We start from the raw sequence: 144,179 nt of genomic DNA, 5'->3' as shown, positions 1-144,179 counted from the left end.
AGGGGGTCCCTGAGACTCGGCAATATTTGCGGCAGGGCGTTCTCTTGAACTACCCCTGACCCTTTTGTGGCAGGACATCCTCTAGGACTATCCCTGACCCTTTGGGATGATTGGGGATCATTGGTTAGGTGTAGCTAAGAAGAAGGGTTCGCCGAGAGGTTGATCTCCTCTTCGAAGGTTTTCCTCATTCTCGGAAAGATCACCTCCTCGGACAAGGTGGTTAGAGAGAATATTCCCCATGTGCCTTGTACATGGGCTCCATCCTATATCATGAGGTGCCTATAAATAGCACCCATCCATAGCTTTACAAGGGATGGATTTTAGAGAGAAAACTCTTGGAAAAGAACTAATTTCCCTTCTCCATTATCAACCTTAAGAGTGAAAGTGAGAGATCCATGGGAGAGCTTTGCCATTATTCTCTCTCTAGCTACTTTGTTTCCTTCTTCACCCAATCTCTTATCTCCATCATCTCCTTTACTCGTGTGTTCTTAAGTTGAGACTATTGAAGAATCTAAGCCTCTTATCATCTTCTAGAGACTTTGAAGTTGTTCTTCAAGGATCTTCGAGGATCTTCGAATTTTCCAACGATGTTCTTGAAATTGTGTTTGGTTCCTGTTTTTTAAACTCTTTTTTAAATTTTTTTTTAGAGTTTTTGTTTGGTTATTTTAAAAATTGGACAAAGTTCTCAAAATTTATTTCTGATTGCTTTTTTTGAGTTTACACTTTTTCTTTTTTTTTTAAAAAATGTACACTTTTTTGAAAATGTACACTTTTTTTTTTTTGTATTTTTTGAAATCTTTTTATTACACTTTTAATCTTTTTGGTACTGTACACTTTTTTGTACAAAGTTTTCATAAAGTTTTCAAAATAAATGTACACTTCTTTTTTTATTTTTTAATCTCGTATTAATAATGGGTTTTAAAAATTATTTGCATAATTTTTAAATATACATTTACAATTTCAAATATGAAGCAAAATTAATATTAACTTCAACGATTTATGAAAAAAAATCGAAAATACAAATTTATGAGTGAAAATTTTATGATAAAGTCACACATTTCATGGTAGAATGTCTCTATAAATGGATACATACCAAATTATATTTTCATACATATATAACATATACATATACATATACATATATATATATAACTAACATGAGAGTATTTTTTGATGTGACAATTTTTTTAAAATTGTCTCTCATCTTAAATTGGAGAGAAACTTGAATTTGTAATAATGTATTTTTTAAAAAAACAAACAAAGATCCTTTTTTAAAACAGAGTTTTCAAATCACTTTTTGAAAAAATAATTCAAAAAAATGGAGCCAAACATGATGAATATTTTTTGCATAAAATATTTTACATCCAAACAAACAAGAAACAAAATACTGATTTAGTGAGAAATAAAACACAAATTTAGTGAGAGTCCTTGATCACCATTTCTCACCTAAGGCCTCTTTGGCAACTCATTGTTTTAGTCACAAAGTAAAAAAAAATTATTAGAAAAATTAAAAAACCAACAACTTATATAAAAAAAGGTTAAGATTTTCCTTTCTCTTTATTTTTTATATATATTTTCATAAAAAATTAATAAATTATTCTAAATATATTAATTTTTTTACATTATATTTTAACTAAATAAATTTAAAATTACTAAAATGATCTATTTAAGTAATGTATCCGAGGCTTTTCCCATATTAAGCCTATTTTGTATCTTAATTCCCAAACTAGGCCTAGTTTGGACGGAATTCCCAAACTAGGCTAAAGCGTTATTATAAATCGCACTTTCACTGTTTGGAGCCCAAAATGTGATGAACAGTGAAAGCGCTAACAGAAATCACGCTTTTAATTAAGAAAGCGTGGTTGCAAACCACGCTTTTAACATAAATTTTTTTTCGGAAGAAAACGTGGTTCCAAACCATGCTTTCACTGTGCATGTCGTTTTTCTGAATTTCACTGTGCATATTAAATTTTTTTTCCCTAAAGAAAACGTGATTGTGAATCACGCTTTCATTGTTCACTACAAGAAGCGTGGATTGAAACCACGCTTTCACTGTTCATGTAATTATTATTATTATTAATATTTTTTTTTCTGCTGTCATTGTTTTGGTGATAATGTAATTCATTAAATTATTTTTTTTCTTTTGTCTTTGTTTTGGGTTAGAAGGTGTAATTCAGAATTTTTTTTTGTCTTTACTAAAGCCGTTTTCATGTAAATTTTTTTTGCTTTTTATTTTGGGTTAGAAGGTGATAATATAATTCATAATTTTTTTTGGCTTTACTTAAGGCGTTTTCATGTTAAATTTTAATTTTTTTTCTTTTGTCTTTGTTTTGGGTTAGAAGGTGTTATTTAGAAATATATTTTTGTTATACTAAAGCCGTTTTCATTTAAATATATATATTTTTTATTTTGTCTTTGCTTTGGGTTAGAAGGTGATAATGTAATTCAGAAAACCGGTTTAGTAAAACCTTTTTCTAGCCGTTTTCATTAAAAAAAAAAAAAATTTCCTTTTGTCTTTGTTTTGGGGTAGAAGGTGATATACATGCTCTACAGTCCGAAGCACACCCACACACTGTGCAGTTCGACGGACAACGACGAAGGGTGAGACGCGAAGTAGCCCAAGAAGACGAAGGCCACCGCGAGAGCTGCAACAAGAAGGAATAAGAGAAAGATCTCAAATTTTGGTGATGTATTTTTTACATACAAATTGTACTTTTTCCGTTTTTTGCTATGTAATGTAACTTGTATGTAATTTGAATTCTGATTACGAACAGGAACTTATGTAATGTAAATATTGGGTTGGAGTTGATGTTGTTGTGATTCAATTGGTTTCGCTTATTTCATAAGACTGATGTTGTGCAATGAATGAATGAATGTAAAGGTTATTTGTTTTATTCAATTGATAGTGTAGTTTTTTGTAAGAATGAGAACATTATTTGTTATATTCAATGAATAATGGTTACATTATTGGGTTCTCACGATTGAGAAGATGAACAAGTTAAGAGAATGTGTATTTCTCCTAAAATAAATTTTGTCAACATTTTTGTAATAAAACTTAGTACATAATATATGAAGTCACTAATTTACTAAATACTCATACAGGCATGAAAACGACATAACTGAAGTTGCAAATGTAACATTTTTCAGTTACATAGGTAGTACAGACATAAGTCTCCCACAAAAATACATTCTGGACACCATGAACTGAACACACAATACATACATCCCAGACACCCTGAACTGAACACACAATACATAAACATAACAGTTAGACAGACAAATATTAGGCAGACAATCTAACAAACTTATTACGGAAACACTTAGTCTAAGACAGACATTACATATTAATGCAAGTTGTTATATTGCCGAAGTGTAGACATTAACACCTAATTCGCACTTAAATCAGCAGGTGGCTCAGAGTCTGAAAAATCCGAAAGCTCAGCGTCAGATACAAGTTTAGGATCCTCCATGATACACTTGATAGCCGCAACATTTGGTTCTGTTCTGTTCTTCGGGGGATCCTTCTTAACTATGTATAGCTGCATATCGCGGGCTAACCTACGGTGCATTTGAGAAATCTCACGTTGTAGTCTTTCACATAGTCGATCAACATTATCAGGATCTTCCTTTTGGATCTCAACAGAACGCGCTTTTGGCACCTTCAGTCGATTTTCCCGACATAATCTTTCCATTTGCACTCGCTCTATAAATAGTACGGGCCACTTCAGAAGTCTAGCGTCTACTAAACCATATCCTGTTTGATTATCTGATGGATCCATACATGAACCTCCTTGAACTGGATAATACTTGGGCATCAAAAAATGTCGCTTCCCAAACCTATCATGATAACTACAAGCATAATCTAAAACAGGTATTCCCACTCCCTCCCATGAATCGTCTTCAGCATCGCCACGTCCCCTTCCCCCTCCACGTCGTGAACTATCACCCCTTTGCAAGTTCCTACCACCTCTGCGATTCCCACTCCCTCCCATGAACCATGTAGCCATGCTAATTTTCTAAAATAAATGAATAATAATTTCGTAGAGCGAAATGAGTTGTAAGGTTGTGTCTTCACCTTTAATCGTTTATATAGTTGGTTATGAACGGCTTTAGAAAGATGCCTCTGTATGACAATCCCACATATACGAACAAGGTATGAGTTGTCACTAGAATGAAAAAACAGAGTAAAGCAAATACTGTGTACCAAGTCACGTGACTTGACAATCCATCTGCATATACCGACAAAATAAGGGCATGCTCACTGTAAAGTAAATCAATGAATTCACTGTTGCCATGTGACTTTCTAAATTGAGAATCCCACATATATCAATAAGAGATGAGTTGTCACTGTAATAAAAAAATCGAGCAAAAAATTGAGAAAACCAAAACCTGTGCACCAAGTCACATGACTTGACAGTCCATCTGCATATATCGACAAAACAAGGGCATGCTCACTGTAAGGTAAATCAGTGAATTCACTGTTGCCATATGACTTTCTAAATTGAGAATCCCACATATATCAATAAGAAATGAGTTGTCACTGTAATAAAAAAATCGAGCAAAAAATTGAGAAAACCAAAGCTTGTGCACCAAGTCACATGACTTGACAATCTATCTGCATATACCGACAAAATAAGGGCATGCTCACTGTAAGGTAAATCAGTGAATTCTCTGTTGCCATGTGACTTTCTGGATTGAGACTGTAAAAAAAAAGGAAGCTTATGTAGGCAATGTTGTGTTTCACTTAGCTATGCATCATTCGTTGTTACGACCAACTATTTGTATTTCATTGAAAAGTATGACTATTTGAATTTCTATTGTCATTTGGAATTATTTTAAAATCAACTTTTGAATATTGAATTTGTAATATTTTGGGAAACATTTACAACCTCAAATTTTGACTGGACTTCCAGGAATTGGAAGGCAACTTTTTCTTCTTTCCTGATGGAGATTGAAATTCTTTACGTAGAGGATCCCTATTTCACGAGCCCCAGTTAAGGGAAGCTTTTCACCAAGCTACTTGTTCTGTTTTATGTGTTTTTTAAGGCGGTAGTTCGTTTGTCTGAACTTTATTAGTCCCCCAACTGGACCAACCACTTGGCTTTGAGCTTGTTTGTCTAGCCCCCCAAGTTTAGTTTTCTGTCAACCCTTCATTCCTTACCAGAGTCATCATTTTGACTGGACTTCCAGGAATTGGAAGGCGACTCTTTCTTCTTTCCTGATGGAGATTGAAATTCTTTACATAGAGGATCCCTATTTCACGAGCCCAGTTAAGGGAAGCTTTTCACCGAGCTACCTGTTCTGTTTTATGTGTTTTAAGTATTCACATAATTCAACATACATTTTCATTCATTAATCCAGAACATTCATTAAATCATTGCAAAAGAAAGTCATAAACTAATAAATGTGCAGTTATAAATATAGTTATTTCATAAACTTCAGGTTCATAAAACAAATACTTGAAATACATCCGTACGTTAGATAAACAACAACATTGTCTTACACTCCAGTAACGAAGATACGAGACAACATACAAACATATATGAAACATGAAGGTGTTTGATTTCTCATTCCTCATCTGACATGTAGTAGTCAGAAAGATATTTTTTATTGTTTAAGACATTATTTCGTTCAATCTCTGTCAAATCTCTGCTGCTTGCTTCTGCCATTTCGGTGGCTAGCTGAAGCATGAAATGTTGACATCTCCGCATCAACATTCTGTTGTTCTCCTTCTTAATTTTGCTAACTGTTTTTTCATAGTCACTCACATTTCGTCTAGCCATGGTCAATGAACGACGATGAGGTACCAGTGCCCCAAAGTTACGTAGATCATTAAACAATCTTTCTTGCTCCGTTACCCTGAATGCCCATTCTGCTCGGATACCAGCATAATAATCCTTCGGACTCAAATACTTTTTGCTCTTGTAGTCATAAGTAAATGGAGGTAGCAGCCACACTTTCGGATTTCTTTGTCAGCATGAACTTCCTGCACCTCTTGAAGACATTGTTCATAAAATGAACAAACAAATAATAATAGTAATTGTAGATATATTACTATTGTTATGACTTGAACAAACATCATACTGGGGGTATCGGTATTTATAGACATCACAGTGGGGGTTAACTAGAGATGATCTAGTGACGATAATGCATGCTGGGGCACTATGGAAGAAGTGATACCCGTGATATTATTTTATGTTATTCATTTCATGCAATCCTGAGTACCCGTGACGAAGTGTACCCATGATGTAGTCATGGACGTGGTTGTCAGATAAAATCATAATTGTAGGCCAGAGGATCACAATGCAATACCTACATATTCGAGCAGTGAGTTGTCAAATAAAACAAAATGCAGTGAGTTATCACATTGCCACATGAAACTAATTTTTCATGCTTACTTTTTTAATACAGTAAGTAGTCACTTGGAATTGACGATTCCAGTACAAATTGGTGTTTTCAAAAAATTATAAATTAAATCATAAAATGAAAAAGCGGCTTTAATTTTCTTTGTTTTAAAGTAATATTGTTCATAAACAACTATGAAACAGAGTGCAAGTAAATACACAACCATCCAACTCACTTCGACCTACAAAACTATCGTTGTTTTTTTCACAAAATTTATAAAATAATCACCTGATATGTAAACACGATTGGAACTTTGCAGCCTATATTTTATCTTATTTTCACTTAATGAACTTCACAGTCATCCCATTTTCTCCTCTTTGTATGTTCTGCTTCTTTTTATATTCGGTAAATTACACTTCACTCCTTCAGTCCATCACATAATTGTTTATCAACACTATTGCCATGTGGTCGTATTAATGTGACTTAGATGAATTCTGAAATGTGAGGAAAAAACGAAGCATGTAAGTTGCGCTGCACAAAGTCGCATGCATCACGTAATGTGAGGAAAAAAGTCACAACGCATACAAGCATGGCAAAGTCAGAAAGTCACATGCATTACTGCATCACTGCATGAAGTGACATGCATCATTGCATCACTGCACAAAGTCACATGCATCACTGTATCACTGCACAAAGTCACATGCATCACTGCATCGCTGCACAAAGTCACATAGCATCTGAGGAAAAAACAAAGCATCCAAATTATTACGTCTGTTCAAGTCATTGGCGAGCATCACTGAAAAATGTTAGACGTATCACTGCGCCGAGCTACAATTTATTATCGTACCATACCTATTGTAAAATTTTGAGGGGATGTCAGAACAAAATAACAATAAATTAATAAATATTTCAATACACCTAAAAAGTAAAAAAAATTGTGAAAAAATATTTCAAAAAATTAATAAATACATAAAAGTAAAAAATATTGTAGAAAAGTGGTTTGAACAATGGGTAGAAAAATATATTGTAGAAAAATATTATAAAAAGACAAAAAATACACTTATTTAGATCATCCCAAACAACCTCTTAATTTTCAACTTGCCTTTGAAAGAAGGTAAAGTTACATTTTTACACTAGCCAGGCTGACACCATCTGCGGCACAACAGCCGATGCTACAGGCCTTTGATTCGTTCAAGACTTGACAACAGCGGAGTCCTGGCAGCCGAATGCACTGTATAAGGCCAGTGGCATGCATGTGATTGAACAGGAAATGCTCATAAATTGGTTGAGACAAAATATTATAATCAATTAAAATATTTTAGTACTTGAAATTGTAAGTATATTTCAATGCAATATTGTAGTCAAAATTGAGGCAGTGTTCAGTTATATTTGTCAAATACATTTTTACCCAATTTTAAAGGCGTGGTGTTTGTTTTGGATTTTTAAATTAAAATTTCACATTTATTTTTAAAAAAAAAATTCAGGCAGAGAAATTTGACTAATTCAGACGTTTAGTCGGTTGATCAGCTTGCTTGTTTTCATTTTTCAGAAAATATTTTTCAGAAATTTCTACTTTCTCAATTTTCGTGTTTTTTTTTTTATTTTTACTGAATTTTTTTAATATTTTAAGCAATTTTTTTACTTTTTAGACACACCTAACATAAATCCACCTAAAATCTTTTAAAAATTCACTAAATACCAAAAAAAAAAAATTACAAGTATTCAGTATATTTTTTGTATTTTTATGTATTTATTAATTTTTTGAAATATTTTTTCACAAATTTTTTACTTTTTGTTTTGAAATAACAATAAATTATGCAATTCATAAAAGTCGAAGTGACAACTCCTATCAAGTTGATGCATAATTGTTCAGGTCATCAAAGTTGACGTGACAACTCTGATGCATAGTTGTTTACAATAATTTCATACATACAACTACCATGTGTATATATGGTATAAATATCGCATCATACCACAACAAAAGTTTTACAGCTATTTCGAGCGATATCATCATGAAATATACGGTGGTTGATCTATATTCAGCAATGGGTCGCTATTGGGTTGCAGATGGAGATGAATTTCAATACCCATTAAATCCAATGCGTTACTCACTTGCCACCGTCAATACCATGAGAGCTGAGTGGGAATTTCACATAACTCGAGCAAACGTTCTCGTTGAGTTATGTCATGAAGTTAATATTAAATTTCCTCGCCGGTTAGCCATGTGTGTGCAAAGGTCCTCACTAATGAAGTTAATCGCATGACCCTACGTTTGCAAAGGTCCTCACTAATGAAGACCGCAAATGAGCGTGCCGAAGATGGGTTAATGGATGATGCACACCAGTACTTCACCTGGAGCATGGATGTTATGTATGAATCTGATATTGAGATGTCAGATGATGATGATAATAAATGAAATTGTTTGGATGAATGACCAAACCATTTATGTTGTAATGGATTTGTAATGCTTATCCATGACTTATCAATGAAGGGAGATATTTCAATTGTTTTTAAAGAGTTCTTGTAATTCTACAAATAACAAATACCTTTACTTTCCCTCCGTTATTGTTATTTTGAATAACGTTTTCAATACCAGCCACTCCATGCACTCACTCTACGCACTCACTCTTCTCTTCTCTCTCTCTCTCTCCCTAACACACAAGCACTCATCCTACACACACACACCAAACCCCACACACACACCAAACCAATATAATTTTTAATATATATAAATTTTATTTTATAAAATGAAGACTAATATTAAATATATATATATAATAATAATAAAATTTATAATAGCAAATAATAATCAAATTTATGAAATTAAGGCCAATATTTTCAAATAATTTTTTTCAAATAATTTTTTTTTCAAATAATTTTTTTTAATTAATCTTTGATTTCAATTAAATATTTTTCAATTATTTTTGTTTTCAATTATAATATGTGTGATCCCATTGTTATAAATAATAAATATAAATATAAATATTTTAGGCTTGAACAAACATATTTTTTATTTTATGTTTTTATGGGTTTTTAAACATTTTTTTTCAAACCAAACATGTTTGTAATTTATGTTTTTCTAAAAAGAAGCAAAAACCAGTTTTTAATTCTTTTGTAAACATAAACAAAAAATGTAAACGTTACCAAACGCTACCTTATTTATTTTTATTTTAGGGTTTAGGATTTATAGTTTAATTCTTAAAATTTATTTGAATTTCAATTTTATAAATTGATGTCTCAATTTGTAAGATAATTTTTTTGGTTTATAAATGGTCGTCTCAATTTGTAAATTTGAGGAAAAAACGTAAATTACTATAAATAATGCAGAGACTACGGAGAATGAGAGAGACGTAGAGATGTGAAAGAGATTTGTGTGATTCATCAAAATAAGTAAGAATAAAAAATTGTGAAATTATAATTTTGAATAAATAAGTGTGACACATTTACATTATCTGTACAAGTTTGATTTACAAAAATTATAACAATTACTACAAATAAAAAAAATTATACAGTCCATATCACACCCGTTAATGCCCTAACCTGCCCCCAGTCCCACAACCCCGACCCCGACCCCGACCCCGACCCCGACCGTGGACCTCCCTCTTCGGTCTCATGCGGTAGACTCTCTGAATATCTGGCACTCCCTCCCCTGCATGTGGCCCTCCACTGAATGCCTGTGGAGCCTGTAAGTGTGACCCCCCCTCTCCTGCATCTGCTGCCTTTGATCTTGTCTCTGCCTGAAGATCGGATACTGCCGTGAGCTGTGAAACTCCCTCATCTGGTGCAACTGTATCACGATTTGCAGCTGGACCTCGACCTCTGTCTCTGTCCGCACCCCGACCTCGGCCGCGACGTCCCCCACGACCTTAACCTCGGCCTCTCCCTCGCGCTTTGGGGTGGGCTCAATATGGGCCTCATTTTCTACATGGGAGATGTCAGTGAGAACTGCATCATGTACACTCATGGGCGCGGTCGAAGTAGTCCCCAGAAAAGCAGGTGGTAACTGGGTGGGTGGGGTAACAACATCATGCATGTACTGGGGCGGTGTCCAATTAGGGTCAGCATGCTGGGTAGGATGTACGTATGGGGAATCTGGAGAAATGTATGGGGTATCATGCGGTGGGGTGATTGAAGTCCAAGGACCTGCTATGGCTGGCGCTGAAGTGAAAGGCACTGACGTGGACAGGACTGATGTGTCTGGAGCAGCTGCTGCACTGTGTACACCGTAGAGAGATCTACAGCCTCTAGCAATTCACGATTGAATCCTTAAACCTCTTTTGATGCTTCTCTTTAATTCATTTATGTGAAGAAAAAAAAAATATATAGGATAGAATTGTTGTCTTAAAGGCATAAGAGCAAGGATCATGGACCATTGAGATAAGGCATGAAAAATAAAAAAAAATTTAACTAGTTATAGTTACTACATTGAAACAGAGAGAGGATGATGGACCAGTATTCTATTTTTGTTTTGAATCAAATAGAGTCAAAATTAAATATATTTTTTTTTGAATAATTTCATTTAGTAAAGATTAGTTTCATGAAATTTAACTTAGGAAAAAACGTTAATCTTTCCATACACTTAGGCCTCGTTTGGGAACCATCTTTTTTAGCCAAAAAGTCAAAAAGTTACTAAATTAGCCAAAAAGCCAACAACCCATACCAAAAAGTCAAAGATTCTCTTTTCTCTCTACTTTTTGCATATCTTTTAGTAAAAAGCCAAAAAGTCATCCCAAACATACTAGTTTTTTTTAGTTCATATTTTAGTCAAATAGCCAAAAAGTTACTAAATTAGCCTGTTCCCAAACGAGGCCTTAGTATTTTTAATTGAAATTCATATTATGAAATTCATACTTGTCATTTTTTTAAAAGATAAAATTGAGTTTAACCCCCTTTGCTTTACTCCATGTGTGATTTACCTTTGATATTTGAAAATAAGAACATAGCCCCCTTATGACCAAGCACATGTTTCACACTTGATGTGAACTTGGATTGAACGTCTGACGGTATAATTCATATAGTCCACAAACGAGAAGAACATTATAGTTATTTCCAAATTATATGGGTAGTATGCACATGCACATTGAAGTGAAATTTGTATTAGGGCATAAGGTATAATGCTTGGTGATTAGTGGATAACATTGTCATGTGGTGCACTTGTAACACCTAATAATTTTCTACTAACACTTAAGGAATTGACACAATTCCTTCTTCTTTTAATAAAGAGATGAGTTTTATATAAATAAATATTTTTAAAATAAGATTTTATGGGTTAACAAAAAAAAAAGAGAACTTAATGGAACATGAACATTCCCAATAGGACTTTTAAGTAATTAACCCAATTATTAGGACTTCTTCCTTAAAATTTAAGAAAAACAAAAACAAAATTTGATATTGAAGATTAAATTTAAAAACAAAAAATTAATAGAGCAGTGATGTATACTGACAAAATTTGTATAAATTTTTTGGGTTTGATGCGGATCTTTCCCCTAAAAAAAATGTAGATGATTTTCATTTGTAATAAAAGGCAAATTGAATCCCTAGTCGTGCAGTTTGCTTCTTGTCTCAAATCAATTTGATTCTTGAAGCTCTAATTGTATCAACTTTTATCCTTTAATTTTACACAATGCATGAATTAAGTGCAACAGATAATATCTATTAACAGATTAGACCAAAATCAAATACAAAATAATTCATTCAAAAGGGAATAGATCACTCACACTAATCCCTTAATTAGTTTGAGAATAATAAATTGACTATTTTAGTCTTGATTTTAATCCACTTTCTAAACACTGAATAAAGGTAAAATACTGAATAAAATTGACTTTAAGAGAACATGATTTCTTTTTTTAAAATTGACTTTATGAGAACATGATCTTTTTTTTTTATTATCAAAACTCTCAAATTTTGAATTTTTCAGATTCATTTCAATTTTCAGATTTTGAATTCAATCATACAGTTTACAGTCTTATTTTCTGGAACAAAATGATCATATATATGTAAGCATGTGGACCTCGAATTGAAATTGCCAGTCCACCTTAATTCTCAATTCATCAATTTCATAATATGAATTTCAATTCTCAATTCTCAATTATATGAATTTCATAATATGACATTAACAATTCTGAATTATATGAATTTCAATTCGCATAATTTTATTCTTAATTAAAAAAATTCCTTTTATTAACAAGCAATTTTATAAAATTTCCAATTCAACAAATATAGGTTGGTTTATTCACAATACAAAATTCCCAACCCTAATTTCAAAAAATATACAATAATTTCAACAAATTGAAAATCCTAATTTCAACAAATTTAAAACCCTAATTCCAAACCCTAATTTCAACAAATCGAAAACCCTAATTCCAAACCCTAATTTCAACAAATCGAAAACCCTAATTCCAAACATTAACAATTCTGAATTATATGAATTTCAAGTCGCATAATTTTATTCTTAATTAAAAAAAATCCCTAAAAACCATAGAGCATAATCATAAACCCTAACATTTTACAATTCAAAACCCTAATTCCAAACATTAACAATTCTGATTAACAATTCAAAACCCTAACACATTTATAATTTCATTTTGTTCCAAACATTAACAATAAACCAACCTAATCATAATTTCTGATTTCACAATTTAAAACCCTAACATTTTATGATTTCATAATTTCATAACCACACATTTAAAACCCTAACACATTTCATAATTCCAAACCTTAACACATTTAACCACACATTTCATAATTCAAAACCCTAACACATTTATAATTTCATAACCCTAATTTCTAATTTCAAATTCAAAACCACACATTCACAAACAGAATAAACACATAAGATTGAAATGAGACACAGAGAGAGAGAGCAGAGATAGAGAGTGAGAGCAGAGTGAGAGTCTAAGAGCAAAGGGAGAGGGAGAGCGAGAGTGCGAGCAGAGGGAGAGAGCTCGAGCAGAGCAGAAGAGTCGTCTAAGAGGGAGGAGATCGAAATAAGTGTAAAAACGTGATTGCAAATGAGGGCTTCTCCGTGTTTTATGTAAGTTGTAAAAGCGTGGTTTCAATCCCCGCTTTCATTAATGAACAGTGAAAGCGTGATTGTCAATCACGTTTTCTTAACAAAATTATATGAACAATGAAAGCGTGATTCACAATCACGTTTTCTTCAAGGAAAAAAATAATAATTATATGCACAGCGAAAGCGTGGTTTGGAACCACGCTTTCTTCAGGAAAAAATTTTATGTTAAAAGCATGATTTGCAACCACTCTTTCTTAATTAAAAGCGTGGTTTGTAATAACGCTTTCACTATTCATTACACTTTGGGCTTCAAACAGTAAAAGCGTGATTTGTAATAGCACTTTAATTTAGTTTGGAAATTCTATACAAATTAGGCCTAGTTTTGGAATTAAGATATATAGGAAAAGCCTCGATGTGTCCAGACAAGTGAATTCTTGATCTATTCAAGTGATGTATCCAGACAAGTGAATTCTTAGGGGCATTTCCCTAAATAAGCCAAAATAGTAAGTCAATTCCCAAATTAAGCCTAGTTTTGAAAGAATTCCCAAAATAGGCTAAATCGCGGTTGTGAACCACGATTTCAACACATATACGCCACTCTCGCGTGGAAGTGGGGAAATCTTAAAATCGTGGTTACAAAACGCGCTTTTGATTAAGAAATTGTGGTTACAAAACGCGCTTTTAATTTTTTTTTTTTTCTTCTGAACTCGCTGTTCCAATCCACGATTTTAACCAAAATTTTTTTTTCTAAACTCGCTATTTCTAACCACGATTTTATCAAAAAAACATTTTTCTTCTGAACTCGTTTTTTTTAACCACGATTTTATTAAAAAACATTTTTGTTTGGGACTCGCTTTTCCTAACCACGATTTTATCAAAAAACATTTTTCTTCGGAACTCGCTCTTTAGAACCACGCTTTTTGGCCAAAATTTTTTTCTTCTGAAATCGTAGTTATGAACCACGCTTTTAGCGTAAATTTTTTTTTTTGGTTTTTTTTTTTTTTGGTTTCTGTTGTCATTGTTTTGGTGATAATGTATTTCAGAATAAATTTTTGGGTTACAACTGTTTTACTAAAACCGTTCTCATGTTAATTTTTTTTTCTTTTCTTTTGTCTTTATTTTGGGTTAGAATGTGTAATTCAGCATTTTTTTTTTTGCTTGACTAAAGTAAATTTATTTTGTTTTTTCTTGTGTTTGTTTTGGGTTAGAAGGTAATAATGTAATTCATAAATTTTTTGAGTTTTAGTAAAGCCGTTTTGATGTAAATTTTTATTTTATTTTATTTTTTCTTTGTTTTGGGTTAGAAGGTGTTATTAAGTAATTTGTTTGGGCTTTAATAAAGCCGTTTTCATTTAAATATATATATTTTTTCTTTTGTCTTTGTTTTGGGTTAGAGGGTGATAAGGTAATTCATAAATTTCTTTTCGCTCTACTAAAGCCATTTTCATGTGAAGTTTTTTATTTTTTATTTTTTGCTCGTCTTTGTTTTGAGTTAGAATGTGTTATTCAGAAATTTGTTTTGGCTTTACTAAAGCCGTTTTCATGTAAATAAATTTTTTTTTTTCTGTTGTCTTTGTTTTGGTTTAGAAGGTGATAATGTAATTCATAAATTTCTTTTCGCTTTACTAAAACCGTTTTCATGTAAAGTTTTTTATTTTTTATTTTTTTCTCTTGTCTTTGTTTTGGGTTAGAATGTGTTATTCAGAAATTTGTTTTGGCTTTACTAAAGCCGTTTTCATTTAAATAAAAAAAAAAATTCTGTTGTCTTTGTTTTGGGTTAGAAGGTGATAATGTAACATAAGTCTCCCACAAAAATACATAGGTAGTACAGACATAAGTCTCGGACAACAATACATTGTGGACACAATGAACTGAACACACAATACATAGATAAACATAACAGTTAGACAGACAAATATTAGCCAGATAATCTGACAAACTCATTACGGAAACACTTACTCTAACACAGACATTACATATTAATGCATGACCTAATATTTCCGAAGTGTAGACATTAACACCTAATTCGCGCTTAAATCGGTAGGTAGCTCAGAGTCTGAATAATCCGAAAGCTCAGCGTCAGAGACAAGCTCAGGATCCTCCATGATACCCTTGATAGCCGCATCATTTGGTTCTGTTTTGTTCTTTTGGGCATCCTTCTTAACTATGTATAGCTGCATATCGGGGGCTAACCTACGGCGCATTTGAGAAATCTCACGTTGTAGTCTTTCACATAGTCGATCAACATTATCAGGATCTTCCTTTTGGATCTCAACAGAACGTGCTTTTGGCACATTCAGTCAATTTTCCCGACATAATCTTTCCATTTGCACTCGCTCTATAAATAGTGCGGGCCACTTCAAAAGTCTAGCGTTTGCTAAACCATATCCTGTTTGATTATCTGATGGTTGCTCCACCAAACCACATGGATCTCAATAGTACTTGGGCATGACAAAATGTCGCTTCCCAAACCTATCATGATAAGCACAAGAGGCATCTAACAAAGGAAATGGTGTTTCATCTTCAGCATCGCCACTTCGTCTTCCCCATCCTCGTCGTGAACTGTCACCCCTTTGCAAGTTCCTACCACCTCTACGATTCCCACTCCTTCCCATGAACCATGTAGCCATGCTAATTTTCTAAAACAAATGAATGATAATTTCGTAGGGCAAAATGAGTTGTAAGGTTGTGTCTTCACCTTTAGTCATTTCTATAGTTGGTTATGAACGGCTTTAGAAAGATGCCTCTGCATGACAATCCCACATATACGAACAAGGTATGAGTTGTCACTAGAATGAAAAAATAGAGTAAAGCAAATACTGTGTACCAAGTCACGTGACTTGACAATCCATCTGCATATACCGACAAAGTAAGGGCATGCTCACTGTAAAGTAAATCAGTGAATGCACTATTGCCATGTGACTTTCTGAATTGAGAACCCCACATGTATCAATAAGAGATGAGTTGTCACTGTAATAAAAAAATCGAGCAAAAAATTAAAAAAACCAAAGCATGTGTACCAAGTCACATGACTTGACAATCCATCTGCATATACGGACAAAATAAGGGCATGCTCACTGTAAGGTAAATCAGTGAATTCACTGTTGCCATGTGACTTTCTGCATTGAGAATCCCACATATATTAATAACAAATGAGTTGTCACTGTAATAAAAAAATCGAGCAAAAAATCGAGAAAACCAAAGCCTATGCACCAAGTCACATGACTTGACAATCCATCTGCATATACCGACAAAATAAGGGCATGCTCACTGTAAGGTAAATCAGTGAATTCACTGTTGCCATGTGACTTTCTGAATTGAGAATCCCACATATATCAAATTGGTGTTGAGGTAAATCTGTTTATGTATAATTAATTGTAAATAGTGATTTTGACAAGCAAATCAAGTAAAACCGATCGGGTTTTTAATTTAGCTCCCCAACTGGACCAACCACTTGGCTTTGAGCTTGTTTGTCCAGCCCCCAAAGTTTAGTTATCTGTCAACCCCCCATTCCTTACCACAGTCATCATTTTGACTGGACTTCAAGGAATTGGAAGGCGACTCCTTCTTCTTTCCCGATGGAGATTGAAATTCTTTTCGTATAGGATCCCTATTTAACGAGCCCTAGTTAAGGGAAGCTTTTCACTGAGCTACCTGTTCTGTTTTATGTGTTGTTCAAGGCGGTAGTTCGTTTGTATGAACTTTATTTAGTTCCCCAACTGGACCAACCACTTGGCTTTGAGCTTGTTTGTCCAGCCCCCAAAGTTTAGTTATCTGTCAACCCCTCATTCCTTACCACAGTTATCATTTTGACTGGACTTCCAAGAATTGGAAGGCAACTCTTTCTTCTTTCCCGATGGAGATTGAAATTCTTTACGTACAGGATCCCTATTTCACGAGCCCCAATTAAGGGAAGCTTTTTACCGAGCTACCTGTTATGTTTTATGTGTTTTAAGTATTCACATCATTCAACATACATTAATCCATTCATTAATCCAGAACATTCATTAACTCATTGCAATTCAATAAAGAAAGTCATGAACTAATAAATGTGCAGTTATAAATGTAGTTATTTCATAAATTTCAGGTTCATAAAACAAATACTTGAAATACATCCGTACATTAGATGAACAACAACATTGTCTTACACTCCAGTAACGAAGATATGAGACAACATACAAACATATATGAAAGATAAAGGTGTTTGATTTCTCATTCCTCATCTGACATGTAGTAGTCAGAGAGATATTTTTCATTGTTTAAGACATTATTTCGCTCAATCACTGTCAAATCTCTGTTGCTTGCTTCTGCCATTTCGGTGGCTAGTTGAAGCATGAAATGTCGACATCTCCGCATCAACATTCTATTGTTCTCCTTCTTAATTCTGCTAACTGCTTTTTCATAGTCACTCACATTTCGTCTAGCCATGGTCAATGAACAACGATGAGGTACCGGTGCCCCAATGTTACGTAGATCATTAAACAATCCTTCTTGCTCCGTTACCCTGAACGCCCATTCTGCTCGGATACCAGCAAAATAATCCTTCGGACTCGAGTACTTTTCGCTCTTGTAGTCATAAGTAAATGGAGGTAGCAGCCACACTTTCTGATTTCTTTGCTGGCGTGAACTTCCTGCACCTCTTCAAGACATTGTTCATAAAATAAACAAACAAATAATAATAGTAATTGTAGATATATTACTATTGTTATGACTTGAACAAACATCATACTGGGGGTGTCGCTATTTATAGACATCATACTGAGGGTTAACTACAGATGATCTAGTGACGATAATGCATGTTGGGGCACTATGAAATAAGTGATACCCGTGATATTATTTTTTAGCTTTTCATTTCATGCAATCCTGAGTACCCGTGACTTTGTGTACCTGTGATGTAGTCAAGGACGTGGTTGTCAGATAAAATCATAATTGGAGGCCAGACGATGACAATGCAATCCCTTTATATTGAAGCAGTGAGTTGTCAAATAAAACAACATGCAGTGAGTTGTCACATCGCCACATGAAACTATTTTTTCATGCTTACTTTTTTAATACATAAGTAGTCACTTGGAATTGACGATTTCAGTACAAATTGGTGTTTTCAACAAATTATAAATGAAATTAAATACTTAAATTTTCTTTGTTTTAAAGTAATATTATTCGTAAACAGCCTATATTTTATCTTATTTTCACTTAATGAACTTCACAGTCATCCTATTTTCTCATCTTTGCATTTTTTGCTTCTTTTTATATTCGGTAAATTACACTTTACTCCTTCAGTCCATCACATAATTGTTTATCAACATTATTGCCGTGCGGTCGTATTGATGTGCCATGTGGTCGCAAAGTCAGAAAGTCACATGCATCACTGCATCGCTGCACAAAGTCAGATGCGTCACTGCATCACTGCACAAAGTCACATACATCACTGCATCGCTGCACAAAGTCAGATGCATCACTGCGTCGCTGCATAAAGTCACATAGCATCTGAGGAAAAAACAAAGCATCCAAATTATTACATCTATTCAAGTCATTGGCGAGCATCACTGACAAATGTTGGACGTATCACTGAGCCGAGCTACAATTTATTATCGTACCATACCTACTGTGCCCTTGTGAATTATGCAATCCATTAAAATTTTGAGGGGGTGTCATAACAAAATAACAATAAATTAATAAATATGCCAATACACCTAAAAAATAAAACAAATTTGTGAATAAATATTTCCAAAAATTTAAAAATATTTTAAAGATTTTTAAATTGTAAGTTCACATTTATTTTTTTAAAAAAAATTTCAGGCAAAGAAATTTGACTAATTCAGACGTTTAGTCGGTTGATCAGCCTGGTTTTTATTTTATTATTATTTTTTTATGTTTTTACTTTTTGTTTTGGAATAACAGTAAATTATGCAACTCATAAAAGTCGAAGTGACAACTCCTATCAAGTTGATGCATAATTGTTCAGGTCATAAAAGTTGACGTGACAACTCTGATGCACTGTTGTTTACAATAATTTCATACATACAGCTACCATGTGTATATATGGTATAAATATCGCATCATATCACAACAAAAGTTTAACAGGTATTTCGAGCGATATCATCATGAGATATACAGTGGTTGATCTATATTAAGCAATGGGTCGCTATTGGGTTGCAGATGGAGATGAATTTGAATACCCAATAAATCCAAATTTGTGTTACTCACGTGCCACCGTCAATACCATGAGAGCTGAGTAGGAATTTCGCAAAACTCGATCAAATGTTCTCGTTGAGCTATGTCTTGAAGTTAATCTTAAATTTCCTCGCCGGTTAGCCATGCGTATGCCAACTGACACTCCACAGTTGTTGCAAAGGGCATTGCATCGTATCCGCGACGAGGTTAATCGCATGACCCAACGTTTGCACAGGTCCGGACTAATGAAGACCGCAAATGAGCGTGCCGAAGATGGGTTAATGGATGATACACACCAGTACTACGCCTGGAGCATGGATGTTATGTATGAATCTGATATTGAGATGTCAGAAGATGATGATAATGAATGAAATTGTTTGGATGAACGCCCAAACCATTTCTGTAATGCATGCAATTTTTAATGCTTATCCACGACTTATCAATGAAGGGAGATACTTCAATTGTTTTCGAATAGTTCTTGTAATTCTACCTTTACTTTCTCTCCGTTATTGTTATTTTGAAGAACGCTACTTGAACTAGACTTGCATGATTTCATGCATTATTGATGTGGAATATATTAATGAGACTTAATGAAGTACATGTTCATATAACAAATAGTTGAAATACACGTTTAAGCTAGATGAACAACAAATATATATGTCTACAATTTGTTTTGTTATCATTGGTTTGTACATGAAAAGAAGACAGTGAATGCAATCATTCAGAAAAGTGAAAGAAAAGGGAAAACAAAATTATGTGTTTGTTTAGATATTTATTTTGTTTTCTTTTTATTCATATTTCTCCCCATAACTATACATTATGCAATGTTTACATTTTTTTCTTCCATTTTTTTGTATAAAATTTTTACTAACCTATAGCAACACAAGTGGTCCTCCAATCTCGCTCAATAATAAAATCCTATCAATTCTTATCCTTTTTTTCCTGTTTTCCTTTTCAAATCATCAAAACAAGTAAGAATAAAAAATTGTAAAATTATATTTTTTGAATAAATAAGTATGACACATTTACATCATCTGTACAAGTTTGATTTACAAAAATTATAAATAAAATAAACTATACACTCCACATCACACCCGCTAATGCCCCCCCAGTCCCACAACCCCGACCGTGGACCTCCCTCCTCGGTCTCTTGCGATAGACTCTCTGAATATCTGGCTTCCCCAATCGTAAATGCATATCCTGTGGAGCCTGTGAGTGTGACCCCCCCTCTACTGCATGTGCTGCCCCTGATCCTGTCTGTGGCGGAAGATCGGATATTACTGTGAGCTGTGAAACTCCATCATCTGGTGCAACTGTATCACGATCTGCAGCTGGAGCTCGACCTCTGCCTCTGCCCGCACCCCGACCTCGGCCGCGACGTCCGCCACGACCAAAACCTCGGCCTCTCCCGCGCGCTCTAGGGGGGCTCAATATGGGCCTCAGCATCAATGTGGGAGATGTCAGTGAGAACTGCGTCATGTGTGCTCATGGTCGCGGTCGAACTGTCTGGTGGTGGTAACTGGGTGGGTGGGGGTAACAACGTCATACATGTATCAGGGCGGTGTCCAATCAAGGTCAGGCACATAAGGTATGCCAGTATGCTGCGTAGGAAGTACGTCGAGGGAATCTGCAGATATGTATGGGGTAGTATGTGGTGGGGTGACTGATGTCGAAGGAGCTGATGTGGCAGGCGCTGAAGTGGAAGACGCTAACGTAGACGACGCTGATGTGTCTGGAGCAGCTACTGAAGTGTGTACACCGTAGTGGCCGTAATGCAAATGATCTCCCCGATGGGCAAGCTGGAATGCCTGGTACAATAACTCCTGGATCTCCGCAACGGCCTGCAAGGCATGTTGTCCATCACGTCTCAAATGGGCGTCCTCAGCCAAGTGAAACGACCTCCTAGCTCCAGCCACCTGAATAAACATTCAGATGTATTATTAGGCTACAGTTGACTGAAAGTAAATCAAGTATGATTTTAATAATTATCTGACACGTAATATGATACTCACCAATGCCTCAAGATAAGGCCTAACTCCTTGATATCTAGACTCAGACACGTGGCTCGAATTCCCGACTAGTAGGTGTGTATGTTGCCGATACCACAACATGTAAGGGTCGGAAGAGGGGATCACCTCATCGTTGTAGTCAGCCTGTACAATACTGTCCCGGCGGGCATCCCACAACTATATATAGGGCATATAAAACAGATGCCAGTCAGTGCCAACTCGGCCACGCCTATCAGTGAAGTGCAACTGCCATTCAGTATCGAACCGATCCGGCACGGACTACACCCGACCAAACTGTCGGAGGACACGATGAGGGAGATGCCACTCAACCACGTCAAAACAAATAAGTGGCACTCTCGCCATCCATATCTCCTGACCCAGTCGGCAGTAGTCGGGGAGTATACCGAGGACCCCAGCGTAAGGCTGCCAGATAAACTACAATGACGACAAATAAATTAAATTTTGCTTGTAAACTCAAAACATATACAATTAAGAAGACAACTAAAATGCAATCAAAAAATTTCATACCACGCCCTCGATCATCCGGTCCAGCTGGTCTCTATAAACTACCACTACGTGGGTCAGGACGACCTCGTGGCCCATGTCAACCCTCCACCGGCTACTTCGCGGTCTGGTGGGCAACTGCATGTCCCCCTCACCCATAGGAAGCTCACCAGGACCAACCGGTTGCCGCCTAGACAGGGCAATGCGAATCAATCTCTCCCATGCCCAAATCTGCAATAGTTTGAACACAATTACAATACTGATATAAAATAAACTATACACTCCACATCACACTCGCTAAATCTAAGTAATTTACATAAACTTATGAGTGTAAGTTGTTAATCTTATTACTTTGAGTGTAGGTAAACTTATGAGTGTAGGAAAATCCAACAATCTTATGAGGTAGGTAAACTTATGAGTGTAGGTAAACCTAACTTTACATCAAAGTAACAACCTACATCAAAGTAACAATATTTCTAATTTACCTAAATTTCTAATCATTACATAAATTATGAGTGTAGGTTGTGAGTTTATATAAATTATAAAGTGTTGGTAAACTTTATTTATACATAAAGAAATTTGATTTATACATATTCGTGACCGCGCTTGTAAGTAAAATATGTAAAAACGTGTTTTCAAAACACATTTTGAACAAAAATTCAAAACCAGCACTCACTTTTATTTGTCACAGACACTCACACTCTCTCTGTATCTCTCTCTCTAACACACACACCCACAACACTTACATTCACATGAAACATATATAATTTTTAATATATATAAATTTTATTTTATAAAATTCAGAACAATTAATTTTTTTTAATTTAATTTTTCTTTTCAAATAATTTATTTTATAACTGTCATAAATATAAACCTCAGGGGTGTCAATGTAATTTACCTAAATAAAAAAATTACATTTTAAGAATTAAAGTAAAAAAATAATCATTTTATATAGTTGATTATTATTTGCTATTATCAATTATTATTATATATATTTAATATTGGTCTGAATTTTACAAAATAAAATTTATATATATTAAAAATTATATATGTTTGATGTGAGTGCAAATGTTGTGGGTGTGTGTGTCAGAGAGAGGGATAGAGAGAGTGTTTGTGAGTGTCTGTGACAAACAAGAATGAGTGCTGGTTTTGAATTGTTTGTTGAATTTTTACATTTTGCTTAGAAGTGATTATTATCCACGGGTCAACAGTAAAACCGTGGTTTGTAACCACGTTTTCTGAAGATAGAAAGAATTACTTAACAAAAGCATGGTTATGTATAAATCAAATTTCCTTAATCAGATTTACTTTAAAAAAATAATTACTTCAAAATTTATGTATAAATAAAATTTCCTTAAAAGCGTGATTTGTAACCTAAACAGATATATCAATAATTTTGAATACGAAGACATTACGAAGATTCTTCTTTTATTTTTCTGTTCATATAATTTTATACTATAATTTGTATCAAGTATTGTATGTATTCAATGCGATTGGACAAAATTGGACAAGTCATACAAAAATCTTAAATCATAGTGTAACTTTTTCTATGAAATTATTATTTTTTTCATTGAGTTCAAATAACTCGATTGATGTTGTATGACTTGTTCTTAATTTTTATTTCAAACATTGTTCTCGCCATTTTTTAAAAGTGGTGGTCCAATTAGTGAGATTTATGGACAATTAAAAACAAGTTACTTTTATTTGCTCAAGCTTCTGCCAACAGGGACCTTAATGACAAAGTTATTTGGTAGGTTATTTCCTATGACATTATTCCCTAACTTAGGGAAATAACCTCATACGAAATAATGCAGGAAATAACTTAGGGAAATAACGTAAGAAATAACATAAATAAAAAATTAATGAGCTCTCATAATTTTAAGCAATATAAAAAACATAACAAAAAAATTATCGACCTGAATCGAGTTAAACTTGAGTTTCATTAATATTAATGAGCTCTCATTATGTGTTAAAAATTAGGTATGCTCCTTTCAGATCTCAAGTTGAACTCTCAGTATGTGTCATGTTTATAGGTATTAATTGAGATTTGTCGGATCTACGTGGAAGGGACGTTTGGTGTGGATTGTAAGATTAGTCGATAAATACGTAAACTGATTCAGACATCCGACTATCATAAAAAGTTAAAACTTAATTGAATAAACATAATGCAGGCACATAGAGAATAACTCAATTGGATAATTCAAGTAGGTAAAAATTATCGAGAATGACTCATTTTATAAATCAAATATTTTAATTTTTTCAAACATAATTCTTAAACAAATTTTTTTTTTTTTTTTTTATATCAAATGTTTTCATAATAGCATTTTCCATGATGACTTGAAAGTTCTCGTTTGGCAAAGAGGTAAAAAGTAATTTTTTGTGGATCAAATTATTTGACCCCTAATGTTTATATCAATTTTGTTGTGGATCACTTCTAAAAAGTCATTTATTTATATCAAATTTATAAAAGGGAATGTCATGAAATTTAAGGAGGAAAAACTCGAAAATGAAATTCAATCCTAAATGGGCCATGAAATTCAAGTAAACTATATTTTTTATATTTAACCAAAATTAGATTTGAATTTAGTGCATAAATTTAGTCAAACCAATTTTTCTTATCGTAGGGGCATGTCGCATCAATGGCATATTTTAAAGTTTTCTTTCTTTTTTTTTTGTTTTTTGGGTCAACATTCTAAGTAGTTAGATTTTTAATTTGTTAATAAAATTTTAGTGTACTACTAAAGGGTCACCCATAGAAAATATTAACAATCACAATCACTCTTTAAAAAAATGTAATAAGAAAACGAAAGAAGGCCTACACCGACATAAAATTCAATTATCTGACTTTTCTATTTTGCTATATCCCTATCTCCAAAATATATATATATATATATGTTCCTGGCCAAAATTATGAGAAAACTTCCATAACAATTTATTATCACAAATTTTGCTCCTTACTTTCTAATTTCTTATTCTTTCTTAAAAAATTAACATTTAGAACAAATTTTTTTTTTGTTACTTTATTAATTTTAAGTTATTACTACTCCATATCACCTAATTAATAATAATTTTTGCAGCCAAATTAACGTTTCTCTTTCTTATGTAATTAATTAACAGCATTAAAATTATTGTAAATATTTAGTTACACTTTAGCTGCATAGGACTAAGGTAATTTATTGGAATGAAAATAAAAGGGAATGGCATGATTATTCCTTAAATATGTTTTGATTAAAAAGAAAAATTTGTAGAAAGTGAAAGTGAAAGAAAAAAAAAAATAATTTTGAAATTTTGAAAGAAAGGGATAGAAAATTTTGAAATTTTAATTATAGATAATTTTTATGTAGACAAAATTAGATTTTCTTGTGTTTTGCCATGTTTTTTTTCCAATAAATTATAAACTTAGTTAGGATAATAATATACAAGAAAATTATTATTATTATAGATAATTATTTATTGATTATGTACAAATTATTTGTTCCTAAAAAAAATCATATAACATTATTAAAAAAATTTAACTTATCATAAATTTCTTAAACCCTAATTTCTGATTTCACAATTTAAAACCCTAACCCTAATTGAAAAATGATTTTATATTCATCAATTCAAAACCCTAATTAAAAACCAAAACCCTCATTTCTGATTTCACATTCAATAGAAAACCATAACCCTCATTTTCTCATTTCAAACATAATATTTAAAATTTTCTAAACAGATTCAACATTCAACAGATGTCACATTCAACAGAAATCTGATTTCACATTCAATAGAAATCTGATTTCACATTCAACAGATTTCACAATTATAAACATATTTAAGATAAATATAAACCATTCAACATTCACATTCAACAGATTTCTAAACAGATTTCACAAATATAAACCCTAACCCTATCCCTAATTTAAGATTTAAGATTTCACATTCAACAGATTATCTATAATTAAAATTCAACAAATTATCTATAATTAAACACATTCAACAAATTCAACAAATTATTTACAATTAAAATTCAACACATTCAACATTCACATTTAACAAATTATCTATAATTAAAATTTCACAAATATAAACCCTAACCCTAATTTATTATTTCTGATTTCACAACATTTTATTCACAAATATAAACCCTAACCCTAACCCTAATTTATTCATATTTTCACAAACACAAATGCAAACACAAATATATTCACAAATATAAACCCTAACCCTAATTTATTCGCATTAAAGTAGATGATAGAAGCCATACCAATGATAGAAAGACAGTACTGAATCAAAGGGAGCTCGAGAGAGAGAGAGCAGGGAGCACAGAGACAGAGAGAGAGGAGTCAGAGCGAGAGAGAGAGTAGTAAGACCGAGAGAGAGACAATAGGGAGCGAAGAAGAGGAATAGAGGAAATGTAACAAGCGTGAATGCAAAACATGGGGCTGGGAGATCATATATAGACTTTAAAATCGTGGTTGTGAACCACGATTTCACTTAATGAAAAAAGAATTTGCTAAAAAACGTGGTTTAGAAAAGCGATTTCAGAACAAATTTTTTTTGATAAAATCGTGGTTATAAACAGTAAGTTCAGAACAAATTTTTTTTTATAAAAGCGTGGTTTTAAACAGCGAATTCAGAACAAAATTTTTTTTAGATAAAATCGTGGTTTGTAACAGCGAGTTCAAAAGGAAAAAAATTTAATTAAAAACGCGGTTTGTAATCGCGATTTCTTAATCAAAGTCATTTTTTATAACCACGATTTTAAGTCTTTTCCACTTCTACGCGAGAAAGGCGTATATGTGTTGAAATCGTGATTCACAACTGCGATTTAATCTATTTTAAGAATTCTTTCAAAATTAGGCTTAGTTTGGAAATTGACTTACTATTTTGACTTATTTAAGGAAACTGCCCGAATTCTTATTCCGACCATATATTGGTTTTTTTTTCACCAAGCCCTCCATCGAAACAGACTGCAAGTCGCTTGCCCCTAACTTGGAACTCACAAAGCGTAGAATGGCTTTCTGAAGAGATGATCAATCAAAGCATCATCATCATCCCAAGTTTCACACACAAAACGCTTGTCTTACAGCTCTCCTATTAAACCCTAGAAAATTCTTCTCTCTCTCTCTCTCTCTCTCTCTTTAAAACCTAGTTTCCAAGGTAAGAAGACCTGTGTGTTAATGGCGGTCTCCGAGGAAGAATCTTCGTCTGCCAAGTCTCGATCGGGCTCAAATGGCGTCCACTATCTCGCCAAATGCGTCCTCAGAGGGAGCGTTGTTCTTCAGGTTGTCCAAGGCCACATTCGCTCTCCTTCCTCCAACGATGTTGTCTTCGGCAAGGTCTCTTTCCTCTTTCTCTTTCTAATTTCACTCTATTTGTGTACTTGCATACATTTATTCACTATACATACATAAATACATACATACATATACATGTATATATTGCAGTGGAGTTGATCGTTGATCAGGCTTCATTAGCCTTTATTATGCTGCATTTGCTGGCCGGGATATGGTCAGAAATTAAAAGAAAAAAAAAAGGAGAAAAAAAAAATTGAAAATTTTGAATCTCACTATGTGCCAATAAATGAGGTATGGTAAATTATCTTTGCTTTTGTATATTTTTGGACAATCAAGATGTATGAAAATTGGTCAGTTCTGAATATTCGGTTGCATGTTTCATTTTTTGTTACAATTGCCTTTTATATGTTGATACACATGACGGTGTGCAATTGCTTTTTCAGCAATGCTAGGAACAGAATTATTCACAGAAAATGTAATGGAAGGCTGTGATTAAACTTAGTTATGGAGGGATCCATATTCAGAATGAATCTTGACCTATCAATGCATTTTCTATGACCCATTATGAGTTTTAGTTTTGTGTTCTTAGCATCAGTGTTGCTTTTTATGTATTGGTACTCACATAGATGTGCAATTGCTTTTTATGTATTATTATTATTTTATAATCGGGTATACATGTAAAACCCCGACTAATCCCAAGACCCACACAAAACACCCCTCCACGTGGCGGGGAAATCTTAGGCTATGCCCACAGGTGTGGCCTAAGAAGCACGGATACTTCTACACAGGAAGTGTGTCCCGTCCGACATGACACTCTTTGGACACTCTTAAAAGCGTCTCTGACTCTTCTTCAACATGTTTTAATTAAAAAATCAAATGCATGACATCAAACATTTCATGGATACTTCTTGAACCCTCCAAATGCGACCTATATGATGAATTCCTTAATTATAACAATATTCTTCATTCTTCATAACACAACTTATGCATTTTAAATATGTTTCGAAATATTTATAAGATAAATAAATTATGTGTAATACACTGTTATATAATTGTTTTGCATTACTTAGAATGTAATAGCTATGTGAATGATATCTTGATGTTTAATTTATGAAATATGTAGCTTTTTAATGTAAATATATATTGTGTTACAGTCTTTTTTTATATTTATCTTTGAACAAATTATTCATATATATGACATATAATAAATTCATAAAAATATCAAACTTTAACATGTCCCAAGCGTGTCGTGTCTTGCATTTTTTGAAAATTGACGTGTCGGCGTGTTGGTGTTGATGTTGTTTCATCGTGTTGTGTCGTGTCATGTCTGTGTCTGTGCTATTGAGGGTGTGGTTTCTAAAGGATTGCATTTTACGTGTATCATGTAGATGTGCATAACTGCAATATGCATGTATATGGTGGCAGGTCAAAGTTTCTGTTGGCTGGAAGTTTATATAGATATTTCTATTGGGTTTTGACAGTTCAGGAGTATACCTTTAACAGTCTTTGTAACCAAAGCATGTTCATTGAATTGGTCATACCTACTCTTTTTCTATCAACTTTTATTTTCCAGTTGCTAAAGGAAGAATATTAAAGAAATCTAAAACAATTTTGATTGCCAAATTCACACCAAAGCGAAAGTGAATTGTAGGTTTATTTTTGTCACATAATGATTTTCAGTATAATATTAAACTATTTTGGAACATTGATGTGAATTGTAGGGTACATTGATGTGATTAGGGAGATGTATGAATGTGTGGTGACTATTATTAGATCGCCTGTTGGAGAGACAAGTGAATTTTCAATTACTGTGAGGTTACACCAATGATCAACCTTAAGTCCTTATCTTTTTACTTTAGTAATGGATGAGTTGACGAGAATTATTCGGGATGATGTGCCATGCTGTATACTCTTTGCAGATGATATCGTGTTAGTGGACGAGACTAGAAAATGAGTTAACACTAAGCAGGAGACGTGAAGAGAAACACTTGAATCTAAAGGATTTAGGATAAGCAAAATAAAGACAGAGTACATGGAGTGTAATTTTAGTAATAGTAGCAATAGAAGTAGAGGAGAAGTGAAAATTGAGAATTAAGAACTATTTAAGGGTAAACATTTTCATTATTTAGGATCGATTATCACAACGGTAGGAGAGATTGTAGTGGATGTGGTCTATAGAATTAAGGCAGGGTGGATTAAGTGAAGGAGTGCATCTGGGGTATTATGTGATAAACGAGTACCTAGACTAGACTAAAAGGAAAGTTCTATAGAACGACTATTAGAACAGCGATTTTGTATGAGATGGAATGTTGGGCAATTAAGAAACAACATGTAGATAAGATGAGTGTTTTGGAGATGAGGATGCTAAGGTGGATGTGTGGTAAGACTAGAAAAGATAGAATTAGGTATGAGTATATTTGTGAATGGGTAGGAGTAGCACCGATAGAAGAAAAGTTGATAGAGAATAAATTGAGATGGTTTGGTCATATATGACGGAGGCCAACAGAGGCAGTAGTGAAGAGATGTGATACAGTAACAGTAAATGAAAGTGTTGGGGGGAGGGGTAGACGTAAATTGACGTGGTTGAGTGTAGTAAATAGAGATATGAATCTCCTTAATTTGACTAATTGAATGACCGTTGATAGAGCCGAGTGAAGAAGAAGGATTCATGTAGCCGACCCCATTTGATGGGACTTAAGGCTCGGTTTGGTTTGGTTTGGTTTGGTTTTGGTACGACTATTTTTGTGTGTGGATAAGATAATTGTATTAGAAAAAACATTAAAGGGCCCAACCTTGTACACATGAAGTATATGGAATACGACCAAGAATAGTCGCCCAAAAATGTCTATATATCTACATCGATATACAACTCTCCCTAAAAGTCAACTAAGATTACAATGGAAAGTGAAGATCATATTTCATCCACAAAGACAAGGATGCCAACACAATCCCTGTGCAGGCATAACTCAAACTTTCTTTCCCCACTAAAGATCTGCAGTTCCTTTCCTTCTCAGTACACCATATAAGGCATGAGTGAGACATATCCTAAGGCTTCCTATCACCTCAAATCCTTTGTGCCAACAAGTAAAAATGCCCTTCATTGATCTAGTCCTAGAATTTTGAAGCCACGGGGAAATGCAATAAAAGATGGTTCACAAGCTCTTCGATCCTCTTACACATATAGCACCTAAGTAACGCGGACACATGACACAACATAGACATGGATACGGACACAAATATGTTGACATGGCGATTTTCAAAAAATGCAGGATACAATACGTTTGGGACACGTTAAAAATTTATATTTTTATGTAGTTTTTATATGTCATATATGAATAGTTTATTCAAAGGTAATGAAAAAAAGTAATATAACACTAATTAAAATAAAAAATTTATATATTTCATAACTTACATATCAAGATATTATTCACGTAATAATTGCATTCTAAAGAATGCATTACGTTGTTATTATGAAGAATTTTTTTGGGTCCTTTTTTGGGAAGAAATGCAAGGGTCTTTGAAGACAAATTTGGAGATTTGGATAACTTGTGGGTTGATGTCCATCTTTTGACATCTTTTTAGGTTTCGGTGGCTTTCCACCCTTTAAAGGGGTTCCGCTCTTTCTGATCTCTAGGGATTGGGTGTTAGTGTGCAACGTGAAGTTTCTTGTTTTCTTTTGCATTGAATTATACTACTTCTATTTTGAGGACTCCTTGTCCCCTTTTATACTTCATTTCTCTTTTAATAATTTTTTTTTGTTGCCGATTTAAAAAAAAAAGAAAGAAATTCATCACATAGGTCGAGATCGGAGGGTTTAGGAGGTGTTTGAGAAATTTCTTAGTTGTTGTTGGTATGAATTTAAATTTTTATTAACACATGTTGCACAAGTGTCGGACACATTTTTAGAAATGCTTGTATAGTGTCATGTCTGACACGACACGCCTCCTACATAGAAGTGTTTGTGCTTTTTAGGATGGCACCAATCCCCCAAGCATTTCCCTTCCCTCCTAAATTATCAATTGTAAGAATAAGCCTACTTGGTCACAGTCCAAGAGAAGAAAGCTTCCTTAGACATGGCTTAGGACTTGGCTGTTGACTAGCTTTGTACTTTGCAAAGTTGCAACGTTGGGCTGTCATGCGCCAATTTTTCAAAGATTTATTAGGCATAAACTAATTAACCTAAGCATGAGGTTTTTAATAAAAAAACTCATTTTCTTAATTAATTCTTTCTCAAAATCTTTTTTCTTTGTCAATTTTCAATTAATTCCTAAACTTTGGTTTATCTCATCAGAACGTGCCCAAAGGCCTATGATTGAATAGCATTAGAAAACATGTCCATTTTCCCTTTATTAAGCTTAATTTGACTTTATGTGACGAAAAGAAGTATTTTTGGGATATAACTGGCTTGCCTTGGGAAACGTGCCCAATCGTTATTTTAAAAGAATAATGGTTACATGTTTTTGAAAAATATGTGAAACATTCAATTTCTTGAATAAAGCTCTCCGGTACACATTCCCATGAAATGAAATAGAGCATAATATAATGGAGAAATTACAAACCCAAAGATTAATTAATACAAATAATCTGACAAAAAGGTATAGAGGCATGCATGACCAATTAACCTAGGGTCTAAACTTAACAAAATAAACTATGTCTTGATGCTCACATTGACGAGCATTTATCAGTACCCACACAATGCAGGGGGGTGTGAGTATTGACACTCACCTAACAATAATCTTATTTCTTACTAAGTAAACATGCTAGTGTAGTGTCAAGTAAAATTATGCAATCAAATGCCCAATGCCGAGATTAACGTACTTAATCTTATTAAGTCCATCTCATTTAATTAACTCACACTGAATAATTAGATAAAAGAAATGATCCAAAATCAATAACTGCCAACAGGGTGCTAATAAACTGCTAACAGGGCAATAAACTTGGCCTTGTGTTGATACCGTGTCCGAGCTGTAATAAATAAATATTGGTCCTACCTTGATCACACCCCAAGCTCACTACGAGCTGTGCGTCAGAAGAAACTCCATCCTCATACTACCACAGGCTACTACTCATCTAAACTGTGCAGTGGTCAGGGGAATAACCGGCATATAGTTGGATCCACTATCTTTCTTAAGCTTACTGGTCCACAATACCAGCTATAAGCCTATAACCTGGGCTATGTTCGTAAAATCAATAATACTAGGACTTGCGTGATAATTTGCTAGGCCAACTAATAATAATAAACTACACTCAAATAATATAGAAATAATAATTATCAGGTTTGGAGAATCCATCTCTCAAATCTCAATTTGGATCAGGCCAATGTGCGCACGATATGAGGCAATTGATGCATTGGGATTTCCAATTCACTAGAATATCTCTAAGTTAACCAGTAACACTGTATAAGAATAAAAACATCTAATACCGAGACCAATGAATCTATCTCTCGGATCTTGTGCTAGTTCGGGCCTGAGTGCATGCAAAACGAGATGATTGCTGCACTGCTTTCCACAATAAAGAAATTCTAATTTAATAGGATTGACCCTAGGATTATATTAACACAGTCTATTGGGCCTGGAGGGTCTGTCCCTCGAGTCCCATGTTGGCCCAAACCGAGATGACTGGATGTGCTTACAATGAAGAAAATGTGAGACATTTGATAGAACATTTAGTAAGACATTTGGGGTCCCTAGCATTACTCTACAATTAATTGATGGAGTTCTAAATTGAAATGAATAGGGAAACTTCTAGGCTTAATTGCATTAATCAAAGGTTTAAATTTTTCTCGGTCATTACATGTGCCATTCTAATTTGATGCATTGGTTTTAAATGATTTCTTTCAGGAGACATCCATAGAATTGGTTATAATCGATGACGATGGAATTGCACAATCCATCTGTGAGCAGCCTGTATTTGGCACAATAAAAGATCTCATCATTCTACCATGGAATGAGAAGTTCCATGCAAGAAGCCCACAGGTCTGTTAGTTCACTCAATTTCAATGAAATTTTGTTGAGATGTTTTTCTAGGTCCCCACGTACCAAAGTGAAAAAATTGTGGAATTCTTTGAAGAACAGTTAAATATATTTTACTGATTGAAAGTTCTTGCTTGTCGGAGGATGTGTTTCTCTATAATGCCGTTATCAGATTGTTCTGGATAGGATTCTCTCTCTTCTTTGCTTTTCATACATGATGGGATCTTGTCAATGATTTTTTACGAGATGCTTTTCTAGGTCTCTACTTGTCATAGTGGAATTTGAAGAGTTGTTGAGAGAGTAGTTAAATATATTTTACTGAAAGAAAGCTTTTTCATGTAGGAGGATGTATGTCTCTATAATGTTTATATTTATCAGATTGTTCTGAATAGGATTTCTCTTTCTCTCTCTCTCTCTCTTGCTTCTTGTAGATGATGGGGAAAGATCTTCTGGTTGTTATTTCTGATTCGGGAAAGCTCTCGTTCCTCACATTTTCTAATGAAATGCACAGGTCTTTGTTTTCTTGCTCTAACTTTTTACTTACCTCTTTTATTGCAAGAAAAATGCATGACCTCTGATGATAATATGTATATATATTTCCTGTTTTTTAAATGTCAACTTGCCAAGACATTCTTTTTTTTTTTTCTTCAAGGAAACTTACTTTTATATTACATAAAGCTTACTTTTATTTTATCAATCAAAAAAAAAAAAAAAAAAAAAAAAGCTTACTTTTATTTCGCACTTGTTGGAGTAGGTTTTTCCCATTGACACACGTTCAACTTTCTGCTCATGGCAACTCAAGGCATCAAGTTGGAAGGATGCTGGCTGTTGATTCTACGTAAGTGGCTTGTCTTGCTAAAATCTGGGAGAAATATTTATCTTTGATATTTGTACATCAAAAGAGGAATAATTTGACTAAGTTATTTATGAAACTTTCATGTGGTTACCTGCTAGTCTAGGCTTCATGCCCCCACTCTCAATCCCCAGCAGGGAAAATTACATTGACCTCCCCTAACGTTTAGCAAAATTGTAGGAACCTCCCCCAATGTTTCTAAATTGACAGAGACCTCCCTTATCAGGCATGTTTTCCACTCTTTTACCCTTAATTATTTATTATTGGGTAAATTACACTGCACCCTCTGAGGTTCGTTTATAATCCAAAATTTTTCTCACATTTTGGAAATTACACTCGCTCCTTATTAGTGCTTGTCTTTTAATGTGAAAGATAAACTTACTATATTATCCTTACATATTAATGCAAAAAGATATTAATATCCACACTTACCTATTCTCATCTTTCCTCCTGGGTTTGTAGGAAGGGAAAAATAGGTAATAAGGTAATTGTAATTTATTATAAGGGGGTAATAATAAAATTTAATATTTTCCATTAATCCCATTAAGAGGGGAGAGCACCCCTATTCTCATGACAACCATTTAAAAATTTTTAAAATTTTGTTCTCTCTTTACACCCCTCATATTACGGGTGCGTCTATTTACACACTACATTTAATCTCACAATTTTAACCTTAGGTAAAATTTTACCACAAAGGACAAAGGGCTATGATACACACGATTTGTATAATTACATAAAGGACAATAATAAATATAATACACATCAAGAATTTCAAACATTATTTACGTATCTTGTCTCTCAGGAATCGAAAAACCCTAAAACAAAAATCAAAAACCCTTAAAGAAATAACCAAAAATATACGTATTATTGAAGATTTTGATTGGATTCAATGATGGATGCACCTGACAATACTGGTTTGGAACAATGGAGCAAAGAAAAGGCTTTTTTTTTTCATTTTTTTTTTTCATTTTCGTGTGCTTGTTGAGTGGTAAACTGTTTGTATTAGTTCTGTTATCCAGAGGCGAATAATATATTCATGTTCAACTACCTACAACTGAACAAATTGTATATGTTTGGTTTCATAGTGTTGAACATACTCCAATTATTCGGTTTATAAGTATCGAACAAACACCAATTGTTCGGTTAGAAACAGTCGAACAATTCTTCTTAGTTCAACTCTATACTGTCGAACACTTATAAACCCTTCAATCTAAGCCAAATGAGAATTCTCACTTACTATATCTACAACGTGGAGTTGTTTCCAACTGTGACGACAACGAGCACCACCGGCGTCTTGAGGAGTCTTCACCAATGGTTTTGTTCACCACTGGTTTTGAATGGAGGGGGAGATGGATCGTGGATGGGGGTGGGGTATGTGAGGGTAAAGATGAAACATTGTGGGTGGGGTGTGTGAGTAAGGGTAAAGATGGAAAGTTGTGTGTATTGAGTAAATTGTTTATTTATCAATTTATTAAAGGTGTGCCTTGAGATGAAAAGTGGTGTGTAAACAGAGGCACCCTCATATTACCTGTATTTACAGCGCTCATATTACAATCCTACCCTCATCCTTAACTTTTAACCTCTTGCTCTCTTTTTCTCTTTCACTCTCCTCCCTTCTCTCTCTCTCTCTCTCTCTCACACACACACACACACACACACACACATCTATGGTTTCGAAGGGTGACGGCTAGGGTTTCGAAGGTTGTGGAAAGGGGTGGTAGGTAAGGTTTTGCAGGTGGTGGGAGGAGGTGGAACGGCTTGTGGGGTAGGGAGGGGGGAGGTTGGGCTTCATCAGGGAGAGGAGGGGTTGGTGGTCTCGTGTAGGTAGGGAGAGGGGCTATGGGGAGAGATGGAGGTAGAGGGGCCGAACTAGAAGTATCAAATATTTTTTAAAGAACTAAATTAAAATTTTATTGACTTTGTGATGCAATTACATATTTTTCTTGAAATCCAACGCAATTTTTTTTTTATTGATTTGTCAAAATTTTCATTCAAAAGATTCAAACAATAATAAATATGAATAAAAACATTTATGTTATAGCACCATAATTAAATGGGTTAATTACGTGGACCCCATGAGGTATCTAACAATTATAGAGGCCTCCCTTGTGGTTTATGAAATTACACTGACACCCCCCCCCCTCCCCCCCCCCTCTACTTTATTTGATAATATACATATACCTCCCCTCCATTATGTTGCTGTTAAATTGAGTACAAAATCTGATGATGTAAGATAAATTTACTATATAATGCCACAAACACCCTTAACAAATCCCTTATGTTATAAGCTGACCATATAGCCAAGCAACATCTATAAAAATATTTCCCTATAACTAAACAACTCAATCAGCCAATACAAACCCAATCCCTCTTTGCAGAGTCAGTGCCCGCACGGGATAACAGTGTTTACAGAGTTGGTGTTGCATGGGTTCGATTGCAATGGTAGTGTGGCTGGGTTTGAGTTGGTGGAGGGGCTGGGTTTGAGGTGGCAAATATGGCTTAATGTGAAGCTCCTCTGATTCATTGCATGACTTGCTGACACCCCCAAATTCCATCAACTCCATTTTCAACACCAATTTTACTAATAACAAACAACCACTTCCTATATATACTTACATAAATACATAACACACATGCATATATGTATGTATATAATACGTGAAAGAGACAGAATCACCTCATCCCCTCAACTTTCTACTCAGATCTGAAATTTGAAGTTGAGAATTTTTCCTTCTCCATATTTCTCAACAAACCCAAGCTACATGTTTGTGTATATATATACATATACACCAATCCCTTTTCTTATATTCAATTTTCCTTGAAAGCATGAATTAACTCTCAAAGAAAGTAGCAATCAGTGGTGCAAAATTAAAATTAAAAATACTCAGTCAGGTTGTATATATATATGTATATTGCGGAAGTTTGATGACATATGTAAATGGTGAGTTTGATTATTGAAAGAAGTGGGTTTATAAATCTATTTAGATGTATGTAAATCAATGGTAGGTGTGGATTTGATTGTCGTGCAAATTGATCTATGCTTAATGGGGAAATGGTAGGGATGAGGAAATGGGGTAATGGTAGGGATGGGGAAATGGTAGGTGATGGTGGTTTTACAGAAAAATAGGGAAATAGCAGGGAGGAGTATGTTTGGTATTTAGATTAAGGTTGTCTGGTAATATAAAAAGGGATACAAATAGAAGGGTAAAAATGTAAAATCACTTTTGCTGTCAATTGACAACTTTGACAGGGGAGGTCAGTGTAATTTCATAAACTATGGGGGGAGGTCCCTGTATTTGTCAGATACCTCAGCGAAGATTCGTGTAAACCCTAATTAAATTCATAGAACCTTTCCATTCACAAAAATTAAATTCATAATTGGAAGTAAGCAATTTATATCGCATGTGGTATAATAAAAATATAAAATTTGAGATCAAAGAAAATTATAAATTAATAAGCATACTTGATATTTGTGTAGCTATTGTTAACCAATTAAGACTACAAATTTTCATACCCAAAAAATAAAAGAAAGGTTAGATCACCGATGACTTAGTTTGGATATGGAAAAAATTCTGATACACACACAATGGCAGAGAGTCGAATACATGGGTTGGATTGAATTTGAAAAGAGGGAGACAAAGTATGAATTTTTATTTGGTAAAACTCCTAAAGACAAATAGAGATTCAATGAGAATCTTTACCAAAATGGATTTTGATAGTATTATAATCAAGGTGAAATTCTTCTATTAGGTATTGATAATTTTTTGTAAAAAATAAAAATGCACTCAATGCATATGATGGAGGGACTTTTTTAACTTCTATGAGTGGATGGAACCACTCATTTATACAAAATGCATGATTTATTCTTCTGGACATATATTTTGTACTAGAAAAAATATTTAGGGCAGCTATTAACTGTATTTTGATGTACCGTATACTTGGAAAGGTTACTATAAAAGAATTTCAAAAAATTTAGGTGGGGCTATGGCCCTTCCTTAACTCCCCTTAGTTCCGCTCTTAGGGTTGGGGGTTGTAGTTGTAGGAAGGAGGTGGTGGGGGAGTCATGGGGCATCAAGGAGGGGTGGCTAGTGTTGGGAAGTGGAGAGGAGGCGGGGAAAGGAGGATTTAGGAAAGGAGGTGGTGGAGAAGGGAGGAGAGGGGGTATAGGTTGGTGGAAGGGGGGAGGGGTTGAGGGAGAGTGGTGGGGAAGGCGGTTAGTTGGGAGAAAGGGTTTATGGTGGAAGGTGGAGAGGGGAAGGGGGGGACTATTGCGGCGAGTGGGGTAGGTTTGGGGAATGACAATGGCGATTGTGGTCAATGGTGTGGGGAAGGGTGATGCGGAGTATAAAAAGCTCAAGGAAAGCTAAATTCAAAGAAGCAATGATATTTGGATGTTGGCATGACGTCAAAGAGAAAGTGATTAGAAGCTTATATAATTATATTTATAGTATTATTAGAGTCGTATTTTATAATTATAGTTATGTTTTCTTGGATTTTAAGCTTAGGGGTATTTTGGTAATTTGCATAATTTTTGAACATGTTGTGTGGGTCGCCCATGGGTCGTCTCATGGGTCAAGTTATTTAATTAGTCTTTGTTTTAGTTTATTATTTAGTCTTAGATTAATTTTGGAAGTCAAAGATATTATGATAGTTTCCTTTTTTGGTTATAGTTGGTTTCGGAAGTCTCCTAGTTCTCTACAAAGCCATCTAATGCTTATAATTTAATAGACTTAATATTTTAGAGAATTTTTAGAGCTTTGAAGCTTTCTTATGGATTGTGTGATGCAATCAAAATCTAGGTGTGATGCCTAAGGGGTTTTAGGAGTGATTCCTAAACCTATCTTCTTCTTCTCCTTTCTTTCTTTATTAAATTTCAGTGCTTTCATAGGCCCAGAACAGCCCTTACATCGCTGTCCTCCATCAAAGGGTCATGACAAGTGGTGGAGGAAGGAAAAGAGTGGCGGCGGTGTATGACAGTGGTGGCAGGCTGGTAAAAGGTGGTAGTGAAGGGAGGTTATTAGTGTCATTTTTGAAATTGTGGGGAGGTCTCTGCAATTGTCATAAACTTTAGGGGAAGTTAGTTTAATTTATCCTAAAATATTTATATGACTTCTAAAGGGTAAAAGTGGTATTTTTGAAAAATAAATTGATGAGCTTTGGTATTTATCAAAAAAAAAAAAAAAAAAAAAAAAAATTTGATGAGCTTTGCACTTCCCATTAACATTAGTAATAGCTATGAAGCACTGACACGGACACGGACACGGACACGGACACGGACACGGACACGGGACAGGACACAGACACGACACCGACATGCAAAAATGAAAATTTTCAAAAAATAGGGGACACGACACGTCGGGGACACGTTCAATATATATAATTAATTTTATTTATTATATGTCATAAAATTATTAAAAAAAATCAAATAAAGGTAATAAAATATATAAAATAACACTATTAAAATTATAAAAAATAAACATTTAATTGATTTAACATCATATATATCGTTCTCAATTAACATAAAATAGCATTCCATCAATACATAACATGTCATTCGAAGTTACCAACCATCATTTGTTACAAAATGCATGAAAATCAAACCACAAAATATAAAATTATCCAATGTACCAACAACTATTACAAAATCCATAAATATCAACCTAAGTAGAGGAAACTATTACAATATCTTCACCACCGCCTCCATCTTCTCCTTCATCTGTAAATAGGACCGCCTTCATAGCCGGTTCATCAAGTGAGAGGTTAGCTATCCCAAGCATTCCAATATCATCAAGTGAGTCAAGGTTATCTCCGGCAATGTCCCACATTTTTGTCTCTCCTTGCAAGTATTGAGAGCTCCTCCTTGATAAAAGACGAAGATTGCTATGAATGAACACCAAATCCTCCGCGCGTTGAGGGACCATCTTGTTCCTTCTCACTGAGTGAATAAAGGAGTAAGTACTCCAATTTCTCTCACAACAAGATGAAGAGGCAGGTTGCACAAGCAATCTCAAAGCTAGTTTTTGAAGAGATGGTGCATATGCACCATATGCACACCACCAAGTATAAGGATCCATGTGCCACCTATTATGAATGGAATCATACTCTGAGAATGCTTCAACATAACCCGAAAATTTTTCAAACTCAGTTATCACCTTGGTTCGCTTCGTGATATCTTTAAAATACCTCTTAAAACACTTGTTCCTCTCACGTGTCACCTCTTCATCCCTATGTGAAGGAACTCTATTTTGATCCTCAGGGAGCCACTCATCACTATAATACCTACAATCCAAAATAGGAAAAATAATTATTTCAAGAAAGACTAGATAAGTTCATTAAAATGAAATATCTAAAACAAATTTAAATGTGGTACTTACTTTGGATTCAATGAATGTGCCATACAATGGAGAGGAGTATTGTTTTTATTCCAACGATCCACGAGAATTTGATGCACCACATTGTAAAATGTAGATTCCTCATCTATTCTTTTCCCTTCATGCCTATAAATTGACATCTTCACTTTCTCTATCATTGAGTCCCACATATCATATACTAAGTGAAGGCAAGGTTTGTCTGTATCACAAGCCCTAAGCATGTCATATATAGGACCCGTGAAGGAAAGAATATAATCAATGTAATCCCACCACACATCATCCAAAATCTTTTCTTTCACAAATTTTGCCTTCCCAACATCATCCTCTCTATAGCAATTCCACTTGTCACTAATTACCATTGTTTGAAGACCACGTTTTATAAGCTTTAACCTCTTGAGCATAACAATTGTGGAGGCAAATCGTGTTTCGGCAACCGAAAGCAACTTCAATGACACAAATTCATTGTATATAGCCAATCGCATTGAGTGATTAGAGATAAAATTCTTAATCATCAAACCATCTCCGGCAATATCACTAATCCAACTACATTCTTCATATGTGACTTCATTCCTCTCAATATTCTTTGCGGCACAAATATTTTTCAAAGCTAGATTTAATGTGTGCACCACACAAGGAGTCCATAGAATATGAGGGAATTGAGCTTCAATGAGTTGTCCGGCTGCCTTACAATTAGGAGCATTATCCGTGATGACTTGAACCACATTACTTGGCCCAACCTCATTAATCACTTCTTTCATCAAATTTGCAATGAAATATTTGTCTTTAGTTTCTCCAGAACAATCAACTGCTTTAATGAACATAGGCCCACTTTCACTCACTGCCATAAAATTAATCAAAGGCCTCCTTTGAGAATCACTCCAACCATCACTAACAATGTTCATCCCTTTTTCCTTCCATGTGCCCCTAATTGGTTGCAACAATTTATCAATATTTGCCCTCTTTTTTTGAAGTAATGTGGTTCGTAACAAATTATAACCGGGAGGCAAATATCCAGGAATATTATGATTTGCAGCAAATGTGTAAGAACTAACATAGTAAGGATTTCTTGCAAGATTAAAAGGTACCCCCCGAGTAGAACATCCTAGCAATTTCAAAATGCAATTGCTCTCTATCCTTCAAGTTGAATGCTTTCTCAATAGCACTTCCAGTCCCAGGTCCACTCCCACTCCCACTCCCACTCCCACTCTCACATGTTCTCCTCTTCTTTGATTCACAAGCATAATTACTACCCACTGATACAGTGGAAGGAGGCAATGGTACATTTTTGGGAAGAGCATTTTTAATTCTCAGCTCAGCAGCATCATTCTCATTTTGCAGTTGTGAAAGTTTTTGACTTGTCACTTTCTTACAAGCACCAATTCCCTTTCCTGGGAGTTTTAACAAGTGTGCCCTTACTCTTGTATATGAACCTTTGAAAGTTTTATTACAAAATTTACATTGTAATTGGCAATTTCCTCCTCCTTCTCCAGGTTTTGCTAATTTAGTTATATACTTCCACAATGGTTTGTTCTCATCAAAATCATCATCAGGTATATCATTAGAACTACCACCCGTAGCCATTGTTTCAGAATTAATAATTGGTCCCTATAATAAAATTAATAAACATACATTATTAAAATTATATCCTCAAATAATAGAAAAAAATAAATAAAATCAGAATATAAAAAAAAAATAAAAGAAAAGAAAAAATAAAATAAAACAAAATCAGAATTAAAGAAAAAGAAAAGAAAAAATTAAATTAATAAAAGAAAAAAAATAAAAGAAAAAAAGAAAATAAAAATCAGAATCAAAATAAAAGAAAAAAAAAATAAAACAAAAAAATGAAATAAAGGAAAAAAATGAAATAACGGCGAGAAATTGTGAGGAAAGAAGAGGCTGAGACAAAGAGAGAGAGAGAGAGAGCTATCGAAGAGAGAGACAGAGCGATCGAAGAAGAGTCGTACCTTAACGAAGCAGAAAATCGACTGAAGATCGCAGATCGCAGACCGATGACAGACGACCGACGAGGAGCAACGATCGACGAGAGAAGACGAACGACGAAGTCAGGTCCTCTCTCTTTCTCTCTCTCTCTCTTTCTCACCCTTTCTCTGCTGTTTATCTTCTATTCGAAAGTCGATTCGAAGATATTAGGGCGAATGGTAGATTAGGGCAAATTTGATCTGTTTTTGCTTATTTTCAAATCGACCCCAAAAAAATTTAGTAAATTGTGAAATTGCCCCCGCGCATGTCCAAATGTGTCTATGACGTGCCCAAAACGTGTCCGGATGTAAAAAAATTAAAAAAAAAATGGGACACTCTGCCATGCGTGTCCACCGTGTGTACGACCCGTGTCCGTGTCCGACACGTGTCTGACACTGGTACGGAGCCCTCGGAGAGGTGTCCGTGCTTCATAGAGTAATAGAGACGGTGGAGACGGGAATATGTCATGTGCCAGTGAACTAGAGCGGCAACCAGTGCCATTTTTGAAACCTCAAGGGAAAGTTCTTGTAATTATGAGAGAATTCAGGGGAGGTCAATGTAATTTACCCAAAATAAATCAATAAAACCTTTTCCTAGTGTCCTTATTGTGGAACTTATTGGATTACTTTTGCAATATTAAAAAAATGTGCAGGGCTCATTGGATAGCAAAGGCACAAATCAGTATGAGCATCTGGAATTCATTTTGATGTAGTTTCTTTTATGTTTTTTTCTTTGTTAGTGGCTGCTTCATTGCTGCTAGTGCATTTGAGGATCGATTGGCTATGTTCTCAGTTTCAATGTCTGCTGGCAGTGATATCATTGATAAGGTTGAGTTACTTGTTTTGTTTGCCCTGTCTTGGAAGAAGTTAATCTCTTTATGAAAGTTGAGAAAGTGTAATACTGTTTAGTTCCTTATGATGATATAAGCATTCTATATTACCTTAAAAAAAAAAAAAAAAAAAAAAACTTTCATAGATGAATTAATAAAATTCTTGCATCGTGCCATCATTTCAGAGAATATTTTATCCTTCTGATAATGAAGGAGACTCAAGTACTGCCAGAGGTCTCACCAGTATTTCTGGTACTATATGGAGCATGTGCTTTATTTCTAGAGATTTTCGTCACCCAAGTAAGGAGCACTACCCTGTATTAGCCATTCTACTGAATAGGTATGATGATACTTCACAAATTCTTATGGAATTGTTTCATGTTTTCTGTTCTTCCAAATAGCTGTTGGTGGGTACTCTCTCTCTCTCACTCTCTCCCCGTCATTCTTTTTTTTCTTTTTTCCTGGAGTTTAGTTTTGCCTTTTCTTTTAGTTGTGGTCTTGTGAGGTTATTTTGGCTCCTTTATGAATTGTTTGGAATGGTTAGGAGGCTAATAATGTTGGGTGCTGCAGGAGGGGTTCTTTCCTGAATGAGCTTTTGTTATTGGAATGGAATACTAGGGAACATGCTGTTGACATGATTTCTCAGTATGAAGATGCTGGATCTCTAGCACATAATGTGGTTGAAGTTCCTCATTCTTATGGATTTGCCATTTTGTTCAGGGTTGGTGATGCTCTCTTAATGGATCTCAGGGATACTCACAACCCTTGTTGTGTCTATAGAATGAGCTTTAGTGTTTTACCTACTGCAGTGGAGGAGCAGAATTTTGTTGAAGAATCATGTAGAGTACATGATCCTGATGAAATATTTAATGTTGCTGCCTCTGCTTTACTGGAGCTAAGTGACATGGTTAAAGATGATGATCCCATGAGTATAGATGGAGATTGTGGCAATGTCAAATCAACCTTGAAACGTGTGTGCTCATGGAGCTGGGAACCAGGAAATGGAAAAAATCCAAGGATGGTATTTTGTGTAGATAGTGGAGAACTTTTTATGATTGAAATTTCTTCTCATTCTGATGGCCCTAGAATTGATCCATCTGAATGTCTCTACAAAGGTTTGCCATGCAAAGCACTCTTGTGGGTTGAAGGTGGATTTTTGGCTGCGCTTGTTGAGATGGGAGATGGGATGGTCTTGAAGTTGGAAGATGGAAGGCTGTTTTACAGAAGTCCTATTCAAAACATTGCACCAATCTTAGATATGTCAGTCATGGATTACCATGATGAGAAGCATGATCAAATGTTTGCCTGCTGTGGGATGGCACCAGAGGGATCTTTGAGGATTATTCGAAGTGGCATCAGTGTAGAAAAGCTTTTGAGAACTGCCCCTATTTATCAGGGCATAACTGGTACCTGGACAGTAAAAATGAAAGTAATTGATTCTTATCACTCTTTCCTAGTGCTATCATTTGTTGAACAAACAAGGGTGCTGTCAGTTGGCTTAAGCTTTACAGACGTGACCGATACAGTTGGTTTCCAGCCTGATGTCTGTACCTTGGCATGTGGCCTTGTGAGTGATGGTGTGCTGGTCCAGGTATACCAAAATGCAGTTAGACTTTGTTTTCCTACTACTGCCACCCACCCTGAAGGTATTCTTTCATCGTCTCCAATTTGTACACTGTGGTCACCTGATAATATCAGTATCAGTCTGGGGGCAGTTGGACATAATTTGATACTTGTTACTACTTCCAGTCCAAGCTTCTTATTTATTCTTGGGGTCAGATATCTATCAGTGTGTCACTGTGAAGTATTTGAGATGCATCGTGTGAGATTGCAGAATGAATTGTCCTGCATATCTATCCCTCAGAGGCATTTTGAGCAGAAGCCATCAACTTCTCGTGGTAATATGGTGCCTAAGAGTCTTGTAGATACCCTTCCGGATGGAGTTGACATTGGTAATACCTTTGTTATTGGTACACATAAGCCTTCAGTGGAAATTTTGTCTTTTGCAACTGATAAAGGTCTAAGAGTTCTAGCTGTGGGGACCATTTCTTTAACAAACACTACAGGAACTGCTATTAGTGGCTGTGTCCCTCAAGATGTAAGGCTTGTATTTGTTGATCGACTTTATATTCTTTCAGGATTGAGGAATGGAATGTTACTTCGATTTGAGTGGCCTGCTGCCTCCACAATGTCCTCATTAGTGTCGTCCAGTCAGCGGAGTTGTGGCAGTTCCTGTTTGGTAAACTTGGATGCTTCCTCATTAAAAGATACAGGGCCCCAAATTTGTGCTTTTGATTTATTTGAGAAGTATAAGGACAATTCTGTGCCTCTACAGTTAGTTGCAATACGCCGCATTGGCATTACTCCTGCTTTCCTGATTCCGTTGAGTGATTCTCTTGATGCTGACATAATCGCTCTGAGTGATAGGCCTTGGTTATTGCAAACTGCTAGGCATAGCCTTTCATATACATCCATGTCCTTTCAACCTTCAACACATGTAACTCCTGTTTGTTCAGTTGAATGCCCCAAAGGAATTTTGTTTGTTGCAGAGAGCAGTCTTCATTTGGTAAGAGTCACAATCTGTTGTTTTATATGTTGTAGTGGTTTTGTATCAACCTGTTAAGCATGATTTTCCCTTGAATAAGAATGTTGTCCTGCATGGCCACTTACAATTTTGATTTTATGATGATATATTTTGATTTTATTTCTTAATTCTGATATTTGTTACGGGAATTCTCCTCTCTCTCTCTCTCTCTCTCTCTCTCGGTGGGGGTGGGGGGAGGTTGATATACTTGCATTATTGGTACAAACTGTTTGAATGGCAGAAAATAAAACAATGTTTTGGATGGTAAACATTGAATTTCAAAGTAGTTTCTTTTAAGATTTTGATTTGTGAGTATGCCATTGCATCCTTAATGGATGTGTTGGAGTTAGTGTTACCCAGAAAGCATGATAAACCTCTGCTTGTGTCGAGTTTGGTGTTGTATCTTTTACACAGCTGGTCCAAGCCATGAGAATTGTGGTAGGTAGATGATCTATGTAAAACTTGTAGTCACACATTATGAACATGGATCCTACCCCCAGTGATTGCGAACAAAGGATGTTGGGTTGAGTTGTATGAGGAATTGGAATAAGATGAGTGTAGGCTTATACTAGTCCTGTAGTTGGAGTTTGATGAAGTAGTAGTCCTAATCACCATAATTGTAATAATAAATCTTCAAAATTGTTGAATCCATTTTTTTAGTGTGGAATTGTATGTTGTAGATTACTAGGGTATATGATTGGGATCAAGAAAAGGGAGGCATGTATGTTAGGTGTCAATCTATGTTACGTGGACTCTTCAAAATAAATTAAATACTCGTGTCGGATACCCGACACTCGTACAAGGGTGTGGAATGTGTTCGGTACTTTCTATTGGACACTTCTCATATATTTATACTTAACACTATCTTATATGTATAATTTGTTGTGTAACTGTTATAAAACACATTTTTGATGTTGCACGTTGCATATAGTTCCATTTCATCTCCATAATAGACTTTTTTTGAACAATAGCTCCATAATAGATTATAAATATAAAAATATGGCTCTTTTTTTGCCTAGTCCGCGTACCCTTAAATTTGAGATTTGATGAGTCCGGCCTCTAGATATGCACTTGCACCCAACATTTGTACCCAAATCCATGTGACATAGGTGTCAATTAGAAGATTTGAAATTTTAGGAAATTTAGTTTTATTAGGATTTAGATATATTTTCCCTCGATTTCCTTGTGGAATATATACTGATTGTGTATGGAAAACACTTGCGCATTGATGAATCAATATTGATTGAGAATTCTTTGAAAACCATAATTTTTTCATCAACTTTTACGGTGCTACACCATCTTTTATAAGAGCCAAAACAATGATCTTCTCATAGGCTTGTCACCGACAACAACGCAATCTATCAGCACCGAAATGCCAGACTTTCACTCCTTTATGATCTACGACGCAAGCCCATGGATCCGATACGTGATTTTCGTGTTAGTAATCTACTTGACTCGTTGCCAACTTGCTGTCAATTGCAAGGTTTGTCCACTATAAGTCATTGCCAATGACTCTTGTTCTTTCCTAGAATTGCTGTATCGCAGGAACCCTAGTCTTCAAACAATCATTACTGTTGCTACATATTGCAAGAAGCCTAGGGTTTCAGTCGTCGATCATGGGAGGAAGATCACTAAATTGCTGGGTTATAAAAACATTCAGAATCACAGATGATACATCAATTACAGAGTTGAATTTTGTAATAAGGCAATAAGGTTAAATATGGAGAGATATTAGAGACAGAAAAGAGAAAAGAAAGAACACAAAGGGTTAACATGGTTCAACCAATATTGACCTACATCGACACACACAAAGCCCTATGGGCTACATTTTTCATTCTCTCTTGTTTACATGATACACCATATATATAGAGTGGGTGATACAATGAAATCACTTCAAGTAAGGAATTGAAATAAGTCAAAGATACAAAAAATCATAATAAGGACAAATCATGGGATCTTGATATATTTTGATATCTTGCATATCTTCTGATATCTTTGACAATATAATATTATCTCCAACACTCCTCCTCAAGTTGGAACACAGAATGGTTGAAGTGAAGTGTCCAACTTGAACTCGAAAATACGATATTCATTACAAACAACTACAATGAAGTTGCCGAAAGATAACAATTATAGTCACTCCCTTCAATGACAACTTCAAAGAACATAGGCAAGGAATCAATGTCTTGCAACAGAGAAATGTGCATGGAATCAATCATGATGGCAGCAAGAGAAACCAAGCAAGAGAGAGAAACTAACAAGGCCGAAACAACAACAAATCACCACAAAAAGAAAGGCCGAAAAAAAGCGCCCCACAAAGAATGCTACCGAACACACCGGTAGCCCCGAAACAAGTAAAAATGACAGCTTGCTTACCATATCAGCAAACTAGTGGTCAACACAAGGAGGAAGGAAAAACACCTTGAGGGAAAAAAAAAAAATGTAGAGTGAGAAAGCACTCCGTAGAGAAACATGTCTAGGATTTGGTAGGCTCTATTACCAAGTTGAATTTTGTATTAAGGCAGTAAGGTTGAATACGGAGAGATAATAGGGATAGAAAAGAGAAAAGAAAAAATACAAAGGTTTAATGTGGTTAAACTAATATGGACTACATCCACACACGCAAAGCCTTGTGAGCTACATTTTTCATTCACTCAACTTAATACTCTTGTTTATATGATACACCATATATATAGAGTGGGGGATACATTGAATCCCTTCAGGTAAGGAATCGAAATAAATAAAGACAAAAAATCGTAATAAGGACAAATCACGGGATCTCCATATATTTTGATGTCTTTCATATCTTTTGGTATCTTTGACAATATAATCTTGTCTCCAACATAGAGGATGAGTTTCATTGTCTTGATCCAACACTTACGGAGCATTATCTTAGTCATTACTCTTTAGAGTAGAGTTCTTCTTGGCCGGGGAGAATTGATGGGGATCAAGGAAAGGGAGTCATGAAGATGTGTGTTAGGAACAAGAGGCATCAATTGGAAGACTAGCAATTTTAGGAGATTTAGTTTTATTAGGATTTTGTTTGTATTTTTATTAGGATTTAGTTTTTTATTTGAATTTCCTTATAGGTTGTGGAATACATACATACATATATATAGTTATTGTGTATGGAAAACACTTCTGCTTTGATGAGTGAATTTTGATCGGGAATTCTTCAGAAATCTAGTGATGTAGCACCAAAAAATCAAGAAAATAGAAGAAGAATAAAGTAAGAATCACAATTCCAAAATGATATCTCAAATCACAATAATCAATATTCGTATCAAGTCTAGTCTCCCAAACTATTACGTAAAAGCCATATATATGGGCATAAGCACTATTTAATTAGGAACCCAGAAATAGTAAACTTAGGAATTGGAAACTACTGATAATGAAATAAAATCCTATTAGATTATAATTAAACTAATTTTTGTATATTCTTCAATTTATTGTCATCCAATGCCTTCTCGATTCCCATCACCTAGTTTCTGCATCGTCTTTTCTGGTGCTACACCTCTACTATTGTCTGGTTACTATGCTCATTAGTCATATTGGGGGGGGGGGGGGGGGGGGATTACTTATTAACTATGACTTTTGTTGTCCACATTTAACATCAGCAAGTGCCCTGTGACTTGTACGTTTGTAGGACAATATTCCGTCCATTTATTTTGTCAGTTACTACTTCAGGTTTTAAGTGGAAAACATATGTTTTTGGACGTGGTACATATTCTTGCAGATGTTTTTTTACAGTTGGAGTTTATGTTGTGTTATACAAGGTGAATTTCTTTTTTTCAATTTTTCTTATTTTTTTTATATTCAAAACCTTTCATCTGCAAACCTTCCTCCTTGGGTTCCTCGGAAAATAATTTGGAATGCAAGGCTCCTTTTTCATGGGAGGTTCTTGATAACTTGTGCAGGGATATTTTATTACTAATTGGTGTTGCGTGTATTAGGAGGTGGGGGAGTTGGTTAATCACCTTGCATCCACCATGTAGTGGTTAGAGTCTAGAGAGGTGTTGCATTTTCTTTTGATATTGCTTCGAATGTTTTGAGTTTTTCCTTGATTTGTGGCTGCTTTCCTTCTCTGTTGGAGAGCAGTAAGGATTCAAAAGAGGAAGCAGAAGTCATGTTATGTCAGTCCTACGTTTTATGTGGCGCATTTGGGCAAAGGTGTGGAAGCTCTGCTTCACTAACTGAAAGTGTGTTTGTGGATGTTTTCTTCTATTGGGTGATTGGAAGGGATTGCCCTTCCATTGAAGCCTTCTCAATTTAGTAAGAACTTGATTCTTTGTTTTGTTTTGTTTTTTTTATAATAATTTTTATTACTCCTCATATCATTTCATTTTCCCTTTTGATGTCATGGGACAAACCCTTTTTTTTGGACTCCATTTTTTTTTTCCTTTGTTATTTTCCTTTCATTTTATTTTTCTGGCATATGCTGTGTACGGGAGATGGGACACACCCCTTCTAGTTTGTTCCCCAGCTCACCTTGCTATCTCTTTTACTTATTAAAAAACGTTTTTCTTATAACTCATTTTAAAATTTGATTGTAGATTTTTTCTTCTTCTTTTCCTCTGTTTTTTAGTTTTATTTTTTATTATGCTTTTCTTCCTTTTCTTTTGGCATAGAAAATAAAAAATAGACTAAACATTGGAGGAATTTTTTGATTGGTATATGGTCTTAAACTCGATATGGTTAGGTCATATTGCACCAATAAATTCTACTTTCAGTATAAAATTAAATTATAAATATAACTGGAGTTCACATCACAAACAAGAAACGGTTTTATAGAAACTAAGCCTATTGAATAGTACTCTAACAAAGTGGTAAAGATGAATGAGACATCAATAGCTTTCCCAAAACAATAATTTATTGAAACAAGAGCTTTAGGTAATTCAAAACATATCTTTTCAAAAGTTTTAACAAAATCAGTCATGTCTTCTCAAGAGCTTTAAGCAAGTCATGTCATATCTCATCAAGGACTTTAATCAAAGCGAGTTATTTCATTATCAAGAGCTTGCATTTCAAAACATGATAGCAATGTACATCCAATGGAGCAAGACAAGACGAGGGACTAACCGGCCCGGGTAACGATTAGACAACCCATCTGCAGGTGGCAAGTGAGATCTCTATCATCATGCTACTAGCACGCTTGGGGTCCCCTAGTAGCTAGGACCAATCCGAGGAGGCCATCTTTATACATTTGATACATGAATATATGATATCCATTCATAATGAAGCATTTCAAAGTATACTGAAACATAGCATAGTTTGATTTCCAAAATATGAGTTCAAACATAACTTTAAAATAATACTACTCACCAATGGCTCCAAGGGATGGGAAAGTCCTCGATATGCAACCTATGTAAGTACAAATTCAATTTTTATTGAAATACTATGCAAGTCAATGCAAATGCTAAGTTGCTTAGACCAATTCAAGTTTTCCTTCCTAGTTCAATCCTTTCCCTTTAACTATGGATCTTTCGGTTCATTTCTAATCCTTTTCTAGGTTCAATTCAAGTTTCTAGTATCCAAATGGAGCCCCGGTGCACCGAAATAACTAAAAGGAAGTGAAACAGGGCCACACAGTTAGTGCCACACGTGCGGAGGCCTTGTGCTGCATGTGCGGGTTGGTGCGGCCCCCCTTCCTCCAGGCTTGTGCCTCACGTGCAGGGTCTGGTGCTGCAGGTGTGGTGCCTTTCTGCTGCATGTGCGGTTTCGTGCAGTCTTCCACCACCTGCTCTGCTGCGGAACTTCAACTTCTACAAAACCACTTCTCTTCATTCCAAAGCATGAAAACATGAATTTTTACCCTACAAAAGAACTAAAAATCACATGAAACTTGTGGTTTCTTATACAAAAGTATAGCTTTTTTCTTTCAAAATCATAGATTTCCACTAAATTCTTCTTAACCTAGATTTCTTTTATCTTTTCTCGATTTCCTTCATTCAATTCCCACTTGAAATCAAATCTAACATGAATTTCATTTGTTTTGAGGATATCTACATGAAATATGGAGGACAATCTAAACTTCTTGTTGTTTAAAATTAATTTTAGGTCAAGGATCGGGCTCTTCTTTTCCCTTCTTATTCTTCCTCTCTTATTCTTATTTTCTTCCTTCTCTTCTTCTCTCTAGCTTGACTTTGCTACAGCAGATATTCTCTCTCTCCTCTAGCTATTTTTCTTGTTTTATTTTTGGGAGAGACACTTGTCTCTCCTTGGTTCATGTCTATCCTCCAAGTAGGAGGTGTAAATCTTTAAAGGAGGTATGTGCTTCACCTCTGTGTTTCACCTACTTACCTAATCTTCCCCCTTTAGCTTAGTTAATCAAACTTAGTTTTAATTAATCAAGGTTAGTTTCTAATCTTCATTAATTTAATTAATCTCACTAAGTTTAATTAATCCTACTTAATTATTGCTAATCCTGGTTAAGGTTTTACACAAAGCATGAAATCATTTAACACATTAGTTCAAAGTCTTTAAGCACCTTGACTAGGGTACAAACACCATGTAGCATCTCCATTTCAACCTAAAAGTCATCCCTAACTCGTAACACATCTTAAGGAGGTTAACCTCTAATAGTCTTCTAACTAGAGTATGCATTTTCTAAGTTTTTGTTGAAACAATTCATGTCATAACCTCCTAATGCAATACAACGCAATTAGACAAGGACAGCGTATGCTCGTGTCATGTAAGAATGTCTTGGGTGTTACACATATTTGTTATCTAAGTTCAGAAGAATATTGCCCTCTAACTCTTGACATCAAAGAAAGTCTCATGTATAAGGTCTCCTAACTATACCATTTCTAAGCTTCAATTTAGGCTTTTCATGCAACAAGACAACTGGTTCGACTTGGGGCATTCAAATATGACTTGAATACATGGTATTATTTTGGGGTGTCATACTAACAATACTGCAAACATGATTATGTATGGTTCCTATCGGTTTTTCTTTGAGTTTCTTATACTCTGCATCACTTGTGCTCCATGTGGCTTATGTTGTTCAATAATCTCATTGCATTTTTTTATATAATTTTATTTCTCGTAATTGCGTTTTCATTCAGCATATACAAGGGATTCCAACACTCACATTTGTTCTATTGGCCGTGGCTTTTCTGTTCCACTACAGCATATCATTCATATACATAATATTTTTCTGCCTGTTTGTTATTATATATGTTCATAGTGCAAATTCCTTCTAGCACTATATATACACTACATATAATATTATGTAGTTCTCAATAAATGATTGCTGCAAATATTACGAATTTGACCAATGGGTTCTATATTAATGGGTTGGTTCTGTTTCTTGTATTTGATTAGTGATGCTTCCAAACTAGTATCCTTTATTTAATAGTCTGTGCAAGAATGATTTTTGTTACTGCTGCTGTAGGTGGAAATGGTGCACACCAAGAGGCTTAATGTGCAGAAGTTCCATCTCGGAGGAACACCTCGGAAGGTTTTATATCATAGTGAAAGTAGGTTGTTGCTTGTAATGAGGACTGAATTGGGCCGTGATTCATATTTATCTGATATATGCTGTGTAGATCCGCTCAGTGGGTCAGTTTTATCATCTTTTAGACTTGATCCTGGGGAAACAGGAAAGTCCATGGAGTTGGTGAGGGTTGGAAATGAACAAGTTTTGGTGATTGGAACTAGTCTGTCTGCTGGTGCAGTTATGATGCCCAGTGGTGAAGCTGAAAGGTAATCATTCGCTATGACCTAATGCCTTTTCTGTTTTGTTATTTCTATCATTTTACTAGATGAATTCTCACACTTCTTCACAAAATTTATATTTTGGCCTCCTCCTTTTGTTCTATCCTTTTTATATAAGGTAAGTCATACTTTAGCTTTAACTGTAAACCCCCACATTATGGACTCAAAAGCTCATGAAAGTGACTTGGCAGCTTCCTGCTTATGTATTACTGGTGAAGCTACAATTTATATTATTAGTTGCTTAAGAAATTTGAGGAGTTCTTATTGGTTATATTGTATGTAAATTCTATCTATTATTTTTATTCAAGTCCTCACTTTTGTAGAAGTAATTCAAAACTCTTACTTTTGTATGATAATATATATTATGTTGTGCATGCATACTAACTGAATGCATTTCCAGCAGTACTAGGGGCCGTTTGATTGTCCTCTGCCTTGAACATGTGCAAAACTCAGATTGTGCTTCTATGACATTTTGTCAAAAGGCTGGTTCATCTTCTCAACGAACTTCTCCTTTTCGTGAAATTGTTGGGTATGCTGCTGAACAGTTATCAAGCAGTAGTCTTTGCAGCAGCCCAGATGATACTAGTTGTGATGGAATCAAGCTTGAAGAAACTGAAGCATGGCATCTGCGGTTAGCTTATTCGACCACATGGCTTGGAATGGTACTTGCTGTCTGCCCTTACCTTGATCGTTATTTCTTGGCATCCGCTGGTAATGCTGTAAGTAGCGAAGTGCTTTTGTGCTTGCTTATAAGGTTTCCAGACTACTATTGTGGTTATGTTGCCATTTCTTATGAGAATGTATTTTTCATCCTTTCTCAGTTTTATGTTTGTGGTTTTCCAAATGATAATTCCCAAAGGGTGAGAAGATTGGCTGTAGGAAAGACACGCTTTATGATAATGACTTTGACTGCTCACTTTACTAGAATTGCTGTTGGTGATTGCCGTGATGGCATCCTTTTCTATACCTATCATGAGGTAATTAGATTTCATGAATCCTGTTGGCTTTTTTCTTTTTCTATTTTTGCAGAGCTTACCCTTGTATAGTAAATTGTCATTCTATCAGCTTATTCTTTTCGTATTAGAAGTAATTTTAATTATATTTTTGCATGAATTAATACGAGTATGGCATGGTGTTGTAATAATGGTCTTCTACCTATCCAATCTGATTTCTTGTATGCCAGGATGCCAGGAAACTGGAGCAACTTTACTGTGATCCTGTTCAGAGGTTGGTAGCTGACTGTATTCTTATGGATGTTGATACCGCTGTTGTTTCAGATCGTAAGGGGAGTTTCACTGTCTTGTCATGTTCAAATCAGTCAGAAGGTATATTTCTCTTGTGCCTTGTGCATATTTGTTTATGTCAATTATCAAAATGAGAAACAAGTTATATGAATATAAAATTCAATCCCACAATCAAGTAAACTTTTTGAGAGATGAGAATATAGCCGTTTGCATTTTTTGTTGTTTTCTGTGTTTCGAACAAAGAGGAAATTTTTTGAAAACATCCTTTGGTTTCATATCATATTTACTTTTGTGCAAAAATAGTTTTTGGAAATAAAGAATACAACTTCAAAGTGTTTCCTAAAACATGGGGTGTTTTAAAAAATCTTATTCCGAAAACAACTTTCGGAAATAGTTCACCAAGCAAGTTTTTTGTTTCAGTTTCCATTTTTTTGTTTTCAAGAATCAGAAAATGGAAATGATACCAAATGCGCCCTAAGTATCTTTTTCCTACTTCACAAATAGTTTTATTCCAAATCTCCCCCCCCCCCCCCCCCAAAAAAAAAAAAAAAAAAAAAAAAAAAATAATGATCCATAGAATAGCTGTAGAAAAACGTGATGATTGTACAAAGGTTACTATCTTTATTATTTGTTGTCAAGCTACCTGTTTACCCATGGGCCTAAGTAGCCCATTAATATCTTGGTTTAAAACTTGTTAAAGCAGCTTTTGCTTGTATGAGTTTACCACAAAAATTACAGAACAAGATACGAGAAGATAGGAGAAGCAGGGGAGAAGAACTCAAAATGGCCACAGCCTAAAAACTCTCAATAGTATTAAACCAAAAACTGAATGTTACAATGCAAATTGTACTATTTATAAGCCAAAAAGAAACCTAATTAGAATTGGAAACCTAATCAACCTCTCTTACTAATATTTCTTACTAACATATCTTTAATTGAATCTAATACATTTTTGGGACCAAAAAGTCTTTGGGCCCATGAGTTTTAGCCTAGGTTTCCAAATTCGATATTGAACTCCAACCAGTCAAGTGCTGCGCCATCAATTCTCCTCTGTTGAAAGAACTTGACTTCAGCGAGTTAGGAGCACGCCCATGAATGCCATCTGATGGAGGGATATGCTGATTTAACAAGGACTTCTGCAATTTGTTAGCGCGCAAATCATTGGTCTAAGTGAGAGTGTACTTTGTCTTGCCGTCAATGAAAGAATAGGTGTTAGCACGCCCAACATGAACGACATCACGATTCTATATCCATGTACAACTCTATAAAATATGACAAAGCTTGAGAGGAAGAACATCACACATTACCATCTCGTTGAATTTGTCAATACTGAATGTCACGGGGCAATGTTTATCTACCTTGAGCTTCGTTTTGGTTATCCATGCCACATGATAAGGCTCTGGGTTTGTTTCAAACCTTCAAACCCAATTTATTTATGGCTTCCTTAGATGCAACATTTGTACAACTCCCCATATCAATTACTAATGAGCAGACTTGATCCTTACACTTTAGCCTTGTACGCAATTTTTTTCCACGCTGTAGCTTTTCGGGCTCCTTAATGTTTTCCTTACGAGTTGCAAGAAATGGATGAATGATTCCAATCACCCCATCTTGGAATTCCTCATCATCAGAGTTAGGATCAAGGGGTTCAATAACCTATTCATCAAGCTTTGTTTTCTCAAACTCTTCCTCTACAATGTCTTCATTTTCAATCATAGCAATGGGCTTGATTGGCACATTACTCTTAGGAGGAGCAAGCTGAAAACTTAGCAATTAAACACTTGGACTTAATGTTACCTTCATATGAAAATTGAAAAGGACTAGAAGTAGAAAGCGGCTATGTTACATGGACTTGGGTGCGAAAAAACCGCTTGTTTTTTCTAGTTCTGCAACAACTTGGGCGAAATAGCGTTCTATCGGGAAACCATAGATTTTTTAGTTTTTGCCATTGGTTATTGGTTGAGCCACTGGAATGGAATGAGATAAGAATCTCTGGAGATCTTTCCTCTCTCACGAGCAGGAGGAGCGCGGGGGGTTAGAGATGCCCCTTACAAAAAGAAAAGGATCAATGCTGGCGATCGGAAAGCGAAGCACTTCCTTCCAATCCAAGTCGGCGAAGTCGCCCCTATATCTAAACACCACTCACCCCGATCACATATTGAGCCGACAATTCTTTGCTTGACTTTGATTTGCGTGTTTTGAAATTGGATTTGCTTATATAATATAATAGAGAGGCGTGGGCTGCTTCACCAGAAGGACGGCTTAGGGAGCTTCATCATTATGGAATGTAAATCAGTCATTCAATTCCATGACAAAGAAAACCAAAACTGTGCAACTATCCATATGTAACAAGATAACAAGAAAACCTACAAGTGTTCTTACCTCTCCCTTATGGATCGAAGGTCTGGAGGAGAATTGGCCATTCAATCTTGTAAACTAATCGAGACCGAAATTGGAAAAAGAGATATGAAAGGAGAGGAATAACCAATTGATGAAAGATCATGAAACCATTCTGTTTGAATAGAATTCCGGCTGGCATTTCTGTCAATCGGCGGAAGGAACCACACCCTTGCTGATCCAATGGCCAAGAAATGGCACTTTCGTCGTAGTACCATTTCATGTACAACTTCTTTTGCTGCTACACCCGGAATACTGTACTCAAGGTTCCTTTGTTTCCGTTGCCCCCGGACACCTTAGAATAGATTTGATTGGAAGGAGGGTGAGGAACAAACACAGTGGTTTGACTGCTGGGATCCCAATCAGCCTGTATGAGTGTTGGGTGCGGGTATGCATCTAGGAGTCAGACTTATCAAACCATAAATTCAAGGGTACACGGACTCTGCATGTATGTAGGTTCTCTCACTCCTTGTAAGAGTGTCTACTAGAGATTGTAGTTTTCTTTTTTTACCTTTTCTTCCATCTAAAGTGCTACTTAGACAGTGTTTACCATATGGTAAAGCCTACTAGTAGCCAATTGTTAGCACTTTCTACTTGAAGGCTGTATGGTTGGCATTAGCAGCACCTTGCGCCTTTGTCTAACCAAGGCCGCTGTATGATGGTGGCATGCCAAGACAGCAAGGTGGGAATATGACAAGTGCTGTGTGGCAGCAGCACTCAAGTATGTGTAGCATTGCATAGATGCAAGGCATTAATATGACTTGAATGTGGCCTGCAACATACTTGGGGGTTGATCACAATTAGTGGGCAAGACTTGGTCTGGTGGCCAAGACAACAAATTTCGTGGATGGCTTGATAGGAAAGACTACAAGGCAAGTTATTAACAGTTATGCATGTCTGTTAGAAACAGTTACCTTTGTTGGGACGAAGACAAGGCAAGGTTGGAAATCAAGAACAGTTACTGGCAGTTTGCTACAGAATTATTCCTAAGTCCCTAGGTTGCTGGGGGTGTCAACTGCCATGCCACTTGACATGCTTTCCTTACATTGTTGGTTGTATTTTGTAACTGATTGTAAGCCTATATAAGTCATGGCCATGGAAATCAAAATTCAATCAAGTAATTGTGAGAGTTTCCATTAGCATTCCTTTGTATTGTTGGTGTAAACAATAAAGGTTGGGAATTTCCTATAAATTTGTGTTGCCTTCTCTCTTGCTTGTTCTAACTCATTTTGTGAGTGTGTGTTGGAAATTGGCTGAGACTAAGTGTTGGAACTTAGTGCCTCATGAGACTAAAATTTGTACTCTGAAAACAGTGTTGTGACAATTGGTATCAAAGCATGGTTGCTCATAAAGGGTGTCTGGTATGGATGTGTTAAAAGAGAGAGTGACTTGGTTGGAGAATTTGGTGGGGGCGCTTGCTGATGAAAGTCGTTTGCTGATGGATTGATTGGATGCCATGGCTTTTGGGTTCCTTGCCCTTGAGGCCTCCATGGTAGATCGGTTCAAGGGAGTCGCGGAAGACATGGTTGCCATGGCTAATGCTTGGAAGGATAAGTTGTAGAACATGGAAGACGAATTGTCTGTCCTCAAGAAGGCTATCTGTGGGCATTCAAACAGTGGCAAGCCCTCTCATTCCAAGATCAAAGTTCCTTATCCTAAGGCATTTGGCGGTGCTTGCAATGCCAAAGAACTTGAAAATTTCTTATGGGACATGGAGTAGTACTTCAAGGTTGCTCATGTTCCTGGTGTGGGGAAAGTGAAGATCACTAGCATGTACCATTCTGGTGATGCTAAACTGTGGTGGCAGACCCGAACAGAGGACTATGCTCGTCCAGTGATCGAATCATGGGAATTATTAAAGAAGGAATTGAAAGAACAATTCCTTCCTTGCAACTCGTCTTGGGTTGCAAGAGAAGCGTTGAAGCGACTGAAACACACTGGATTTGTACGGGATTATGTGAAGGAGTTCAGTTCGTTGATTCTTAACATCAAGAACATGTCGGAGAAGGACAAATTCTTTAACTTCATGTTGGGCTTACAAAGTTGGGCATAGTTGGAATTGCGTCAACTGGGGGCCAAGGACTTAGCCACGACTATGGCTGCCGCTGATACGTTGCTTGACTACAAGTTGAGCAAGGATTTTGTGTCAAAGATCAACAAATCTAAGAAGAAAGGGAAGGAGAAAAGTGGGTAAAAGAAGGTTGGTTTCAAGAAAAGGAAAGACAAGTCCAAGTACAAACAGAAGGGAAAGTCTTCTTCACATTCATAGAACGATGGTGGAAAGTCAAACAAAGGATGCTTCATATGTGATGGACCCCACAGGGCAAAAGTTTGCCCTAAGCGGGAGAAGTTGAATGCTATTGTGGTAGAAGGCGATGGAGGGGACATAGATGGTGATGGCCTAACTCGGGTAAATCCCTTGCAATTGTTAAATGCAATTCATAATGATAAGGCCCCTTTGACCGGTTAGATGTACATTCAACTAGCGTTAGGTGGTGGAGATGCTCTGGCTATGATGGACACTGGAGCCACTAACAACTTCGTTTTAGAAAAGATGGTGCAGTCCCTCGGTTTACAAGTTTCCGAAAGTCTAAGCTGGATCAAGTCCGTAAACTCGGCTGCACAACTGGTACATGGAATGACTTCCAAAGTGCAAATTAAAATGGGTGAATGGGTTGGACAAATAAACTTGATGGTGGTGCCATCGGATGATTTTGATGTCATCCTAGGAAATGACTTCTTTGTGACTGCCAAAGTGGCACTGATGCCTTATCTTGATGGGTTGCTTATCTCGAATCATGACAGACCTTGCTTTGTTCCTAGTTGTGGTAAACCAGATAAAGGCAAGGGCATGAAAAGGAAAACAGAGATGCTGTCAGCAATCCAAGTGCCCAATGGGTTGAAGAAAGGGGCTAAGACTTATCTTGCAACCTTAGTGGAAATCAAGCCTGATGTGATGATGGAAGTGCTTGATGAAGTTGTTGCAGTCTAGAACAAATTTGAGGATATGATGCCTCTAGAATTGCCCAAGTCTCTGCCGCCTCGACGTGTCACATATCACAAAATCGAGTTGGTCCCTGGTGCAAAGCCTTTGGCCAAGGCACCTTACAAAATGTCTCTGATGGAGTTAGCAAAGTTGCACAAGCAATTGACAAAATTGTTAGATGTTGGACTGGTTCAGCCATCCAAATCCCCTTATGGTGCCCCAGTGCTCTTCCAAAAGAAGCAAGATAGGTCCATGCGGATGTGTGTTGACTATTGTGTCTTGAACAAGGTGACAATCAAGAACAAATACCCAGTCCCTTTGGTGGTTGATCTCTTTGACCGCCTATGCAAGACCTCTTATTTCACCAAGTTGGATCTGCGCTGCGGGTATTGGCAAGTCAGAGTGGGTGAAGGGGATTAGTCCAAGATCACATGTTTTATTAGATATGGGTCTTATGAATTTCATGTAATGCCATTCAGACTCACGAATGCGTCCGCTACATTTTGTAACTTAATGAACGATGTCTTTTCTGATTATGTTGATCGTTTTGTCGTTGTCTATCTTGATGATATTATAATTTATAGTGAATCTTTCTAAGATCACTTGTCCCACCTTTGTATGGTGTTTTCTTGGTTGAAGGAACACCAAATGTATGTAAAGAAAGAGAAATGTAAATTTGCTAAGTGGGAAATCAAATTTTTGGGGCACATCATTTGCCAAGGCCATGTGAAGATGGATAGCAAGAAAGTCCATGCCATTCAAGATTGGCCTGCTCCCAACAATGTTAATGAGTTGCGTTCCTTTTTGGGTCTCGTCAACTATTATAGAAAGTTTATTGAGGGCTACTCCAAAAAGACCGCACCACTCACTGATTTGCTTAAGAATGATCTGAAATGGAACTGGAGTGAGAGGTGTCAAGTGGCCTTGCCAAATTAAAAGTTGCGGCGTCGATTGAGCTGGTGTTGCGGTTAGCAGATTTTGAATTACCTTTTGAAGTGCATATTGATGCGTTGGACAAAGCTATTAGTGGCGTTTTGGTGTAGGAGGGGCACCCAGTTGCCTTTGAAAGTCTCAAGTTAAATGCTGTGGAGAAAAACTATTTAGCCTATGAAAAAGAAATGACAGCAGTGGTACATTGTCTTCTCATCTGGAGGGTTTATCTATTGGGGACTAAGTTCCAAGTCCTAATAGATAATGTGGTGAATACTTACTTCAAAATGCAGAAAAAGTTGTCTCCTAGACAATCTCGATGGCAAGAGTTCTTGGAGGAGTATAACTTCGAGCGGAAGCATATGCCTGATTGGCATAACCAGGTTGTGGATGCATTGAGTAGGAAGATGGTTGAGGAATATGTGGCTGCCATTTCTACCGTAGAGTTAGATATATTGGACAGAGTTAGAGAAAATGCTGTTAGGGATACCACTTATCAAAAGTTGGTATAGCAAGTCAAGGAGGGGATTGTTTGCAGATATTGGTTGGAAGATGGCCTTCTTTACGCCAAAGGAGATAGGCTGTTCGTCCCTAGCAATAAGGGACTTAGCTAGGAATTACTTCGAGAAACACATGATCCGCAGTGGGCTGGTCATCCTAGTGTGAAGCGGATGTTGGCCCTTTTATCTTGGATGACATTGAGATGTATGTCAAGACATGTTTGGTCTGCCAACTAGACAAAGCAGAAGGTAAAAAAGAAGCTGGTTTGTTGTAGCCTCTTCCTATTCCAACGAGGCCATGGGTTTCTGTTTCCAAGGATTTCATATCGGGATTCCCTAAGGTGGATGGTATGCGTTTCGTTTTTGTTATTGTTGATTGTTTTTCAAAGTATATGGTTTTTATTCCTGCAGCACATGCATGCCCGGCAGACGTGGCTGCAGAGTTGTTTTTCAAAAATGTAGTGAAGAACTTTGGGTTGCCAGAGGACATTACAAGTGATCAAGACAATCGGTTCACTGGATGGTTTTGGACAGTGCTGTTTGGGTTGATGGGGTCAGAATTGAATTTTTTTCACATCAAACCACTCATAGACAGATGGGCAAATAGAATGCATGAATGCTTTGCTAGAGTAATATTTGAGACAGTGTCATAGTAAGTCAAAAGAATTGGGTGGAGTTGTTGGATAGTGCACAATTCTGCTATAACATGCACTGATACTCAGCAACCGGCCTTACTCTAATTGAGTTTGCCATTAGATATCAGCCCCTCACTCCTCATGAGGTGGCCGAACAGAAAACAAGGGGACGTTGTCCCATAGCATATCGGTTTGCACGTGCTAAGCAAGAGGTGCTAGAAAAGGCACAATATAGTTTGTCTAAAGTCTCCCGTTGCATGAAGAAGTATGCTGATAAGGGAGGATGACCACTTGAATTCCAAGTTGGGGATAAAGTATTGTTGAAAATTACTCCCCAAATTTGGAAGAAGATCAATAGCAAGACTGTTTAGCGTGGGCTCATTCCCAAGTATGATGGTCCTTTGGAAGTTATGAAAAAAGTTTGAGCTGTGGCTTATAGACTAATACTACCCCATAGGTTGAAAATTCACCCAACATTTCATGTGAGCTTCCTAAAGCCTTATCATGAAGATATGGCGATGCTGAGAGGAAGCAAGCAAAGAGAGCTCCACCAATGATTCGGAAACAATTTGACAAGGAGGTCGTAAGGATTCTTGATCACATAACAGGGGGCATGAGCAAAAAGAATAGGAGAACCCATTACTTAGTGAAATGGAAATGTTTGCCTCAAGTTGATGCTAGTTGGGAGAAAGATGTCACATTGTGGCAATTTGTGAAACAAGTGGCTGACGTTGGCTTCTTTTGGTGGGGTTGGTCTGGTACCACCTTCTACTTGAAGGTTGTGTGGTTGGCATGGGCAGCACCTTGCGCCTATGTCTAACCAAGGTCGCGGCATGATAGTGGCATGCCGAGACAGCAAGGTGGGACAATGCCTAGTGTTGTGTGGCAGCAGCACTCAATTCTTGGCCAAAGTATGGGTAGCATTGCACAGGTGCAAGGCATTAATATGACTTGAATGTGGGCTGCAACATACTTGGGGGTTGAACACAATCAGTGGGCAAGACTTGGTCTGGTGGCCAAGACAACCAATGTTGTGGCTGGCTTGATGGGGCAAACTACAAGGCAGTTATTAGCAGTTATGCATGTTTGTTAGAAACAGTTACCTTTGTTGGGGCAAAGACGAGGCAAGGCTGGAAATCAGGAGGCAAGGCTAGAAGTCAGGAGCAGTTACTGGCAGTTAGCTCCAGAATTATTCCTAAGTCCTTAGGCAGTTGGGGGTGTCAACTGTTATGCCACTTGGAATGCTTTCCTTGCATTGATGGTTGTATTTTGTAACTGATTGTAACCCTATATAAGGTGTGGCCATGGAACTTAAAATTTAGTCAAGTAATTATGAGATTTTCTATTGGCATTTCTTTGTATTGTTGGTGTAACAATAAAGGTTGGGAATTTCTTATAAATTCGTGTTGCCTTCTCTCTTGCTTGTTCTAACTCATTGTGTAAGTGTGTGTTGGAAATTGGCTGAGACTAAGTGTTGGAATTTAGTGCCATCACAAGACTAAAATTTATACTCTTAAAATAGTGTTGTGGCAATGTTCCTGAGTTGTGTTCCTTTTTGGGTCTTGCCAACTTTTACAAAAAGTTTATTGAGAGCTACTCCAAAAAGACCACACCACTCATTGATTTGCTTAAGAAGGATAAAAAATGGAATTGGAGTGAGGGGTGTCAAGTGGCCTTTGACAAATTAAAAGTTGCGGTGTCAACTGAGCCGGTTTTGCGGTTATCGGATTTTGAACTTCCTTTTGAAGTGCATATTGATGCATCAGACAAAGCTATTGGCGGCGTTTTGGTGCAGGAGGGGCACCCAGTTGCCTTTGAAAGTCGCAAGTTAAATGCTGCAGAGAAAAACTATTCAGCCCATGAGAAAGAAATGACAGCAGTGGTACATTGTTTTCTTGTTTGGAGGGTTTATCTGTTGGGGACCAAATTCCAAGTCCTGATTCACAATGTGGCGAATGCTTTCTTCAAAATGCAGAAAAAGTTGTTTCCTAGACAAGCTTGATGGCAAGAGTTCTTAGAGGAGTATAACTTCGAGTGGTTGGCACAACCAGGTTGCGGATGCATTGTGTAGGAAGGTGGTTGAGGAATATGTGCTTGCTATTTCTACCGTAGAGTCAGATTTGTTGGACAAGGGATGCCATTTATCAAAAGTTGGTACAAGAAGTTAAATGCTGCGGAGAAAAACTATTCAACCCACGAGAAAGAAATGACAGGAGTGGTATTTTGTCTTCTCATCTAGAGGGTTTATCTATTAGGGGCCAAATTCCGAGTCCTAACAGACAATGTGGTGAATACTTTATCCTTTTCCCTTATCAGTATACTTCTTCATACGACAAGAGGTTTTAGACAAACTATCTTGTGCCTGTTCTATCAATTCTTGCTTGGCATGTGTAAACTGATATGTTACGGGACAACGTCTCCTTGCTTTTTATTTGGCCACCTCATAAGGAGTGTGGGGCTGATATCCAATGGCCAACTCAAACAGACTAAGGTCGGTTGCTGAGGACCAGTGCATGTTGTGACAATATTGTGCACTATCCAACAAGTCCACCCAATTCTTTTGACTTGCTGTGACATAGTGCCTCGAATATTCCTCCAGCAAAGCATTCGTGCGTTCTGTTTTCCCATTTGTCTGCACGTGGTTTGCTGCGTAAAATTTCAATTTTGACCCCATCAACCCAAACAACACTGTCCAAAACCGTCCGGTGAACCGTGTGTCTCAATCACTTACAATGTCCTTTGACAACCAAAAGTTCTTCACCACATTTTTGAAAAACAACTCTGCAACCACGTCCGCCGGGCATGCATGTGGTGCAAGAATAAAAACTGTATACTTTGAATAACGATCAACAATAACAAAAATGGACTGTCTGCCGTCCACCGTAGTCAATCCTGATATGAAATCCATGGAAACAGAAACCCATGGCCTCGTTGGAATAGAAAGAGGCTGCAACAAACTAGCTTCTTTCTTGCATTCTGTTTTGTCTAGTTGGTAGACCAAACATGTCTTGACATACATGTCAATGTGGTATCCTCCATCTTCGGCCAATAATAATAATGAGATAAAAGGGCCAACATCCTCTTCACACCAGGGTAACCATCCCACTGTGGATCATGTGTTTCTTGAAGTTATTCCTGTCTAAGTCCCTTCCATTGCTAGGGACGAGAACAACCTAGCTCCTTTGGCGTAGAGAAGGTCATCTTCCGACCAATATCTATGACAATTCCCGCCTTAACTTGCTATACAAACTTTTGATAAGTGGCATCCCCACAACATTTTCTATTACTCTATCCAACAGATCTAACTCTACGGTAGAAATGACAGCCACATATTCCTCAACTACCTTCCTACTTAATGCATGCACAACCTGGTTGTGCCGATCAGGCTTATGCTTCCGCTCGAAGTTATACTCCTCTAAGAACTCTTGCCATCTAGGTTGCCTAGGGGACTACTTTTTCTGCGTTTTGAAGAAAGTATTCGCTACATTGTCTGTTAGGACTTGGAACTTAGTCCCCAACAAATAAACCGTCAAGATGAGAAGACAATGTACCACTGCTATTATTTCTTTCTCGTGGGTTGAATGGTTTTTCTCCGCAGTACTTACCTTGCGACTTTCAAAGGCAACTGGGTGCCCCTCTTGCACCAAAACGCTGCCAATAGCTTTGTTTGACGCATCAGTATGCACTTCAAAAGGAAGTTCAAAATTCGTTTATCGCAACACTGATTCAGTTGACACTGTAGCTTTTAATTTTGCAAAGGCTACTTGACACCTCTCACTCCAGTTCCATTTCTAATCCTTCTTAAGCAAATCAATTAGTGGTGCGGTCTTTTTGGAGTAGTCCTCAATAAACTTTCTGTAATAGTTGGCAAAACCCTAAAAGGAATGCAATTTAGGAGCATTGCTAGGAGCCGGCCAATCTTGAATGGCATGGAGTTCCTTGCTATCCATCTTCACATGGCCTTTTTTGCAAATGATGTGCCCCAAGAATTTGATTTTCCGTTGGGCAAATTCACATTTCTCTTTCTTTACATACAATTGGTGTTCCTACAATCGAGAAAACACCCTACGAAGGTGGGACAAGTGATCTTCTAAAGATTCACTATAAATTACAAAATATCATCAATATAGACAACGACAAAACGATCAATATAATAAAAAAAACATCATTTATTAAGTTACAAAATATAGCGGATGCATTTGTGAGTCCGAATGGCATTAGAAGAAATTCCTAAGACCCATATCTAGTAACATATGTGGTCTTGGACTCATCCCCTTCATCCACTCTGACTTGCCAATACCTGGAGCGTAGATCCAATTTGGTGAAGTACTGTAACGATCCAAACTTGCCCCTAAAAGTTTGGACATGACCAGCCTGAAATTAAGCCTCGAAGTTAAATTTCCATAATTATATTTCATATGGGGCCTGAACGGAAGCAAATATAATATTAAAATAAAACAACCATTGAGCTGTGTCTACATGCCAGGATCATGACACATTATATACCATTTATATACATTGAGTCCATACATGTACCTTTCTATACAAAGGGTAACAACCCATAGGCTAAGTATTAACAACAAACTAAGACAAGTCACCCAAGACTAGCAAAACATGCCATTATATATATGGGACTTCCCAAAATAAAACAAAAGGTCCCAATTATAAAATAAAAGTCCATTCGGGTACTCGACGAAACAGGTCCAGCAAAAAGGGCTTCTGAAGCCGACCTAGGGTTGTCCTCCACATTGATCACCTACATATACATACATAAACACGGAGTGAGCCAAGCTCAGTAAATAATAGCAATGTAGAGAAGGTAAGTGACTAAGCATAAGAGTTAGCGACTATGTATAAACTAGGTACAGGTCTCATTCATAAGCATACTTCAAAATGGCTTCGGGCCCATAATTTAATACAGAACGGCCTTAGGCCCACATAGGATGCAAAATGGCCTTAGGCCTAACATAGTACGGAATGGCTTTGAGCCCAACAAATCAACTGCTGTCTAGAACAATATGGGGTAGATGGAATATCGGCATGTCCCCATCTCTCTTGGCCTTGGCGCCATTGGTTACATGTGATCCATATCATTACAAAGTAGATGGAATATCGGCATGTCTCTATCTATCCCGGCTTTAGAGCCGTATATCATAAATCATAAACAAAACATATCATAACGGCTTTGGGCCCACCTTTGTTATGAGGTTCTCAAGGACCTTGAGTCCATAGTAGTGACATTGTGCAATTTTCTCAATTAATTCCAAACACATGGCCGTATCCATCGCATATGTTATTCATAAATAAAAGCATGATCATATAAATAAGCAAAACATAACTTTACACTACTATTACTCACTGTGGGGTGGTTGCACGACGGCCTCTTCCGATATGTAACCTACACATAGCACACACTTGTAAGTACTTCCTTCTTCCTTAGTCTTTTCTTCTTCATTTACTGTTCGATTCGTTAAATTCCATTTAATTATCAATATTACAGAAGAATCAAATGAACATTTTAACGCATTCAGAGGGTCTAGAGGGGTGAAAGAAGTCAACATAATTTTTCCTCTCTAGCCGCACGTGCGGAAGTCCCTAGCCGCATGTGCGGGAAGGTTTGCTGCATGTGCGGCCCGCACGTGCCTTTATTTCAGAATGCAATCTTCAGACTCCCCTGTTTTCCGCACGTGCGGTCGTAGGCTCTGTTTTGAGTAGTCCGAAATTCAACAAAATCTCTACTTTTCAAGGCACCTCATGGCTCAATTATAAGCAAAATTCCTTCATTGCTACAACATGTAAACATACTAAACATGAATTTCATAAGTAATTAAGTCACAACTCATGTAAAGGGAATTTATACAACTTAGTCATATTTCTTTTTATCTTTTCATAGTGAACTACAAGAGATGCAACATATAGAAAAGGAGAGATACAACATAGAAGGATCATAATATGCAAAACTTGGAGATTGGAAGATGAATCTCCTCAAGCTATCTCAAAGTAAACCCATACTTTAACATTTGACCCTCAAATTGAGCAAATACCATGAAACTTGGTGAGTCCTATGGGTATCCTCTCAATCAAATCCAAAACCCTAATTTATATGAGTGAAAAGCTTCCTTCAAGTACTTGAGGACAATCAATTAAGGGTAGTTTTAGAGTAATTGAGTTGCTTTACACTTACTTTGAGCTCCAATCCTTGAACTCTCTCTCAAATCCTCCAAGCTCTTAGTTGATTTGCCCCTTTTCTCTCTTTCTCTTCCTTTCTTTTCTCCAGGGGATATTTTTATTTTTGATTTTAAGTCCCTTATAGCTATCAACTTCCTAAGTTACGAGTTTAAATAAGCTTAATTGAGAATTGGCCCAATTAAATCAATTAATTCGTTTCGAATCAAATGTTTACAAAAATTCACATTATGGCCTAAAAATCATGCTGATCAAAACTGTAAAGTCAATTTCGGGTTATCGCGCCTCTAAGGCTTTCAATTTCTAAATCAAATGTCTTAATGTCAACAGATTTTCTCATAACCAATAGATATAACGTCATGAACATATATAATTGACACACTTAAACACAAATTCACATAAAATGTCATGGCTATATATAATTACGTCTTAATAGACAGTTTAAAGCATATAAGAGGGTCGGATTATTACGAAGTGGCCTTGCACAAACGGTCAAAGAGATCAACCACCAAAGGGACTGGGTATTTGTTCTTGATTGTTACTAAGGCACGATAGTCAACACACATCCGCATGGACCCATCTTTTTTCATTTGGAACAACACTGGGGCACCGTAAGGGGCTTTGGATGGTTAAACCAGTCCAGCATCCAACAATTTTGTCAATTGCTTAGGTAACCCTGCTAACTCCGTCGAAGACATTTTGTAAGGTGCCTTAATCAGAGGCTTTGTACCAGGGACCAAATCGATTTTGTTATCTGTGGCATGTCGAGGCAGTAGAGACTTGGACAATTCTGGAGGCAGCACATTCTCAAATTCGTTCTAGACTGTAGCAACTTCATTAGGCACTTCCATCACATCAGACTTGATTTCCACTTGGCTGCAAGGTAAGTCTTAGCCCCTTTCTTCAATCCATTGGGCACTTGAATTGTTGACAGTGTCTCTGTTTTCCTCTTCATGCCCTTGCCTTTGTCTGGCTTGCCACAACTAGGAACAAAGCAATGTCTGTCTTGTTTCAAGATAAGCAACCCACCAAGATAAGGCATTAGCGCCACTTTGGCAGTCACAAAGAAGTCATTTCCTAGGACAACATCAAAATCATCCAATGGCATTACCATCTAGTTTATTTGTCCAACCCATTCACCTATTTTAATGTGCACTTTGGAAGCCATTCCATGTATTGATTGTGCAATAGAGTTTACGGACTTGATCTGGCTTGGACTTTCGGAAACTTGTAAACCGAGGGACTGCACCATCTTTTTTGAAACGAAGTTGTGAGTGGCTTCGGTGTCCATCATAGCCAGAACATCCAAACCACCCAGTGCTACTTAAATGTACATTAGACTGGTCAAAGGGGCTTTATCCGCCTGAATTGCATTTAACAATTGCAACGGATTTACTCGAGTTGGGCTATCACCATCTGTGTCCCCTCCATCGTCTTATACCATAATAGCATTCAACTTCTCCCGCTTAGGGCAATCTTTTGTCCTATGGGGTCCATCACATATGAAGCATCCTTTGTTCGACTTTCCACCATCGTTCTGTGAATGTGAAGAAGACTCTTTTCTTTGTAGTTGGACTTGTTTTTCCCTTTCATGAAACGAACATTCTTTTCCCCACTTTTCTTCTTCCCTTTCTGCTTGGATTTGCTAGTTACTGACACAGAATCCTTGCTCAACTTGTAGTCCAGCAACCTATACTTTGGCCAAGGGTTGAGTGCTGCTGTCAGACAACACTTGTCATATTCCCAATATGTCTTGGCATGCCACCATCATGCCGCGACCTTTGTTGGACATAGGCGCAAGGTGCCGCCAACAGACCACCCCCACCAGAAGAACCCAAAGTCCTCGTTGGTAGGTTCTTCAAGTACTCAATCACTTGTTTCTCAAATTGCCACAATGTGACATCTTTCCACAACTAGCATCAACAGGCAAACCTTTTCGTTTTGCTAAGTAATGGGTTCTCCTGTTCTTTTTGCTCATGCCCTCTGTTTTGTGATCAAGAATCTTTTCGGCCTCATTGTCAAACTGTTTCCGGGTTACTGGTGGAGCTCTCTTTGCTTGCTTCCTCTCAGCATTCGCCATATCTTCATGATAAGTCTTTAGGAAACTCACATGAAATGTTGGGTGAATTTTCAGCCTATTGGGTAGTATTAGTTTATAAGCCACAGCTCTAACCTTTTTCATAACTTCAAAAGGACCGTCATACTTGGGAATAGGCCTATGATGAATAGTCTTGCTACTGATCTTCTTCCAAATTTGGGGAGTAAGTTTCAACAATACTTTATCCCCAACTTGGAATTCAGGTGGTCTTCTTCCCTTATCAGCATCCTTCTTCATGCGACGGGAGACTTTAGACAAACTATCTTGTGCCTTCCCTGGTGACACTTGCTTGGCACGTTCAAACCGGTATGCTGCGGGACAAAGTCCTCCATGGTCCATTTGAGTTGGCCATTGGATATCAGCCCCTCACTCCTCATGAGGTGGCCAAACAGAAAACATAATTGTCCCAACACTATTTTCAGAGTATAAATTTTAGTCTTGTGATGGCAGTAAGTTCCAATACTTAGTCTCAGCCAATTTCCAACACACACTCACACAATGAGTTGGAACAAGCAAGAGAGAAGGCAACACGAATTTACAAGAAATTCACAATCTTTATTATTGCACTAACAATACAAAGGAATGCCAATGGAAACTCTCAAAATTAGGCCTCGTTTGGGAAGCGACCGGTTTAGCCAAAAAGTTACTAAAAAAATCAAAAAGCCAACAACCCATACAAAAAAGTCAAAGATTCCCTTTTCTATCTACTTTTTGCACATCTTTTCGTAAAAAGCCAAAAAGTCATTCCAAACATACTAGTTTTATTTACATCACATTTTAGTCCAAAAGTTACTAAAAAAGCCTGTTCCCAAACGAGGCCTGAATTTTGAGTTCCATGGCCATGCCTTATATATACTTACAATCAGTTACAAAATACAACCAGTAATACAAGGAAAGCATGCCAAGTGGGATGCTAGTTGACACCCCTAACTGCCTATGGACTTGGGGGTAATTCTGGAGCTAACTGCCAGTAACTGCTCTTGACTTCTAGCCTTGCCTTGTCTTTGCCCCAACAAAGGTAACTGTTTGTAACCGACATTCATAATTGCTAATAATTGCCTTGTAGTATGCCCCATCAAGCCAGCCACGAAATTGGTTGTCTTGGCCACCAGACCAAGTCTTGTCCACTGATTGTGTTCAACCCCCAACTATGCTGTATCCAACATTCAAGTCGTATTAATGTCTTGCATCTGTGCAATGTTACCCATACTTTGGCCAAGGATTGAGTGTTGCTGCCACACAACACTTGTCATATTCCCACCTTTTTGTCTTGGCATGCCACCATCATGCCGCGGCCTTGGATAGAGTTTGTCATTTGGCTTTCCTTGGGTACCCGGTTGCCTTTGAAAGTCGCAAGTTAAATGCTGCGGAGAAAAACTATTCAACCCACGAGAAAGAAATGACAACAATGGTATATTGTCTTCTTATCTGGAGGGTTTATTTGTTGGGGACTACGTTCCAAGTCCTAACAGACAATGTGGCGAACACTTTCTTCAAAATGCAGAAAATGTTGTCTCCTAGACAAGCCCGTCCACAAGAGATTTGCAGATTTAGTCCCTTCTGGTACATAGAAATCATGACATCTTCATTCCATGGAAACTCAAACCTTGTAGCCAAATTGTAGGACAATCAGGTATCTTCATCCACGAACTTGCTTCCTTGTGTTAACTGAGTAAATTGCAAGTGAGCTCATTACTTGTAACTCGGTGTAACGAAGTAACGGTTCATTGCAATTTTCATGTCTTTCCAATAGTTGCATAATGTTCCGGTTGATATTTTGCCCTCCAAATTTTTGATGTTCCCTTCAATTTTGCTTCGAGAAAAAGCTACTTTCTTTCCTGTGTCATATGGTATCACCGAAAGAAACTCTCTAAACTATATAACCAATCAAAAAATAGCTCTGGATCATGGGCCCCATTAAAATCTAGAACTTCTAGTTTGGCAGTTCTATCTATGTCATTCAAGCAGGGATCCACTGGTGCTTCTTGTTCATATTCACTAAAGGGCCACTGATTGTACGCTTTCCATTGTCTTCCAAGAATGTGGCGGCCAACTTTTATAAAGTAGCTTGCATTTGTGTTATTGCTTCTGCCATTTGGTCCTGCCTTCTTTGTATTTGTTGATGTGATTGTTTCGTGGCTTAGGGTATCAACATTTGAGCTTTATTTATTTGTTTCTTTATTTTTTGATAAATAAAGAGTATCAACTTTTGAGTTTAACTGGGTGTTTTAGTCACCATGGCTAAGGGGAACGTTTTTTTTTTTGGCTGATTAGTTTATGGTCTGGTTAGATTACATTGGAGTTTGGTAATGGCTGGGATTGTTGGGCTGGTTTGTTTTAGACAGGGGGCCAAGGCTTTAAGTTGGGTTGGCTTGATTTTGGATTTAATTTAACGGGCAGCTTAAGAAGTTGTGAATTGAATGGTTCAGTCTCGGCCCTGGTTAAAGGTTTATTGGGCTGGCTTATGGGTATTGAGTTGAAGAAGTTGGCCTGAGTTTAAAGGTTAAGGCTGGGTTTGGGTTTGCTTCTGGGCTGGATCAGGTTGTTGGGCTGGTCTAAATGGATATGATTTTTTTAATAGAACAAGGGCTGGATTGAGTGGTTAATAGGTTGATTTAATTATTTAGCATTTGGGGCAAAAGGTTGGGTCAAAAAAGTAGTCAGGGAGACTAAGATGAAAGCCTATGATGACCTATACACTAGACTAGATAGTAAGGATGGAGAGAAGAGGATATACAAACTTGTTAAGATATGAGAGAGGAAAATAAGAGGTTTTAATTAGGTTAAGTGCATCAAGGGTGAGGACTCCAAGGTGTTGGTGAAGGATGAAGAGGTTAAAGAGAGGTGAAAGAACTATTTTGAGAAGTTGTTAAATGAGGAATATGGAGGTAAGTCAAAAGGGAGGAAGTGGGCAGTAATAAGGAAAATCAAGACTATAAGTTCTATCGTAGGATTATGGACTTTGAAGTGGAGTTTGCACTTAAGAAGATGAAATTAAATAAGGTTTTAGAACCCGATGATATATCTCTCATGCCCAGCTTGTTGAGAATACTATGAAATGGTTTGCTCCCTAGCCCTTTGGTAAGAACATCGGCTAGTTGGTCTCCAGTCTTCGCAAATGGGATACATATGATGCCACTAATGAGTTTTTCCTTGATGAAGTGCCTATCAATCTCCACATGCTTAGTTCTATCATGTTAAATTGGATTATGAGCTATGTTGATTGCGGCCATGTTGTCACATAATAGTCGTATGGAGTCAGTCTGATGGATTCCCAACAATAGCTTAATCCATAGTAACTCACATATATCCTGAGCCATACCATAGCCCTGAATTCTGCTTCAATACTAGATCTAGCAACCACATTTTGCTTCTTACTTCGCCATGTTACTAGGTTGCCACTAACAAATGTGCAGCATCCAGAAGTTGATCGTTTGTCAGTGATTGATCTAGCCCAATCTGCATCAGTAAATGCCTCCACACTGAGATGACCATGTTTTGAGAAATAGAGACCCTTTCCAAGAAAAGAATTTAGATATCTCAGGATTCTCATAACTGCCTCCCAAGTGGAAGCTCTAGGAGCACGCATAAACTGGTTCACCAGGCTCACGGCAATAGCAATGTCTGGACATGAGTGGGATAAGTATATGAGTTTGCCCACTAGTCTCTGGTATCTTCCCCTATCCACTGGATCTCCCTCTTGATCCTCACTTACTTTCTGGCCCGGTTCTAGAAGTGTATCACATGGTCTACCTCCAAGCATTCCAATTTCCTTTAGCAAGTCAAGTACATACTTCCTTTGGCATATGAAGATGCCATCCTTGGACCGAGCTACTTCAATGCCTAAAAAATTCTTCAAATAGCCTAAGTCTTTGATTTCAAACTTCTTGGCTAAGAATTCTTTCAAACGAGGAATCTCCTCAACATCATCACCTGTTAGAACAATATCATAAACATAGACAATAAGAGTTGTGGTCTTACCATGTGAGGAGTGTTTCACAAACAAGGTGTGATCAACTTGACTTTGCTTGAGCCCATATTTTAGCATAGCTTGAACAAACCTTTCAAACCAAGCCATAGGAGACTACTTTAGCCATAAAGTGACTTTCGGAGCCTGCATACTTTACTGTTGGACTTAGCATCCGCAAAACCAGGAAGAATATTCATATAGACCTCTTCTGCTAGGTCGCCATGAAGAAAGACATTCTTCACATCAAATTGATGAAGTGACCAATCCAAATTTGCAGTAAGAGAGTAAGATTTGCACAAAATTTATCTTCGCAACTGGTGCAAATGTCTCCTGGTAATCCACCCCATAAGTTTGAGTGAAGCCCTTAGTAACCAGTCTTGCTTTGTATCGTTCTATGAAACCATTTGCTTTGTGTTTTACTGTGTATACCCACTTACATCCAATTGGATTTTTGCCTCTAGATAACTCCACTAGGGATGGCAATTTGAACCCGGCTCGACGGGGACCTGACCCCCCGACCCGGAATTAAGTGGTTATTCCCCAAAAAATATTCCCCACGGGCCGGGGATGGTATTAAAAAATAAATCCCCGATGATATTCGGGCCGGGGACGGGGATACATATTTCAGCCCTGGCCCGACCCCGCCCCGTTTGTCCCCCCAAAGTGTTATATATATATGTACTTTTTTATTCAATGTTGCTTTCTCTCTCTTTCATCATCATCTTTCATTATATATATATATTTACTTTTTGATTCAATGTTCCTGTATCTCTCTCTTTCATCATTATCTTTTATTATATATATATATATTTTTGATTCAATGTTCCTCTTTCTCTCTCCCTTTCATCATCATCTTTTATTTATTTGTATCTACTCTCTCTCTCTCTCTCTATCTTCCTCAGAACTCTCTCAGACCACAAACCAACGTTGATCTAAGCAGAGAAGGAATAAACCAGGGAGATGGAGTCCACCACCGCCTCCGCCATTCCACCTCCGCCTCTGCCATTCGACGACGAGAGTCGATTGCAGCTCATCTCTTCTCCCTCCCTCACCGCTGCTCCACCACCATCTCTTCCATTCCACTACCACCTCACCATTGCAGATCTATCTCTCGCTTTCTCTTTCTCTTTCTCGCCATTTTAAATGGTAGATCTAAAGCTTTTTTTACATATCAGATCAAATCTGGAGTTTTTGTTGTTGTTGAATATTAAATCTATTGAATATCAAATCTATTGTTGTTGTTGAAGATCAGATCTGTTGTTGTTGTTGTTTAGTTTAGTTTATTTTTTGCCCAGGGAATTTTCGGGGTCGGGAAAACTCGATCCCCGTTAGGGGGCGGGGACGGGGGCGGTGATAGGTTCCCCGTCGGGGATCGGGGCCGGGGACGGAGGAATTTTCACCGTCGGGGATCGGGGACGGGGAGGGTGATCCCTGGCCCCGCCCCGGCCCGTTGCCATTCCTAAACTCCACTAACTTCCAAGTGTCACTCTTTCTGAGAGCTCTCATCTCTTCCATTATGGCATGTTTCCATTCAGGAATAGAGAGAGCATACTGAATATTGGTAGGTAGACTCATAGAAGACACTTTACACAGAAAAGCTTTTTATGAGGAAGACAGATGAAAATAAGAGACATGATTACTAATACGATGTTGAGTACATGATCTAACCCCCTTCCTATTAGCAATGGGAACATCAAGATCTGGAAAAGCAGGAATAGAAGCACTAGAATCAGAATTACCCAGACTCTTAGGAGAGGGGGGTGACTCTGGACACTCATTCGGAGAAGAAGTTGGCAGTAGAAGAAGAAAAGTAGTCTCTTGCATCTAGGTGACTTGCTGTCTGTCCTTGTCTCTGATATAAACTTTACTTGCTTCCTTTTCCTCAACAACTACTGCTTATCATTCGTTATTTGTTCAACAATTGGCGGAAGTGGAACAGGAATCTCTTCACACTAAGGCTCCTCCTGAAGGGATGATTGTGATACCGGGGTAGGCGGAAAATAAGGCCAAGACTCAAAGAAAGTGACATCCATAGAGACAAATCATTTGGGAGGATGATTACACTTATAACCCTTTTTGGTCACAGAGTAACCCAGAAAAACACACTTAAGAGACCTTGGATTCAATTTACCACGAGTGGATGAACGATTATGGACAAAGCAAACACAACCAAAAGTCTTAGGAGGAACAGAGAACCCGAAAGGGGTAGACCTGAACAAAACTTGAAGAGGTGTTCGTTTTTGAAGGATTTGGGTAGGAAGACGATTAATTAAATAAGCGGCAGTGAGAACCACTTCCCCTTAATAGGGTCGAGGAACCTGCATCTCAAAGTATAGACAACGGGCGACATCAAGGAGATGGCAATTTTTGCGCTCTGCAACACCATTTTGTTGAGGGGTATTAGCACATGAAGTCTGGTGAATAATGCAATGAGTGGTGAAGTAAGTGGCAAGACTGGAGCTAATATATTTTCCCCCATTATCTGAACGTAGAATTTTGACAACAACCCCAAACTGAGTACAAACCATTTTATGGATGGTTTGAAATACAAAAAATACCTCACTTTTATCTTTAATCAAATAGACCCAAGTGGCCCTAGAACAATCTTCGATGAAGGTAACAAACCATTTTTGACCGGTTAAAGACACAAAACGGGATGGACCCCATACATTAGAATGAATCAAAGAAAATGGAACTAAACTTTTATTAATTGGAGCAGAAGAGGCTCTGTGTTATTTTCCAAGTTGACCAGACTCACATTGAAAATCTGACACATTATTTTTCTCAAAAACAGAAAGAAATAAATACTTAAGTAATAAAATGAGGGATATCTTAAGCGATGATGCTACAGCCAAATATCTTCCTTGGTGGATGGTAACTGAATAGATGAATGAGCCAGCTGGTCTGTCTGATCCAGAATGTAGAGCCCATGTTTCTCTTTACCACTGTCAATCCTCTTCCTCGTGATAAGGTCCTAAAAAAACGATGATTAGGAAAAAAACGTCACGCTACAATTTAAGTCACGAGTAATACGACTCAAAGATAAAAGATGGGTAAACTACCAATAAGTCTTAATAGTTGGACTTAATTTCCATCAAGTCCTATTGAAAATAAGTCTTGGTAAAATTGTTGCTAAAAATAATTTTTTTGTGACAGTTTTTTATATATGTCGTTAAAAATTGACAATTAGTAATATGATTTTCATAAATTGTCGCTAAAATTTACAATTAGTGACGTTTTTTTATGACAAATTTTTCCCATAAGACCTATTAGACAATAAGCCTACTTATTAGGACCTACACGTAAGTACCCCATAAAAGATTAACATTGAAATTGGAAACATAGAGGATAGAAGACAAAGGAAGGGAAGAGCTGGCATGAATTAAACCTTTTCTTGACACAGATGGAATGGTACCATTAGGAATACACACTTTTTCCTGACCTGAGGAGGAGTTATACTTTGAAAATAAATTAGCGGAGCCAGACATATGGTTGGAAGCACCAGAATCAATAATCTATGGTACCGTCATATGAGATAGCAATGCACATGGAGAGGAAGCCAAGTTACCTGAATTGGTAAAGGAAGAAGAGGGTGCACCTGTAGCAAAAGTAGAGGCTTGACAGTCTAGCAAGTGGCGAAGAGCAATCTCAAAATCTGAGGCAGATAACCCCGAAACATCAGCAGCGGAGGAGATATCTGGAGATGAAGATGGTGGCTCAACAGTGTCTGAAAGATGGGCTCACACATTGGCCTCTCGGCCTCTAGGACTAGACTGACCCCCTCGGGTACCAGGACGGTCGCCTCGGCCACCAGAGGGAGTTCCATGCAGCGTCTAACAAGTCTCTCATGTGTGGCGAGATCGACGACAGTAGTCACAGTAAAGATTATCCTCCTCAGAGGAAGGACGAGAACCACGAGTCACATGGTCGCCATCGCGAGAGGGTGTAGAAATCAAGGCCAAGCGATTAATAGGAGCAAAAGGAAGCATCGTAGAACAGCGACTCTCCTTATTCTGTACAAAAGCAAAGGCTTCCTGAAGATTAGGAAGCATATCCATGCCAAGTATTTTGCTCTGAATCGGATCAGACTCCACATTTAGGCCTTTCAAGAATTTGAAGACCCGCTTTTGTGCCACAAACTTCCGGTAACCAGCATAATCAGTGGGACAGACAGGCTTGTAATCCTGAAGGTGATCTAGCCGCTTCCACCCATTGCTAAGGAAGGTAAAATATTGGAGGATAGTCTGGTCACCTTGTACCGACCTTTCAATGGAGTGACGTAATTCAAAAGCCTGTGAGAAGTTCCCCTTTTTGGAGTAAGTAGTTGCTACGGCCTCCAATATATCGTGGGCAGTGTCCATAGACAAGTAGCCCTCTCCAATCTTTGGAACCATAGAATGGATCAACCAGCCCATAATCAGAGAATTGGTGATCTCCTACTGGTCATAATGAGGGTCGGTGATATTGGGTGCCTGAACCCACCTATCAACATATCCCATCTTCTCCTTGCTTTTTAAGAAAATAGTCAGACTTTGCGATCACGCTAGGTAATTCTGACCATTGAATAGAGAGGTAGTGATTCTAAGGCCAGTGTGGAGGTTATCAATCATAGTGGAAGGGATAACAGAACTCTCGCCCTGAGATGGCTGAGAGGTAGTAAATTCATTGGTCAAATCCGCCATGGAGACTCTACTAACTTGTCCTCAAACATGATGCCTCAAACACGATGCCAATCACAAATCCGGAAGATGAGAGTGGAGTAACAAGCACAACAGGTACTAAAAAAAATAAAGAACGAAAAATCCAATGTGGTTTTGTTGCTGTACTGTTTTTACATTACCAGAGTTATTTTTTTTTTTGGTGTGTTTTTTTTTTTACTGTATTTTATTTATTTATGGAGAAAGAAACGATGTATATGTATTGACGAAGAAAGAAATAGAGAAGTCAGAGGCTAATACTAATGAAACAGAGAAGTCAGAGGCTGATCTCAAAGACCCCCAGGACTGCCGACACACCTATACGAAGGAAGAGAAGGTGCCGATAGACCTAGAGAAAGGAAGAGAAGGCTTCGGCTGCCCTAGAGGGGGGCCAACAGACCTTTCGCAGCCCTAGGTGAGAGCCGACAGACCAAGATAGACCTTCGGCTGACCTAGGTAGGAGCCGACTGGCCTTCGGCTAGCCTGGGTAAGGGCGACTTGCCTTCTGCTGCCTTGGGTGAGGGCCAACTGTCCTAACCAAGTGTCTGGGTGGCTTGGGCAGTCCTTCGGTGGAAGCAAGGTAATTTTTGGTTGGTCCAAAGTTTTTCCTTCGGTGGCTCTGATACCATGTAGGTTTAGAGAAGAGAGAGTTAGGGAATGTGTTAGACTTCATTGCCTTTTATATTAATAATACTAAATAATTACAGAAGTGCCATAAAGCATAATATATGGGCTAGTCCATTACACCAATCAAGGGAACAAATAAGAATAATAAATCACAATCACTTATTTCTTATTCTAACAATTTTTTCCCCTTATAATCTGACTCTTTACGACCTTTTGTTGGGTTGCTCGTCCTTCCAAAGAATTAAGCTGAACTTGAAAATTAACTACTACACAATTTTAAAAAGATTTTGATCTCTTTGGTTTTTAGAAAATATTCCTCTTCTGAGAGATTTTCTAGGATGCATAGACATGTTTTTGAACTTCCACAAAACAATAGGATCTTTCGCTCTGATACCAAACCAATGCAGGACGATTAGGGACATCACTGTAAAGGCTGTTTTGGGGCTGTGAAAGTATTGAAATTTGAGAAAGAAAGAAAGGAGAAGAGAAAGATAGGTTTAGAAATTACTCCTAAAATTCCTTAGGCATCACACTTAGGGTTGTATTACACAATCCATAAGAAACTTCAAAAGTTTTGAAAAATTCTCTAAAATATAAACTCTATTGAATTATAAGCATTACATGGCTTTATATAGAATTAGGGGACTTCCTAAACCAACTATAACAAAAAAAGGAAACTATTATAATATTTTTGACTTCTAAAATTAATTTAAGACTAGATAAGAAACATAAATAAAACCCAATTAAATAACTCAACCTACAAGACGACTCATGGGCGACCCCTGTAGCCATGACAACAACAATAATGAAAATTACCAAAATACCCTTGACCTAAAAATCCCACAAAACATAAAAATATTCATAAAATAATACTCTGATAATACTAGAAACATAATTATATAAAATTCTTATAAGTTTCTATGTGAAATCATGCCAATGTCCACATATCGTTGCTTCTTTGAATTTAGCATTCCTTGAGCTTCTTATACCTTGCATCACTTTCTTCTTCTTCTTCTTCTTCATCTTCATCTTCATCTTCATCCATCTCTCTCTCTCTCTCTCTCTCTCTCTCTCTCTCTCTCTCTCTTTCTTGTGCTTGCTTGCCCTGTCTAGATATGGTGTTTAGGAATAAGAAATGACAATAAAGACAACAATCTTGGAATGTCACCTCCATAATGTTTGCATCAAGTAGAGCTATGAGTACTAGAGAATACACTTCTTATTTTCATATGACTGGATGTCCGGGCATGCTTACGCGCATCTCGACTAATTTGGGACCCACGCGAAGTGTCGCTTTCACGTGGATCGGGCAAATCTCGGATAGAGTTAGCGGGCGTGGCTCTAAGTAGTTGATAGCACCTAGTGAGAGCTGAACTTGAAACATGGAGGGAGCACACCCTTAGGCCCCAAGTTATACCCTCTAGGCCAACCTCTTGGGGTTTACTAGAGAATACACTATGTGAACCACTTTTTTTACAGCAAAAATATTCACTCTCTCCCTAGTTAATTGTCTTTTAGTTTCTTTATTTTATCTCTTTGAAGGAAGCTGAATGAACTGGCTTTATATCACACCTCAGCATCTTGTATCTTCTCTTTGGCTTATTAACTCGCTTATTTTGTTTGTTTTATGCATGTTGTGGTTGAAAAAGATACTATTAATTTTGTTGATTTACAAGAAGTACATGTTGCAGATAATGCAAGTCCAGAACGCAACTTAACACGAAGTTGTTCATTCTATATAGGTGAGATAGCCATGAGCATCAGGAAGGTAAGTTCTTATACCCAATTTTTATTTATTTTATTTTATTTTTATTTTTGCCTGATTTAAAAAATAAAAAATAAAACATTTTAGAGTATGTGGCGTAGTGTTAACCTATATTAAATGGACTCTTCAAAATAAAATGAATACCCATGTTGGACACCTGACAATTGGTCAAGGGTGTGGGATGTGTCCAATACATTGCACTTTAAACCCCCCCCCCCCCCCCCCCCCCCCCCCCCCCCCCCCCCCCCCCCCCCCGGCTTGGCTTGAAAACATATGACCTCGCTCTCATTCAGAAATATGCACATAACTCCCCTATGGTTTGGAGTTAAGTGCAAAACTAGCGGAATCCGTTAACCTTAATAGTGCGCATTGCTCAAATGTTGTGAGGCGTGTGGCAATTGTGCTACAATGGAAGTTTGGGAGTAAAATTACTATATTGTCCTTATTGAAACGTTTTTCTGTTTTTTTTCTATTTTCTTCTTCAACTATCACCATTCATCTCTACCCTCAACCACCACCACCACTAGATTCTCTTTACATCCACTACCACTGGCATCAAGCCACCATCATTGAATCAATCACCAATCACCATTCATTGTTTGAAGATGGAAAACACTGGTGAAGTTGACCATTGTACGTAAAATCAATCTGAGAAACCTTAACCGTGTTGAACAAATTAAAAATGGGGAAAACCCAGAATTTTGGTATTCCTGGTTTTGAATAAGTATCATGAGGCTAGTGTGCTAATTAAAGATGGAAAACACATGCAATGTGTGATAATATGCATATTAAGGTTAGTTATTTATTCCTGCATTTATATTAATGTTGAATGCTTGCTTAGCAAACCTTAAAACTCATTTTTCCAAATACAGTACAATAAATTGAAATTGATATGTATAATCTGCCATTGAAATTGATATGAAAGACATGGATCTATGTCAACCACTAACCACTCAACAGCCACGAATGGTTATGCTAAGCCTCAACTCCACGGTTGCAACTGCCACCTTCACCACTTTTCACACCAGCATGTCTGGTCCATAGCAGCCCCACACCAAAATAAATAAAGTTAAATTACTTGGATTATGAGAAATAAAATTACTTATTAGGAGAAATTAGATAAAGAAGGGCAGTATAGGTATTTTGCAAAATTCATTAACAGAGTCATAAATTGCAGTTCAGTCCAAACCAAAAGGTGGTTATGTGTACATTTATGAACTATAAGGGGGTCATGTGTTTTTTAATTAAACTACAAGGGGATAAAATGTAATTAATCCTTATATGTGTGTATCATTGTAAATTTTCTATGAATGAGTAAAATGCTCTTTTGACACTGTATGTTACATATAACACCATTTTATTTCTCATAATAGATTAGAAATATAAAAATACGGACCTTTTTTTTTTTTTTTTTGAGTGTCCACATACCCTTAAATTTGATGTTTGATAGGTCCGGCCTTTAGATATACACCCGCACCTGAGTCCGTGTAACATGGGTGTTAACTAACAATTCAAAATAAAATCATGAAATGTCCTTTTGGTGTAGTTGAATAGCCTACAGATTGAAGGGTGCCGCACTATGGATATGGGTCACCAGAAACACTACTCCCAGAGAATATCCTAAATATACATGAAATGAGATTAGAAGGATAGAGTTGGTAGATAGTATGATTAGTGGACTTACAGTTTGTTTACTAGTAATCAAGTGATAGGAGACTATGGTAGAAGAATTTAAAATACAAGGTACACAACATAGACATGAATATGAGATACGGATAGAACATGATACACAAGATGGATGCACCAACCCAACAAATCTTTAAACAGTAGGACACAACATAATAATGATATGACAATATGTTTATATGTTTATGTATCTTTTGTGGATGTTATATAAGAAAAGTGTGTAATCTAATACTATTTATATATTTTTACTTAGAACTGCAAATTTCATTTATATAGTGGGTCTTTGGGAAGTGGGTTTTTTTGTAGGTTTTTTTAGTTGTAGGATATTATTGGAGAAATTTTTTTGTGTTTGGAAAGATAGCTGGGTTTTCTTGTGGTTGGATGTTATGTTTGTGAGAGAAAAAGTGAAATGATTATGGGGTTTGATGTGATATTTTGTTTGGATTTGTTTTTTTTCGGTTTTGTAACCAATTTGTCTTTTAGTGAAAAAAAACCAAAAAAAAAAAAAACCAAAAAATGAACTTCCCAAACAGCGCCATAGTACATGCTCATAATGTTTGCTTTCTCACTATTTTTTTATTTGTGAAATCTTCGTTACTATATTTTTCTTATGTTAGAACTTATCCATTCCATACTTTTTATTGGTTATACGTAATGTATTCGTTTTAAAAATGTTCCAAGACACATTTGTGGTCCACCACATAGGCCATGTTGGTGAAGTGTCGATAGTTGCATCTCTTAGGTTTCGTCAAAATTATCATATTTATTGAAATTTTATTTTAAAGTTAAAGACACAGGGTGTTGGTGTTTGAAACCCTTGATGTATTCATGCTACTTAAACTAGTAGACACAAGTGTGTAACAAAGATAGATGAATGAATAGAATGAGAATTGGCAAGGGTTATTTGGGTATTTAGTAAATGGTAGTATACTCTGTGTATTCTCTCACCTCTATTTTATTAATGAACGATATGTATTAGGGTTAATTAACACCCTAACACCTTTTTAGGTCTCTTCATTCTCAAAATAGTATCAGAGAAGTCTTAGGTTCAAGTCTTCTGCTTGCATTTTGTTTCTCTACATAATTGGATGCTTTCCCAAGACAAGATTGCACATAAGGGAGGGTGTTGGATAGCTTGATATGCATTGTTAGGACCTTCTTCTAACGCTTAAGTTTTTGGTACTAGTGCTGATCTAACAAGAATAATTGTTAAAGAGTTGTTTTTTCTATAGAAAGTGTAGAGTCTAGATTTGTTAAAGTTGAAGATCTCAACTTCGTGGAGTTGAATTATTATGGGACTAAGGGGTTGTTTGGGATGATCTAAATAATTATAGTTTTTGACTTTTTATGAAAAGATGTGTAGAAAAGTAGAGAGGTGATATGACCCAAATAAGTGCATTAGTTTATGCCAATTAGTGCCTAACTTAGACACACTTTGGTGATCTAAATTGTTTTTCTCATATGATCAATTAAGAAAATTATCCATGCAAAAAAATCAACTTGATATTGATTGTCAAACTATCAACTCATTTTTATCTATACGGCATACATGTTTTTAAGAACAGAACGTTCATTTGTTATAATATATATGTGATTTGATCATGTGATCATTTATGTCTGTCAACTCAATTTTTTGCATGCATGTTCTTCTTAGTTTGTCATATGAGATGAACAGTTCATATCTATGAGATGGGTACAAATTGGTCCCACAATGCTTTAACTTCACATATGAAGTTGAGATCTTCAAATTTAGAAAACCTGAACTTAGAAAGTGTAAGGGTCATGATGGTATTGTTAGCTCTGCTAACTTTATCATGAAATTGCCAACTAAGAGAATTCAGAAAGAAAAGGATTTCAGTTCCATATAAGAGCAAATACAACATTCTGATCTTCACTAATTGTTGTGACACAAAAGTCCTACTTTATTACTTTAAAGAGAGAATTTGAGCGAACATGTAACATGAATCAAAGTCAATGAAAAAATTTGGTTGTATTAGGAAGATTTTTTGATGAGGAAGTTGAGTTATCTTGGAAAAGTTCTTGTTTCAAGTTCTTGTTTTTGTGAAGAAAAAAGGTCTCCTTGTTTCTTAGGAATGTGTATAATTGGGTTCATAGAGAGAGGAAGGGATGATGTTTGTCATTAATGAGCTTGCAGATATTCTTCTTACAGTATGGCCATTAGAATTGGTCAATCTTGAAGTTTCTAGATCCTTCTTTTTGTTTTGTGCATTTTAGTTATTCGAAGGTATTTTATGTAGCAGTTTCATTTTCATTCTTTGTTGAGGGAGGTTTTTTGAAGGACATGTGGCCCCTCATGGGCCACAAGAAAAGTTAATGCCTTGCACACCCTAAGATGAGTACCTTTATTTATTTATTATTATATATATATATATATATATCAGCATCAAAAGGCCCTAAGATGAGTACCTGCTGTACAGATTTCCAGCAATGGAGTTGATCATTAATTCTTGCTGCTGTTATTTGGAGTTTCTCTTGAAGTTCTCCATATGTTAGTAGCAATTGATAAGCTGCTCTGTTCTAGAGATTGCAATGTACATAATTTAATGCCTGATGAAGAAGATAGCCTATTTTCTATGCATTAAACCTCTTCTTTTTCTTTTCTTTTCTTTTATTTATTTATTTATTTATTTTTTGTAAATGCCTTAAGTGAACAAGTTTTTCTCTTTTCTTTCAGGGTTCATTTTCTTACAAGCTTCCAGCCGATGACATACTGAAGGGCTGTGATGTTGCTAATACAATTATTGATTTGTCGCATAATAGTGTTATGGCCAGTACACTAATAGGAAGCATAATTGTCTTCATTCCTATATCAAGGTACAGAATAATGATTTGAAATTTCATTTGTTGCTTTTTTATCTATTATTGGATGGATGCTTTGGGGTATATACAGATTATAAAGGCATGGGGCTGCGTGCGTGCGTGTGTGTGTGTGTGTGTGGAGAGAGAGAGAGATGGAGGGAGAGGCTATTTCTTGGTTAGATAAAGTATATTCACTTTGACAACCTAAAACAGAAGCCTATAGGCCCTACACCATGCTAGAAGAGTTTTTGGTCAAAAACAAAGTCATGGTAGTGTTTAGAGTCCTTATTCTAGAGTTAGTCTACTGTTGGTCACTTTCCTTCATGTTTCTTATGTCTTGGGAGTCTATCGTAATTTGGTAAATTTTCAGCTTTACTGGACTTGGACTTCAGAATATGGTTGCAATTCACACTACACGTTATGTTTTTTGAGTTTATATGTAGTCTAAAATAGTTATAGAATCTTGTAGATGGTCAAAGTTGTTGGCTCCTTTTTTTGAAGTGTTAGTCCTATTGGAAGTAGTAGCAGCCAATATAGGTGCATGTAGTCTTTCTGTTTGGTGAGGAGTCAAGTTTAGAGATTGTGATTGTGTTTTTTGTGATTTTGCTTAGCCCTTGCGAGGGTAAACCTCCCTTTCCCTTCTCTTCATTTATTTCTTTCTTTTTCCCTTCTCTTTGCAAAACAACCAAGTTATTGTTCTTGGGTTACTATTCGCAACCTTGATTTCAAGCCCAAAACTTTTTTTTTTGGGTGAATACAAGCCCGAAACTCTCTCCAAGCAAGATCCAAGTAGGCCCAAACTTTTCCCTACTCTCTCCAAGCAAGCCCTAATGAACCCCAAACTATTCCCCTACTTGCTGGCTTTCAATTATGAAATAAACCATCAAATTGGCCATTGTTTACGCCCTTGCAGCGCGCCAATTCTGAGAATCCAGGAACGTCCAACTTTTGAAATGAACTAAAGCCTTTCTCCTTTTAAAAACCCGAGAAATTTTTACTTTATAGAAGCCTAACCACCCAACTTCCTGTCTTGTACCCTTAAAAATGCCCTTGTTTCTTAAGCTTCCTACATCAGAGAGAATGTTTATTGAAATTTATATTATAACAATAAACAACAATGGCATTGAGATGAGGAATTGAAAGATGGGACATAGGGACCACAGGTGAATATTGGATTTAACCATGATGCAAAACTCCATTTAAGCTCTAGGAAATTTCTTGAGTATGAAATCTAAGAGATAAGAGAGCACACTTTTTTCAATTGTTCCCCCACAGAAGAATTCTCTTTCTCTCGTTTAAATTAAGTACCTGTTTGTTTGTTTATTTATTTATTTATTATCTTTTAGGTAAATGGATAAACAGAAAAAAGGGATGCCTTCCCAATAAATTTCCCCCAAATCCCTCAGGGAATGTAGTATGATGAGAAACTTATGTCCTATGCTTTTGAGTTGAACAAAATGATTTGCTGATTTACTGTACATTGTCAATACCTATTGATTGTTGACTGAGGGGAGATCTGTTTTTTAAACACACCATTTGGATTGAGGGGAGGGAAAGTGTTAGTTGTGAGGTGAAGGGAAGCGAGGGAGGTTGTTGAATTTAAAGTGTTTTTCTGGCTTTTATTTTTATGTATGTATTTTTTTTTGTTATTTATTTGTTTTATTCTCGCTTGCACTTATGTACTACACTTGTCTATTTTTTCGGTCCTTTGACAATCTCTTTATTTTCCCCATGATATCACTTTCCAAAGCTTGAGACCTCTTGATGTAGTACGCCGTAGGGGGAAAAAAGCAGAAGATGGCCACAACCCTAACATAATTGGCCACAGCCTAAAACTCAGTATCTCATTCAATCAAAGCTAACTATTACAATGGATTGACCTAATATTTATGAGGCTTAAAACCCTAATTCAATAGTTTATCAAATCCTAATAGAAAAGGTCGCAAATATTAATCAAATATTAATAGAATTCCTAGTTGAATTTTGTAATATATTATATGACAATAAGGTTGAATATGGAGAGATAGTAAAGACATAAAAGATAAAAGAAAGAATACAAATGTTTAACCTGGTTCAACCAATCGTGGCCTACACAGCCCTATGGGCTACATACATCTTTCGTTCACTCAACTTAATCCTCTTGATTACGTGGTACATCATATATATATATATATATAGTGAGAGATGTAATCAAATTCTTTCAATTAAGCGATTGAAATAAATCAAAGATACAAAATATCGTGACAAATACAAATCATAGGATCTCCATATATTTTGATATCTTTAACACTATAATCTTATCCTCATTACTCCCAACCAAAATAAGTATTTTGATTAAACTATAATTTAAAAAGAAAATAAAATACCAAAATAATTAATACAAAAGACAAATTTATAAAATCTCTATGCACACACATTTTGCTTCATTCTCCCTAATTGAGAAAAAAAAACTCGTCCTCAAGTTCCCTTTAAAGTGTTGAACTTTTCCATGATTGAGAACCAAAACTTAGAATATGCGGCATGCTTTGTTTTCTTCCCACACCAATTACTCCTGTTGCCCATAGTGTTGACAAGGTCTATTAAACCTGGACTTAACACACAAAAGAAATCTTTAATACTGATTAAATAATTTTCTTCACACTTGATCAAGTAATTAGTTGGTGGAGCATCAATAGGATCTGACAAGTCAAGTTCATCTATAGGTTCAAGAGGCTCTTCTTTTGGTAAGAGCAGCATCTGTGTTAGAACATCTTCTTGGACTTCCAAAGTTTCTGCTTGGTCAATAGGTTTCACATAATTCTTACAAGCACTAAGAGGAAGTTCTAAAGTATTTCCTAACAAGGGTCAACAATTATCCAAACATGATTATGCCAGTTAGAATGTAAAATGAGGAAACTTAGGGTTAGGAAGAAGAATAGAAAGGAATTTTTATATATCTTATAATGTTGTGCTCAACCTTATATCAGTACATTAGCAAAATATATATACAAACCGTAATATTGCAATATGACCATCATACCCTCAACTTAAGTAAATATTAACAATAGAACATAAATAACTATTCTAATACTCCCCCTCAAGCTGGAGCATAGAGATCAAATATGTTCAGCTTGACAAATAAGCTACGAAATGAAGACCAAGCCAAAGGTTTGGTGAGAATATTAGCCAATTGATCTTCAAAACAAACATAAGGAGTCACAAGTTGCTTACGCAGTAAGAGATAACGAATAAAATGGCAATCAATCTCTATATGTTTGGTTCATTTATGAAACACAGGATTATTGGCAATGAAGATAGCAGCCTGATTATCACAAGTCATGCTTATAGGAGTGGGAACAAAAAAACCAAAATCTCAGAGAAGAGATTGAACCTAGAGCAGCTCAAAAGCAGTATGAGCCATGGCATGGTATTCTGCCTTGGCGCTAGAACAAGCAACAACATTTTGTTTCTTGCTACAATAAGTAACAAGATTACCACCAACAAAGGTACAATAGCCCGAGGTGGAATGGCCGTTAGTCCTATTACTAGCCCAATCAGCATCACTAAAGCCAGTGACAAACAATGAGGAAGAGGGTTGATAGAGCAAAGCCCAATCGGGGACACTCTTCAAGTATTGCAAGATACGACATACAACATCAAAATGAGGTTGGCGAAGAGTGTGCATAAATTGACTGACCACACCCACATTATAACTAATATCTGGATAAGTGACAATGAGATAGATTAACTTCTCAACTAACTGACGATAACGACCAATATCAGGAAATAAGTCCCCAGTTTAACCATCAAGTTTGACACTAAAATCCATGGGAGTATCACTAGGGCGAGTGCCTAAGAGTCCAGTCTTAGTGAGAAGATCAAGAACATACTTCCGTTGAGAGAGAAACAAGCCCTAAGAAGAGCGAGCAACTTCAATCCTAAGAAAATACCGAAGATGACTTAAGTCTTTGGTGTGAAATTGTTGGCCTAAATACTGCTTCAAATTAGCAATACTAGTGGAGTCACTCCTAGAAATGATGATGTCATCCACATAGACAATAAGAACAATACTCCCAGAAGATGAGTGGCGAATCAAAAGTGGAACAACAAAATCCATAGGTAATGACAACAGCACTGAAGCGATCAAACCAGTCACTAGGAGATTATGTAAGACCGTACAAGGCCTTCTGCAAGCGACAAGCAAGATGCTCTTGACCAGGCACATCATAACCAGGGGGTTGATCCATATAGACCTCCACTTGGAGATCGCGATAAAGAAAGGTATTCTTGATATCAAGTTGATACAAAGGCCAGGAGTGACTAACTGCAACGGAGAGTAGGATCCGAACAGAGTTACGACGGGCCACAGGAGAGAGAGTCTGTAGATAATTAACACCATAAGTTTGGGTGTAGTCTTTGGCAACCAGGCGAGCCTTAAGCCGCTCAACAGTCCCATCAGAAAGATACTTAACAGTATAAATCCAATGACAATCCACAATAGATTTGCCAGAAGGTAGAGGGGTAATTTCCCACGTCTGATTCTTATGCAGGGCATGCATTTCCTCATCCATGGCATGCTTCCAACCAGAGATAGACATAGCCTGCTGATATGAGTGGGGAATGGTAATACTAGACAAACTGTAGGCAAATGAGTAAAGACCAGGAGAGAGGCGATCATAAGAAACAAAATTAGCAATAAGATGTTGAGTGCAAATACGTTTACCTTTATGGATAGCTATAAGAAGGTCATCTGAAGATACATCGGCGGATGGATTAGGAGAGACGGGAACCTCAGACGAAGGAGATGAACTGGTTGGGCCATAAGACATAATGCGACGAGCTTGAGACCGTTGATGAACCTGTAATGGAGACGTAGAGGCGAGATTGGAAGGAGGTGATATAAGAGAGGAGGAAGGAACATAAGAAGGAAGAGTAGGAGTGAGGCTGGCTCTCCCTCACGATAAGAGAGAAGATCAGTGGATAGTTGTTGTCCAGAGGAGAAAAACGTAGTGGACTCGAAAAAGGAAACATCAGATGAGGGAGAGCATGCTTGAGGAGATAACTTATCCTAACTAGGGTCAAGAACATGGACAAAGGCCACACAACTAAAAATGCGAGGAGGCAAGGGAAAAGGAGATGTGGGATATAATAGAGAATAGGGTGATGTGTGTATAACACTAAAGGACATGCGATTGATAAGCAAACAAGCGGTGAGAACTGCATCGCCCTAAAACGATTTGGGGACATGCATATTAAACATCAGTGTGCGAGCAACATATAACAAATGGCGGTGTTTTTGCTCCACAATACCATTTTGAGAGGATGTATGAGAACAACTAGTCTGATGGATAATACCATGAGTATCACAAAAGGCAGTCACAATAGATTGCATATATTCCAAGGTATTATCAGATCGAAATATGTTAATATGTTTGCCAAATTAAGTAAAGATTTCATTATAAAACTTAGAGATGATGGAAGGCAAATCAGATCTCTGTTTTATGAAAAACAATAAAGTCATTCGAGAGTAATCATTCACAAAAATAACAAAATAAAAAAAACCATTAACAGTGGGAGTTCTAGGACCCCAAATATCTGTATGGACAACAGCAAACGACTCAGACACACGACTAACACTTCGACTAGGAAAAGAACTACGGTGATGTTTCCCAAATTGACAGGCTTCACACTCAATCTGAGAAACATGACTCAAACCAGGAACAACTAACTTGAGCTTGGCCAAGGAGGGATGACCCAAGCAAAAATGCCATTGAAGAGGAGATACAGTAGCACTCAACACAGTAGATTGAGGATTAGGAGGCCTCAGTGTCCAAAAAGTATAAGCCATCCTTCTCATGCCCCGAACGAATCATCTTCTTGGTTTGGAGGTCTTGCAAAACACATGAAGTAGGAGAAAAGGTTGTCAAACAATGGAAAGCTTGAGTCAATTGGCTAACAGAAAGCAAATTAAATGGAAATTTAGGAACATAAAAACCAGAAGGTAAGGAAAGAGATGGAGTGGGATGAAGACCCATCAGCAAGTATAATAGTATGATCAACAGGTCTAAGAATATCAAAAAGAGAGGAATTACCAGAGACCTGAGAACTAGCACCCGAATCTAGGGGCCAAGGTTGAGTGGACTTTAGCCACACGTAATATTACCTGAACTAGCCATGGTAGTAATAGAGGATGAAAGTAAACTAGGCCGAAGAGAATAGACAAGAGCAGTAAATCACTAATCTGAGTAGTGAGTGTCTCATGAGAATTAACTGGAGAAGCAACAGAGCTAGTGGACAACATGGAAGACTGTGAGGGTGGAACACCCATAACCTGATGGACATGGTCAGGTTTGCCATATTTCTACTAGCACTAAGGTTTAGTATGACCTTGGGAACCACCATGAGTACACTTGCGATCACCACGTGTACAAGAACCAGGTCAACTACTACCTCCACCATGGAAACCACCACGAGAATCACCTCTACGAGAACCCTGTGAACCGAAATACGAGCCCCGTGAACTAGAAGAACCATGAAAACCCTCGTGAGTAACCCATGATCATCACTACTCGAGACCAATGCAGAAGATGACAAAGTAGAGGACCTAGAGGTGGATTGTGCTTGTCCCAATGAAGAGTGTAACAGCCTAGAATATGCTGTTAAATCTGTAAAAATATATGTATTGATGATTATTGATTGATGTATTGATTTATTACAAGATTGATTAATTACAATTCCTATACAATCTATATATAGAAGAAAATGTGGTAGTAGGTGTAGTGGAGGTGATAGTGGGTTAGGTGAAGTGGAGTGTGTGGTGAAGTGGAGGTAGGTGAAGTGGAGTGTGTAGTGGAGTAGGTGAAGGTAAAGATGGGAAATTCTAACAGCCCCCCGCAAACTCAAGGAGGAGAGAAACTAACCAACTTGAGTTTGGAGAGAGTAACAAAACAAGAAAATACATAAAAATAAAAAAGGATAGGAGACACTGTATGGTCGTGTCAGACCGTTGGTGAAGACACTGTATGGTGGTGTCATAACGTTGTAGAGGACACTGTATGGTGGTGTCATAACGTTGTAGAGGACACTGTATGGGGGTGTCATAACGGTGTAGAGGACACTGGATGGCGGTGTCAGACCGATGTAGAAGACAGTTTATGGGGTCATGTCGGACCGTTGTAGAAGATAGTTTATGGGGTCATGTCGGACCGTTGTAGCAGACAATGTTGTGACAGTTGTTGTGACAGTTTACGGAGTCTTGCTGGACCCTTGTAGAAACTAACCGGAATCAATGTCGGGACAGTTTACAGAGTCTTGTCGGACCCTTGTAGAAACTAACCGGAATCTATGTCGGGACAGTTTACAGAGTCTTGTCGGACCCTTGTAGAAACTAACCGGAATCTATGTCGGGACAGTTTACAGAGTCTTGTCGGACCCATAAAGGAGCTAACCGGAATCAATGTCGGGACAGTTTACAGAGTCTTGTCGGACAGTTTACAGAGTCTTGTCGGACCCCTAAAAAGTAGCACCCTCAAAAGGTGTGCCCAATTTTTCAAAAAGGCGTGCCATCAAAAGGCGCGCCCACTTCATCAAAAGACGTGCCCGACAGAAAGCGTCGAGCCATCAAAAGGGGCGCCTGACACGCGGCGATGCACGTGATGGACAGAGCGCGTGTCGGCCTCGTCGTCTCTGTCTTTATAAATCAAAGCGAAGTCTGAGGCTTGGAAGCATAACAAACCAGTTGAAACCTCTTCGTTCTCTGTAACATTCTGTAACCAACCCTGCTCTGAAACACTCAGCAACCCAAAAAACATGGCTTCTTCTTCCCGTTCAGCTACCCAGAACATAGCCTCTTCTTCCCGTGGTCTGCTCACTCTCTTTCCCGACCTCAACGAGTCAACAAGAGAGATAACTGGTGCGGTGGCCTGTGAACCTCAACCAAACACCCCTGGTTTTGCTCCGTTGAACTTTCCGATGCGGTCGGTGGAGCAAAAAATGGCAGTGCAAACGGATATTGAAGCTAATCAGTATACATTGAAGTCCTGTGTTGAAACCATGACTGCGGTCACAAACTTGTCGAACTGGCTGCAGAGTAGGACAAATGAGGTGCAGCATTTAAATGCCCAACTGGCTCTGCTCCAACGCATGTATAAGGATGCGCGAGCAGAGATAAGTGTGCTGAAAGCAGAAAATAAGGAGCTGAAGCGGAAGGCCACTGTGATGTTCCGATTTGGAGGGCCGCCATATGCTGCAGTGGAGGAGCAGGGAGTAGTGATCATGCCCAGTGGAGTGGGAAACACGGAAGCAACACCGTCAAGGACTGCCCAGGACGGAGGCAAGAAGAAAAGACCGGCGGCAGAAGGTACAGTCTCACTGGCAAGAATCTGATCATTAAACCCTTGCAACTTAGGATCTAAGTCAGAGAGTAAAGAAGCCATCATAAACTTTTCCCAATGTTGCTTTTGTTTGCTCATATCAGTAGTGAAGGGTAGATGTTGCAATAACTGATCCCACTAGGTCTATAATAATCAGTGAGAGACCGGCTAGATTGGCGCATGGCAAAAATCTGCTCATATAACTCATAGATCCGAGAGACATTACTTGATTTGAAAAGACTTAGCAAGGGATTCCCAAATTTCCTTAGAGGAATCACAAAATTCCACGGTAGTAGCAACATGTGGTTCCAAACTATGCCAAATCCAACCCATAACGCAGGAATCCTCACTACACCAATCATCATAAGCTTTATCATCAGTAGGAGGAAGTTCGCTAAGGAAGCGGGACTTATTCTTACCACATAAGAAAATTTTACAGCGTGGGCCCAAGCCAAATAATTGGCACTATTCAATTTCTTGATAGTGATAGATTTAGGCATGTCCTCATCCTTGCCCATAGTTATAGCCTTAGTCTCAATCTCAACCATAATGATCAATTACACAAAATTCTCAACACGAGAGCATGAAAAGGGCAAAATACTTGCAAATAGTCAATACTCACAACAACTAGCACCAACAATCACCAATATAGACACTGAACTAGCTCAGAAAAGCAAAACTCCGTGACAAAAATAGGCAAGAGTGAGGAGAACTTAGGTCTGCCAACCAAATTTGGACCCAAATTAGACCAACACACCAACCCAATAGTAGAAATCAACAAATAGAGAACAAATGTCCCTTGCTAGAAGGATTTCAGCCCTTATATAGGAACTTTCAATAGGTAGAAATGAAGAAAACAGTGCTGCTGGACCAGAATGAGGCAATAATCGAACAAAATATCAACACAACAGTAGCAAAACCACAAATTAAGAGCAAGGACCACTAGGGTTGGTATTTTTGACTCCTAAGGTAGTGACTCCAGCAAGAAGAAACAACAAAAAGCAGTCCCAAACGCAGATTCGAAAAACAGTCCCAAAAAAACATGAAATACCTTCAAAAATCGAAAACTTACATCAATGATGATAAAAAAAAATCTACAAAAATCACCATAAACCCAAGAAGCAATTTCAAGTCAAGTGGTGTAGGTTTCGTCCGTACAGTGCTTACATCCTGCTGACGTCATTGTATGGCTGATGACATCAGCACGTCTCGATCACGTCAGATCGATCTGCAGAATTTGTGAAACACTTTCTGTTGAAGAATAGATAGCTCTAATACCAAGTTAGAATATAAAATAAGGAAGTTTAGGGTTAGGAAAAAGAAGAGAAAGGTATTTTTATATGTCTTATAATGTTATCCTCAATCCTACATCAGTACATTAACAAAATATATATAAAAATTCTAATATTGTAATATGACAATCATACCCCCAACTTAAGTAAATATTAACAATAGAACATAAATTACTATCCTAACAATGTCTTATCCAAATTTGATTGCGTATGTGCTAAGGAGGCTCTAAATCCTTGTACATTTTGATGTAAGATATCAAATTTTGAATATATCTCTTCGTTGGTGAACATGGTGTTAGAAAAGTATGTTATTAGTTGGGTTATTATTCGATTGTAATTATTTTATGTCTTAGGGCTCCCTTGTAATTATTAATCTTCATTAATATAAAAAAGGGATGATATCACAATCTTACCCTAATCCCTTTTCTCTTCTCTAAACCTACATGGTATCAGAGCCAACTCACCTCATTCTCTGTTAGCCTCCCAAGCCTCAGCTGACATCCTTCTCCCATCACCTAACACTAGTCGGTGCCTTTTCTCCCTTTTTCGACCTACCTTGGCTGATTTTGGGCCACACCCATGTCGTTCTAGGGTTCGTGGCTCACTAGCAGTGCTTGGGTCAGATTCATTACTCATCCTCTGTTCTTCTCTAGGCCTGTCGGTAGCCCTAGATTACTTTTCTAGGTTTGTCAACCCTCCTAGCTGTCCCTAGAACATTTACGGTCAACTCCTTGCCCAGTCCGTGTCCTTTTGTATCGATTGGTATAACCCTGATGACTCGCACTCCCGTTGTTTAGTCTGTATTGTAACATTATTCTCTGTTGCAGTGAAAAAAAAATGAAAAAAGTGAAAGTGAGTTTTTAATTCTTTAATTTTCTTAGTGGTCATCTTGCTCGTATTTCTCCACCTTCCGGGTTTGTGGTTGGCATTAGTTTTGTTGAGGGTTTGTTAGTATAGTATCCATGGTAGATTCCACTAGTATGTCCAATACTTCTCAGACACCTCGGAGTGACAGTTCCATTATACCTACTATAGCTGATAACACGAACCCTAGTCTTAAAATCACTACCTCTTTATTTAATGTTCAAAACTATCTAGCTTGGTCACAGAGTTTGACTATGTTTTTGAAGAGCAAAGGGAAGATGGGGTATGTTCTTGGCAGGATATAGGCACCCAACACCACTGACCCGAGTTATGACTAATGGGAGATTACTAACTCTTTGATTATGAGTTGGATTATTCATTCGATGGTACCAGAAATTGGTGAGAGCTACTTATCTATGGAGACTGCCTAGGATATTTGGGAGGTTGTGGTTGTCACCTATTCCCTCAAAGGGCCCACTATTGAGAGCTCTGTTCAAGGGGAGCAGAATGTTCTCCACTACTTCACCTTCCCCACCAACAGTTGGAAACGCTTTGATCACCTGTAGGACTATAAGCTTGTTTGCACTGCTGATTCAGTTGGGTACAGGAAGTTCATTGCACAGGAAAGGGACTTCAAGTTTCTGGCAGGTCTCAATGTGGAGTATGATTCGGTTCGGAGTCGGGTTCTAGGTCTAGACACTCCTCCTTCACTTCAAGAGGCATTCGCTTATGTACAGAATGAGGAGAGTCACCGGTCTACTATGATGTCACCTGTCTCTACTAGCCGCTTAGCATTACTGTCTACCTCTAGAGATGGCTTCAGCTTGACTCCCATCCAAGGTTTTGAAAAGCGATTGCGGCGACGCGGTAGCAGTAATCGGAACCATGCTTTTATTTTTTTTGAAGAAAACTTACCGATACGAATATATATATATTTTTGGTTCTTTCTAAATCACATTTATTGGAGTTTAAAATAAATTTTGATCAATTTTTGTTAATTTTTAAGTATGATCCAATATATTTCATATTTTCAAATCACTATAAAATAAGTTTTTTACATTTTATTTCAATAGTTAATGATTTTAAGAATAATTGATTTTAAATGTCCACAAATTATTTTTTACCAATACCTGAACAAACTGAATAAAAAGTATTCACAATTATTAAATGAAAGGATTATAAAATAGGGGCACTTTTACATAAACTCCTTTTCACCTACTTTCCATTTAGTCCACATTATTTTCTTATATTCTAATAAGTCCTATGAGTGACATAGTTACTAAAATACCCCTAATAATACACATTTACAGTGAATGTTTCGTGATGTGAGTGTTAACATGTCAATGTGAATGTTCATACTGTCAATGTGAACATTCACACGTCATTGTGAATATTCACATTATAAAATATGAATGTTCACATCACCAAATTGCTAACCGTTCAAAAAATATTTGTATGGGTAGAAATGTCCTTAAAATGCTTTAAATATAATGTTAGAATTTACCATCACCTACCACACACTTACCACCTACTACCACACCTACTACACCTACCACCAATTTACCCTCACCTACTCCTCACCTACTACCCAAACTCTCTCCTATATAATGAGCCACTCTGATTTGTAATACACAACAATCAGATAACAATCAATAATAATACATCAGTTATTTTTACATGGTATCAGAGCAAGGTTAAGAACCTATTCATTCAGCTTCACCGGCGGGCGGCAGCCTCGCCTTGGCCGTCCGCCGGACCTCTACACATACCAGACTATAACTTCATCTTCCTCTCTCTTACCTCTCTCTTACCTCTCGGCTCTCATCAGTGCCCCTATGACATCCAAGAATTTCTTCCTATCAGGAGCGAGTTTCATGGCAACCGTAAAACTTGAGCTGGCTAGCCAGCCATGCCATTTCGTCAGTGTCTTTCCGTAAGAATCACTGCAAGCTTGTGACATAGTCCAGTCCTGATGCTCCAGTAAGTTGCGGAACAATTCCACAAGAAAGTCCATGGCCCTTGTTAACCAAAGAAGACCATTGGTGCAGCTAGATGAAGCTTTTGCTGTCTTTGCTTCAATCTCTGCTTGGACCATGCTGTACAAGTGATTGAATTCTGATGGGTTGGACAAATACTTGTTTCAGCATCATCAGGAGCAGCAATACATCTCTCCCGCCGATGGAGTTGTTCCGGTGCAGGTCATCAACAACCTCCTTCATTGGTGGAAGGTCTACCTTGCTACGACGTAGACTACTCTGGATCTAAGCCTTTTCTGTACAATTTCAACTCTCATCAGTCTCTCAGCCATCTACAGATCCACATCCGCAACTAAACCTCCACCACCAACTTTCGTATGCATTCCAGGCTTTCTAGAGAAAATTAAGTTCCCTCTCGGTTGCTGAACAATTTCCATACACCTCACGTGGTGAACAATTTCCCAACACACCATTCACACACACACTGTTTAGAGAGAGAGCCCACTTAACTTTCTTTTTCTTTTTGTTTTATTATTTTACTCTATCTTTTGAAAACCCACTTAACTTTCTTTTTCTTTTTTTTTATTATTTTACTTCCTCTTTTTGACATGCAACCGAAACACCATTGATTTGCACTTGTCTCTCCTCTCTCTCTCTCTCACTTTACACCCACACCCACACCCACGTTACACTTTACTTTTATTTTAATATCTATATATTTTTTTAAACCAAAAAAAAAAAAAAAAAAAAAAAAAAAAAAAAAAAAAAAGAATAATCTCTATATCTACCATTGTTCGTGAGCATCATTTTCTTTCCCTTTCTCTTCTTTTTATTTTTTTATTTGTTTTATATTCCACCTCTCAAAATGTTTTTCCTATCACCCATCCAGCGCACATGGTTCTGCGTTCCAAACAAAAAAAAAACACAAAAAAAAAAAAAAAAAAAAACAAACAGACGAAGATGACCTGTACACCAAACTCCTTTTATTCATGTCGGGGCTCACCCCGTTCACCATTTTACATCAAAAAAAAAAAAAAAAAAAAAAAAAAAAAAAAAAAAAAAAACACCAACACAAACAAAACAACACACCCACAGTGGGATTTTTCTTCTCTACTTTACTGCAGGTCTCTTCTTCTTGCCTCCGTCCTGAGCCGCCCTTGACGGTGCTGCCTCCGTGTTTTCCACGCCGCCGAGCCCGTTCACTCCCCCATACTCCTCCACTGGCGCATATGGAGGCCCTCCAAATCGGAACATCACGGTGGCCTTCCGCTTCAGCTCCTTGTTTTCTGCCCTTAGCACGCTTATCGCTGCTCGCGCATCCTTATACATGCGTTGGAGCAGAGCCAGTTCGGTGGCCTTCCGCTTCAGCTCCTTGTTTTCTGCCCTTAGCACGCTTATCTCTGCTCGCGCATCCTTATACATGCGTTGGAGCAGAGCCAGTTGGGCGTTTAAATGCTGCACCTCATTTGTTCTACTCTGCAGCCGGTTTGACAAGTTTGTGACCGCCGTCATGCTTTCCACACATGCCTTCAACGTATACTGATTGGCCTCCACATCTGACTGCCCTGCCATTGTTTGCTCCACAGCCCGCATCGGAAAGTTCAACGGAGCAAACTCCGGGGCGCTTGGTTGAGGTTCCAGTGCCACCGCACCAGTTCTCTCTCTTGTTGACTCGTTGAGGTCGGGAAAGAGGGTGAGCAGTCCACGGGAAGACGAAGACGAAGCCATTTTCTGGGCAAGTATTACAGAGTTTCTCTCTCAGCAAAGGAAGAGTTTTTCAGGGGATTTTCAGAAGTTTTTTGTCTGCCTCAGCCTCAGCATCAACCTTGGTTAAATAGCCGAGGCAGCCACGCGCATCGCGCGCCTCTTGCCACCAGCCGACAAACGGGCACGCAAGCCAAGGCGCCCACGTGCCTCGCCATCATGTCCGGCACACCTTTTGATGAATTGGGCACGCCTTTTGATGGCACGCCTTTTGACAGATTGGGCACACCTTTTAAGGGTGCGACTTTTTAAGGGGTCCGACAAGACTCTGTAAACTGTCCCGACATTGATTCCGGTTAGCTCCTTCATGGGTCCGACAAGACTCTGTAAACTGTCCCGACATAGATTCCGGTTAGTTTCTACAAGGGTCCGACAAGATTCTGTAAACTGTCCCGACATAGATTCCGGTTAGTTTCTACAAGGGTCCGACAAGACTCTGTAAATTGTCCCGACATTGATTCCGGTTAGTTTCTACAAGGGTCCAGCAAGACTCCGTAAACTGTCACAACATTGTCTGCTACAACGGTCCGACATGACCCCATAAACTGTCTTCTACACCGTTATGACACCACCATGCAGTGTCCTCTACAACGTTATGACACCCCCATACAGTGTCCTCTACAACGTTATGACACCACCATCGAGTGTCTTCACCAATGGTCTGACACGACCATACAGTGTCACCTATCCTCTTTTATTTTTTATGTATTTGCTTGTTTTGTTCCTCTCTTCAAACTCAAGTTGGTTAATTTCTATCCTCCTTGAGTTTGCGGGGGGCTGTTAGAATTTACCATCACCTACCACACACTTACCACCTACTACCACACCTACTACACCTACCACCAATTTACCCTCACCTACTCCTCACCTACTACCCAAACTCTCTCCTATATAATGAGCCACTCTGATTTGTAATACACAACAATCAGATAACAATCAATAATAATACATCAGTTATTTTTACATATAATAATTAGGATTTGGTAGATAAAATGTTTAAATAATAGGACTTATTGGAATACAAGAATATCTTATGGACTAATTGGGATACAAACATTTGAAAAAAGATTTTCGAATAAACCTCCCTATAAAATAAAAATTGTGCCATAAATTAAAAAAAAAAAAATATAGAGAAAAAAATTCATATAAGAATTTTTCTTTGAGCTTGTATCACTTGAGTATTTATTCGTTTTTTTTTTTGGGAAAATGAAGCTATTCAGAATATTGTAAAAGGGTATAACGGTGTCTAACGGGTCGTTACGGCTGTTACGGTACCGCTATGGCCGTTACGTAATACCGAAACGGCTATTACACATATGAATTTCTGTCACCACTATGGCCGTTAAGATGAATTTAGTCAGAGTACTTCTCTCTCTAGTAGCTAAAATAGATTGGCCACTTCATCAGTTTGATGAAAAGAATGCCTTTCTCTATGGTGACCTCGAAGAAGAGAGATATATGGACATTTCTCCTGCTTTTGAGGATCATCAGAGAGAGGGTAAAGTATGTCGGCTTCGGAAGTCATTATATGATCTCAAACAGTCTCCAAGGGCTTGGTTTGAAAGATTCACTCAGGCTATGCTTAAATATGGCTTCAAAAGAGTCAGGCAGATCACACCTTGTTTGTGAAACATTCCTTACGTGGTAAAACTACAACGCTCATTGTTTATGTGGATGACATAGTTCTTACAGGTGATGATAGTGAGAAAATACCTTTGTTGAAGAAATATTTAGCAAATGAGTTTGAAATCAAAGACTTGGGGAGCTTGAAGTATTTTCTGGGAATTGAAATTGCTCGCTCCAAGGATGGGATATTTATCTTATAGAGAAAGTATGTGCTTAACCTATTGAAGGAAACTGGGATGCTTGGCTGCAAGGCCTGTGACACTCCACTGGAACCCAATTTGAAACTGGGGGATGATGAAGGAGGAGCAGCTGTTGATAGGGGGTGCTATCAACGTTTAGTGGGTAAGCTCATCTACCTATCTCACTCCCGTTCTGAGATTGCTGTTGCTGTCAGTGTGGTTAGCCAGTTTATGTGTGCTCCTCAATAGATTCATTTCGAGGTTGTCATAAGAATTTTGAGGTACTTGAAGTTTGCTCCTGGTAAAGGTCTTTATTTTTCAAAGCATGATCATCTTTGTGTGAAAGCCTATATAGATGCTGACTGGGATGGATGAGAGATCGACATCAGGATATTGCACATTTGTTGGAGGCAACCTAGTTACTTGGAGGAGTAAGAAACAGAATGTAGTTGTCAGGTTAAGTGCAGAAGCTGAGTTTAGAGTTATAGCACAAGGGGTGTGTAACCTCTTATGGATCAAGTTATTGTTGAGTGATCTAGGTATTGATCAGATGGACTTCATGCGGTTATACTGTGATAATAAGGCCGCTATCAACATTGCTTACAATCCGGTTCAACATGATAGGACAAAGCATGTTGAGATTAATCGTCACTTAATTAAGGAGAACTAGTGGCACAATATGTATTCCATTTGTGCAGTCTGGTGAACAACTCGCTGACATCCTCACCAAGGGAGTTGGGAGTAAGCCATTGCATGACATCCTAGGCAAATTGGGCATGAAAAATATCTTCGCACTAGCTTGAGGGGGAGTGTTAGTATAGTATATTATTAGTTGGGTTATTATTCGATTGTAATTATTCTATGCCTTAGGGCTCTCTTGTAATTATTAATCTCCATTAATATAAAAAGGGGATGATATCACAATCATACCCTAATTCTTTTTCTCTTCTCTAAACCTACACATGGGTCATGCGGTATACATTTTATATATATATATATAAATTTATTATTATTATTATTTTTAATTGGTTGTGTTGATTGTTGGGTGGGGCTTGGCTAGAGCGATTTGCAGTTGGGGTTGGCTATTTGGCAACAGGCTGGGGTTACACTTGGTTGGCTAGGATAAAGTGTGAGGTGGCGTAGCTTAGTTTTGTGGGAAGGTTTGGAAGGTTGTTGCTATTGTTGGGCAGGGGGTATTTATTTATTTATTTTTTTGGTTGGGAAATTACAAAAAAAAAAAAAAAAAGAAGAAAAAACCTAGGGTTTGACCCATATAACAAACCAAACCTTGAGTTTTTAATTGTTTCAATTTAAACCCTCAACTTCCAAATTGGTTACAATTTATACTATCCGTCATCTCCATTAAAAACAATAACAAAGAGGGATAATAAATCTGTAAATTTCCGCCATATACATATTATATATATATATATATATATATGCATGTATAGAAAGGTAATTATGAGATTTACGGATTAATTATTTTCTTTTTTTCGTTATTGAGTCTCATCCTTTTCGTCACGTTGTTGAACAGTTGCAAATTTCAAATTCTCCAACCATAAGAGTGATCAGAGGTTTATGAAAGAATACCAATTTGAAACTCCAAAGATGGATCATCTACCAAGTTAATTGCATATCCTACCTAGTTAATCTCAGAGATCACTCCGAGAGGCCTCTGTACAATTGGATCCCCTCTCTCTATGCATTATATATAATAATAAACTTATACATATACAATATAAATCTTCTTCTTCTTCTTCAACTTCATTTTCATCCACCACCGCCACCGCCACCGCCACCGCCACCCACAAATCCTCCACCACTTTCCCACCACCACATCGGCACATTCAAGTCCATCCCTATCCTTCCTCGTCCTTTCCCCCACCCATTGCCAACACGATCCCTCCCATAACCAGAAAAATAAATAAATCACCAGACGCACAACACAAATCAGATGACAGCAGTGGTGGAACTTAATTCACAGGTTAGGGAGCTTGTTGGTGAGAACCCAGATTTGCCAAAGATAGCAGTGCAACAACCGCAACCCATAAGCCTAGAAACATTGTCACGTGGACTCAAATCAACAGCTTCGGATCTCTCTCTTTTTCTCTCTTCGGAATCGATCTAAAAATGTGAATGTTCTCTCTATAACCAATCAGAGAAGCATAAAGGGTTAGGGCAGTGGAGGCAAGAGGAAAAGGAGGATGTGGAGGAAGAAGAGGGCACCGCTCGCTTGTAGGAGGTAGGGGTGAAAGAGTGTGATAGGGTTGATCCAATTGTTAGGCTCATAGTATGCTTGTAATGGATGGTTCTCATATAGGAAAGGGTCAATAAATGGTGATCTTAATATGGGGTGGTCAAGTTTAAAACTGTGATGAAGATTAAGCTGAAAAACAAATGAGTAAGGGCCACATGTATTGTAAAGAACATTTTTTGTTAAACAACTTAATGGAGTGGATAGAGAGTTGAAATTGTTATAAAATTGAAACGTTAGGGTTCAAATTAAAACAATTAAAAACTAAGGGCTTGATTTGTTAGATAAGTCAAAACTTGGTTTTATTTATTTATTTATTTTAATGAAACTAGATGTTGGGCTAGGCTGAGATTGGGTTCATGATTTATGAGAATGGGTCAGGTTGGGCTATAGTTGCTAAAGGGTTGGTTTTAAGTGGTTTTAAGTGATAGGGATTGTGGCCTGTTACGTGGGTTTATTTAGCTGGGTCCTAGATTAAATAATAGGGTCGAATGTGGATTGGGTCACAAGCTAGGTAGGGTGAAGAGGTGATATGGAATACACTTACCACTGAGAGTTGTTTCCAACTCATCGAAGAACGTCGAAGCCTTAGGCTTTCAACAGTTGAGGGAGGGATGACAATGCTACTAAGGCCTAGTAGAGATGGTGACCAGTGACCGTTAGCGTTGACAACGAAGGTGTGGCGCTGCCGGAAAGGGAGTGCAACGGCACTAGCGAGAGGTTTTGAGAAGCTTCACAAGAACTGGCGATCAGAAGGAAGGCCGATCAGTTTTTCAAATGGCACACCTAAGCACAGGAGGCACACTTGAGGCGCCTTGGACAACTTGATGCGAGGCATTGTAGGAAAGGGGCATTTGAGGTGACTGAGGCCGACACCACAAGCTCAACCGTAAGGCGAATGACTTATGTGCTTCATTTAAATTTTGGCTCTAGCCTTATGCTATGTGTTGTAGCTACAAGGAATCACGACCCCTTTCATATAAAATGCAAAACTTATGCTTTGAGCCGTAATGTTCATATCAATAAAAGCACTAGGCATTGACAAAAAGTTTTCGGATTGCAAGGTGGATATATGATATTTGGGATTCCTTTCAATGTAGGGAATTATGATAATTTTGGGGCACTGATTGAAGCTTGTCCCGGTTTAAAACCACAAAGTTACCATATGGTGTGAGTTCCTTATCTTAAAAAAAGGTGAATCATGTCAATAAATTGATGAAGGAACAAAAATAGTATTGGGCAAAGTATGGATGTTCTATAATGTGCGATGGGTGGACGGATAGAAGAAATATTGGTTTTTATTGGATTTGAATATGATGTTTTTTTTACTTTTGTTGGATGTTATGTTTGTGATTTTTAGAAGGTTGAATGTTATTTTAAAGAATTTTTTGGAATGTTGAATGCTATTTTTATTGTTTTTGGAATGTTGAACGTTGTTATATGAGTTTTGAAATTCTAGAAATATTTGTTTGTACTAAAAACTTTGCACATATTAAAATTTTGCTTATCTTCTACTACTTGAGTCTTGCTTTTGTGAGGCGTGCGACTCGCCTTGCGGCTCACGCTTAGTCTAAAATTTTGCTTATCTTTTACAACTTGTGCATTGCTTTGGTGAGGCATGTGCCTTGCCTTGCGGCTCACGCTTAGGCTCTAGGAGAAATAAGAGCCTTGATGCGCCTAGGGCTTTTTGAAACACTGAGGCCGATGATGTTTGCTGTTAGGGTTCCGACAATTTCTAGAGTTATGGTCTCAAATCTTGTTTTATGTTGTGGATGAGGGAGAGAGGGGAAGAGCGAACAGGAGATTGGAGCTTTTGCTCTAATACCAATTGATGTAATACGTAGTAGGAGGGAGAGAAGGAGAGAGATGAAGAGGGCCACAATCCTAACACAAACAATTGGCCACAACCTGAATCTCGATATCTCATTCAATGAAAGCTAACTATTATAATGGTGAGACCTAATATTATAGGGCTTAAAACCCTAATTCAATAGGAAATCAATTCCTAATAGAAAAATGAAGCAAATATTATTAGAACTCCTAACCAAATATAAAATTTAGGAATTGATTAAACTATATGTTTAAAACAAATATAAAATATAAAATAGTTTAAAACTAATATAAAATAGTAGAATAATAAATTATGAAGACATTCATGAAATCTCCATGTGCACACATTCCACATCTCCTTTGTTTTCAAAAAAGCCTTTCCATCTCCCAAATTATTTTCTTCTTGTTTTTTGGCACCCATCTTGTCCCATCCTCCCACACCATTATAAATATGCAGCACCTATTCATTCAATCTCCAAATCCATAAAACAGTTCATATTTTCTGAACTTTTTGGTGTTACCAACTTGTCCATCTAGGTGCAACTGTGATTTCCAGTGTTAATGTTCACTTGTTCTTATTAGAAATAAAATTTCTCCAGTTGTTCTTCAGTTGAAAGTGTTCTTCATTTTTGTGTGTTACGTCTTGGGCTAGTGTTGTTTGAACACTGTCAAGAAATGACAATTTGGTGCCATCCAATTTTCATCTTTCTCTGTGGAGGTATTCCTCTTGTTGTTTGGTTAGATAATACTTAATTTAGGAGATGAGGGATTATATTTCTGTCCTCTTGTTTGGTTAAACAAGACTTATAAAGGGAAGGGAGGTGTAAAAATTGAATATTTAACCTTTAACTATTAAAGTGGGGTATGCTAGGTTAATATATTCTTTTATGACGAGCAGTTCACTTCACCACCGTTTCCTCCCAATGTTGGAGGAGAAGAGAAGTGCTGAAAAATGTTAGCCCTCTCTCCTTCACAACCCCTTCATACACTTCCTTCCCTCGCTTCAAATAATCCGTAGTGATAACTAGCTTTTCCCTGCCAAATCCTTCACTTCCCCTCCTAGTCCCTCAATCCAAATGGAGTGTACAAGCCTGTCCAAGCTGTATGACCAATCTCTAGTTTTATATATGTATATTTTGCAATGGCCATTTGATCTCTCAGTTTTTATTTATTTATTTATTTTTTAATCAAAGATTGATATACCCTTTGAAATGTGTTACTTTTTGAAGATGTTTCAGTCAGCCTCTTTCTATAACTCCATACCTGCTGAATTTTTCAAGCATTTTAAGCTCAGGGTTCTACATATATACATATATATATTTGACTGTCTGTCTTCGATTATATCATTTAAATGATCTAACAAGGCTTTTATACAGACGTGGAATCTATATTTTGATGCTGCTTAGCATTTCATTATCACTTCTACTTTTCTGTAGCTAAATTCATTCTGGTTTATTGGATTCTGCTTGATAAATGGCTTGTTTTTGTAGGGAAGAACATGAACTTTTAGAAGCTGTGCAAGCTAGACTGGCAGTTCATCCACTGACTGCGCCTATTCTTGGAAATGATCATAATGAGTTTCGCAGCCGAGAAAGTTCGGTAAGAGAAGTGGAAAATAATTTTGGTCTTACCACTAGAATATTTTCGGTTTGATGAATATAAAATCGAATGCTCATTGGGAAGCTAGGAAGCATTGACATAGACATAGGACATGGTGATTTCAAAAAAATTGGGGACAGAGACACTGCAAGGACACAACAGTAGAAAATATTTTCTTATATATTTTATTTGCTATGTAGACTAATACTACATCCACAAACAATCAAAATTAACAAAAACTAACACTAATTATAATAATAATAATAAAAAAAACCCCACTCTTAAGTTAATTATCATTTGTCTTTTTTCGAATGATCTATTAATTATTTAGATCTAAGAAAAAATTAATAAACATTGAACATCCAACCGAAAGCACTAAAGAAGAGGGGGGGGGGGGGAATCTAGTTGGCGTGCTCCCAACATGTCCCGTGAAAAAATTAATTTGATTGCCACACGGCGTATCACATATGTGTCCTTGTGTTTGACACCGCCTATGGCACATGTTTTGGAGTGTCGGTGTTTCATAGGTGGGAAGTATATGGTCATTTTTTTCTTAATCTTATAGGAAACTTTGAAGCTTGCATTGAGAGCTTTATTAACAAGCCATGTATTCTTGTGGAAGAACAAATTCAAGGGGAAATTAGAAAGGCTAGCTTGATTGACAAACACTAAAAATTGGGATGATTAGAAGATCTTGGAGTTGGACCGTGTGGCAATACCTATTAAACTAGAGAGTGGATGGAAAAACGATAATACATAAGGTCTATATTGTTTGAAATCCTGCTACAACATCTATTTTTTACCACATGGATAACAATCCATGCAAGAAGGGGGTGCCCACCTCCCTTGTGAGTGGGCAGTCATCCATGAGGTAAAAAAAGAGGTGTCTCTTTAATGTTTCGTCTGTGCATGCATTACGGTTGGATTCATATGGTCCACAATATGGGAGTAGTTGAATTTTATAATATAACAATAAGGTTGCATTATGGAGAGATAACAAAAAGATAGGAAAGAGAAAAGAAAGAACACAAAGGGTTAAAGTGGTTCAGTCAGTCTTGGCCTACGTGGTCCACTTATGGGCTACATCTTTCATTCATTCAACTTGATGCTTTTGTGTACATGATACACCATATATATAGGGTAAGAGATTGTCACAACCCCATCCCGGCCCAAACAGAATAGTGTAGTGATTGGTCAGTAGTAGTGGACTACCAAAGGCCTAACTTTCAAAACAAGTTGGACTTCTATGATAATTGGGGCAAATTTTGCATTTTCGATTGTGGAAGCCATTATTTTCTTATATTGAGTCCATTTAAAACATTCATTCAGAGCATTGCATAACTATATAGAATGAAAGTATACATTCCTCTTGGATTACTATCTTGCATTATTACATGATCTATACAACAAAAGTAAAATATAGCGCTTATGACAAGCTTTACAAAACCAGCACAAGCACAAGACCAACTTTAATCAACTTCTCTTTGTAATTGAGCTCTTCATCACCTACATATATATATATATATATAAGGGAGAGGGTGAGCCATTGCCCGGTGAATAGTAATATAGTAAAGTGGTAGTGGATGAACACCGATTATCTTTAACAAAACTAAGCACAAGGTTATAGTTTAAACATAGCATAATTTGATCGTGATAGAACAAAGTTTAACTTGCAAGCATATACATAGCAATGAACATTCCAAAGGCTTTGAGAACATCAAGGCCCACACAACGGTGGCAAGAGGAGCTCAGTTAGCAAAAGGTTATTGGCATGATTTCCCAATAACAAAGACAAGATCTAAGGTGTCATCTTAATACATGATACAAGAATATAGGATGTTCATTTATGATAAAACAATAGCTTAACTTTCATAAACATAGCATATTAAACATAATTTTACTACACTACTACTCACAAATGGCTCTTGAACAAGGGTTTTTCCTTCAAAAGTGCTTGACCTACACAAACAAGCATATAAAGATCGATAAAGCAAAATACAAAACAAATTTGTCAACTGAACTTCAATTTTCTTTCTTAATTAGTCTTATTTTAAGTCTGTTTCTAAGCTTTAATCAATTCTATTTTAAGTCTCAAAAGAGTATAATGAGATCTGGTGCATCAAAACGCGTGAAACTAATGAAATCGGGTAAATGTGATGGCAAATCCGCTTGGGCGGATTTGTTAAGCTTGGAAAATCCGCTCATGCAAATTGAGGCAGTGACCACCATCGACAGTGTAATTTCAATCTGCTCATGCAGAATTTATGGCCACACGGGCAGTTTCAAGCAGGCAAAACGAATTAGTGTGTGTTCTTGGTGTTTTTTATTTATTTGTTCCACCCAAAGCTTCAAATCATGATAGTTCAAGTCTTAAAACATAAATTAATGACAGGAAATCCATGGAAAAATATATGTAAGCAGGAATTCAAGATTCAAACCGAATCAAAACATGATTTTCACAACAAATCTTCAAACTTATTTTCTTTTCCAACCTTTTTCTTGTTTGTTCCAAAACATGAATTTAACCTTCCGAAAACTATTGGAAATCATGAGGAAACATGAGGGTTTAGCTTTTTTATGCAATAAACATCAAAATCAAGATCAAAATGGCATGAATTATGGCCACCTAGCTTGTTCTCCAACTTTCTCATCTCTTTTCTATTCTTCTCCTCTTAACTTCATTACTAACCCAAATTAATCCTAACTTCTTCTCAATCTTAGATGGTAGGTAAGATTACTACAAGAATTAGGGCTCAAAACTTACCTTAGGATGATAAAGATGGAATCCTAGATGAATTCTTCGAGCTCTTTTCTTTCTCCTTCATTCTCCTTCTTTCTCCTTTCTTCTAGCTCATTCTTGATCCTACAGATTTTTCTTTCTTGTTTTGGTTTTATTTGAGGCAAGCTAGGACAAAAGGGTGGCAAGGACAAAAGGCTAGGTGGGACAAAAAGGGTGGTGTGTGTTTGCTTCACCAATTTCCTTAATCCCATCATTAGTTTAATTAATCAATCTTAGTTATAATTAATCAAGGTTAGTCTCTAATTAATCAAGGTTAAACTTAATCTTGCTTCACTTAATTAATCTTGATTAAGGCTCTTTAATCTTACTTAATTAACACTAATCTTGATTAGCAAAATAACAATTAGCAAATGACAAGCACATCAATTTGAGGCATTTAAGCTCCTCAATTAGTGCATAGGCACATCCTAGCAATCACAAATTTTAAACCTAAGGTGTCCCCAAACTCTTAGCAATCTTCAAGTATTTCTCTTTTCAAGTTTGTTTTATCAAGGCATGTCTTTTATTTCTAGGTTTCTTGTCAATTGCATTCATCTTTTAAAATTTTATCTTATCAATTTGTACTTCTATTTTTAGAGTATTGTAAGGTAATTAAATTAAGGTAAGTATTCGGTCATGTCATGTAAAAAGCACTTTTGATGTGAGACTCGCTTGCTATGCTCAAAAGGTGGTTAGTTCCTAAGTCTTAACAGTTAATAGTGAGATCTTCATGTTCAAAGTTCCCTAACTACTCATTTCTAAGCGTCACTTTAAGTATGTGTAATGAAATAATTAATTTGACTTAGGGTATTCAAGGATGGATAATAATATTGTTATAGCACGTCGCGTTCTTTGGGGTGTCACAGAGATATAATTAAATTCCTTTAGTTAAGGGAAAATCAAAGATACAAAAAATTGTGATAAATACAAATCATGGAATCTCTATATATCTTGATATATTCCATATCTTCTCCTATCTTTATGAGCAAATTTCACTTTACCCCCTTGTGGTTTGGGCTATGAAGCACGGATACTTCAAATAGGAAGACGTATCCGTATCATATCCGTATCGGATACCGATACTCCTCGGATACTTACGGATACGTATCAGATACTTATTAAAAGTATCGGATACTTTTTAATTAATTTTTCATTAATTTTAAAGTATCGGATACTTAGTTTTGAAGTATCGGATACTCTAAGTCACATATTATCGGATACTTCTTAATTAATTTTGAAGTATCAAATGCTCCAAGTCACATGTTACTCCTGTTATGAAATTAGAATTGTATCATTTCTTGCATAACATCATAATATAATATAATTGTGAGGATAAATAGAATATTTTTACAATATTTTGCTTAGTTTTTTTATAAAAATAACATAGTAGGCTAAAGTAATAGAATTCATCAAATTGACATATCTTCATTGTATCATGCATGTCCTCTATAACTACATAAAGTAAGGATTAATAAGATAATATAACAATAGTAAAATTAAATATCAATAAATAAATAAGTAAATAAACTTGCATAGAATATTTTTGACTAGTGCAAGAGGAAAAAGCATAGGGTCAAGCTGTGGATTGTTTTGATATTATAATATCAACATATTAGACTTGATGTTGAAATGAAATATTTGCAAGACCTATTGAAAATTTAAAAACTAAACTAGCTAATGCCTTAAATTAATACCTAATTCTTAAAGATTAGTATTTTGCATCATAAAGTTATTGTGGTTTCTCAACATTCTTGAGTTTATGTGTAACTCACTACTAATAATTTATATATTTTTTATTTTTTATTTTTTATAAACGTATCCTAGCTGTACCCGTATCTTACATTTTTTAAGTTTTGCTGTATCGCCGTATCCGTATTGTATCGTATCCGTACCTCGTATCCGTATCCATGCTTTCTAGGATTTGGGCCATGTGTGGATTTGCGCCATTGTCATTTGGAAGTAACCCTATAACCCCCATGTGGTTTGTGATGATAGGAGGTCTACCACAGACTTTTGTACGTTTGTAGAAGGAAATTTGTTGACTTGGTGGAGTAAGAAACAGTCAGTGGTTGCCAAGTCGAGTGTAGGAGTGGAGTATCAAGTCATGGTGCATGGCATTTGTGAGTTGATGTGGCTCAAAGTTTTATTGGCTGACCTCGGATTGTTGGTGGTCCCATGCGACTGTATTGTGATAATAAGGCCACTATTAACATTGTTCATAATCTGGTTCAGCATGATAGGACTAAGTGCATCAAGATTGATTGACATTTTATCAAAGAGAAATTGAATAGTGGCATCATTTGTTTGTCATTTGTCACATCTAAAGATTAGTTAGGTGATGTGTTTACCAAAGGGTCAGGGTGTAAAGTGTTTCATCCTATTGTATGCAAGTTGGATTGGTGGTATGGTGATTCCTCATGTTATTTTTCCCTATTTTTTATTTTCTGTTTTTTCTTCTTTCATTTTCCCTTTCCTTTCCTTATTTTTCTTTTTCTTCTGCCAGTCTCCCAAAGCAAAATATTTGCTTACTAGTTACTGATGTTTGATTAAAAGAATGCAAGGAAACAGTTGTTCTCGTTGCATTAAATGGAAAATTACAATAACATTTGTTCTTAACTTTTTTTCCCCCACTCTTGTCTTCTTCTTCATTTTTTTTTTTTCCCTTTCCCCTTGCTATTTATCATCTTTACGTATTATTGACAGGCTGGAGTACCAAAGATACTTGACGGTGATATGCTTGCTCAGTTCTTGGAGCTTACAAATATGCAACAAGAGGCTGTACTGGCATTACCACTTGGCTCACCAGATAGGGTTATGTTTAATTCAAAGCCCTCTTCACCTGTGCCAATTACTGTTAACCAGGTCGTGCGGCTTCTTGAACGAGTTCATTATGCCCTAAATTGAATCTCCTCTCTGTGGTTTGTTTCCATTCTCTTCCTTCTGATTCTCTATGAATGGTTGGTTTTCATGCACTTCCTCCGAGAGCAAATCAAGTGAAGCATTTAAATACCAAATGGAGAGGAACACACAGCGACATGTATATCTTCACTCGGTTCCTATTTTCCAATGATATGATGAAGTAATGTGCTTATACAAGAAAGATATGCACCTCAAATCAGTTTCTTACTCTATGTACGTACAGACAGACAGTTTGTGTGGTTGCATAAGATGATGATGATGACTCCTTCAAAACCTCTCTCAGATCTAACCAGTGATTGGCCGGGGACCATATAAAGATAAGATTGTATTTTGCTGGGATGACAAACTGCTAACTGGAGAAAAGTAAATCAATATATGTATAAATCATGACTTGAGTTGAGTTGAGTTGAGTTGCTGCCCTCACCCATATAGTTGATGGATGCTTTTACTTAAAAAAAAGTTGTGGTTGAACGTTGTATTTTGTTCTCTGTGGGGAGTGGGGATTCCGCTTTCAGTTTTTGAAGGAAGGTTGGTTGGTTGGTTGGTTGGAACTTAGTCAAACTGAAACTTTTGGGTCCTCCTCCTCTTCTGGATAGAGGATAGGATAGGATAGGATAGGGTGGGATAGGACGAGTTAAAAAGTGTGCGAGTTCGTTCTTGGTATATCTATTTACTGGAGATGACCCGTGCCTAAAGGTACTTGCCACATTGACATACTGAAAATATGTATCATGTTGAAATTCTATTGGGTACAATTTTGGGGCAAAAATGTGTTGCAAGAAACTTTGAAAGAATTTTATGTTTTCTAAAGATTTTCGGAGTTTGTAGCATTTCTGGATAAAGGGCTTAAATGTCGTATAGAATTCCTAGTAATGCTACAGACCAAAAATTGTTCACAAATAAATACGAAAAACAAATGTATGATTTACATTAGTATAATTTACTTTCATTTTTAGTGTGGGTTCAACAATACGATTATTAAACCATATATTTCTTCCTCTTTTTTTTTTTTTTTTTTTTTATAGTATTTTTCTACGATTAAATTTTTGTTGGGTAACATTACTGAGAAACTCACATGCAAAAATTGACACAACCAGCGACCCAAATATAATATGAAACATAATTTTATTTTAAAAATTTTGTTGATGAAACGCAGTACAAATTGTTAGGTAGTGATATTTTTATAAATTTTATTTCACAATAGTAAATGTTTAATTAAACACATTATTATATATAAAAAATTTATAACAAAAATTAAACACTTCAAAAAGGTTCTGATTACAGACTTTATTTTTCCCTGGATATATTCTTTATCCAACTTACAGTAGGCATGCACTCCACACTTATTGTGAACCCGCACCTAATAATACAAATTAATAATAAGGGAAATAACTTGTCAGTGTAGTCGGAAATAAAAATTATCCAAAGATGATAAACATTATAAATGTTAATAATTAAAATCATAAATTTTTTAATTAATGTGATAATTTTTTTAAAGATTATCACTAATTGGTAATTTCTATTTAATAATATGTACCTAACAATACAATTATTACAATTATGAATCTATAATTTTTTTACATGATATTATATTGTTTGATTACATTAATTCTTTAAAAGTTATCATAAAATAAAATAATTAATAATTAGTATTTACATAGGAAACGATATAAAATTGTGACAAAAAAATCAATCATACATACCATTTCTCTTAAAAAAATTAAAAATAAAATTCAAATTCAAATTAGTTCGTGATGGCCTTTATGATCAGTAATACTAGGTATCATGAAAAGTCTTTCATGAAAATGATCATGAAAGATTTGTGACCTTTGGATTATACTTAAAATAAAACACCACATACTAATCAAGGTAATCCAAGGGTCACAAATCTTTCATGATCATTTTTATGAAAAGTCTTTTATGATCCCTAACATTTCTCCTTTATCATACACCATTTCTTGAAGCAAGCACCATCATATCATTGTAAGCGTTTTGACATCTCAAAATACCATCTACCTTCCTTTGGCATCCTATATTGCCAACCAGCAATAACTCATATCCATTACTCCACCAAAAACAGAGATGATGGAAGTTGGCCGAGTAGAAAACCATTAGGAAAATAAAGGTAGCAGCTATGACAGGTATTTGGAAATAGTTAAGGCCTTTGTGCTCAACAATGCTGGCGGCAGTGTCGGATGAGGCTTTGGAGCTCAAAAAAGTTTCTATTTTCCCACAGCACCACCACACCCACATCTCTAGTCATCCCTTGCAAGTTGTTGAAAAAAGAAATTCAAATAAAAAATTAAAAAAAAAAAAACAACTATACTTTTGAGCAACTCGTGATTGACACACGATGACACAACCATTCTCAACCTACACAAAATCATCACCAGTCACAGGAGATGACCATTTGCTAGATAGAGATGGTTAGTGCCTTGGCAACGGCGTGAGTGCGACTAATACACAGCATAGGGCTTTGATGATGTGCGTGACCTAGACCAACAATGATGGGGTGCAAGGTTTTAGCTGTAGATCATGTTGAGATTGCTATGTTGACCGGTTCACCCAAGTGGGTGGCCGATGAAGCTCTGAAGAAGAAGAAAAAGAATTTTTCCGTGCTAGAGATGATGATGGAAGGGAAAGGAAAGAGAGTGATAGATCTAGGATGGAGAGAGAGAGAGAGAGAGAGAGAGAGAGAGAGAGAGAGAGAGAGAGAGAGAGAGAATGCGATAAAAAAGAACAGAAACAAATATTGAAATATAGAAGATTTGTACAAAGTTTTGAAATCCATGCCAGAGAATGGATGTTAGCGGGATAGGCTAAGCAAAATTTCAAAATTTGAGTTCTAACTGTCAAATAATCCTAGTCATACAATTTTGAGTTGAGTTGATCTCAACCTTTGAACCCAGTTATATCTATATGCCAGTTAGGATATTTTCACCCATTAGATAGAACTAATCACAACATTTCATAATGACATGTAAGACATTTTTTTTCAAAGGGTAAATTGCCCCGGCATCCCCTCTATTCTTCTAATATCACAGTGACACCCCCTTTATTCCTTAAAATATCATTGGCCTTCCTTACTTTACAATTTATGTAACATAAAGACCCGTCTGTTAGTCAACTATGAGTTGACCCAATCAAATTTGCTTATGTCATTTGTTTAACATTTGAAAATGTCAAAATTACTCTTGTTGATCTTCTTCCCAACAAGGCTACACCTATACTATTCCCATTTTATTATTGTCCTCGTTATCAAACACCTACCAATTCTTGCTATTGTTTTCTCAGATGAGAGAGAGAGAGAGAGACACGGTGAAGAACCACCAATTCCACCTCCCTCAACTATTGGCACCATTTTCATTGACATGTGATGATCTTCTATTCCATATTCTCAAGTTGAGACCTGCGACAGTGATGTCTGGACTGTGGCGAACTGCGAGGAGGAGGGGGTTGGGTTATGGCGAGGAAAGGGTTGTCTCCTTTTCTTTTAGAGGCCGCAATTTGTGATAGTGGGGCTATTTGGCGACAAGGCTGTATGAGGAACAATTGGGTTACGAAGCAGCAAAGGGAAGAGGTTGGGCTGCGGGGGCTGGGCTGGTGTTCAAGGTTTTATAGTGTTTTTATATATAATTGGGAATGTGTCAATTAATCATTGTGCGGGGGTAATTTCCGCACTACGAAGAAGGGTAGAACTTCGTGGAAGAATAACGTGCTTCGGGAAATAAAGATCTACACAGAAAAACAAATGATGAGGCTGCTTGACTGGGGTTTGGTTGGAAAACCCTCTGATGGTAAAGTTAGGGAGTAGTGGAGAAGAAGAAAAAGAGAGAATAAAAAGAGTTTGTACATGTAGAGTGTGTGGATTTTGGATCCTTTGACGATGAATAGTGCTCACCTTTTATAGGAGAAGGTTGCTTGTCCTCCAAGACCTTCTCTCTCTGCCATCTATCCCATTTCTCTTGCTCATGGTCGTCTCTCATTGGAGGAGGACGACCACTCCGTCTAACACTTAGGTGCAGGTCTGTCGTGTGTGCTCTTTGTCCTTCTACGCCTTCATGTTTTCACGTTCTGTTCATATAGAGGGAGATGACCAGAGTTGTTTGCCTCTTGTGAGCTCAAGAAACCTTCGATGCATTGGCCTTCTCTAAGTAGGTCCACTTCGGAGAGGTTGTCCAACCTGGAGGTACAACTTGTTGCTCAGTACGCTTAGGAGTGAGCCTTGCACGTTGGGTCGAGCTTCCTAGCATCCACTTCGGAGTAGCACTCATGCATTGGGTTGAACTCTAATGACTGTCCTGCTTCGGAGCAGGAGTTGGCCATAGGGCTGGACTCCAACCTAGCCCAACCTCGGAGTGGGCCTAGCATTGGGCCTAGCACCAAGACTTAGTTAATTTTTACCCACTTCATTTGCCCCTGGCTTGCTCTTGCGTTTAATGAAGCGGAAGAAAATTTCGTCACAACTTAATTTGAACTTCGCGGGTTGGATTCAAAATTATTGTTCGGCCCAGAGTGCCTGTGTTGGGCCTAGCTCGGTTTTTGCTCAGTATTCCGTAGCTCAGTGGTGCCCCCAAACTAAACGTGCATCATTGGCCTCGTAATTGCTTAGCTCGGTGCTCTTTCTTGTTCTGTTAACAACCGTGGTGGATCTTCATGCTCGGTCGGCCGAGCGTCGTTGCTTTAATTGAATATATATGTGTGTATATATATACACATATTTTTTTTGTAGTGTTCGTGGATTGGGCCGAACTGCTCAGCAACACTTCAAATCAAGGCAAGCGTGCCTTAGCTCAGCTTTGTTCTAATTTGTTTTGATGATGTTGAAGTAAAATGCTTTGTGGGCGATGCCATGATTGCCATGCATGGTAATGGCACGCATGTATTCTTTGCTGGGTTTGGTGCTTGGTGTTGAATTGCATGGATGTAGGGCTTAGTTTGGAAGACAAATTGTTGTGTTGACTTGTGTGCTTTGGTTCGGTCGGCCATAAGCTTAGCTTTGCATGGAATAACTTGGTGGGCCCCATTTTTGGCCACCTAGGTCGGCCCACTTTCACCCCAAAGACTTGATTCAAGCACTGGCTCTGTTTGCTCGGTCTCAGTGCTTGTTTGGTTGTGTTGATTGCTGTTGTGAGGCCGAGCAAAGCAACTCTTGTCTTCTTTTATTTTATGCATAGGTCGGTCAGAGTCAGACCCACTGCCTTGCCTCTTTATAATCTGTGTTTCCGCTGTATTGCACAAGGGGACAGTTTGGAGTTGTTGGTGTTCGGCCTTATTTATCCTGTTTGTTCGATTCTGACTGGCAGAATACCTTGCAGGCAGGCAGGCAGGCACACACACATATTCATTCATTCCTTCGATCTATACCTGATTAGTTTAGACGCTACTTTTCGCAGCTTCGCATCCCCTCTGCCAATGGACTGATTCGCACCAAAACTTAGGGTATTTTATTATTCAAAAACGCAAATCACCTTTTCATTCTACAAACACACACGTGACAGGATCCTGTAAGTTTTTGAACTCTCTCCTTTCCTTTTGTTTCCTTTTTCCATATTCGTTGCTGTTGTTGATGATTTTTTATTGTTCCACCCTTGTTGAGTTGTTCTCCGTTTGTTTCTTTTCCAACAGACTTCTTTTTCCAGTGCTACGTTGTAACGCCCTCAAAACAACAACATTAAACTCAACAGATAAGACATGCATTTACATATAAACTAATCACATTCTTTTATACATTAGAGTTCCATTACATAAGTATTACATGTTATCATCAAAACAAAATGCCCTACGGGCTTACAGCTTTCCAAGTTAACACTTGGTTACAACAAAGAGTACTAACTCGTTTACACATTAAGCCCTTGGCTTGAAGTTACATGTAATACATCAAAAGTTAAGCGACAAAAGTATGTCTGCCTCTAGCCTCCCAGCTATGTCCTTGGAGGTGGCATGCTTCCTGTACCTGAAAATGATATTCCCATATAGGGTGAGCCACAGCCCAGTAGAAATACACTAAACCAACCATGAACAATGACTAAAAGATTAGCAATTGATAGATGGCTAACACAGATACATTCACATAAATTACACATTTATGTCATACAACTTATGAGTCTAAGTTACCTTTCATTTTCCCTCTTTCAACAGACAAGTATGCTAGCTCTATCATCATTTCCACAGATATGTATAACAACTATATCCCACATTCAGATAAGCATATAAGCTATATCCACATTCTCAACAGATATGTATAACAACAATATCCCACATTCACAGATAAGCATATAAGCTGTATCCACATTCTCAACAGATATGTATAACAACAATATCCCACATTCACAGATAAGCATATAAGCTGTATCCACACTTTACCAAGATAAGCATATAAGCTCTATCTCCACTTCTCTAGACAAGCATATGAGCTGTATCTACGGAGTTCATCCCCTATCTTCTCCCAACACTATCCGGTTTAGAGGTACATCCCATATCTTCCCCTAAACCGCGGAGTACATCCCCCATCTCCTCCTCTACACATAACGTATATAAACACATTGGTTCTATATACAATCACCCAATACATACAGTTAATGTATTCTATCAACCGTCAAGTTCCATGACACATTTCATTGATTAGTTTCAGTTTGCCTAATCATCATGCATTGTCTACAACAATCACGACTATCCTCCACCGATAGCCCAAGCAGTTATTTCTAAACAGAAAATAAATGCACAATGGATATTCAATCAACATTTCATTTCCTCATTCTTCTCAATTAATTATCCCAATTAATTAAACAATGTAATTAGGTTAATTCCCATAATTAACATTTCAACCCTTAGGTCCCATTTTCATCAATGATTTAACATTTATTCCATTTCTCTATTCCAAACATGCATCTAGGTTTATTATGAATAAAATCCCAACTTTTGTAAAATTGCACAAAAGCCCCAAACTTTCACAAAATTACCAAACCAAGCCCAACATCTCAAAATACCAAAATTTAAAGACAAAATCCATAGAGAGGAGTAGGATATCCCTACCTCAAAGTTTAAGCCAAAAAGGAGATGAAGACTCGAAGATCAACGTGCTCCAAATCCAAACTTTTTCAGATTAAAACAAAGCTCTCAACGCCCTCTATCTTTTTAACAAAGGCTCTAGGCTAGATTCACACTCTAGGGAGATCAAATCTTAGAGAGGGTGTAAGTTTAGAGAGAGAGGGTCTCGGATTTAGGGTTTGATCAAAAAAAGAAGTGAAAAACTGAAGTTCAAAATCGCTACTGTCCGCTGATATAAAACACGCTCGCTCGAGCGAAGACTTGGTCGCTCGAGCGACCAGACACAGAAAATTTAGCTCGAGCCAAGGAACTCTCGATCGAGCGAAGAAAAACCCAGACCGCTCGAGCGAAGGAAGCTCGCTCGAGCCAAGAAACACAACTCTCAGGTCCAGAACTAGACGCAACACTCGCTCAAGCGAAGCCACCCTGGCTCGACCCACCAGACACGAACCTCACTCTCGCTCGAGCGACAAACTACTCGCTCGAGCGACAAACTACTCGCTCGAGCGAAGGGCCAAAAATCTGGGCAGCAACACTAGGCTCCCAAACACAACCAACCTGAAACAAACCTGCCCAACACATCCCATAACTCAATATACAAAGTAAAGAGGATGCAAACAAGATAATAAACAACTACCAACATCCACGGACACATGTCTGGATCACTGTACAACAAGGGTAAACCCGGGATCGCTATAACGCTAATCACGGCTGGATCATCTCACTGCCATTGCACCTAGTTGCCTAGAATCGGCATTAATTGTAAGTCTTCGAACAAACTTTTTATTTCCGTCGACGGTTGTCATTGTTGTTGTACCACCACTGCACCATTTTTTTCAGCAAGTTTCTTTGTTTCCGGCAGATCCGCAGCCGTGTCTATTTTGTTTTCCTTGTTTTAGGGTAGGCCTACTATTTTCTTGGGTTTTTGGGCTAGCCCACTACTTTGGGGGGAACATTGCACCTTTAAAATGGATAGTTGTATAGCACGTAGTTGCTTGGTCAGTTGTTGCACCTTCGACCTTGCAAGCCACCATTAGTGTATTTGTTCGGTAGGACATTATACCTCCGGCTTGTGAGTTGTCCATCCATTGGTTGCTTGGTTGGCCGCTCAAAATATGGACCAGTTTCATAACTTAGTGATTACTCCAGTGGGAATGGATGAGTTCCGCCAGAAATATCACATTCCCAATGATGTCACGTTGGCATTGGTGGTGGTGGATGCGAATCGATCGTGTACGAGCACCACAATGCTCTTCTCAATTGCCTCCATCGTAAAGGGTGGTGTTAGGTTTCCATTGAACCCCTTATTGCGTCGATTTCTTTCCTTATTTTGAACTTACACCAATGCAAATATTAGTGACATTTAGAGTGGTAAATGGCATCTTGGTCTTGAATGGCCTCTTAGACTTAGACTTAGGCATTTGGGATATTCTTTATTGTTATTCGTTGTCGCATAACAAAGGCGATAGAACTTATTATGTCAACATTCGGTCGTTGGACCTCTAACTCATCACTAAACTTCTTGATAATGACAAACATGGCTCTTATAGTCAGGGGGAATTGCAAGTTTGCAGCCGAGGAGGTGGACTGATCAAAGTGGGTCCTGCGATAGAACAGCCACCCAAGTCATTCTTCATTTAGTTTCCTTTTGTCCATTTGCTTGTTGCCTACGATTTTTTTTTTTTTTAAATGTTGTTGCTCTTACTCGTAGGTTCGAAGAAGCTTTGAAAGAGGCTAGAGAAAGAGCATTCGATGGACATCATAGTAGCTTTATTATGTGAGTTCTTACAAATATCTCATCTAATGGAAACTCAAAATAAGAGACTTTTTGAGGGACTCACCTGAAATAGATACCGAAGAGCAAGTTTGTCACGACCCCAAACCGCCCCTACTAGTTTGGTGCTGTGATGGCCAGTAATCTGGGATTACCGAAGGCCAACCTCCAAAATCCACACACAAACAGAGTATTAATATATATAGGGCTTACAAGTGCGGAAGCAATAATTTAAAAAAATACAAGCGGTCCATAAGAGCAGTGCGTAAGTTACATGGAATGACATACAACTTTACATAATATTACAACTTGAATGCAAATACAATAAAGTACAAAATACATTTTACATCTTGATCAAAAGGCTTCTCCAGCCGACATGTGTACATTACAAGCATTATAAGCCGAGAAGCATAATTTTCAAGACTGCCAACGTAAATACAAGTTAAGCCGACATAATAAAAACCCAAAACAAGCTTGCGAGTCACACCTAGGCGTCACCGCCTTCCTGCTTATCACCTACATATATATAGAGAGGGTGAGCTTGGATACTCAGTGAATGGTATAAGAAATAAAGGGGTTTGCATGACTGGTATTCAAGATCTTTATCAAACAATACATAACATAATTAGTGCGAGTCAAAGGATGAACCAAGTCAATCTAGCAAATCTGTCAAGTTCCAAGGATGCTTACTAACATCATTAATATACAAGTGATGACATCTCGGCAAACAAAACCCACGCGGTAAACCGTCAGTGGCAAACAAGACAAGACAAGGCAAGACAAGGGAGATATCTCAATTCAATGGTGCCGTTGCATTATAGTCCCCTGACACTAAGGACTTGTGCTACTAATGCTTAGAGTCCCCTAGCACATACAGACTTTCAAACTTTGTGCTACAAGTGCTTATAGTCCCTTAGCACGTACGGACTTCCAAACTTTGTGCTACAAGTGCTTATAGTCCCTTAGCACGTACGGACTTCCAAGAATGTCATCAAAACAATATAAATATATTTTCCAATTAGGAATAACCATTCATGCTTTACAATTACTTTTCAAAATGAAGCAAACAAGACTTTTATCAAAGCATTATAACATAGCTTTATTAAAAATACCACTCACTTAGTTCTTCAAATGTCGGGGTCAAGGCAAGTCCAAACCCTACAAACACATGGCAAAGTCTGTTGAATGCACTTCAAACAAGTTTCACATGCATGCAGATGATCTCGGCATTCCTCAAGACTAAGTCGAATCAAAACAAATACAGTTCTTTATCTCGGGGAAACATGCTGGGCAACTACCAGGTCTAGGCCGAGGTTCCACATCCCCTGGCCGAGGTGTGGCCTCGATGGCCACATTCAAAGGAATGAAGTCGGGAAAAATCTGGGTTTCCCTTTCTTGAAGAACATGATGAATATGAAGAACATGAACATGAGAAAGATGAATGGAAAGATCGTGATTTGCTATTACAAAATCTGAGATTTCATGCTATGAGTTCAAAAACATGGACCTGGGCACCCATATTCAAGGATCTTGTGAGAACAAACACAAAAACATGAATCTTAATGTAAACTTTCAGATCAAACAAGACTTTTCCTTCAAAAACACATGAACACTATTTTCTCTTTCTAAAACCAATTTTAAATTGATGCATGACATGCAGAACGGGTTCGATCATGCAATGCAGCTAGATGATCAATAAGAACGAAAAGGGTAAATCAAGAATCTAACCTCAATACACGAATCTAACGGTTTGATCTCTAGGAATCAAGCTCGAAGACCCACTTTCTCACTCTAAACTTCTTCTTCTTCTTCTTCTAGAGTTTCTCTCTCCTCACAAACAAAGACATACAACAAAATGATACATTTCTAAGTCTGCTGACTGACTTAACCCTCTACAGGGGCACGTGGCAGCGGCTGGTTGGTGCTGCCCAAAAAGGTGGCTGAGTGACAAGACAAAACTATGACAAAGTGTGTTCAACAAGCAAGACGGCATGGGTACTCAGGCGAGTAAGGATCTCGGCTAAGAACAAGACATTGGAAAGTAGGGAATAATGACCTCGGTTAGGAAGGACAACACTTGACTAAGCTGTGCCACACCTTGGCCTAGATGTGCCACACCTTGGTCTAGGTCATACCTCTTCGGGACAAGATCACTTAGGTGCAAAGGTAACATCTCGGCCTGGATGATTCACACCTCGGCCTTGGTGGTGAACACCTCGGCCTAGATAATGACATCTCGGCCAATATGTCAGGGCGAAGGTGGAGGTCAAACAAAGTGGTTCCAAGGTAATCCTAGACGGAAGATGACCTCGGCTAAACTCACACCAAGCAAAGTACAAAACATGCTAAAACACTTAAACGAACAAGGACAAGACTTGAAACGCAAGCTTACAAGGGAGAGTCACATGAATGCATATGAGTATGGTTAGAATAGCGTGAGGGTTATTACAAAGTTGGCCATACTATCAGTGTGACAACTACACCATACATGGTATTCTACATTTAACTAATTATGGAGATTTGAATTTTAGTAACATATTATTCGGATTTAATTTTGGAATTTATTAGCATTATTGAGTATGATTAGTATATGATTTTGTTAAGGATTTATTTCGGAATTAAAAATTGAAGGTCTAAATGACTTAAGAAGGTATAATTGATGAGTTGAATCGGTTTAATTTCATGTATTGAATTATATGGAAGTTTAATTAAATATTCGATTCAATTTAGTAAAATTAAGATTTGATTAAATTGAATCCTAATTGGAATTAATTAAGTCAATTAAAATTGTGATTGTACTGAATTGGATTTACTTGCGAGGTGTTTAATTTGTATGTGTAATTTATTGGTAGGAATTTGTAACACGCCCGGAGGGGGATACCCGCGCTCGTTAAACAATTTGGACCCTCGATTTCTTTGATCTAGTCTCACGAGTGCAATGTGAAACGTAGACGAGAGTCCAAATTTTGTAACTTTATAGAAAATCCATTTTATTACAAAATTATTTGCCAGAAATGAACTGTGTCATCAGATCTCAGAGTCGCCACCTAATATTTTGAGAAATTAGAAAACCCATGACTCGTGCCAAGGCCACTGTTCGTCATAACCAAAGTTGTCTCGGTTCGAAACCTTAGATATGAGAGGGAAATGTCATTAATTGAGCACCCATACTCACCCGATCGAAAGATCGGTCTTTACTAAATCATGATATAAATTTTATTTACTTTATATGTTCATATTCCGATTATTTAGTAAATCCTAAAATTACTATGTGAAGCATACAATTATAGATTATGTCATTTATTTTAAAATAATTTAATTTCATGTATTTTGAAAAAGTTTTGAAGATGTACAACCCAAATATATTGAGTTTACAAATATGAAAAATCAACATTATTCCAAATTAAGCGACACAACCTTCATCCACTGGTATTCATACAGTTATATCAAGTAAGCAAGTAGCCACATGGTAGGATGCTTAAACATAACAAGAAAAACACACACAAACGAAATGCTAAAGCATAAAAACTTACATGTTTGTCGTCCTGCGAACAAGCTACAAAACAAAGTTAGTAAATGATACATAATCTTATATACAAAATCCGAATGCAATTCACTCATGAGATGTAACTAAAGATTTGGCTTCTAAGATATGACATGTAAATCATCTCAAGAATATGAGGTAGTTCACATAATCACATAGAAATTTATTAAATTCACAAATGCAAACTTAGCCAAATCAAGATGCATAAAACATGGATGCAAAGCATGGATATAACAAAAAAACAAAATATGATGCATATTTACAAATAAAGAAAGCAAGTAAAAGAAGGGGATAGAAAGAAGTAAGGCGGGAAATTATTACAACATTTGAAAGAATAATTACAAACCAAATTAGAGAGGGATGGGGAGAATATTACAACAAAATAAAAGCCTCACAAAACACTCAAAATAAAATAAACAAAAGAAAAATCTTCATATGCCTTGAAAACCACCGGAAACTATTCTGCTTGAAGTAGGAAGACTGCTCTGTTCTGTTTGGGAAAACTTATTTTGCGGGAGCACTATTCATCTCGGGACACTATTTACCGCCAACAGTACTATTCACCATGACAATTACTATTCACCCTTCTTGGTTGTTATTCATCTTACTGGGCATTTCGTCCACAGCTACTATTCATTGTCAGAGGTATTATTCATCGTCGGGGTTACTATTCATCGCCAGAGGTACTATTTATTGTCGGGGTTACTATTCACCTCCAGAGGTTACTATTCACCACCAATCACTATTTATCCGGTGGGGTATTAGGTGGTTCGACCGACCACTTAAAGTAGTAAAATTATAACAATTTATAAATAGTAAATTACAACATTTTATTTAAAGCAATAAATTACAAACAATTTATATACAACAGTAAATTATAGAAGATATGTGGGTAGTGCAGCCTTTTGTAGACACTCCATTTTTTTACCATCCTCAAGACTGGGACGTCATCATTTAAACACTTGATGATCTTGTATGCTTGTGTTCATTTTGAGTGCCCAAAGATCTTGGCCGAGCGCCTTGTCTTTGAGCCTCTAAACCTATCTGTTTTGTGCTTGGTTGTGGACCAAGAGCTTGTTGTTTCAAATCTGGAGGAGAGGGTGGCCTGTTGCCTAGCCCCACAGTCTATCGACCATGACTTGTGCCTGTCGGCCATAAGTGGGGGCCAATCGGCTATGTTGGTGGTCGGTCGGCTACATTGGTGGCCGGTCGGCCACTAATGATGGCCGACGGCCATTTTTCTTCTTTTTCAGATATTTGTTTGCCAGCTGTGCCAGCTGTTGTTCACTGAAGTGCATCTCCATACACGTGTATGGAGGGATGAATACAAGCTTTAATCTTGTTTTTCTATATATAGGGGGTGTTCTTCCCCATTTTGGGGGGTTAGAAAATTTGGATCAAAATTCTCTCTCTCTTTAGAATTCTCTCTCTCTTCTTATTTTGTGCCTTATAGTTAGACTTCTCTACACTTTTGCACATAGACCCTTGATCAAACACTCTCACCTTGGGGCTGAGGTCCCTTTTGAGCTCTTGAAGGAGGTTTGAGCTGGAATTTTGGGTTGTTTTGTGCTTAAGCTTCAAGAGGTAGTTCAGTTGCTTAGTGTACTTGCTTTGACTACTTATTTTGGCATCCCTTTGTATTGTTTTTGAGCTGGTTTTCAACCACAGAAAACTCTGATTTTTGAGACTTAACATGATGGTTTGAGGCTATTTTGTGCTAAGGGGTGATCCACCCTTCTTGTTGCTTAATTGTGTAGACTTTTGCACCATCTTTTAGCATATTAAAATCAAACTTTTTGGGCCTTTTAACCACTGAAATTCAGAGCTATTTCAGTGGCAAAAACCTTGTTTTGAAGTCCAAAATTGGAGGGGGTAGCCTCCCCTCCTTGTGTCTTGTTTGCATGCCTAGATAACTTAACAGGTGAGCATGTTTTTCTAGGTTTTTGTACCTTAATCTCGGCATGGTTTTGCTACTGTTTTCACTGGTTTCAACTCTGTTTTGAGCTGGTTTGGTCCTTTGAGGCTTGTATTGTGTGGTTGTAGTGTAAAAAGGCTTCACGAGCTTAATGTTTTAGGCTTTTAAACATGAATTGCATGAGTTGCTTGCATGCTTTAGTGTCATTTTGCACTCTATTTTAGCACTGAAATCTCTGCAATCTCCCTTCATTCTTCACTCTTTCATTTATTTTGAAAGTGGCTTTGAACCCCCTTGTTGGCTTGAGTGTGAAATGGAGACATTCATGCTTAATAGTTTAATTCCCTCAAGAATTCATTATCAACGGCATGAGGTCTCTTTCATGCTCAAGACACTTGTGGTTTAAGCCTACTTTCAATTAGAGGACACTCATCTTTTGGACTAATCAATTAAAGAATGGATTGGTAAGCTAAAATGAGTAAATAAAAAATGAACAAGTAAAAGAGGCAAGATAAGGCATCTTTTGTGTTGCATTGCATGTGTTCGAATCGGACGTTAATTCGAACACGAGGAAAATGGAACGTTTCATACTCAAAGTGATGGGAGTTGCCACTTTCCTTGGTCACCATCACCCTTGATCATGCATGATAGGGTAGTGGTTTTGTTGAGTCTTGTTTTGCATTCATTAAGCTTGTACAAGCTTGGTTTCTTAGCCATCATGCATGGAAAATGCTTTGTTGATGGCTTGAGGGCCAATTGTTACAGTCCTTTGAGCTTGTGTAATGATAAGGAGGGTAACAGTACACACACTCCTTGAGAATACACTGTTTTGCCCCTGTTTGCTCTCTGTTGTAGCAAAAAGGGAAGTCCAGGAAAGAGGTGGCCAACCTGCCACCATCAGTGGCCGACCGGCCACCATCTGTAGCCGATCGGCCATCAATGAAAATTTGCACAAGTGTGTTCCTGAGATGGAGCAAAGGTGTTCTGGAAGTTGGCACAATTTTCAGTGGTCAAACAAGTGCAAACAGACGTGTCCGATGGCAAGGCGGTAGATTTTCAGGAGGAAACCAACCAAGCATGCATGCATGCATCCCTCACCCCTAGAGGCCATTTAACTGCTTTATTTAGTTAATTAGTGGTAGCTAATTTACTTGCTTTGTAATTATTTAGTTAAAGTGTTTAGTTAATTAGTTTGTTTTGTAATTGATTAGCTTAATTCGGTTTGTAATAATTAGTTAACTAGAATAGTTAATTAGTTTCAAGTGTTGGAATAGTTAGATTAATTAGCATAGCTAGTTAATTAGCTTATTCATTCGAACCCTCCTTCGTGAGGGCATAATGTTGTAATAAGTGTGCGTGTGTGCAAGTCTTCCAACCCTACGTCTTTCTCTCTTTTATTTAACCGCTTTCAATGGTTAAACTGGGGACATTTTCAATTAGCATACCTTATGCTTGCATGTTTGCATCTATTCATTTGTCTTGCATGCACCGAGGCTTGGTGCATCATTCAAACTGCATTGTAATTCTATTTCTTCTTTGAATATGTGTTTCAAAGCATGCTATCAAAGTGTTGCAAACGCCATGATTAAGTAGCTGAGCCTATTTAGTTGCATTATTGCATGTGTTGCATTAGTCATTTAACATAGTTAGGAATCATTCAAACTGCATTATTGCATGTGTTGCATTAGTCATTTAACATAGTTAGGAATCATTCAAACTGCATGCATTTTTGTAACTTTGTTTCTATAGATATCCCATTTTTGACTGCCCTTAAGACTTGGGCACTACTGATTGCTTACTTAGTGATGCAGGCTATGCAGTGTAAAGGTTCGATTTCTTCAGCAAGAGGAGAGTCAAATCCAAACCTCACACCCCATTTTTGGACCAAATCTATTTTGAATGGTTTTTAGACCTTAAAACCCTCTCTTTCAAAATATTTTTGAAAACTCTCCTGCGATGTTCCGACACTCGCATTTTGTTAAATGTCGCGTTTTTCGATAAATCGAGCAAAGGACAAAGTGGAAATGAATGAAATAAAGATGAAATCTTTGAAAAATCTTTCAAAACATCTTGTTTAGGGGTTTGGAGTTGAAGAAAATTGGAGAAGAGGGAAGAAACCCAGTTGGGGAAAGAGTTCGGCATGAACTGTTAAGAGAGAGCCGGGCAGCCCTCGGTAAATCAGGCCTATCCCTTTGTATACTTGGATTTAAGATATGAGGCCACCACCGTTGGAAAGAAGACTTCCGAGGCTTCATTTTTCACTCAAGAATCTCCTAAAGCCGAGTCCGGATGGGGAGATATGATTGGTTGAAGTTGGGCATCATTCCGATTGGACCGAAACTGAGCAGCCTTCACTAAAAGAGGGATATCTTTTATCACACATGGAATTTTGATGTGAGGCTTCCATAATTGGAAATAAGACTTCCGGAGATACAGTTTAGGCTCAAGAATGACCTGAAAAGGGGTCCAGATGAAGGAATTAGACTTGCTTCAAGTCAGGGACCAAGACTGATTTTTGCCATCGGCCTCTATGGTAGTGCATCGGCCACAATTGGACCTCATCGGCCATAGGTCGGCCAAGAGTGAACCTCATCGGCCACAAATGATGGCCGGTCGGCCAACAAAGTGACTGGTTGGCCAGAAATGTCCAGAAAGCCCAGAATTGGCAGATATTTCTCCTCCAGCAGTTTCCAGCTTGTGCCACCTGTCCCAAATCAGATATTTCAACCCAAGCTTGATATTTTTCCATATATGAAGCCTTATATCTCATATTCAAATGGTTAGAGCATTGGAGAATAGATTTGTCATGACCCGAACCCACCCCTATGGGGGTTAAGGCCATAACCAGCCAGCAATCGCGAGATTACCTATGACCTCAAATCAATTTAAAATAAGTTTAATCAGAGCAAAGGGGCCAAATGGAAGCAAACTAAAATTTTGTTCATAGATCTGTGCTTATAAGCACACCATAGCATTCCAAACATTTATATGTTAATAACTCACATCGAAATATGTACTAGCACAAAACACTATACATTCAAGATCATACAAATTTATGTCAGTCAAACCCAAGACTTATATACAAAAATGGTCCGATGTTTTCGCCAACAAAACAAAACTATAAACAGAGGACAAAAGGGCAAAGACAGTCTCGTGCGTGAGACGTTTGGGCTGACTCCTCAAAACTCTGACTGTTTCTCACAATTTCACTGGGGCTGGTTTTGGACGTCCCTTGGCTCACCTACATGCACATGTATGAGCGTGAGCGAATGCCCAGTGAATAATATCAATTAAAGAAGATACATAAGCAATCATTGAAACAGTTACAGCAACGGCCTTTGGCCCAATCATTTATATCTATCGGCCTTTGGCCTAATCATATATATATCTATCGGCCTTTGGCCCAATCATTTATATCTATCGGCCTTCAGCCTAATCATTCATGTCAATCGGCCTTCAACCCAATTATTCATGTCAATCGGCCTTCGGCCGAATTATTCATGTCAATCGGCCTTCGGCCCAACCATTCGTATCAATCGGCATTCGGCCCAATTATTCATGTCAATCGGCCTTCGGCCCAATTATTCATGTCAATCGTTGTCCACCATTCAGATTAATGAACTTACAAAACTTACATATAAGTAAACAATTGGACAACAATATATTTCAAATATCTTGTTAAGATATTACTCACAATGATCGGTTTGTGGATTTGCCCTAGAGCTCGACCCTACACATTCCATGAACACAAAAAGGTCACTAACAATTCAATTCGTTCTTGTAATAACCCAATCCTCGCATGTGTTTTCGGTATATTTTCTGTCCCTCATTATGCATATTTATATGCTTATTGTGACATTGCACATGGAATTAAGTTTAATGAAGTGAACCTTATGATTATAGATTCATATCTGTTTAATAAGAAATCATATCTGTCACAATTAAAATGTTTGGATCTAGAATTGAAAGCCTTAACAGCTTAATAATCTGAAATTGACCTTATATGTGAGATCAGCATAATTTTTAAGTCATAATAGGCATTTTTGTGAAAATTTGATTTGGGATGATTAAAACGATTAAGTTTTGTCTTATTCCACTATATATATATATATATATCTATGTTATCCCAAATAATTGACTTCGAGCTTTATGCAAAAATATCCTAAGAGAGAGAGAGAAAAGAGAAGGGTTAGAGAGGAGAAGCAAAGTTCTTCAAGGAAAGATTGGGGAAAGCTAGAGGATTGTAGGAGGATTGTAGGGAATTTGGCTCAAGGTATGTCAACCAATTTCTAATTTACCCTCTCATTGAATAAAGAAGAAATTCCTCTATATTCTTGACTTAAGTGCTTAATTAAGTTATTTTCTTTTGTATTGAATTGATTTGGAATTGTGTGGAATTGTCTAGTGAGAATTCATCTTATTTCCTCAATTATCAAACTTGAACCCATCTATATGGATATATGGTTGCTTATATGTATGTATGTGTAAGGAATTGGAAGCATGGTGGAATTGGGTCATGTTCATAAGTTTTAAAGATCAAATATCCAAGTTATGTTGAGATTGATATATGTTATGATGTCTATTTACATGTTTTTGAACCATATTCTAACCATTAAAGAACCTATTTTGAGCCTTGAAAAAGAATACCAAAAATTGGATTTTTGCTGAATTTTCGAACTGCTTTCTGCCAGAATCGCCGCACGTGCGGGGCTTCTTGCCGCACGTGCGGGGCTCACAGCCACACGTGCGGCCCAAACTGCAAAAATTCGTTCGCTCTGTTTTGCGTGCTTAACCCTCTGGTATTTTTGAAATTCATATTTGAAGTTCCTAAGATGCCTATAAATTCGTTCGAAGTGAAATGATGCAGGAAATGAATTAAGAAAGAAAAAGAACTAATGTCTAAGTTATGTATGTGTACAGGGCACATTCCAGGAGGGACGAGCACTCCATTGTAGCATTGTGAGTAGTAGTACGGTAGTCGTACGTTCAATTATCATTAATGATTGTTAATGTTAACATTCTGTACCTTGCAAGTAATTATGTTAACAATATGTTGATTGGAAAATCTAAAGGCATTATTCCGCAGTACATTTTATTTACTGTTGATAAAGAATACTAACGTTATTTGCAAGATAGCTATAGAGATTCATGACGAACCAAGGGTACGTATAAGCACTATGGAACCATGGTATTCACGTATCTCTAATATCATTCAATCCGTGCAATGTGCTTACCTTTTGTTAATAATTATTAGGAATGTCCTGTTAGACTTAAGTTAACTATGTTAACTCATATGAATGATGTAACGGTTACCATTAGTCCTCTGTTAATTACAAGTCAACCATGTTAACACATATGAACGATTAAACAAAGGTGTATGCTTCCATATGCTACTGATTAATAGAGCAAGTGAACTACGCCAGTTCTTAATGAATAAAAAGGAATTATGTTCATTCTTGAAAAACAGATTTTGAGTAAAGATGAGCGCCTACTGTTTTGTTGTTCATAGGCCACAGGCCAATCAATTATAGGTTATTAAGTGTAGACACCTTCGAAGAATCAGAGTAATTGGAAGGCTATGTGTATTCATGTGAATTGGAAGTTATTCAGAAACCACGACATAAGTGCAAAAGTTTAACATTAGTGCGTGACCCTCATGGCAATGTGAATTATTCTATCTTTGATAAGCATACAATAATAACGTGATATGACAAGAAATGCCTTATATTCTAACATGTACGTTTTGGATCACCGAATGATTGTCCATTTAGATAAAGGTATTCAAGGCATCTTTAGCACAAGGCCCTTACCCAGAGGTAATAATATAGTGGGTCACGTATGTTACAAGTTTACGTCTGTTACAAGTTTAAGTAAGTATGTTTATGTTACAAGTTTATGTATATTACAAATTCAAGTATGTTACAAGTTCTCAGTACCGGGGCACCCCTTTATAGAACTAACAAGAATGCGTTATATTGATTTGTTAGCGCTATTGAAATGCTAAGGATAGTTAAGTATGAATTCGGATTGCTATTTATGATTCAAGCAGAATGCGTATGTGTGAATTTGTTTTCGTTTATGGTATGACATGATATGTATGGTTTGGTCTGTAAAATCTATTAATTCCTGGGATGGAACAAAGTGCTACTTGGAACTAAGTGCTATGTTGTGAGTCACCTCTAGAGTCCATGTGAGACACCTCTTGAATCCATTCATATATGAACTAGGCTTAAAGCCAATATGGGCCTATGGCCATTCTGTATGATCTATTAGGCCAAAGGCCATCCTGTGTTTCTGGTATGGAGCAAAGTGCTGTATGGAACTAAGTGCTGCAGTGCGAGCTACCTCTAGAATCTGTACGAGCCACCTCTTGAGTCCATACATATGTGAAAGTTATGAGGCCTATGGCCATTCCGTATAAGTTGTTATGATATGAAACAAAGTGCTACACGGAACTAAGTGCTACGATGTGAGTCACCACTAGAATCCGTTTGAGACACCTCTTGAATTCATACAAATATGTACAAGGGCTATATGCCATTATGTTTAAGGGCTTCATGCCATATGTTCAAGGGCTTCATGCCATATGTACAAGGGCTATATGCCATCATGTTCAAGGGCTTCATGCCATATGTATAAGGGCTATATGCCATCATCTTTACGGGCTTCATGCTATATATTCAAGGGCTATATGCCAACACGTTTACAAGTTTAATGCTACTATATTCAAGGGCTTTATGCCACTCTATTCAAGAGCTTAAAACCATTATGTTCCAAGATATTATGTTTCAAGCCATTATGTTCCAAGACTGGGCCTAAGGCCATTTTGAAACTAAATTAACCTAAGTTATGTATGCATAGATATGTATTATAATTCAAGTTGAGCATTGCATCGTTTATGTACTATTATTCACTGAGCCTGGCTCACTCTGTGTTATGTCTGTTTTTGTAGGTAACCAACCAGGTGGTCAGTTCTAGCCATGACACCCGTTTTCTTTTGTCAACCTTCGTGGGTCCAGGCACTGCATGAGAACATTTATTTTGTAAAATCTGTTAAGATGTTGGCTTACTTTTGATTATCCACCCAAGGTTGAATGTATAAAACTTCAATGGTTTTTGTATGTGCCCAATTATAGAGCTGAGACTATATATGTAGTTGTATAGTTTGAATTTTACCTATCTACTATGATGCATGTGGTGTATGAGATCTAGCATGTAGAAGTAGCTCAATGGAGTTTATATGTATTATTATTTTCATATTATGTGCTTCCGATAAGGCCCCATATGTTATATTCAACAGGTTAAATGTTCATTTTCGAACGGGTCATGCCCAAACTTTTAGGGGCGGGTTTGAGGCCGTGACAGTTCTAAATTCACATTTTCCTCTTTAGGCTTTATTCTTATCTCTTTAATTCAATTACAGTGCTCAATGCATGCCTAAGAGTACTTAGAAGTGAAAGAGAACAAAAAATGGAACTCAGAATACATAAACAAAATTTCAAAAAACAAGGTCCCCGCTCGAGCGTGGACTTCCCCGCTCGAGCGGACCCTTAAGGCCTGCAAAAGTACTGGTTGCATGAAAATTAAACTCGAGCGTGAAATAGGGTGCTCGAGCGGAAGGCCTGTCTACAAAGCTCCCCGCTCGAGCGTGAAATACCCCGCTCGAGCGGACACCAAGTCTGCAAAAAGTACTAGGAGCACGCAATTCACGCTCGAGCGGCGGTTTTCCCCGCTTGAGCGGACATCAAAATTCTGGAAAACCCAGAATTGTTCATGGGCTTCAATTTCGATGTTCAAGGGGTTCAATTCATGATTTCAGTTCCAAAAACATAAAAACACATTATATTACACAAGAGTGTGAGAATATTACATCAAATTGTTCAAAGTCATCATCTCATTCTCAAACAACTCTAATTTATTTATCATGAACAAAACCCATATATTTCAAACTTCACATAGGCTCCATTTCTTCAAAAATCAAACATGCAAGTAGGTTGGCTTCCAATTTGAGTTCAAATGGTACAAATAAGGTTCATGATCATGGAACTTATGAAAACCATGCATGCATGTGAGATTTGGTGCCCAATTCCTCTTGTTCAACATGTTTCATGCATGAATATGCAAAATTATAGCAATCATGCACATGTATGCTCATTTAAGCTCCCAATTCAACAAATTCAACTCAAATTAAGCTCTTGATCACAAGTGAACCGTGAACCTACAAAATTACAAATTCAACTTATGAATTCAAGATCAATTACGTACCTAGAGGCTCAGTTTCTCCAATCAATAGCAATTTCTTGAGTATGGCCTCAAAGTATCATGCTTCAAGACCAAAACCTTGATTCTCTCCCCTCTCTCTCTCTCTAATTTCGGGTCTCTCCTCCTCTAGAGAGTTAAATTAGCCAAGAGTGAAATAAAGAGGGAATTGCACATATAATGGTCCCATATATAAGCCCACTAGGCCTCATTAATTTAATATTACATATTTGAGCACTTAGCACTAATTTAATCAACTTAATTTGATCCAAATCAATTTTCAATTAAATTTCATTGTAGGCTCTAAAAATTATGCCAATCACAATGGCGTAATCAATTTCGAGTTCTGTGGCTGATAAGGCTTTCAATTTAATTTTTGAAGCGGAAAAATCAGACAGTTATTCCTACGGTGAACAGATAGAAATTCAAAACCACATAATGGCACACAAAATCATATCAAACACATACTCATATTCAAAATAAGGACCAATTAACATAATACGGGACAGGGGTATTACAGTCTTCCCCCCTTTAGGAAGTTTGGTCCTCCAAACTTAATTTACCTTCGTCGGGAAACAAATGTGGATAGCGTAGTCGCATTTCCTCATCTTTTTCCCACGTGGAATCTGTCCCATAGTGTTCTTTCCATTCCACTTTCACCATTGGGATGGACTTACTTCTCAATTGTTTCACTTGCTGGTCAACAATTCGTTCCGGCCATTCGGCGTATTCCATATTTTCATCTATAGCTACCCGGTGATAATCAATCACATGAAACGGGTCTCGGAGGTAGCCCCTCAACATTGACACATGAAACATGTTATGGATTTGTTCGAGTCCTGGTGGTAAAACAACTCTATAAGCAACTGGACCAAGCCTTTCCAAAATCTGAAACGGCCCGATGTAACGGGGCGACAACTTGCCCTTCTTTCCAAACCTGACTTGGCCTTTCATTGGGGACACACGAATAAACACATGGTCACCGACCTCATACACAAGAGGTCTTCTTCGAACATCTGCATAATTCTTTTGTCGGTCCTGAGCTGTTTTGAGCCTTTGCTGAATGGTTTTGATTTTTTCAGAAGTGTCTTGCACAACTTCGGGCCCAAGTAAAGCTCTATCCCTGACTTCTGTCCAACAAATAGGGGACCTGCACCTTCTACCATACAAAGCCTCGTATGGTGCCACACCGATGCTGGAGTGGAAGCTATTATTATAAGCAAATTCTGCAAGTGGCAAATAATCTTCCCAACTCCCCTGAAAATCCAAAGCACACATCCGAAGCATATCTTCCAAAGTCTGTATTGTTCGTTCTGATTGCCCATCTGTCTGTGGGTGGAATGCAGTACTGAACCTTAGTTCTGTCCCCATAGCTTCCTGTAAACTTTTCCACAATCTAGATACAAATTTCGGATCTTTATCCGACACAATAGACACCGGAACTCCATGTAAACGAACAATCTCATCAACATAAATAGTAGCCAATCTATAAGCAGTAAATGTAGTTTTGGCAGGCAGAAAATGTGCAGATTTAGTCAGTCTATCAACTACAACCCAAATAGAATCCATACCTCGAGAAGTCCGAGGTAGGCCAACAACAAAATCCATAGTCACATGCTCCCACTTCCATTCAGGAATAGGGAGAGGTTGAAGTAGACCGCCAGGTTTCTGATGTTCAGCTTTAACTTGCTGACATTGAAGGCGCTTGGACACATATTCTGCAATCTCTTTCTTCATTTTAGGCCACCAATAGGTTTGTTTCAAATCCCGATACATTTTATTGTTACCTGGATGCATAGCAAATACGGATCTGTGGGCTTCATCTAGAACCCTCTTCTTTAGTTCCGGAATACCTGGGACACACATTCTGTTCCGAAACCTCAGCACTTCATTCTCAATGCTAAACTCTGCTTTTAGACTTGTCTCAAACTCATCAATCACTTTCTTGAGGAATTCATCCTCTTTCTGTTTCTGCTTGATTTCATCAATGATTGTCAGCTCAGCTGGAATAGCGGCTATCAGTCCGCCCTGTTCGCACATTAACACTTCAATTTCAGATCTCTCAAAATCTTGTAAGATCTCTTTCTATTCAGTAAGCAAACAAGCCATACTCCCCATTGATTTTCTGCTCAAGGCATCAGCAATTGTGTTAGCTTTCCCGGGGTGATACTGAATCTCTAGATCATAGTCTTTTATTAGTTCCACCCATCTCCTCTGTCGCATATTCAACTCCTTCTGCGTGAAGAAGTATTTTCAGACTTTTGTGATCCGTGTAGACTTCACACTTTGCTCCATATAGATAATGCCGCCAAATTTTCAAAGCAAAAACAACTGCGGCCAGTTCTAGGTCATGTGTTGGATAATTCTTCTCATGTGGCCTCAACTGTCGAGAGGCGTAAGCAATAACCTTTCCGTTCTACATTAACACACAACCCAAACCTTTATAAGACGCATCACTGAAAATTACAAAATTCTCCGTACCTGAAGGTAGTGTCAAAATTGGTGCGGTGGTCAATCTTGTTTTTAGTTCATGAAATGCAGTTTCTCTTTCGGCATTCCATTCAGATGGTTGCCCTTTTCGTGTTAATTGGGTAAGAGGCACAACTAATTTTGAAAAGTCTTTCACGAATCTCCTGTAATAACCAGCTAAGCCCATGAAACTGTGAACTTCTGTCACATTTGTCGGTGTAGGCCAATTCACAATTGCCTCTATTTTCTGCGGGTCCACTGAAATTCCTTCCTTGTTGATCACATGCCCTAAGAAAACAACTTCATTCGACCAAAATTCACATTTCTTTAGTTTAACAAATAATTTCCTTTCCCGAAGTATTTGTAGGACAGTTCTCAAATGATGTTCGTGTTCAAGTCTATCTTTAGAATATATCAAAATATCATCAATGAAAACTACAACAAACTCATCAAGGTTGGTTTTAAAAATTCGGTTCATTAGATCCATAAATGCTGCCGGAGCATTAGTCACTCCAAATGGCATAACAAGAAACTCAAAATGACCATACCTTGTTCTAAACGTTGTTTTCTCCACATCCTCTACCTTAACTTTCAGCTGATGATACCCAGATCTCAAATCAATCTTAGAAAACACCTGTGATCCCTGCAACTGGTCAAATAAATCATCAATATGGGGTATGGGGTATTTGTTCTTTATGGTTACCTTATTCAATTCCTGGTAATCGATTCACAAATGCAAAGTTCCATCCTTCTTTTTCACAAACAACACTGGTACACCCCAAGGTGAAGTGCTAGGTCGGATAAACCCCTTGTCAAGCAGGTCTTGCAACTGTTATTTCAATTCTTTCATTTTGGCGGTAGCCATTCTATAAGGAGTTTTAGAAATGGGCTAGGTGCTTGGCACAGTTTCAATAGTAAACTCTATCTCCCTATCTACCAATTCCCCTGGTAATTCATTTGGAAACACATATGGAAATTCTCTAATAATAGGGATATCATCCAATTCAGCATTCACAGATTGTTCAGATAGCACATAGCACAAATAACCCTGGCACCCTTTCCTGATCAGTTTACATGCTTTCATTGCAGATATCAAATGAGGTGGAGGCACTACCCATTACCCACAAACACAATCTCTTCCTGTTCTGGTGGTTTAAACACAACCCGTTTTGTCACACAGTCAATGGTGGCACAATACTTGGTCAACCAATCCATGCCCAAAATTACATCAAAATGCCTAAAGTTCAAGGGCAACAAATCTACATATAGGATAGCATCCTCAACACGCATTTCACAAAACCGGTATATAGACTCACACAATACAGATTCCCCAGATAGAGCAGACACACATAGCAGATATGGCAATAATTCTAAGGGTCTATTCAATCTAGATGCGAATGCATATGTCACAAAAGAGTGTGTAGATCCGGAATCAATTAACACAAAAGCATCCTGATTACATATAGAAATAATACCTGAGACAATTGTGTTGGCATTTCGAGTATCGCCCGGAACAAGCGCAAAACTCTCCCTTGTCTCACGGTATCTTCGGCGGGAGTAGATCCCGTAGCATTTCCTGGCTTTGGGACTGATGCTGTTGAACTAGCAGCAAATTTTCCACAGTTCTGTTTGCAATCTCTGGCCATATGCCCCTGTTTACCACAATTAAAACAAGCTCCTGTCACACGGTAACAAACCCCACGATGCCTATTAGCACAAGTGGTACACAATGGGGTTGTATCTCGGGAAGAATTAGAAGTATTTGAGGAGTCCGTGTTTTGCTTCTTTGAAAACTTCTTCTTTGAAAAGAAGCCCTGCCTTTTACCACCCTTCCAGTCAGTTGTCGGTTTAGTTTGTCTAGCTATATTAGCTTCTGATATTATGGCCTTGTCTAGTATCCCAATGTAGGTTTCCAGCTTCAAGACATTCACTCTCTCTAGAATGTCGCTTCGAAGCCCGCCTTCAAAATGTATCGCCTTCTTATAGTCTGTATCAATCACGTGTGGTGCAAACCTGGCCAATTCAGTAAATTTGGCCTCATACTCAGCTACAGTCATACTGTCTTGCTTAAGTTCCATGAACTCTGCTACTTTCCTATCCCGGACACACTGCGGGAAGTACTTGTCATAGAAAATTTCCAAAAATTTTGCCCAATTAGCATCTTTGTAATTCTCACGCATTAACATCCACCATCTTCTTGCTTCGTCTTCTAGCATAAAGGTGGCTAGAAGCACTTTCTGTGTATCCGAACACGGAAACACTTCAAACAGTTTTTCAATGCCGAGGACCTAAGCTTCAGCTTTCAAAGGATCTAATCCACCATGGAACTGTGGTGGTTTCATTTTCTTGAACTCTTTGGTGAGAGCTATGATTCAGTCATCATTCTGATTATCTGGCACAGGTGGTGCTGGAGGTAGAGGTGGCGGATGTGGTTGCTGCCACTGTTGTTGCCACTCCTGTTGTTGCCTCAATGCCTCTGTCATTTCCTGAATCAGTCTTTCCATTCTATCCAGTCTGGCAGTAGAAGATTCCTCTATCTTATCACCTCTTGTTCTCACCATCTGATTAAACTTACATTATACTTTGTACAAAAGATTCACAGGTATGCATGTATTACAGAGCATACTTATTCAAATAATTTGCAAAGCAACAATTCACAAATTTATAACACATAGTCGTTCACATTGAAACATTCAGATGCATTCTCGATGCTATCAAAGTCATACTTATCACATGAATGCATCCTAGGTCTTTTCTAGATGTTTATAGCTCTTTTGGACAAGTGTGTGACTTATTAACTCGTGCTCTGATACCACTCTGTCATGACCCGAACTCGCCCCTATGGGTTAAGGCCATAACCGGCCAGTAATCGCGAGATTACCTACGACCTCAAATCAATTTAAAACAAATTTAATCAGAGTAAAGGGGCCAAACGGAAGCAAACTAAAACTTTGTCCATAAAGCCATGCTTATATGCACATCATAGCATTCCAAACATTTATATGTTAATAACTTACATCGAAATATGTACTAGCACAAAACACTGTACATTCAGGATCATACAGATTTAAGTCAGTCAAACCTAAGACTTATATACAAAAATGGTCTGATGTTTTCGCCAACAAAACAAAACTATAAATAGAGGACAAAAGGGCGAAGACAGTCTCGTGCGTGAGACGTTTGGGCTGACTCCTCAAAACTCTGACTGTTTCTCACAATTTCACCGGGGCTGGTTTTGGACGTCCCTTGGCTCATTTACATGTACATGAATGAGCGTGAGCGAATGCCTAGTGAATAATATCAATTAAAGAAGATACTTAAGCAATCATTGAAACAGTTACAGCAACGGCCTTTGGCCCAATCATTTATATCTATCGGCCTTTGGATCAATCATTTATATCTATCGGCCTTCGGCCCAATCATTCATGTCAATTGGCCTTCTGCCCAATTATTCATGTCAATCGGCTTTCGGCCCAATTATTCATGTCAATCAGCCTTTGGCCCAACCATTTGTACCAATTGGCCTTCGGCCCAATTATTCATGTCAATCGTTGTCCACCATTTAGATTAATGAACTTACAAAACTTACATATAAGTAAACAATTGGACAACAGTATTTATTACTCACAGTGATCGGTTTGTGGATTTGCCCTGGAGCTCGACCCTACACATTCCATGAACACAAAAGGGTCACTAACAATTTAATCCGTTCTAAATTCACATTTTCCTCTTTAGGCTTTATTCTTATCTCTTTAATTCAATTACAGTGCTCAATGGATGCCTAAGAGTACTTAGAAGTGAAAGAGAATAGAAAACGGAACTCAGAATGCATAAACAAAATTTCAGAAAACAGCGTCCCCGCTCGAGCGGACCCTTAAGGCCTGCAAAAGTACTGGTTGCATGAAAATTAAGCTCGAGCGTGAAATAGGGCGCTCGAGCAGAAGGCTTGTCTACAAAGCTCCCCATTCGAGCGTGAAATACCCCGCTCGAGCGGACACCAAGTCTGCAAAAAGTACTGGGAGCATGCAATTCACGCTCGAGCGGCGATTTTCCTCGCTCGAGCGGACATCAAAATTCTGGAAAATCCAAAATTGTTCATGGGCTTCAATTTCGATGTTCAAGGGGTTCAATTCATGATTTCAGTTCCAAAAACATAAAAACACATTATATTACACGAGAGTGTGAGGATATTATATCAAATTGTTCAAAGCTATCATCTCATTCTCAAACAACTCTCATTTCTTTATCATGAACAAAACCCATATATTTCAAACTTCACATAGGCTCCATTTCTTCAAAAATCAAACATGCAAGTAGGTTGGCTTCCAATTTGAGTTCAAATGGTACAAATAAGGTTCATGATCATGGAACTTATGAAAACCATGCATGCATGTGAGATTTGGTGCCCAATTCCTCTTGTTCAACATGGTTCATGCATGAATATGCAAAATTATAGCAATCATGCACATGCATGCTCATTTAAGCTCCCAATTCAACAAATTCAACTCAAATTAAGCTCTTGATCACAAGTGAACTATGAACCTACAAAATTACAAATTCAACTTATGAATTCAAGATCAATTACCTACCTAGAGGCTCAATTTCTCCAATCAATAGCAATTTCTTGAGTATGGCCTCAAAGTATCATGCTTCAAGACCAAAACCTTGATTCTCTCCCCCCTCTCTCTCTAATTTCGGGTCTCTCCTCCTCTAGAGAGTTAAATCATCTAAGAGTGAAATAAAAGAGGGAATTGCACATATAATGGTCCCATATATAAGCCCACTAGGCCTTATTAATTTAATATTACATATTTGAGCACTTAGCACTAATTTAATCAAACTTAATTTGATCCAAATCAATTTTCAATTAAATTTCACCATAGCCTCTAAAAATTATGCCAATCACAATGGCGTAATCAATTTCGAGTTCTGTGGCCGATAAGGCCTTCTATTTAATTTTCGAAGCAGAAAAATCAGACAGATATTCCTACGGTGAACAGATAGAAATTCAAAACCACATAATGGCACACAAAATCATATCAAACACATACTCATATTCAAAATAAGGACCAATTAACATAATACGAGACAGGGGTATTACAAGATTAGAACAATTTTGGCAAAAGATTTGGGAGCTTCTCTCTCTAGAAACGCTCTCTAGATTTCACTCTCTCTAAGGATTTTGTGCTTGAAGGCTTGCATACATCCATCTTCAACCTATCAACCCTTAAGAAGACTTGATCACCATTGGGCTGAGGTCCCTTGGAACTTGTTTTGGGCTGCTAAAGCTTGGTTTTAACTCAGAAATCTTGCTGTTTTGCTATTTGGCTTTAAGGGTAAGCACTTGTACCTTTAAAGCTTTGTTTTGCATGCTTGTTTTACTACCTTTGCAAACTGTTTTTGGCTTGGTTTTGAACTAAAGAAAACTCTATTTTTCAGTCCTAAAAATGATGGTTTAGGCCTATTGTGTTAGGGGGTTGTCTCTCCCTTTTGTTCCTTAGCTTGTATAGCTTTTGAGCCATCTTCCAAGGCCTTTCAGAACAACTTTTCATGGCCTTTTAACCACTGA

The 144,179-nt window shown here is 37.3% G+C and overlaps 1 protein-coding gene across 5 annotated transcripts; it reads left to right on the top strand.

Annotated features, from left to right (window-relative positions):
* The first annotated feature begins 26,924 nt into the window (after positions 1-26,924).
* Positions 26,925-114,409, top strand: LOC114259356 (uncharacterized). 5 transcript variants are annotated; one of them, XM_082912718.1, is made up of 16 exons: positions 27,226-27,362; positions 27,471-27,611; positions 33,161-33,295; positions 33,724-33,803; positions 34,047-34,130; positions 43,236-43,323; positions 43,511-43,665; positions 43,896-45,891; positions 53,303-53,613; positions 54,026-54,344; positions 54,447-54,602; positions 54,809-54,950; positions 81,545-81,663; positions 86,042-86,181; positions 107,793-107,901; positions 113,384-114,409. In XM_082912718.1, the coding sequence occupies exons 4-16, from the start codon at positions 33,724-33,726 to the stop codon at positions 113,582-113,584; spliced, it is 3,900 nt and encodes a 1,299-aa protein (XP_082768844.1). In that variant the 5' UTR covers positions 27,226-27,362; positions 27,471-27,611; positions 33,161-33,295; the 3' UTR covers positions 113,585-114,409. The 5 variants fall into 5 exon arrangements, with proteins under 5 accessions (XP_028055214.2, XP_082768842.1, XP_082768843.1 ...); XM_028199413.2 differs by lacking the exon at positions 27,471-27,611 and having other exon boundaries at positions 26,925-27,362; positions 54,029-54,344; positions 81,587-81,663; XM_082912716.1 differs by lacking the exon at positions 27,471-27,611 and having other exon boundaries at positions 26,925-27,362; positions 54,029-54,344.
* Positions 114,410-144,179: the final 29,770 nt, after the last annotated feature.

The sequence above is a fragment of the Camellia sinensis genome, unplaced genomic scaffold (assembly GCF_055761805.1).
Source record: "Camellia sinensis isolate YWXY unplaced genomic scaffold, ASM5576180v1 Unanchor4, whole genome shotgun sequence".
Lineage (NCBI taxonomy): Eukaryota > Viridiplantae > Streptophyta > Magnoliopsida > Ericales > Theaceae > Camellia > Camellia sinensis.
The sequence above is the reverse complement of the archived record's forward strand: the minus strand, read 5'-3'. Positions and strand labels throughout refer to the sequence as shown.

Excerpts from the sequence above, each read along its gene's own strand:
- LOC114259356 (XM_028199396.2), top strand. The coding sequence starts at position 27,204 with ATGGCGGTCTCCGAGGAAGAATCTTCGTCTGCCAAGTCTCGATCGGGC. Across the intron at positions 33,296-33,723 it reads TCCATGCAAGAAGCCCACAG|ATGATGGGGAAAGATCTTCT; the intron begins GTCTGTTAGTTC and ends TGCTTCTTGTAG. Across the intron at positions 34,131-43,235 it reads ATGCTGGCTGTTGATTCTAC|TGGCTGCTTCATTGCTGCTA; the intron begins GTAAGTGGCTTG and ends TTTCTTTGTTAG.